The 113,941-nt window shown below is 42.4% G+C and overlaps 2 protein-coding genes across 4 annotated transcripts; both read right to left on the bottom strand.

Moving 5' to 3' along the window:
* Window positions 1–10,169: 10,169 nt before the first annotated feature.
* On the bottom strand, window positions 10,170–38,369 carry SEC61A2 (SEC61 translocon subunit alpha 2). 3 transcript variants are annotated; one of them, XM_007524621.3, is made up of 12 exons: window positions 38,250–38,369; window positions 34,068–34,135; window positions 32,477–32,542; window positions 30,517–30,595; window positions 24,719–24,850; window positions 24,488–24,597; window positions 21,630–21,783; window positions 20,521–20,681; window positions 19,684–19,881; window positions 15,105–15,296; window positions 14,457–14,533; window positions 10,170–11,320 (listed from the first exon to the last, which is right to left on the bottom strand). In XM_007524621.3, exons 1-12 carry the CDS (start codon window positions 38,254–38,256, stop codon window positions 11,134–11,136), a joined length of 1,431 nt encoding a protein of 476 aa, XP_007524683.2. In that variant the 5' UTR covers window positions 38,257–38,369; the 3' UTR covers window positions 10,170–11,133. The 3 variants fall into 3 exon arrangements, with proteins under 3 accessions (XP_007524683.2, XP_060048144.1, XP_060048145.1); XM_060192161.1 differs by lacking the exon at window positions 38,250–38,369 and adding an exon at window positions 37,639–37,657; XM_060192162.1 differs by lacking the exon at window positions 34,068–34,135 and having other exon boundaries at window positions 38,250–38,353.
* Window positions 38,370–42,003: 3,634 nt separating this feature from the next.
* Window positions 42,004–113,591, bottom strand: DHTKD1 (dehydrogenase E1 and transketolase domain containing 1). The gene is made up of 17 exons (XM_007524620.3): window positions 113,316–113,591; window positions 97,759–97,914; window positions 96,140–96,351; window positions 94,958–95,152; window positions 89,334–89,603; window positions 85,026–85,197; window positions 80,310–80,508; window positions 77,137–77,449; window positions 75,406–75,490; window positions 70,981–71,120; window positions 64,981–65,131; window positions 60,991–61,097; window positions 59,017–59,181; window positions 48,533–48,615; window positions 47,087–47,256; window positions 43,859–43,944; window positions 42,004–42,730 (listed from the first exon to the last, which is right to left on the bottom strand). The coding sequence occupies exons 1-17, from the start codon at window positions 113,470–113,472 to the stop codon at window positions 42,629–42,631; spliced, it is 2,763 nt and encodes a 920-aa protein (XP_007524682.1). The 5' UTR covers window positions 113,473–113,591; the 3' UTR covers window positions 42,004–42,628.
* Window positions 113,592–113,941: the final 350 nt, after the last annotated feature.

The raw sequence follows: 113,941 nt of genomic DNA, 5'->3' as shown, positions 1-113,941 counted from the left end.
CAACCACCTAATTACTGAAGCTGGATCAACTATTAATGTAATAAAAATAACACTGGTTCCACTCATTATAGCCAGGGTTGAGAGGTTAATGGAAATACAGAGCTCTTCCCTTACATTTTGTGTGTATACTCAAGGATCTGATCTCCTATTCATACCTCAAAAAGTACTTGAACGTTGTAAAAACCAAAAGATATCAAGATCATGGTTTGGGGTTTATTGTGCTGGTGGTAAATTATGAGCACAGCAAGGACAGTCATTGCCAGGAACCCACACCAGGGTTAAAAGCCCAGCATCCAAAAGGTCCACCACTGTCAAAGGGTCTCTTACCTCCTGAGCTGGGCTTCTGTCACCAGGTGACAGAAGGGCATCCAGCATCTGCAGCTTTGTGCCTTTTCAGTTCAGCCCCCAGCAGTCTTGGGATGATCTCACTAAGTCATGTTACCAGCCTAGGATCCAAGATTACCAGGTTGCTAAAGCCAAAAATGCTACAATATAGTTCACTCATCTAGAGGTTTGTGGCCTTTGTCATATATATAATTGTCATCAGGTTTATTGCTGGCACTATAAAGCCACAGCTCTCAGCATCCATTTTTTCCATATGTATTTTTTTTTCTTTCTGTTTTCTATTTGACAGGACAGAGAGAAACTGGGGGGTGGGGGGAAAAAGAAAGACACCTGCAGATCTGCTTCACTGCTCATGAAGCATTTTCCCTGTAGGTGGAGAACGGGGTTTGAACCCAGGTCCTTGTACATAGTAATATGTGCCCTTAAGCAGGTGCGCCGGAGATCAGGAGGTAGCACAGCAGGTTAAGCGCACATGGCACAAAAGCGCAAGGACCAGAGAAAGGATCCCGGTTCCAGCCTCTGGCTCCCCACCTGCAGAGGAATCGCTTCACAGGCAGTGAAGCAGGTCTGCAGGTGTCTATTTTTCTCTCCCCCCCCCTCTTTCTTCCCCTCTCTCGATTTTTCTCTGTCATATCCAACAACATCAACAAAAACAATTACCACAACAAGGCTACAACAAGGGCAACAAAAGGAGGAAAAATGGCCTCCAGGAGCAGTGGGTTCATGGTGCAGGCACTGAGCCCCAGCAATAACCCTGGAGGCAAAAACAAAACAAAACAAAAAACAGCAGGTGCGCCAACCCCAGCCCTCTCCAGATATATATATTTTTTTCTTTATTGGGAATTGTTTTACATTCGACAGTAAATACAATAGTTTGTACATGCATCACATTTCTCAGTTTTCCATATAACAATACAACCCCCACTAGGTCCACTATCATCCTTTTTGGACATGTATTCTCCCCACCCACCCACCCCAGGGACTTTTACTTTGATACAATATGCCAATTCCAGTTCAGGTTCTACTTGTGTTTCCTCTTCTGATCTTGTTTTTCAACTTCTACCTGAGAGTGAGATCATCCTATATTCAGCCTTCTGTTTCTGACTTACTTCACTTAACATGCATTTTTCAAGGTTCATCCAAGATCATCTGCAAACGGTGAAGTCACCAATTTTTATAGCTGAGTAGTATTCCATTGTGTATATATACCACAACTTGCTCAGCCACTCATCTGTTGTTGGACACCTGGGTTGCTTCCAGGTTTTGGCTATTACAAATTGTGCTACCAAGAACATATGTGTACACAGATCTTTTTGGATGGGTGTGTTGGGTTCTTTAGGATCTGTCCCCAGGAGAGGAATTGCAGGATTATAGGGTAGGTCCATTTAAAGCCTTCTGAGAGTTCTTCAGACTGTTCTCCACAGAGGTTGGACCAATTTACATTCCCACCAACAGTGTAAGGGTTCCTTTGACTCCACACCCTCTCCAGCATTTGCTGCTGTTAATCTTTTCTGATGTATGACACTCACAGGAGTTAAGTAGTATTTCGTTGTATTTATTTGCATTTCTCTGATGATCAGAGACTTGGAGCATTTTTTCATGTGTTTCTCAGCCTTTTAGATCTCTTCTATGGTGAATATTCTGTTCATGTCCTCTCACCATTTTTGGATGGGGTCCTTTGTTTTCTTTTTGAGTTTGACAAGCTCTTTATGTATTTTGGTTATTAAACTCTTGTCCGATGTATGGCATGTGAAGATCTTCTCCCATTCTGTGAGGGGTCTCTTGATTTGTGTCATAGTTTCGGCTGTGCAGAAGCTTTTTAATTTGATGTAGTCCCATAGGTTTATGCTTGCCTTAGTCTTCTTTGTAATTGGATTCGTTTCACTGAAGATGTCTTTAAAATTTATGCGGAAAAGAGTTCTGCCAGTATTTTCCTCTAAGTATCTGATAGTTTCTGGTCTAACATCCAAGTCCTTGATCCACTTGGAATTTACTTTTGTATTTGGTGAAATATAGGGGTTCAGTTTCATTCTGCATGTTTCAACCCATTTTTTCCACTACCATTTGTTGAAGAGACTCTGCTTTCCCTATTTAATAGTCTGGGCACTTTGTCAAAACATTAGATGTCCATAGGTGTGGGGGCTTACTTCTGGGCTCTCGATTCTATTCCACTGGTCAGATATATTTTTGTAAGCAAAACCCAAGGCCTTTTTATTAGATTTCATAAACACAGATGGGATGGATGGATCTAGAGGACCTATGGATAAGGTACGCTCTCACTGTTATAAGAATTAAGCCCCAGGAGTCGGGCTGTAGCGCAGCGGGTTAAGCGCAGGTGGCGCAAAGCACAAGGACCAGCATAAGGATCCCAGTTTGAACCCCGGCTCCCCACCTGCAGGGGAGTCGCTTCACAGGCGGTGAAGCAGGTCTGCAGGTGTCTATCTTTCTCTCCTCCTCTCTGTCTTCCCCTCCTCTCTCCATTTCTCTGTCCTATCCAACAACGACAACAACAATAATAACTACAACAATAAAACAACAAGGGCAACAAAAGGGAATAAATAAAATATTTAAAAAATTTAAAAAAAAAATTAAGCCCCAACTCTTTGCTATACTGTTGTCTTCCCTATTTTAACCCTTCTGAAAATCCCCTATAAAAAAGGGGTGGTGGTGGCGCACCTGGTTGAGCACACATATTACAGTGAACAAGGATCAGGGTCCAAGTCCCCAGTCCCCACCTGCAGGGGGAAAGTTTTGCAAGTGGTGAAGCAGTGCTGCAGATGTCTCTGTCTCTCTCCCTATCATCCCCTTCTTGATTTCTAGCTGTCTCTCCAATAAATAAAGATAATTTTTAAAAAATTTAAAAGAACATGAAGATAAACTTCTTCAGGAATCTTAATCCTTTTCCTTGAGCTTGCAAAGACTATATCCTACAATTGCCCTTTACTACCCCTTTAAGTCAAAAAGAGATAGGTATGTATAATGGGCAGATCTGGGCATCTCTCCATGGGGACTGAGAAAGCCTTGTTGGAGAGATTTATAACCTCTTATTGTTCCTTCTGCTTTTTTATCTTCCTAAAAGTGTGATTTAGAAGTGACATTGAATCCTAGAATATATCCCTAATGCCATTTATGTTAACAATACACATCAAGGAGGCGGAGCTACGAGCAGCAGATCGCTTTCTCTCCTCTCCTCTCCTCTCCTGGATCAACTAGGAATACCAAAGGAGACCACCCGGACCGAAACAAGACAGGACTAGAATGACCACAGAAACCCAGTAAATCACCCGTGAGTACAAACACGCGTGGCTGGTGACAGAGAGGAGAGAGGGGCCTAAGGAGAGATTAAGTGACTGCTAACAGTTCGACAGTTTGTCAGTGGAGACACCACCTCCAGTCTGCTCCACCAACAAGGGGACAGCTGAAGGGAGGAAAGGACTCCCCAGAGACTCACCAAGTACAACTCTGAGTCTCCATTGCTACTACCCTCAGAATCTGGAGCAGCAACAGGGAGGGACACCAGGGCACAGAGATCTAACCGGGAAACTCAGGAGAAGACCTATACCTCGGTGGCATAGCTGAGGGGCTGTGAAAGTCTCTTTGCATAACCACTGGATTATCTCTGCCACACCCTGCTTTATCTCTTGGTCAGGAGTCATTGATTAAGCCAAGAAGCCTATTGATAGTTTAAAAGCCCTCAGGCTACCATAGCCTACAGGGGAAAAAAAAAAAAGGCTTTTACACCACTGAACTCCAACTCAGGGATTGAAAAAACTGTTAACTTATATAAAATGGTTAAAACAACAAGAAAAAATAATGGAGACTCGAACCAGGACAAGAGTCCAGCTAAAAGTCCTCCAGAGGGCGAAGCACAAAACAACGAGTTCAACATCCAAACATTAGCTAAGGAAATAATAACAGGAGTGAGTAAAGAATTTGAAAAAATTGTAATCAGAACTGCAGGAACAACAAATGAGAATATGGAAGAAAATTCTAATAATCTCATGGTTATTAGAGAGCTGAAAGCTGAAATTGCTGAGCTAAGAAGGCAACTAGCTGAACAAGCAAAAACAGTATCAGAGCAGGGCAACAAAATAGATGAACTCCAGAAAGCAGTAGAGGGCAGAGAGAATAGAATCAATGAGGCTGAAGACAGAATTAGCAAGACTGAGGATGAATTAGAGACAACTCAAAAAGAAGTAAGAGAACTCAAAAAGAGATTAAGAGATGCTGAAAACAACAACAGAGTCCTATGGGATGACTTCAAAAGAAACAATATACGCATTATTGGCTTACCAGAGGAAGAAAGAGAAGGGGAGGAAGAAAGCATTCTCCAGGCCATAATACCTGAAAATTTCTCTAGTCTAGACAACACCAAAGACATAAAGATTCAAGAAGCCCAGAGGGTCCCAAACAGAATTAACCCAGACCTAAAGACACCAAGACATGTCATACTTAGATTGGAAAGGAATAAGGATAAAGAAAGGATCCTCAAGGCTGCAAGAGAAAAACAAAGAGTCACCTACAAAGGAAAACCCATAAGATTAGCAGCAGACTTCTCCATACAAACACTACAGGCCAGAAGAGAATGGCAAGATATCTATCGAGTGCGCAATGAGAAAGGCTTTCAGCCAAGAATACTATATCCTGCTAGATTGTCATTCAGACTAGATGGAAGCATCAAAACCTTCTCAGACAAGCAACAGTTGAAGGAAGCAACCATCACCAAGCCTGCCTTGAAAGAAGTTCTGAAAGGTTTCCTATAAACAACCAGACCACCACAAATAGAACATATATCAAAACACTCTAAAACTCTACGAATGGCGTTAAAATATCTTCAATCTTTGATATCAATAAATGTGAATGGCCTGAATTCACCTATTAAAAGACACAGAGTAGGAAGATGGATCAGAAAACACAACCCAACAATATGTTGTCTACAGGAAACTCACCTAACGCAACAAGACAAACACAGACTTAAAGTGAAAGGATGGAAAACTATCATTCAAGCCAATGGCCCACAAAAAAGGGCAGGAACAGCTATTCTCATATCTGACATGATAGACTTTAAAATACATAAGATTAAAAAAGATAGGAATGGACACTACATAATGCTCAGAGGATCAGTCAATCAAGAGGACTTAACAATTATTAATATCTATGCACCCAATGAGAAGCCATCTAAATACATCAAACTTCTACTGAAAGAGCTACAGCAATATATTAACAGTAACACAATCATAGTAGGGGACTTCAACACCCCACTCTCTCAACTTGACAGATCATCCAGGAAGAAAATCAGTAAAGACATAAGGGAGCTAAATGAAGAGATAGATAAACTAGAACTATTGGACATTTTCAGAGTCATTCATCCCAAGAAACTGGAATACACATTTTACTCAAATCCACATGGATCATTCTCAAGGATAGACCATATGTTAGGCCACAAAGACAGCATCAGCCTATTCAAGAGCACTGAAATCATCCCAAGCATCTTCTCAGACCACAGTGGAATTAAACTAACACTTAACAATCAACAAAAGATTAGTAACAGTGCCAAAATGTGGAAGCTCAACAGTACACTTCTTAACAACTTCTGGGTCAAAGAGGAAATCAATGAAGAAATCAAAATGTTTCGAGAGTTCAATGAAAATGAAGACACAAGCTATCAAACTATTTGGGACACAGCTAAAGCAGTCCTAAGAGGGAAGTTCATAGCTATACACGCACACATTAGGAAACAAGAAAAGGCACAAATAAACAGCCTGATTGCACATCTTAAAGACCTAGAAGAAGAACAACAAAGGAACCCTAAAGCAACCAGAAGGACAGAAATTACTAAAGTTAGGGCAGAAATAAATAACATTGAGAATAGGAAAACCATACAAAAGATCAATGAAAGTAAATGTTGGTTCTTCGAAAGAGTAAACAAGATCGACAAACCTTTAGCCAGACTCACAAAACAAAAAAGGGAGAAGACCCAAATAAATCGGATAGTAAATGAAAGAGGAGATATCACAACAGACACTGCAGAAATTCAACATATCATGCGAGGCTTCTATGAACAACTATATGCCACCAAGTTAGAGAACCTGGAAGAAATGAATGATTTCCTAGATACCTACCAACTTCCAAAACTAAGTAAAGAGGAAGTGGATAATATGAACAGGCCTATCACAGCTAATGAAATTGAAACAGTTATCAAAAATCTCCCCAAAAATAAAAGTCCTGGACCAGATGGTTTTACAAATGAATTCTACAAAACTTTCAAAGAAGAACTAATACCTCTACTTTTAAAAGTCTTCCAGAAGATTGAAGACACTGGAATACTCCCTGCCAGCTTCTATGAAGCCAACATCACCCTGATACCAAAAGCAGACAGGGACACAACCAAAAAAGAAAACTACAGACCAATATCTCTGATGAACATAGATGCGAAAATATTGAACAAAATTCTAGCCAACCGGATACAGCAGTATATCAAAAAGATTGTTCATCATGACCAAGTGGGGTTTATCCCAGGCATGCAAGGTTGGTTTAATATACGTAAATCAATCAGTGTGATCCACCACATCAACAAAAGCAAGACCAAAAACCACATGGTCATATCAATAGATGCAGAGAAAGCCTTTGACAAAATACAACATCCCTTTATGATCAAAACACTACAAAAAATAGGAATAGATGGAAAATTCCTGAAGATAGTGGAGTCTATATATAGCGAACCTACAGCCAACATCATACTCAATGGTGAAAAACTGGAAGCATTTCCCCTCAGATCAGGTACTAGACAGGGCTGCCCACTATCACCATTACTATTCAACATAGTGTTGGAAGTTCTTGCCATAGCAATCAGGCAGGAGCAAGGAATTAAAGGCATACAGATCGGAAGAGAAGAAGTCAAACTCTCCTTATTTGCAGATGACATGATAGTATACATGGAAAAACCTAAGGAATCTAGCAAGAAGCTTTTGGAAATCATCAGGCAATACAGTAATGTGTCAGGCTATAAAATTAACATTCAAAAATCAGTGGCATTCCTCTATGCAAACACTAAGTTAGAAGAAATTGAAATCCAGAAATCAGTTCCTTTTTCTATAGCAACAAAAACAATAAAATATCTAGGAATAAACCTAACCAAAGAAGTGAAAGACTTGTATACTGAAAATTATGAGTCACTACTCAAAGAAATTGAAAAAGACACAAAGAAGTGGAAAGATATTCCATGCTCATGGGTTGGAAGAATTAACATCATCAAAATGAATATATTACCCAGAGCCATCTACAAATTTAATGCTATCCCCATCAAGATCCCAAGCACATTTTTTAGGAGAATAGAACAAATGCTACAAATGTTTATCTGGAACCAGAAAAGACCTAGAATTGCCAAAACAATCTTGAGAAAAAAGAACAGAACTGGAGGCATCACACTGCCAGATCTCAAACTATATTATAGGGCCATTGTCATCAAAACTGCTTGGTACTGGAACATGAACAGACACACTGACCAGTGGAATAGAATTGAGAGCCCAGAAATGAGGCCCCATACCTATGGACATCTAATCTTTGACAAAGGGGCCCAGACTATTACATGGGGAAAGCAGAGTCTCTTCAACAAATGGTGTTGGAAACAATGGGTTGAAACATGCAGAAGAATGAAGCTGAATCACTGTATTTCACCAAATACAAAAGTAAATTCCAAGTGGATCAAGGACTTGGATGTTAGACCAGAAACTATCAGATACTTAGAGGAAAATATTGGCAGAACTCTTTTCCGCATAAATTTTAAAGACATTTTCAATGAAACGAATCCAATTACAAGGAAAACCAAGGCAAGTATAAACCTATGGGACTACATCAAATTAAAAAGCTTCTTCACAGCAAAAGAAACCACTACCCAAACCGAGAGACCCCTCACAGAATGGGAGAAAATCTTTACATGCCATACATCAGATAAGAGTTTAATAACCAACATATATAAAGAGCTTGCCAGACTCAACAACAAGACAACAAATAACCCCATCCAAAAATGGGGGGAGGACTTGGACAGAATATTCACCACAGAAGAGATCCAAAAGGCCGAGAAACACATGAAAAAATGCTCCAAGTCTCTGATTGTCAGAGAAATGCAAATCAAGACAACAATGAGATATCACTTCACTCCTGTGAGAATGTCACACATCAGAAAAGGTAACAGCAGCAAATGCTGGAGAGGATGTGGGGTCAAAGGAACCCTCCTGCACTGCTGGTGGAAATGTAAATTGGTCCAACCTCTGTGGAAAACAGTCTGGAGAACTCTCAGAAGGCTAGAAATGGACCTACCCTATGACCCTGCAATTCCCCTCCTGGGGATATATCCTAAGGAACCCAACACATCCATCCAAAAAGATCTGTGTACACATATGTTCTTGGCAGCACAATTTGTAATAGCCAAAACCTGGAAACAACCTAGGTGTCCAACAACAGATGAGTGGCTGAGCAAGTTGTGGTATATATACACAATGGAATACTACTCAGCTGTAAAAAATGGTGACTTCACCGTTTTCAGCCGATCTTGGATGGACCTTGAAAAAATCATGTTGAGTGAAATAAGTCAGAAACAGAAGGATGAATATGGGATGATCTCACTCTCAGGCCGAAGTTGAAAAACAAGATTAGAAAAGAAAACACAAGTCGAACCTGAAATGGAATTGGAGTATTACACCAAAGTAAAAGACTCTGGGGTGGGTGGGTGGGTGGGGAGAATACAGGTCCATGAAAAATGATGAATGAAATAGTGGGGGTTGTATTGCTAAATGGGAATCTGGGGAACGTTATGCATGTAAAAAAAAAAAAAAAGAAGAAGAAGTAGAAACGCAAAGCAGAAAATGACTGAGTTTGGAGTATGGCACCAAAGTAAGAAAGCAGAAGTATACTAGAGTTTGCAGTGAGTATCTCCCTAATACTTCCTCTCCACTTTTCCAAGCTTTGGGTCCATGATTGCTCAACAATTTGTTTGGCTTTGTATGTTAACTCTCTTTTCAGTCACCAGGTTCCAGGTGTCATCAGGATGCCGGCCAGACTTCCCTGGATTGAAGACACCACCAATGTGTCCTGGAGCTCAGCTTCCCCAGAGACCCATCCTACTAGGGAAAGAGAGAGGCAGACTGGGAGTATGGACCGACCAGTCAACGCCCATGTTCAGCGAGGAAGCAATTACAGAAGCCAGACCTTCTACCTTCTGCAACCCTCAATGACCCTGGGTCCATGCTCCCAGAGGGATAGAGAATGGGAAAGCTATCGGGGGAGGGGGTGGGATATGGAGATTGGGCGGTGGGAATTGTGTGGAGTTGTACCCCTCCTACCCTATGGTTTTGTTAATTAATCCTTTCTTAAATAAAATAAAATAAAAAATAAAAATAAAAAAAAAACAATACACATCAATACCAATAGACTGTGCTTTGAAAATAAGTCAGTTGGTAACTGGCATTCTTTGTTTTCAAAGGTGGGCACTACTGTCAGCATTTAAAAGATTTCCCATAAAAATCCTTATTTCTACTTTTTCTAAGAAAAAAAATTATTAAACACTGGGTCCATATCTTCACTTACTAAGTAGACAATGATAGCAACCATACCTCTGAAAAGGAGAATGGCAAAGCTTGGTTTCTTTTGGGGCAATAAAGTACAGACTTTTAGAAATGAGTTACTATGAATAACTGCTATGTCAAAAGGATATTGTTTTGTTTGAGATCTGTTTTCCTGTTCTTTTTCAAATACTACATTACTGGTACCCTTAGGTTGGTCAACTGTCCCTCAATATTTTAAAATTAAACTGTAATTACCTTGACTTCTTGCAGTCAGCATCTCAAGATGGAATTTTATTAGTACAACGAAGCCTATACAAATAAGTCTTAGAAATCATTTGCTGTCAAATTTTTTTATTTTTCCAACACAACTGAGTTTATTAAATAAATGTGTATTGTCTACTGTTTACACTCATGTTGCTGCTATAAAGTACAACAACATACACAAATTCCTAGAATGAATTACTTGTTCACCCCCACTGAAATACTGACGTTACTTTAGGATTAGATCTTTGCTGCAGGGATTTCAAAAACCAAAGAACTGGGACATCATATCTTGAAAGAATATTCTCAAGTGATTTGTTGGAACATGAAGGCATAGCCAATACAGTCATACAGCACCAGCAGGGCTGTCAGTGGGAAGAAAAAGGAATGAGGAAAAGGAATACTTAGTTCTCAGCCAGTGTTTCTGGTGACAGTTGAAACTTTGAAGCTTGATTTTTGCCCACTTGGGCCAAGAGGCTGCTCTGAGAAAAGTCAAATAAAGGGTAGAACATGGATACTATGAGTTAAAAAAGTATAAAAATTATATCTAAAATATAGATTAGATATAAATGTTCCAGAACTCAATAAGCTCAAAAATACTGGAAAGTGGCAATTTGAACTGTTTGTTTTTCAACAAGTGGGGGGGAATACTGAGTTTTGAATGTTGTGTGCAAAACTGACCCATGTCACCATCTCACCAGCGTGACTGAACATGGCAAGGCGTGTGCAATGGTTTCCAGCATCACAAGCAACACTACAGGTACATTTTTAAATGAAGAATGTAAACTTGAGTTTTAAGGCAGCTGGTACTACTGCTGCACACAGGCTGAGTTTGGTGCCCACTTCAGAAATGGGATAGGTAGCACTTCAAAACAAACTGTAAGGGGAGGAAAGGGAACCAGCATTACTAGACAAAAACGATGCGTCAAAACCTTTTACCTTTCACACACAAATACTGGAACATTTAGAAAAACAAAGCACCCATCCCTCCAACTTCCGCCTGCTCCTTAACAAATATTTCAAAATATTGGTAAATAATGGTGACTGCAAGCAGGATGCCTGTGCCAGAACCGATGGCCCCCAGGAAGTCAGCCAACACCGACAGGGCCCCAATGCACAGCCCACCAAAGGCAGCAGCTGTAGGAATATACCTGGAAGACAAGGCCCAGAGTCACACATCAGGAAAAGTGAGGGTACAAACAACAATATGAGGAAGTACATGTCCAACAGGTGCTGGCCACAATGCTGATGAAAATATGAAGACAGCAGACTAACACTATGACTTTTACAGAAGATTAAAAATTGTCACTGGGATCTAAGAAATGTTGAATTAGCTCCATCTCCATTGATGAAGTATACACCTCCAAATGTTAGTAACAAACTGATGTGACATGGGTTTGGTGATTCTCCTCTTCTAACAGTAATGTCATCCATCTGCACATTACAATCACCTGAACTCAAAAATAATAGGATGTAATTTAAAATAGTCCAGAAAACGGGTATAGGAAGTGGGGAAGATGGTAGCTGACACAATGGCTGAGAAAGTTCTAACTGAAGCAGGGGTCTAGTTGGCTATGTGGAAGTCAATTACCCTACTCGGTTCTAAATAAAATATTTAAATGAAAACATGAATGCCTTTTCAACAAATGGTTCTGGAACAGCTGAGTATCCACATGCAAAAAAAAAAAAAATGTTAACCTTGTGTCACATCATACACAAAAATTCACAGTGGGCCAAAGACCTAAATGCAAGAGATGCACCAAAAGCAGCCAAAGGGAAAAAAAAAAATAAGTAAATAAAATTCCATCAAATTTAAAACTTAGGCAAAGGATCTCTTCAGAAAAATGAAAAGGTAACACAGAATAGGATGAACTATGTGCAAATATAGCTGACAAGAGAAATATTCAAACTACATGTTCTTTAAGTTGTACAACTTGATAACAAAATAATCTAAGTGTAAATGAACAAAATATTTGAATAGACATTTCTCTAAAATTAAATACATGGCTAGTAAACGTGAAATGATGCTCCCCATCAAAACCACAGTGAGCTACCACTTCATCCTCCCCACCCCCAGATGGATATAGTCAGAAACAAGAACCAGTAAGGATGGACAGCAACTTGGACACTCATCTGTGTCATTAGGACTGTAGAATCTGGCAGTGCCTCAACAGAGTAACTATGTGACCCAACAACTGCACACTTAGAAAAAGTACAAATATACTTACACAGCACAATAGCATTATTCATGATAGAGAAAATGCATTTCTACCAGCTGGTGAATGGATAAATAATGTGGTATAGCCATACATGGGGAAATTATCCACAAATAACAGCTATGCGTTGAAAGCATTAGGCTAAGTGAAAGGAGTGATGCGAAAAAGATGACACATACAAGCCTGTGTATGAGAAAGGTCCAAAATATGCAGATTTATAAAGTAAAATTATAGGTTGCTTGAAGAAAGTGAGGAAATAATGGAAAATAATGTGTACAAGATTTTTTCTGGGGAGTGAGGCGGTAGCATAGCAGGTTAAGTGCATGTGGCGCAAAGCGCAAGGACAGGTCTAAGGATCCATGTTCGAGCCCCCAGCTCCCCACCTGTTGGGGAGTCGCTTCACACAAGGTGATGCAGGTCTGCAGGAATTGATCTTTCTCTCCTCTCTGCCTTCCCCTCCTCTCCATTTCTCTCTGTCTTGTCTAACAATGACGACATCAATAACAACAACAACAGCAACAAAAAACCAGGGCAATAAAAGGGACAATAAATACAAAAAATTAAAGATTTCTTCTGGGTGAGGAAAACATCTATAAATTAGATTGTAATTACTACATACTCTTAATGCACAAAATCCTAAGTTATGTACTTCATGAATATATGTCTGATGGTCTACCAGCTGTGCCTTTTCCCAGGCTGACACTCCAAATGATTATGTGAATAATATTTCAATAAAGTGATCAAAAAATAAAAACTGATGTCTAGGACTCACCCCCCCACACACACACTGATTAAATCACAATTCCTTAAAGTAGGATATCAATTTTTAAAAAACTCCCAGGGGAGTCAGGCGGTAGTGCAGCGGGTTAAGCGTAGGTGGTGCAAAGCACAAGGACCGGCCTAAGGATCTTGGTTCAAGCCCCTAGCTCCCCACCTGCAGGGGAGTCACTTCACAAGCGGTGAAGCAGGTTTGCAGGTGTCTATCTTTCTCTCCCCTTCTCTGTCTTCCCTTCCTCTCTCATTTCTCTCTGTCCTATCCAACAAGGATGACATCAATAACTACAACAAGGGCAACAAAAGGGAATAAATAACTCCCAGATGATTTTATGTACAGCCAACACTGAGAACCTCTAGAATGAACAGGGTAGGGACAATAGTTTCAATAAATAATGTAAAAAAATAAACTTTGATGTGGAGAAAAACTAAGTTTTGTGTTACAATGTTGTGCTTCTATGTAAAGTAGAATATGTTTCAAGTCTAGAAGTGGACCTACTTATGAGCTGACAATTTCTCTCCTGGGAATATGTCCTAAAGAAACTTCCAAGGAGATCTGTGTATACCTATGTTCATAGCAGCACCATTTGTAATAGCTCAAACTTGGAAGCAACCTAGGTATCCAACAACAGATGAGTGGCTAAGAAAGTTGTGGTATATATACTGAGCTATTAGGAACGATGAAGTCACACTCTTCACCTCATCTTCGATGGAGTTGAAGGAATCATGCTAAATGGGATAAACCAGAAAGAAGGGATGATCTCACTCATAGAAGGAACTTAAGAAACAAGAAAAGAAAGGGAAAACACAAAGTAAAACTTGGAGTAGTAGGGAAGGAGGACATAGAGGACTGGTGGGGGGTGGGGAGCTTTCAGGTGCTGGTACACGATAATGGACCTAATTTGGAGGTGAGAGTGTTTGCAGACACCTATCTTAGTAAAATGAGAAATTGTACCAATGTGCCCAAAACTATTCTGTAAACCACTAAGCGCTACTTATTTATTTAAACATTTTATTTATTTATTAATGAGAAAGATAGGAGAGAGAAAGAACCAGACATCACTCTGGTACATGTGCTGCCAGGGATTGAGCTCAAGACCTCATGCTTGAGAATCTAATGTTTTATCCACTGCGCCACCTCCTGAACCACTAAACCATTAACCTTATTAAAAAAAAAAAAAAAAAGCTTCAAACCTGAATTTGAACAAAAAATGACATCTGACAAAATAAGTGACAATGAAAAATAAAGTGCATGTACAGTTACACTCATTTAAAGGATTAAATCAAAAGCCCTTACCTATTAAGCTCATGAACCATAGAGGTGTCTCTGTGGCCCCTCATTACCATTTGCTGTTCTTTAAGTTGCTTAGCTACCTGCCAAGAGAAAGCAACTTTTAATATTGACAACTAACATTTCATAATTTCCTCTCCTGGGTTCGCATTAAAGGCTTCACACACTAACAAGTCAATATGGGCATTGTTCTATCATTCCCTTCATCTTTATGGAAACTGAGGCTGCAGTGCTACAGCATCACATGTTAACCAGTTTTTCAGTCACCTTTTCATTACCACCTCCCTAATGTAGAAGAAAATGCTAAGAAGTAAGATACTGTTGGGCAGGGTGAAGCTTTTAACAGTCACAAGCCACTATGAAGTCAACATTTTTTAGGAACCTTTTTTTAACCAGAGAGCCGCTCAGCTCTGGCTTATGGTGGTGCAGGGATTTGAACCTGGGATCTTGGAGCCTTAGGTTTTGAGAGTCTCATTGCATAACCATTATGCTATCTCCCACCCCAGGAACAAATTTGTAAGCCCAGTAGGGTTGCCATTTCCTTCAGAAGTTATAACTGAAAATCTAAATTGCAAATTAAAGAATATACCAATTACTATTTTGACAACTACACATTATAATGTTTTCTAATTTTTAAATAAACCAAACCCTTACATCTTTGGCTGAGGACCCAGACACTTCTATCCACGTTTTAGAAAAGAATGCACAGGACCCCAACATGAAGATGATATAGACCACAACATGGACTGGATCCTCAAAGATGGCGCCCATGGACTCTGGGGGAGAAAGGTAGTAGCAGAGGCCTCCCACTGGATATGACCGTGCTGGTCCTCCTCCACTGACATCCTACATCAAAAAAAAAAAAAAAAATATATATATATATATATATATATATATATATATATATGGTCAACCTAATTGTTAGTATACATTTTGATGAATTTTCAGAATTTCAATGTACCTAGAGCTAGTGATTTTATGTCACATAAAAATATACTTTCATGTCTAATACTACTTTTTCCAAATTGTATGAGTACTAGTAAAAGATGTGAATGTACAAATGGAAGAGCAATTAAAAAACACATTGTAGGGAATCAGGTGGGAGCATAGCAGGTTAAGCGCACGTGGCACGAAACGCAAGGAATGGTGCAAGGATCCTGGTTGGAGCCCTCAGCTCCCCACTTGCAGGGAAGTCACTTCACAGGCAGTGAAGCAGGTGTGCAGGTGTCTATTTTTCTCTCCCCCTCTGTCTTCCCCTCCTCTCTCCATTTCTCTCTGTCCTATATAACAACGACATCATCAATAACAGTGATAACTACAACAATAAAGAAGGGCAACAAAAGGGAAAATAAATAAATAACATTGTAATACAAAAATCTCTTTCTGAACCAATTGAAATGATTGTATTTATAAGCTCTGGTTACATTAAGAGTCTAAAACTTTCTGAACTCTGTGAGTTTACTAAAACCTTTATATAGAATTCTTCCATTTGAAAGTATTCCATTAATTTGATCAATTGAAATATTGACAGAAAATGAATAACACTGTCTAGACTATATAGCTTATATAAGGAGTAGAGTTAATGAATATTTATAATGGGATTTTTATCTACAATCTTTTAGTAAAAGAAATATGAACAGCATGTATTTACTCATATAAAATAAAAGTATAGAGGCACAAGGAGTAGGAAAGCAATTTTTGGTTGTAGTGATAAAAATGCTGTTTGAATTGACAATTTCCAAATTATTCCTTTACTAAATTCAATCACTGCAAATCAAAGGCGATTTACAGACAAATACAATTTCCTGGTAATTCTCTTTTTTTAATATTTTATTTATTTATTAGAGAGAGACAGAGAGAAATTTAGAGGAGGGAAGATAGAAAGGGAAAGAGACAGAGAGACATCTGCAGCCCTGCTTCACAAAGCTTTCCCCCTGCAGGTGGGGATCAGCAGCTTGAACCTGGATTCTTGGTGCAGCTTATCTTGAGCACTTAACCAGGTATGCCATCGCCTGGTAACCCCTCCCAGTAATTCTCTAAGTCAAGAACACAAATCCCTGGGATCAAGCAGTGGTGTACCCAGTTGAGTGCACAATTTACTATACATGAAAGCCTGGGTTTGAAAAACCCTGCACTGCCCCCTACCTGCAATGAAAGCAGTGAAGCAGGTCTGCCAAGTCTTTCTTTCTCCCTCCTTTTCTATCTCATCCCCACTCAATTTATCTCTGTCCTATATAATTTTAAATGGGGGGGCTGTTAGGGAATAGCCATCGGGAACAGTGGATTTGTCATACAGGCTCCAAGCCCCAGCAATAACCCTGGTGGTGATAATAAGTAAAAAAAAATTTATAACACAATTCTTAAAATCACTAGATTATTTCATCACTATAAAATTTATCATCTGGCACCAGGTAGTGGCACACCTGGTTGAGTGCACAGGTTACAGTGCACAACAACCCAGGTTCGAGACCCCAGTCCCCACCTACAGCAGGAAAGCTTTGCTAGTAGTGAAGCAGTGTTGCAGATGTCTCTGTCTCTCTCCCTATCACCCCCTTCTCTCTAGATTTCTGGCTGTCTCTATCCGATAAGTAAATAAAGACAATAAAACATATTTTGGGGGGTCGGGCGGTGGCGCAGTGGGTTAAGCGCATGTGGCGCAAAGCGCAGGAACCGGCGTAAGGATCCCGGTTCGAGCCCCCGGCTCCCCACCTGCAGGGGAGTTGCTTCACAGGCGGTGAAGCAGGTCTGCAGGTGTCTATCTTTCTCTCCCCTTCTCTATCTTCCCCTCCTCTCTCCATTTCTCTCTGTCCTATCCAACGACGAATTGCGTCAACAAGGGCAATAATAATAACCACAACGAAGCTACAACAAGGGCAACAAAAGGGGGGAAAAAAAAAATGGCCTCCAGGAGCGGTGGATTCATGGTGCAGGCAACGAGCCCAGCAATAACCCTGGAGGAGGAAAAATATATATATATTTTTAAAAATTTATCATCATAATAATTATTATTCATGAATTATTAACTTATATGGCCAGGATAACATTTTCATACATGTAATCAAAATCAGGTTAAATAAGTTTTGTGGATAAAAGGAATCCTATTTCCCAGCACCGAGAAGTTAGTCTTATTCTGTTACACTTTAAAAGAAAAAAAAAAAGCTAAATTAGACATGAGTCACTATAATTTATAATGCAAACGATAGCATATTAGTTAACACATAGAATAAATGCCTTGCATCACAACTAATGGTATTTTTATAGTTTTTTTATTATTCACTTATTTGCTTATGAGAGTCTGTTTGTATAAACATTATGCTACCTCCCCTGCCCACTAGGACTAATGGTATTTTAAAAGTACTATTCTGGGCCAGGTGGTGGCACACCTGGTTGAGAGCATATGTTTCAGTGCATAAGGACCCAGATTAGAGTCGACTGGGTTTTCACCTGTAATGGGAAGAAAGCTTTGCAAGTGGTGAAGCAGTGTTGCAGATGTCTCTCTGTCTCTTTTCCCCTCTATCTCCACCTTCTAACTATCTCTATCCAATAAATAAAGATAATAAATAAAAAAAACTCCTTTGTTAAAACACAAATACTAAGAATTACATATTCTCCAAAAATTAGGTAGCTTAGCCTTTTTCCATTCTCCACTTTTAAAGAACAAAATACTCCTTGAACAGGTGATAGAATTTGAACTAACCAAAATTCAACACTACCATAATTCAAAACTTCAAAAATGTATGGCTAAATCCTTGAAAAGAAACTGACAGGGGAAGATAGCATAATGATTATGCAAAGAGACTCTCATAAAGTTTTCATTTTCAAAGTCCCAGGTTCAATTCCCTATACCACTAATAGCCAGAGCTAATAGTAAAAAAAAAAAAAGAAGTAGAACTACTAAGAAACTATGACTAAGAAGTCAGCACTTACTGAATCCTATTTTTTTAAAATATTTATTTAATTTATTTATTCCTTTTTGTTGCCCTTGTTGTTTTATTGTTGTAGTTATTATTGTTATTGTCATTGTTGGATAGGACAGAGAGAAATGGAGAGAGGAGGGGAAGACAGAGAGGAGGAGAGAAAGATAGACATCTGCAGACCTGCTTCACCGCCTGTGAAGCGACTCCCCTGCAGGTGGGGAGCCGGGGTTCGAACCGGGATCCTTATGCCGGTCCTTGTGCTTTGCGCCACCTGCGCTTAACCCGCTGCGCTACAGCCCGACTCCCCTGAATCCTATTTCTAACAACTCCGTTCTCTCTCCAGACTAGTAATTACATGCCTATGCCTACAATAATTAATCACAAGCTAGTTTATTATTATTATTCAGGACATAAAAAAAAGTGGGAGGACAAAGCAGGGACAGGAAAAAATGATTTCAGTATCCCATATATTACTAGCAAATAGCAATTACTCTAGCTAGTAATGTAGTAAGGTTACAAATTAAGAATCCATTTTCATGAGAGAAATTGATTTTTATCTAAAATATTATTTAAATGAAATGTTTCCTAAACAGTAAATAATAAAAAGTTCTTGGTCGATCTTAGTTTTAAAATATCATTTCTTCCAGATAAATTATAAACTCTGCTATAAGTAAGTCTAACAACATCATAATAACTGTCTGAATTATGTCTCACATATTTTCAATTAAAAACTAAACAAAATGGTGTATTGCACCAAAGTAAAGGACTCTGGGGTAGGGGTGAGGAGGAGGGTTACGGTCCTGCAACATGATGGCAGAGAAGGACCTAGTGGGGGTTGTATTGTTATGTGGAAAACTGGGAAATGTTGCACATATAAAAACTACTGTATTGGGAGCTGGGTAGTAGAGCAGCGGGTTAAGCGCACATGACACAAAATGCAAGGACCGGCATAAGGATCCTGGTTTGAGCCCCCAGCTCCTTACCTGCAGAGGAGTCGCTTCACAAGAAACAGGTCTGAAGAAACAGGTGAAACAGGTCTGCAAGTGTCTATCTTTCCCTCCCCCTCTGTCTTCCCCTCCTATCTCCATTTCTCTCTATCCTATCTAGCAACGATGACATCAATAACAATAATAACTACAAGAACAATGAAAAACAACAAGGGCAACAAAAGGGAAAATAAATAAATAAGTAAAAATCTATTGTATTTTACTGTCGACTATAAACCATTAATCCCCTAATAAAGAAATTTGAAAAAAATCCAACTATAAGATACAAAATAAACAATTTTAACTACCTTGAATGAACAAAATACTCACAGCCCACTGTCCTAGTAAGTTTACTAAAAAGTTGCCACTGAATCGGACAGACAGCATCTGGGAAATGACGTAGAGGTTTGACACTAAAGCAGACTGGAGAATAATGGGAATGTTGGAGGTGTAGAAGAGCTTGATGGGGTAGCTACTGTACTGTCCTCGGTAGCGGGCTGACTTAATGGGCAAATCAACACGAAATCCCTAAAAAATGAAAAGTAACAGTAAATTATAGGAGCCAGACATTTCAAGTAAATTTAACAGACCAAAAGGCAAAGTGGGAACAGCAAGAAGTTAGGAAACAATGCCAGAACAATTTTCCTCTCCATATAGACTTTAAAAGCTTTTTCTGTTTCATAATCATTAATATCTTAGAGCCTAAAGAATGGAATGACTTCCTTAACTAGATACTGACACACTGACTTATTAGCCACTAACATTTCAATTGACAGGGGTCTTATAGCTGCATACCCAGTAGAGTACATATATTACCATGTTTGAAGACCAAGGTTCAAGTCCCTGATTCCCACATGCTTGAAATCAGCTTCACACATGATGGAGTGGTAGTGCTGCAGGTGTCTCTGCTTTCTCTCTTCCTCTCTCTCCCCCCATTCCCTCTCTATTTCTCATGTCAAAATAAAGAAAAAAGAAAAGAAATAGCTACCAGGAGCTGAGTAGTCTTTATGTAGTCACCAAGCCCAAGACAACAATGGTAGCAAAATAAAATGTTATAAAATTTCAAAAGTTTCAAAACACACATTTCAAACAGCATTCTCCTCTTCATTCAAGAGCAAACTAAAAAAATCTACATCCCACTTACTTTAGTGAAGAAAATGCACTTACCTGAAAATATATAACAACAGCAAACACAAAAACTGTAGCAATGAGGTTCATGAGATTGGGTAAATTCTGACGGTAGAATGCCTCCCGTAAAGCTCGAACTTTGTCTGTCCTGGTGGCCAGCAGGTGGAATAGAGCTATCACAGCACCCTCAAACTCAGTACCTAGGAAATCAAGAGAGAGAACTGCTGGAGAGTCCCTTTTCCCAAGATCTCCTGAAGGTCAAACAAATAACCTTGGAACTCCAGTACACAGCAGAAAATGAGTCAAAATTATCAATATTTATCAATGTTCATAATACAGCCATATACAAGTGGAGCTTCTTAAATATTTAGATTGCTGAGGCAAAATGTATCATTTTTAGCATGAATTACAAGTTTTCTCAAGAGATTATTTTGAATAAAGAGAGCCAAAGTAGACTAAGCAAAAGCAAATATTTAGTTCATAATGCTTTGCCTCTCCTTTACTCTAGGGGAGGGAAATCTAGAGTATTTTAGGGGGAGGGAAGAGAAACAGCAAAGCAAATAAAGATGCCAGAATAAAAAACTACAGATTATTCTACCAAGCATGCTTTTATATTTGTTTTACCAAGAATATAAACATGCCATCATTACTGTTTTCTTAGGGCTGTAATGAGTTTAGGTGTTAAGCATTAAGAATGTCAGCATTTCAGAAAAGCAAAGGGGGCAAAGGGAAATGGCAGAATAAAATATTTCAAAATTTAAGTGCTAATATAGAGGCAAGTGGAATAGCAACAAAAAAAAAAAATGTGTGTTCCCTGATGATATAATAAATCAAAGACTTTTCATTTGAAAAAGCTTAATCCCTACCTTTCTGTTCCCTTAGGAATGCTGCAATTGGTCAAATCAATGGTTTCTACAGCAATGGCTTAAGCAAACAGATTTTTTAAAAATCGGCTGAGCAGAGGCTGAATGTTAAATATTGTTCTGTCTGAAACAAAGATATTTCAGACTCCATAAATCTCTGCTTGTTGGCATCAGCGGCCCTTGGGAAAGCAAAGGGGTTGTCTACGGCTCACACAGCTCACTATGGATTACTTCCCAGCACACATCCAGCAAAACTCGTGCAGTTGCAGTCATTGTGCAATGTACCTCTGCCAGTGTTAATGGTAGTGGGACTAAAGGCCTTCCAGACAATGGTCTCACAGATGTTGGTGGCAATAAAGAGGGAAATACCAGACCCCAAGCCGTAACCCTTCTGTAGCAGCTCATCTAACAGCAGCACAATCAAACCAGCAACAAACAACTGTGGGGAAAGAAATGCAAGTGAGCTGAAGCAAGAATAAACGGGAAGAAAAGAGAGGGTGAACACCACTGACTACTTTCAAAGTATGGGCATGAAGATTCACACAGAACTGTTGAACAGCACTGGCAGGAGTCTGTATCTTTTTAACTGCTCCCGTTTAATAACAAGTCAGTTCTGAAAAATCAGAGGACTGGAAGCATAGCCACTTTGGAAAGCAGACACTTCAGCCTTTAGAGTGCATGTATACACCATGTGAACCAGTTACCTTAACAATGTTAAAATATGACCTGCTGAAAAGCATACCCAAACCATAATTTTCATAGCTGTACAATTATGACAGTGAGAAACTGAATACATTCCAAATATCTCCAAATAAGTGACAGATGGAATGATAAGACTCAACTGTACATGTTGATATATTTTAAAGACATTAAAAAAAGAGAGAAAGAGATCACTGCTCAGCTCTGGCTTGTGCTGGTTTATGGTATTGAACCAGGACCTTAGAGCCTCAGGCATGAAAGTCTTCTTGCATAACCATTTTGCTATCTTCCCAAATCACTAATTATATTTTAAAGTATTCCATATGAGCATTAACCTTTAAAATGTGGCAAAAAGTAGAGCATGGATTCACAAAGATTTTTTTAAGAGTGTAAAAATGCATTCTACAAATATAGTAGCAAAGACCACAAGTAAGTTTGCAAACAGAAAGTTCGCCATTTTCTAATTGAAAGGATGTTAACTTTAAGTTAGATGCAAATGGAAATCCTTAAGATATTTCTGGGAAACATTGCATCAATAAAAATAACCAACAGCTTTGCAAGTGACCTCCTCAGTTACATGATTCCTTCCCATCCATTCTGTTACCTAATCACAACAGGAAGAAAACAAGTTACTATGACTTCAGGCTGGCCCCTACGACTGGCACACCCTCTTCCAAAGAAGGAAAGACCCACTGAATTACTCCTAACGTGAAGGCACCTCATTATTTTCTTAGTTTATCCTTGATCCTTCCCTTGGTCCAGAATGAAATCTGTTCATCTCATTAGAAAGGTCCTCCCTGGTGGGAGGGTAGAGAAGCAGAACCTTGGTGGTGGGTGCAGCACGGAACTAACTCAGCAATTTTACAACCTTGTAACTCATTGTTAATCATAAAAGAAAAAAAGTTCTCTCTAATATTGATAGTGGTAAAAAATACTAGGAAAATACAACTTCCCTTGCCCTGAATAGCTCTAAGTAATCTTCTTATAATGTGATTACTATGCAAAGTTTATTAAAAAAAAAAAAAAAGTCAGGGGTCAGGCGGTAGTGCAGCGGGTTGAGTGCACATGGCAGGGAGCGCAAGGACAAGCATAAGGATCCCAGATGGAGCCCTAGGCTCCCAACCTGCAGGGGAGTCGCTTCACAAGCAGTGAAGCAGATCTGCAGGTGTCTTTCTCTTCCCCTCCTCTTGGTTTCTCTCTGTCCTATCCAACAACAATGACAGCAGTAACAACAACAATAATAACAACAATAACGATAAACAAGGGCAACAAAAGGGGGAAAAAAAAAAGTCTCCAGGAGCAGTGGATTCGTGGTGCAGGCACCGAGCCCCATCGATAATCCTGGAGGCAAAAAAAAAAAAAAAAAAATTCAGCCACATCAATCTGAAAGATGTACATGCTTCTCAGTGTGTGTTCTCACAAACAGGTCTTTTATTTCTATTTAAAATCATATTTCTGTCAGAGAGACAGTTCACCAGGTAGGGTGCCTGCCTTGCCATATGTGTAACCCAGATTTGAGCCATGGTGTCAACAGAATAGTGCTTTGGCAGGGAAGGAAACTTTCGTGCTGTAATTTCTCTCCCTACCTCTGATTCTCTATCTTAATACCAAGTGGCCCAGGGCCATGCAAAAGATCCAGGTTTTACCAAAAAATAAAACTAAGTAAAAACATGTTTCTGACTTTTATTTTTATTTATTTTTTGCCTCCAGGGTTATTATTGCTGGGGCTTGGTGCCTGCACTGCGAATCTTAGAAGTGGCCATCTTTTTTTCTATTGTTGTTGCTGCTGACAGGAAGGGAAGACGGGGGGGTGGGGGGGTCACATGTAGACACATGTAGACCTGCTTCACCACTTGCAAAGCAACCTCCCTGCAGGGGGGGGGGGGGGACAGAGACACCTGTAGCTCTACTTCACGACTCATGAAGCTTTCCCCTTGCAGGTGGGGACCAGGGGCTAGAACCTGGGTCCTTGTGCACTGCAGTGTACATGCTTAACCGCCTGGCCCCTGTAAGCACAACTTTTCAATTCAGTAACAACTCATACTAGGGAAGACATTTTTAGCATCAATTAAGCTCAAGCATGTTATATCAGCAATGACAAAACCAACTGCTACTATGACATGAATACCTACATCTAGTTCTCTCTCTCACTCTCTTTCATACACACACACTCACACACACGACCATGGCTGCCATCTAGCTGACAATTTTAAGAACACATCTAAAGACAATTGCATATATCATTCTTAACTCTTTGCATTACACAGCTAAGAATCCACTATAAGAAATGCTAAATGTTCACATCAATGTAATTTATACATGTTACTTCAATAATCAAAATACTAAAACTACTAGCTGAAAGATTAAAAAAATCATCTTTAAAAAAGTCAGAAAAAATGATCAACTGCTTTGTTATTTGCATATGAAAAGGAAGGTTTTCTTACCTGGATGATGATAAGGAGACAGATGCCTGCACCCATTTCAGCAGGGTCCCCGTACATGCCCGTCATGACATACACAATGGCTTGCCCAATGGTGATGATCATACCAAACACTGACAGAAATGGGGGAAGGAACATAAGCTTGTAACCAAAGGTCAAAAAAAAAAATTAGAAAGACATCTTCACTACAGAATCCCCATGTGTAAAAAAGACTCTAATTATATTACTGCTCACGTTTCTGGGCTCCATTGAAGAGAGCTCTATCTTTGGGTGTATCTCCAACTTCAATGATTTTGGCTCCAGCTAACAATTGCATAATCAAACCAGATGTTACAATTGGGGAGATGCCCAATTCCATTAAAGTCCCTGAGAAAGAAAAGGAAAAATAATACTTATTATACTTAATGCATAGTAACCTACAAACATTCCAGCTACTAGCCACTTTTACTGAAATACATGCCTAAATGTTAATAAGCAAAGTTTGATTCCTAAAACATTATTGCTTTAAAAACAAAAAACTCTTATTATTACCTTAAGGTCCAGCAATACCACTCTTGGGCATTTATCCAAAGGACATGGGAACACTAATTCAAAGGGACATATGCACCATGTTCATAGCTGCATTATTTAAAATAGCCAAAAAGTAGAAGCAGCCTAAATGCCCACTGACAGATAATTGCCTAAAGATGTTATAGGTTATATATTTCATGGATACTGCTCTACAATCAAAAAAGACAATATTGTATCATTTGGGACAAACTGAATGGAATTGGAAGTGATAAAGGTTAAAGAAATAAGAGGTTAGGGGGTCAGGCACAGCGGGTTAAGCACACATGGTGTGAAGCGTAAGGCCCGGGTAAGGATCCAGGTTCAATCCCCTGGCTCTCAACCTGTAGGGGAGTCGCTTCACAAGCAGTGAAGCAGGTCTGCAGGTGTCTATCTTTCTCTCCCCCCTCTGTCTCCCATCCTCTCTCCATTTCTCTCTGTCCTATCCAACAACAACATCAATGGCAATAATAACAATAATAATGATGAAAACAATGGCGACAAAAACGGGAAAAAATGACCTCCAGGAACGGTGGATTAGTGCAGGCACCAAGTCCCAGCAAAATAACCCTGGAGGCAAGAAAGAAAGAGAGAGAAAGAAAGAAAGAAAGAAAGAAAGAAGGAAGGAAGGAAGGAAGGAAGGAAAGAAAGGAAAGCTGAAAGAAAACTGGATGGTTTCACTCATGTGGAAGCTAGAGAACTGACACACATAAATTTGCAAAAAGAAAAAAACAACAAGCAAACTGCTTAGAAACAAACTATTTCTAAGAATTTCTGAGAACTATGGTGGTTAACTTTGGGAGATGGGAGGATGGGGACACAGAACTTTGGTGGTGGGTATGGGTATGGGTATGGTATGCATTATTATCTTAAATTTTATAACCCTCGATACTACATCTGCTGATCCCAACCTATTCAACGCAACAGTACCATCTCAGCATGCTTTACTTCGGACTGTGTCCAGAGACGTCAGGCGTGGAATGTCAATCCTTCAGCATCATTACTCGGGGGGGGGGGGGGGGAACCTTTCCTTTCTCATAGGACTCCTTAATTCTATTTCGGGTAGTCCACTTCCTAACGAAGCCTCAAAACCTAAATACAGACTAGGTCCCATGATACAATGTACAAATGTATCCATAAATTAAGGCAAAATATATACATTAGAGCAAAAGTGCACAACAGTTTACAGTGAGTCAATAAACAAAACAAGGAAGCAGAAACACCTAAAAGTACCTAATTAAATAGTGTCTACTTAGACCCAGATACCCTCCTTACCTACTTCCTATTACACTTCCCTCAGTCACTCCAAAGCTAACCTTATCAAAGTAAGGACTACAAAAGCTGATTAAGGGCAAGAGACTGGCAAACTTTAATGATGACTCTTTTGTCACTTTCAGGCCACCCCATCAACTGGGGCCCTAGTCGGGGAGTCCCGGCATTCCCACACAAACACGTTAAGTCTAGACCTTGAATAGTTCCCTCTCTCCATTATCCCTGGTCATCTCCAACAGGAACAGCATAATGGACCCCTTTGGGGACCCCCATAGGACCTTGCCCTCAATGTGGATTAACGATGATAGAAAATATTCCAACCTCCGAAGGGGGGGTTGGATAACATTCTCAATCTGCCACCTGAAGAAGATGGGTCCTGAAATTGGTACAACTCAGAATGTTCCTACTCATGACCACAGAATACAAGGTCGGATCTACAGGGAAGCAGAGATTACATAGGCTCCTATGCTGAATGTGGGCCCCAAATCAAATCAATGGGGTTTACAGTCAACAATATTTATATACTTTTCCCATATTTGGGAGCCACTCTCTTCCCTGACCCAGCTTTCTAGTCCTTTATCCAGCCATGACATCATCTCCCCAGACAATACTTGGGTCCACCTGCATATCAAATGTCAGGCTCAGGCAAAAACTAATAAAGTCATGGGCCCTTTGGAATAGACCTAAAATAGACCTACTATCTATTTCCAAAATGGAAACCCCAAATCCTCATCTGCAATATTCCAGCCTTTAGGTTCATGATTAGTCAACAATTTGTATGGCTTTATATGTTAATTCTTTTTCAGCCACCACGTATCAGATGCTACCATGATGCCAACTGGACTTCCCTGGACAGATGACCCCACCAATTTGTCCTGGAGCTCTGCTTCCTCAGAGCCCTGACCCACTAGGGGAGGAGAAAGACAGGCTGGGAGTATGGATCCACCTGTTAATGCCCATGTTCAGCAGGGAAGCAATTGCACAAGCCAGACCTTCCACCTTCTGTACCCCATAATGACCCTGGGTCCACACTCCCAAAGGGACAAAAAATAGGAGGGGATACAGAACTCTGGTGGTGGGACTTGTACCCCTCTTATCCTATGGTCTTGTCAGTGTTTCCATTTTATAAATAAATAAATTTAAAAAAAAAAGATATAAAGCAAAAAAACAACAACCAATTTTGTAACCCACTACTCATCACAAATTAATAAATAGAAAAAGGACAAAAGGGAGTCGGGTGGTAGCGCAGTGAGTTAAGCGCAGGTGGCACAAAGCACAAGGACCGAAGTAAGGATCGCAGTTCGAGCCCCTGGCTCCCCACTTGTAGGGGAATCGCTTCATAAGCGGTCTGCAGGTATCTATCTTTCTTGTAGGGGAGTCGCTTCATAAGCAGGTCGCTTCATAAGCAGTTGCTTCATAAGCAGGATCCCAGTTTGAGCCCCTGGCTCCCTACTTGTAGGGGAGTTGCTTCATAAGCAGGTCTGCAGGTGTCTTTCTCTCCCCTCTCTGTCTTCCCCTCCTCTCTCCATTTCTCTCTGTCCTATGCAACACTGATGACATCAATAACAACAATAATAATTAACTACAACAAGGGCAACAAAACGGAATGAATAAATAAAATATTTTTAAAAAGGAAAAATATTGGGGGGGGGGCAGACTGTGGCACACTTAGTCAAGTGTACAAATTACCAAGCATAAGGACACAGGTTCGAGCCCCTGCTCTCCACCTGTAGGGGGTCTGCTTCACCAGCAGTGAAGCAGATCTGCAAGTGTCTATCTTTCTCTACCTTTATGCCCGTTCTCCCTCAATTTATCTCTGTCCTATCTAGTAAAAATTAGAAAAAAGAAAAATGGTCACTAGAAGCAGTGGATTCATACTGCTACCACCAAACCCCAGAGATAATCCTGGGGGCAATAAAAATAGATTTTTCTAAAAAAGGAAGTCTTAAAAAAGTGTTTTTGTATATTTATTTTTAATGAAAGAGAGATACAATGGGAAAGAAACAGATAGAGAAAGACCAGAGGGGGCCAGGTGGTGGAACACCTGGTTCAAAGCACATGTTACAGTGTGCAAGGGCCCAGGTTCTAGCTCCTGGTCTCTACCTGCAGGGGGAAAGCTTTGCAAGTGGCAGTATTGCAGGTGTCTCTTTGTCTCTCTCCTTCTCTATGTATCACCCCCTTCCCCTTGATTTCTGGCTGTCTCTATACAATAAATCAATGAAGATATTCAAAAAGAGAGAGAAAGACCAGAACACTGCTCAGTCCCAGTAGTGCTGGGGATTGAACCTGGGAGCTCAGAGCCTCAGACACAAAAGTCTTTTGCATAATCATTATGTTGTCTCCTCAGCCCGGGGGAAAAAAAAAGTTTAAAATTAAAAAAAATTGAATAAATAAATATATGCATTTATATATTTATATATTTATTTATTTATATATATATTACCATAAGTATTATAAACATCAAATTCTATAAATACTTAACTTAAAAGGTCAAAGGTGCTTCTACAGCTAGCAATGATGAATAATCTTTGGCCTCACTGTTTTCTAAGTTTTCCTTTACAGAAATTATGTATGGAAAAAAAAAAAAAGACAGAAACTATGTATGGCATTCATAGTGAGTAATAAGAATGCCAAGTACAAAACTGTGTAAGGAGATATGTGTAGGACCAAGTAATCTTCACAGACTAGACTATTGATCATTCTACCACATTATACCCTTAAATCTTAGTTTTTATAAATTTCAAAAGGCTGCCTTACTGGTGAGAAAAGATTCCATCTTAGTTGGATTCTTGATGTTTTCCCAGATAGTTTTAATAGTAAAAGATATAAACATAGGAGTTGGGCGGTAGCACAGTGGGTTAAGAGCAGGTGGCGCAAAGCGCAAGGACTGGCTTAAGGATCTCAGTTCAAGCCCCCAATTCCCCACCTGCAGGGAGTCGCTTCACAGGTGGTGAAGCAGGTCTATAGGTGTCTATCTTTCTCTCTCTCCCCTCTGTCTTCCCCTCCTCTCTCCACTTCTCTCTGTCCTATCCAACAACGATGACATCAATAATAACAATAACTACAACAATAAAACAACAAGGGCAACATGTTAAAGGGAATAAATAAATTTTTTTAATTAAAAAAAAAGATATAAACATGTCTTACTATTAGTGCCAATAGGTTAGTAGGAAAAGCTTTTTTGTTTTGTTGTCTGTTTTTACATGAAATCACCAAAGTTTACAACAATCAATGGATCTAATCTAAAAATAAATCCGTGGCTGGGCAGGTGAATTAGGGAAGTGAGTACATCTTATCCATATACATGGATCCCTGGCACTGGCACTACATAGAACAGAGTGGTGCTCCAGTGGTCTCTCTTCCTCCCTCTCCCCCCCTTCTTAAAATGAGTATATGGAGTGTTTTTGAAAAGTTTACGCCATTTCTTCTACTTCTCTAACCAACACCCTTCCACATAGCTCCCAGTCTGCCTCATGCTGCCTTAACTGTGTGTGCTTCGGTTCAAGCCCCCCCCCCCCCCCCCCCCCCGTCCATGGCCACATAATGAACTCCTCTTCAAATGCTCTTTCAGAATCATTTCTAACACTGTAGATCAGTCTTTGTAGTCCCATAAAAACAAATTAAAAATTAAAAAAAATAAATAAATACAAGAATGGGCTTCAGAAAAAATCCCTGAATCTCCTGAGATTGCATGGAAAAAATCTGTGTAAATCCACATGCATTTTCTTGGGAAAATAATATTTACTTACATTCTCAAAGGAAACCTGGCCCATGAAAGAAAAGAGAACCTGAGATCTAGATAGCAGTGATGACTACATTCCACGTTGCCTTAAAGCTCTATATATTCTCTTATTTGTACAATAAACACACATTTTTCTGGATCTGGGCAGTGGCATACCCAATTGAGTATACATGTTACCATGCACAAGGACCCAGGTTTAAGCTCTCAGGCCCCACCTGCAGGGGGGAAGGTTCACAAGCAGCAAAGCACTCCTGCAGGTGTCCTTCCCTCTCTCCATATCCCCTCCTCTCTCAGTTTCATTCTATCTCTACTAAAACAACGAAATACACAGTTTTCCAATTTTACATTTTTACAAACTGGTCTCTTCTGCTAGTCAATGAGTTTCTTTAATCACATCCCTATCTCACCCGCCCACCCCGTTGATCTATTTGATGTTAGTACTATTATGGAGAGGAGGGAAGACAACACATACCTCTGTTGGATGCAAGAATAACTCTCATCCAGTAAAATGGGTCTGCAGAATCTGATGACATGATTCCAAATAGTGGTATCTATAATATCACACAAAACCTATTATCAAAGTATATCATATGTGCTAGGTTTGCACTTAATTTATTATGCATTTACTTAAACTTTAAAAAGAAAAAAAAATCAGTATTTCTCATGTTCTATCACGAATATAACTTAAGAGTAAAGTTCTTTAAAGAAAATAACAACAGAAAGCATTACTTTCCTTATTTCACTTGTATTTTCAAGAAATTTACTTATTTACTTTAATGAGCAAGACAAAGACAGAGAACACTGCTCAGCTCCAGTATAAAGTGGTGTCCAGAACTGAGCCTCTGGGTTTTAGAACTGGGCCTCTGGGTTTTAGGCAGGCAAGTCTGCTGCACTACTGCTGTACTCTCCCTGGGCTGCATTTCACTAGTAAATCCCCTTACCAGTAAGAAGAGATGTCATGGGGCCAGGTGGTAGTAGTGCACCTGGTTGACCATACACATTACAATGTGCAAGGACCCAGGTTTACGTCCCCACATGCAAGAGGAAAGCTTCACAAGCAGTGAAGTGGTGCTACAGGAGTGTCTCTCTTTCTCTTTCTTTCTCACTCTCAATCTTTACCCCTTCCCACTCAATTTCTGTCTCAGCCCAAAATAAATAAAAGCTGTCACACAACAGTGGTGATGAAATTAAACTATATGCTTCAACATGGTTAAGATGGCAATTTTTACCATGCACAAGGACCCATGTTCAAAACCCTGGTCTTTACCTGCAGAGGAATGTTTCACAAATGGTAAATGAGGGCTGCAGGTATCTCTCTCTCTCTCTCTCTCTCTCTCTCTCTCTCCCTTTCTCTCTCCCCCTTCCCTCTCAATTTCTCTTGGTCTATATCAAGTAAATAAAATATTAAGATTTTTTTAAGTGTTTTAAAAAGATGACAAATGTTATGTACTTTTAAACCATGATTTTAAAATATGTTTCTATCAGTAATTATAGGCTATCCCTGCCTAGTCATAGAATAATTTTGCAAAGCTATGAGTACTAAGAACAGTCAAGGTCACAGTTATACACCAAATGACCAAATGTAAGATAGAAAATGGTATATATGGAGCTCTGCGGTGGCACACCAGGTTAACCAAACATAGTATGAAGTGTAAGGATCCCAGTTCAAGCCCCCAGTCCCCCACCTGCAAGGAGGTCGCTTCACAAGCAGTGAAGCAGGTCTGCAGGTGTCTATCTTCCTCTCCCCTCTCAATTTCTCTCTGTCTTATCCAATAAAATGGAAAAGAAATGGACTCTAGGAACAGTGGATTTGTAGTGCCAGCAATGAGCCCCAACATAACCCTGGAGGTAAAAAAAAAAAAAAAGTAGATTTGTCTGCAGAGCAATGCTCTGCCCTTTTACTTTCTCTCTCATGAAGTAAATCAGTATTTTTTAAAAGTTCCAACAACTAAAAGTAATGCATAATAGAAAAATGAAAGCATTTTCACTAGCAACTCAGATTAAAAGAATGACACTTGGGAGTCGGGCAGTAGCACAGTGGGTTAAGTGCACGCAGCACAAAGGTCAAGGACTGGCAGAAGGATCCTGGTTTGAGCCCCTGGCTCCCCAACTGCAGGGGAGTGGCTTCACAGGCGGTGAAGTAGGTCTGCAGGTGTCTATCTTTCTCTCCCCCTTCTGTCTTCTCCTCCTCTCTCCATTTCTCTGTCCTATCCAACAACAATGACAGTAATAACAATAACTACAACAATAAAACAAGGGCAACAAAAGGGAATAAACAAATATTAAAAAATATATTTTTAAAAAAAAGAATGACACTCAGAGTAAGTCAGCATATTTACTAGTCAAACTAAAACTAAGTATCTTAAATTCTAACCAGACATATTACCTTACAATAATAGTACAGACATTTATGTGATATTTTGGTTACATACCTGACAACATACTAAAAAAATGAAGAGAGTTATAGCAGTCCATAATACCTTCTCTCTAAATTGTATCTGTACAACAAATAAAAAAGAATGATCAGTCAAAACCAAGAAATGGTAAATACCAAGCTAATAATGATATTAAGCATAGCAGCACTAGCCTTCACAAGCTCTCATTACTGGTACCACCTCCTGGCCCATTTATCTATGTATTTTTAACACCTGGACCATTTATTTATGTATTTAACTATGAAAGAGAGAATCAGAAAGATACAGAGAAAGAACAGAGCACTGCTCACTACTGGCTTATGGTGGTGCTAAGAACTGAACCTGGGATTCAGAGTTTCAGGTTATTGTTTTTTGCTTGCCTGTTTGTTTGTTTGCATAGCCATATGCTGTCTCCCCAGATATAACTTTCTTTACTTAACAGAAATTAAATAATGTAAACACAAGTAGGCCTCATGATACTGTACCAAGTTAACCAAAATTGACAAGGATGCAAAGCAAGACACAGGTCTAATTAGCCTGCCTTTCAACTAACACTGTATTGTGCAAAGCCAGGAAATGCCTGTGGTACTATTATATGGATATGATTATGGATATGGAAAGTACGGTTTCTTCCCATACCTTACATGTAGCTGGAATGATTATTTTTATAAATTTAGAGAACATAAAAGAAAACAATAAATTTAATAAAAATTTTACCTGTGTCCCTAATTCAGTTACTTTTCAAAAAAAAAAATCTCAAGTACACTTAGAGAGCATTGTCTAGAAACTTGTCAGTTTTCAATCAACAATATTTCTTTTCTTTTCCTTTCTTTTCTTCCCTTTTTCTTTTTTTCTTTCTTTTTTTTTTTTTTGCATCCAGGGTTATTGCTGGGGCTCGGTGCCTGCACTACTATTCCACTGCTCCTGGAAGCCATTTTTCAGATAGGACAGAAAGAAATTGAGAGAGGGGAGGGGATGATAGATGATAGAGAGGGAAAGAGAAAGATAGACACCTACAGACCTGCTTCACTGCTTGTGAAGCGACCCCTCTACAAGTAAGGAGCTGGGGGCTCAAACCAGGATCCTTGCACTTAGTACTATGTGCACTTAACCGGGTGTGCCACTGCCCAGCACCTCAATCAACAATATTTCTAGGATTTATTTATTAGCTCCAAAAGTGTACAGAGTTGAGAACAATTTGATGTAACCATGGTTCTTGTCAATATATTTCTGTGATTTTTTTTTCTTTGTAGTAAATAAATCAAGAAATGGGAGGTACATACTTACACAACTGTGATTCAATCATAAAAAAGAGATGAACTCACCAAAAGTGACCCAACAGAGTAATTCACTCCTACTGTATTCAGGAGAATATCTTATCTATTGATAAGAAACGGGTCACAGAAATTGGTTTGGAAATACTATGACTTCAAGAGAAAGAACCTAGGAGAACTTAAAACAAGTCTTGGTTTAGATACCTCTTGCAAGGGACAAGAAACATTTTCTCCCATTAAAATCAGAAAAAGGTTGGGAAAAGTTAATTAAATGTGCTAGTTCAATAGGGTAAGTCATTTAGATACTGGCTATATTACTAAAATATTATACTTACTTTTCTTTCAGGTTTCTGAATTTCTGGTAGAACTGCACAGAAAGGTTTGATAACTTCTAAAAATTTGACTGTTAAAAAAAAAAAGAATAAATTCACTATTACAAAAAAAAGTTTAAAGATGTACTTCCCCCCTTCCCTCCACATAGTGGAGCTGCTTCAGCACTCAAGACAGACTTTTTCAGATCAAAGGAGACAAGAGACAGAGATAGAGATGGTGGGGGAGAGCCACCACAGCAGCAAGCTTCCTCCAGTGCTGTGAGGGTCAGACTTAAATCTGGACCATGTATAAGACAAAGTAGGTACCCTCCCAGGTGAGCTATCTTGCTAGCCTTGGATATATATATTTTTATAGAATCAAATACAATCTTTTTTTAAAGGCAACCTATTCCACCTCTACCCCCAAAGTTCATTAATAATTCTCTCCACTTCAAATATATAAATGATTCAAGAAACAAAAAATCCAAAAGGTTTAAAGAACTAGTCAGTAGGAGTAAGATAATTCAAGTACCTTTTTACCATGATTATATTTTCTCATGCATGTATCCAGCCCTTTTACATATACAGAAAAGGAATAATTCAAAGAGCATCACTACATCAAAAAAGAGCAAGTGGTGAGTCGGGCTGTAGCGCAGCGGGTTAAGCGCAGGTGGCGCAAAGCACAAGGACCGGCATAAGGATCCCGGTTCGAACCCCGGCTCCCCACCTGCAGGGGAGTCGCTTCACAGGCGGTGAAGCAGGTCTGCAGGTGTCTATCTTTCTCTCCCCCTCTCTGTCTTCCCCTCCTCTCTCCATTTCTCTCTGTCCTATCCAACAACGACAACAACAATAATAACTACAACAATAAAACAAGGGCAACAAAAGGGAATAAATAAAATAAATATTAAAAAAAAAAAAAGAGCAAGTGGCCCCCACAAAACAATGCTTTAGAGATAAAAACAAGAACTAGCACAGCAAGAACAGAGGAGGAAAGTACAGAGAAAATGTAATGGACCTCCAAAACTGATTTAGTTTCAAGTGAAAAAGGCTGGAATGTATGAGAAAGACATGAAATCACCCTCTGTTGATAACTTTAAAAAGACTTTACTTCTTATATGTGATAGAGTTGCTCCTGAGACAGGGAAAGTAAAAAAAAAAAATTAAAAAAAAACTCATACACCACCCCAGTACTTGCAGGGGTTGAACCAGGAATCTCAAGCATGCAAGGCTGAAGTTCTACTTGATCTATGACCCCAACTACCCAACTATAATAATTTTTCCCTTTCTTTCTTTCTTCCTTTCTTTCTCTCTTCATTTTTTGTTTGTTTTTGTTGCCTCCAGGGTTATCACTGGGGTTCAGTGCCTGCACTTCGAATCCATTGCTCCTGGAGGCCATTTTTTCTCTTTTGTTGCCCTTGTGTATCGTTGTTGTTATTATTATTGTTGTTATTGCTGTCATTGTTGTTGGATAGGACAGAGAAAAATGGAGAGAGGAGGGGAAGACAGAGAGGAGGAGAGAAAGACACCTGCAGACCTGCTTCACTGCTTGTGAGGCAACTCCCCTGCAGGTAGGGAACTGGGGGCTTGAACGGAGATCCTTATGCCGGTCCTTGCACTTTGCTGCCATGTGCGCTTAACCCGATGCCCTACTGTCCGGCCCCCAATTATTTTTCCTAATGTATATTTGCTACTTCATTTCATTAAGCTACTATATACTGCTTGGTTGCCCTCACTTAATGTTTTCAAGTACTAGCTGTATTGAAAAAAAAAAAAGTCAGGGAGTCGAGCAGTGGCACAGCGGGTTAAGTGCACATGGCGCAAAGCGCAAGGACCTGAATAAGGATCCCGGTTCGAGCCCCCCCGGCTCCCCACCTGCAGGGGAGTCGCTTCACAGGTGGTGAAGCAGGTCTGCAGGTGTCTATCTTTCTCTCCCCCTCTTCCCCTCCTCTCTCCGTTTCTCTCTGTCCTATCCAACAAAGATGACATCTATAACAACAATAATAATAACTACAACAACAACAAAAAGACAAGGGCAACAAAAAGGAAAATAAATTAAAAAAAAAATTTTTTTTTAAAGTCAGTCCAGAGAATTAATAACTATACTTCATTAGAAATCACTGTTTTCCCAGACTGCCCTGATAATGTATGAAAGATAAGCCAAGGTTCTTTAAGTCGTGTTGTCTGGCACGACTTAAATCCAGTCAAAGAACTGGAAGGTAAAGATGATAACCTATTAGACTTGAGTCTTTGCAAGCCTCTGTAATATGTAGGAACACAGATGCCACAACTAGCTATCAATTCAGATCACCTTCTCCCACTGACACAGAATTCTACATACTAATAGCATGAAACTGTTTTCAAACTGACAAGAGTAATTAAATTCCATGGTGAGCAAAAAGTTGGCTGTATTCTCTCTATATATCAATAAAACCTCTAAAACTTATAGCACCCACAGATATATGACAGTAGTTAGCAATTCTCAGGAACATATATTTAATACTCAAGGACCATTTTGGACTCTTATTTGGAAAGCAAGTCTAAGACTTATGAAGGTGTTCATCTCTAATAAAACTACAACCACACTATGAAACTTCCTAGTCCCTTCATCATTTTCCTAATTTCCACCTCACTCCAAGTCAGGTTCTAGTTTTCTTGGCATTGTATAATTACCTGTGCTGGATTATTCATGTTCAATATTTTTTTGTTTTCTGTTCTTTTTTTTTGCCTACAGGGTTATCACTGGGGCTGGGTGCCTGAAACATGAAGCCACTGCTCCTGGAGGCCATTTTTTCCCATTTTGTGCCCTTGTTACCCTTATTGTTGTCGTTTATTGTTATTGTTGCCATTGATGTTGTTGTTGTTGGATAGGACAGAGAGAAATCGAGAGAGGAAGGGAAGACAGAGAGGGGGTGAGAAAGACAGACACCTGCAGACCTGCTTCACCGACTCCCCTGCAGGTGGGAGCCAGAGGCTCGAACCAGGATCCTTAAGCCGGTCCTTGTGCTTCGTGCCATGTGCGCTTAACCCGCCGCGCAACCACCAAACCTCCCAAACAATGTTTTAATGCTTGTCTGCCACCTGTCTAACCTTGTGCGACATAATATTACCTATCATACTTTTGCAGTTATTTTTTTAATATACAAAGAGTGGCAGAGAGGCAGTGAGAATGAAAAAGAACACAGCACTGACGCTTCCTTCAATGCAGTAGGGACCAGTTTCGAATCTAAGTTGTATGCATGGCAAAGCAGCATATTTTTTAAATTTTTTTTAATATTTATTTTCCCTTTTGTTGCCCTTGTTTTATTGTTGTTACTGATGTTGTTGTTGGATAGGACAGAGAGAAATGGAGAGGGGAGGGGGAGATAACGACAGACACTGCAGACCTGCTTCACCACCTGTGAAGCGACTCCCCTGCAGGTGGGAAGCCGAAGCTGGAACAGGGATCCTTATGCCGGTCCTTGTGCTTTGCACCACATACACTTAACCCGCTGCGCTACCACCCGACCCCGGCAAAGCAGCATATTATCCAAGTGAGCTATTTTACAGTTCCACCCATTAGGCTGTAAATTCAAGGCCAAGGGTCTCATCTACTTACTTCCTGGCTCCCCACCCCCAATATCCACTAGCTGGCAGATGGGTGTCTGGCTAGGCAATTAGCCATTCGCCCAACACAGTTGAGCGAGTCCTTGTGGTGATATACATGGTAGAATGTTTCGGGAAGGTTCCTTCCGGAAGATGCCCATCCACAGCTCAAGGCCTTGGCTCTGGGTCTCAGCCCAGACTCTTGCATCTGACTCTCAGAAGATGCTAAAGAGCGAAATGAAGAGATGACAAGAGAGGGCCCAGCTATTCATCGCACTCTCGCCCTCCCCTGATCCATCACCACAAAATCACGCTAAGGAAAGATGACGGCTGGGTTCTAAAACAAGCTTCCTAATTTCGAAGCTCCTAAAATATCACTGGGTCCAGGTCCGCGGAGCACCTGACTCCCACCCCCGCCTCCGGTTAAGGCCTCGCCGGGCAGAGAGCAGCCCCAGAGGGACCCCGGCCTGCGCCATCCGCAGTGACCCGATGCGGCCCGAGCCTCCCCAGCCCCACGAGCCTGGAGACCCCAGCAGCCGCCTGCCCGCAGTCCTCTGGGGGTTGCCTAGCCAGAACCCCATCTCCGCCACCACCTTGCAGACCCGGCCGCACTGCCCTACTCACTGCCCATGGCGGCGGCTTCGCTGCCTGGCTGGGCTCGGCAGCCTCAGCTTGGCCTTCGCTTGACTCCCGCGTCCCGGGCCTCTGCGCCCGCTCCAGACCAGCCCGCGCAGGCTCCACCCCCTATGCGTCACTGGAGCGCCCGCCTGCATAGCCCCGCCCCTGTTAGCTTTGCAGTCACTGGCAGTCGCCGCTATGGACGTCAGCGCGTTGCCATAGCCACGGCCCGCTCTACCAGCGGTCTTGCTGCGGCCAACCCAGGAGTGTGGGTACAACCACAAGGTGGTGGCTTTGATTGCCTGCTTACTCAGATCTCCATCACAGTGTCATGCTCAGACCTCAGGGCGCAATGGACGAAAGCCTCAGGCCCAGTGCAGCGCGGCTGTCTGCCTCAATCCCCTTCCTCCAGTACTCCCGTGTGGTGTACCGGGTTCCTAGGCTCACGGAGGATATATGGGTTTTGAATTGGAATTTCTGGCATGCAAGGCCTGAGCTCTACTAGGTTAGCAATTTCTCTGGCCGCTTCATTTTTCTTTTAACCTTACGATTATCTCTGTACAAAGTTGAGTTTAGCTTGTGCTGCACTCCCCACCCCCCCCACTACAATAATACATTACTGATTAAAATCTGTCCTGACTTTATTTTGAACACACACACATTTTGACCCTTGACAGATATACATGCATAAATGCACACGTGGATGTGGCAACTTTGGCTGAGTTATCATGGGTTTCTCTGCTTTAATTGGGCTCCGCAGTTGCTAGGAGCATAAATTATTAGAAGGCTCTATCACTAACCTGGAATTTGTTCCTAACTGTAAGCAACAATTCCTTCACTTCTGTAATGACAATGGGTTCCTTACAACATAACAGGGAGCACCGAGACGTGTCCACGGAAGTGACCCAGCTTCCTTTGAAGTGCATTGCATTTATGAGACAGACACCAGGGGCTGCCCAGTTTCAAGAGGGAGGGGACAGACTCCACCACTTGCAGGGGGTGTGACACAGTTTTGAAGGAACAAGTGGGACACAGAGTACTGCTCTGGTCATATTTGGAAAATACAATCTGACAAAGTGGGAATCTCACACCTTATCACTTCATTCTTAGTTCTCTCTACTTAATATTAGTCATCTTCACAGTTGTCTAATTACCCCTTCTACACCACAAACTATTTGATGACCAGGAAGGTCTTAATTTTTGTGTCATCTACAGTACCCTGAAAATTGCTGATCCTAATATGTCATTTTGACATTACATTTCTTCTTTCTCTCTCTCTCTTTTTTTAACCAGAGCACTGCTCAGCTCTGGCTTATGGTGGTGTGGGGGATTGAATTTGAGACTTTGGAGCCTCATTAATGAGAGTCTCTTTGCACAGCCATGTTATCTATCCCAACTACCCTTTCACCTTTAATGCCTATAATTTTTTCAAGCCATTTTTTGTGACTAATAGTGGTTTATAAGATTACCAGGTATAGTTCGAGAGTACCAACCACCAAACTTCTTTGCCCTCACTTTTTTTTTGTTTGTTTTGTTTTGTTTTCTGTAAACCTAAGAGGTCACACATGCAAAGTTTGCAGTTCACCAATCGGCCATAACTATTAGCTTTTTGTTTGTTTTTTATCTTTTTTCTTCCTCCAGGATTATCGCTGGGGCTCAGTGCCTGCACTATGAATCCACTGCTCCTGGAGGCCATTTTCTCTATTTTGTTGCCCTTGTTGTTGTTATTGCCATAACTGTTGTTTTTGGATAGGAAAGAGAGAAATTAAGAGAGGACAGGAAGGCAGAGAGGAGGAGAGAAAGAAAGACATCTGCAGACTTAACTTCACTGCTTGTGAAGCCACCCACGCATAAGAGCGGAGCCGGCGGCTAGAACCCTGAAGTGCCATGTGCAGTTAACCCACCTCGCTACCGCCAAGGAACCACTATATTTTTATTCCATACTCTATTATGGGAATACTTGCTTTGGAATTTTCATAATGACCTCTTCTTCAAGGTAATTCAAATACTGATACCTGTTACAATAATCTGAAGTGGTAAGCTTAACAAGGTGGTTAAGCTACTGTAGCTATATCTCATGGCTCAAGTTGGGTAAAATAAATAAGAAACCACAAACAGGAGACTAAGTGGTGGTGTACCTGGTTGAGCGCAGAGGTTACAGTGAGAAAATGACCAGGTTCAAGCCCCTGATCCCCACCTGCAGTATTGTGAGTGGTAAGGCAATGCTGCAGGTTTCTCTGTCTCTCGTCCTCTCTAGTTCTCTTTTCCCTCTAGATTTCTGACTTCTCTACCCAATAAATAAAGATAATAAAAAAATTTTTAAAGAGTGTTAAAAAAAGAAGAAACTATAAACAAGACTAAAATTAAAGATCTGGGGGGCAGGCAGTGCGCATTTGGTTAAGCACACACATTACATCATACAAGGACCTGAGTTCCCAACCTGCAGGAGGGAAAGCTTCACAAAGTGGTGAAGCAGTGCTGTAGGTGTCTCTCTGTCTCTCTCCCTCTCCTCTCAACTTCTCTCTGTCTCTTATAATAAATAAATAATATATTTTTAAAATAACATTAAGATCTGGAGCAATCTAAATTACAAAAAGAAATCTAGATTTCCATCAAATTTTATACTTGAGTTTTCCAAGTTTTAATTCAAGATACCAAAAGCTCTGAAAAATACTAACAAAGCTTTGTTTTTTTCTATCAATAATTCAATATACAATGTTGATAATTAGTTGCATTAAATAGGCTTTCATAATACTACTGATTTACAGAAGTGGCACTTGAGTGACATGATTTATAAAGCTTGACAATGGGAGGAAATGTTAAGGTATAAAAGGAAAGACAGAGAAATGAAGATTCCAGAAATGTTAAATCAATACACTAATGCATGCATTTGAGATTGTGAATCATGAATCTGCTGTCATGGCCAAAATAACCTGAATACTGACTCAGAAAAGAATCACCAGTTGCCAATGCAAGTGAAGAGGGTGTCTCCCTGAACCACCACCACCCCCACTCCCCCATCATTTCTGAGAATGTCAGCCTTGCAGCTGAAGAATGTGTTAGAGTCTCTGTAGCACCAAGCTAGATTTACAGTGAAGCTGCACTGCTAGTTGATTATAACTCTAGCACCAAGCTTAGTTTTAGACTAGAAGGTAGATAGATCAGGGAGCTCTAGAAATTCCCAGCACCTGGTATTGGGAAATTTCCTGTCAAAGTTATAGCACTCCTTACCAAATAATATCTTGCCATGGCAGAACATTTTAGAGGCAAGAATGATTAGCCAGGGGCTAAGATACCCAGATCTGATGCCCAAAGTCAATTAAAAATACAAAGATATTAGGGCTGGGTGGCACCTGGTTGAGTACACATGTTACAGTGCACAAGGACCTGAGTTCGAGCCCCTGGCCCCACCTGCATGGGGAAAGCTTCACGAGTGGTAAAGCAGCGCTGTAGGTGTCTCTCTGTCTCTCTCCCTCTCTATTTTCCCTGTCCTCTCAATTTCTGGCTGTCTCTATCCAATAAGCAAGTAAATTAAAAAAAATACAAAGATATCTCTGCAAGAGCAGGTTGAAAAAAAAAAAGATACTACAAGATAACCCATCAATCAATTTCATTGTAAAAACTCATTAATTCAACAATATGGTGATACAAGATTAATTTAGAATTATCCTAATATTTAATAGGACTTATATTTAGAGATCAATATTTAATAAGACCTATATTAAAGGGTAATGGGTAAAAAAGCTTACTTGAAAGAACGTAAGTCAAGAATAATGTATTTTTGATATAGTGTTTGGTGTAACATTTCTCACAGTGGCAGGAAAGCAGCACCAAATATTATATCAAAAGAAAATATTAGTAGTCCCAGGACTTGGAATAATGAAGTGAAAAATTAACAAAAGTGATGAACATCAAACAAATTGAGAGGTAGCATTGGATTAATCTTTATATAGCCAAAAATCAAGTGGAAATTCTGAATAATGACCTCACTCTATAACTCACTCAGACCTAACTCAATTTTGTAACACCTTGCATTTATCCTCTTCCTCCTCCTCCCTCCTCCTGTTTTTTTTTTTCTCCTAGACCTCAGGCATGTGTGATTTCACCATTCTGAGGTCTACCTTATTATTCTATTTATTTCAGATAGAGAGAGGGGGAGAGGAAGTGACACCATAACACTGGAGTGCCCCACCCCCAGTCTGATGACTCCCCCATGTAGTGTTAGGGCTTGAACCTGGGTACCCTCTGGGGTGTGAAATCTCTCAGCTTCTGGCATCCAGTCTTTTCATGTTACTGAAGGGAAAGCAGAAAAAAATATAGGAAGCAGTCTTTGCTTTTGATGGCAGTTGGTTTAAAAGGAAGTAGCAATGCTTCTGAGGATGTCATCAGGCAAAGGTCTTCGTGAGGACTTCTTCATGCTGCTGCAGGTGAACCTTGCCAATGCCCACAGCAGGTGTTGGTAGAGGGGGCCGGCTCACAAGACGGAGCTATCATTGGAACAGAAAAAGGCATGAAATGACATTTGACCCGGTCAGAGTTCTGCTTGCTTCTCCCCAGAAGGTGCACATACTCCTAGCTTGTTTAAATATAACTCACCATTCTGGAAAAAAAAATGAGTTGTGCAGGATGCATTGGAGGGAGAACTGTAGCGCCCAATTAATAAACTAACTAAACCCCAGGCCCGATAATTTAGGTAAGTTCTTGTCCTAGTTTTCATCAATTATCACTTGGGTTTAGCTGTATCATTCTCTAACTTGGGGCTATTTAAATGTGAAAGGGAATGGAGATGGAACCCAGATCAAATGAACACTGAGATCTAACTGATATCATTCCCATTGAAAGATAAGCTTAGCAAGAGAAATAGGAGCAGCATTGCTCTCTTCATTACTTTTTCCTGCCTACAACAAACTGAAGATGAAGTTGGTCTATGTATATAATAGCTTTGTGAATGGACCTGCAACAAGGGTCAGCAGGTATCTCTGCTCCATACTGTGGCCTTTTTTTTTTTTTTTTTTTGTCTCCAGGGTTATTGCTGGGCCTTGGTTCCTGCACTACAAATCCACTGTTCCTGGAGGCTAACTTTTCCCTTTTGTTGCCCTTGTTTATCATTGTTGTTATATTGCTGTTGTTATTGCTGTCGTTGTTGGGTAAGAAAAATAGAAATTGAGAGAGGATGGAAAGACAGAGAAGGGGAGAGAAAGATAGACACCTGCAGACCTGCTTCACCACTTGTGAAGTGATCCCCCTGCAGGTGGGGAGTCAGGGGCTTGAACCGGGATCTTTATGCCAGTCTTTGTGCTTTGTGCCATCTGTGTTTAACCCAAAACACTACCACCCGGCCCCCCAAACTGTGACCATTAGGAAGAAGACAGCAAGAAGGTTAGTGGGAAAGTAGCTGACAAGTGGGAACTTTAATTTTTTCAGTATAGTCACTTCTTACTAATATAACATTAGTATGTACACTAAACATTTTACTCTGAAAGAAGAGCGTAACACTTGATGCTGCTTCCTCGTGTGTCTTTAAAGGAATTGAGCTGATAGTAGGGGCCAGACCCATTTGTTAGCACTTAAAGAGAAACAAAAGACACACATACACACCCCACAAGAGCTAGTACCTTGCAGGCCAGCTGCTTTTCAAATCTTGGAGAAACAAAAAACCATGGACCCATGTTCTGAGGTTCTTCTTGACTCCAAATGAAATCTATTAAAAAAGAAATCTCATTTCAGTGCCTCAAGAAAAAATACACAGCATGTCTTATGTACACATACATAATATAAGCAAGTGTGCATATATACACAGCACACACTTAGGTATGCATCTATGTGCATAAGCCTTCTTCCCTGATACATGCTTTTCCAATAGGATATAGTGTTGTTTCTTTCTTTCTCTCTCTCTCTCTCTCTTTGATAGAGCACTTATAATACAATTCTTTCAGCCCCTAATTTCCTTCCTCCTGTTAATTGGAAGTGAGCTTCTGGTCCTACCCCTTACCCCAACCTCTGATCTTTTCTCCTTTGCTTGTTTTAGAATCCTGACACACACTACATAGCCTTTTACATCTGCCTTCCCCAATTATTAAAACACCTTTGTGAGTCTAACTAAAGCAGTAGTCGAAGTTCTTTTGCTATTATTTGGGGTGACTGTATAGCATATACCAGAGACTGTTCAGCACTCACATTGAATCATGTTTTGGCTGTTTGCAGTCTGGGGTGATTGTGGATAAAAGTGCTACAAACATTCATAGAGGGGCCAGGCAGTAGTGCACCTGGTTAAGCACACACATTACAGTGTGCAAGGACCCAGGTTCAAGCCCCTGGTCCCAGCTGCAAGGGGAAAGCTTTACGTGGTTAAACAGGTTGCAGATGTCTCTGTCTGTCTCCCTCTCTACCTCCCTCTCCCCTCTCAATTTCTGTCTCTATCCAATACAAAAATAAAATTCACAACGACATTTCTGTGAACATGCTTTCATTTCTCAGGGTGGGGAGAAGCTGGCAGACTTCCCAATGCAGATCTACACCAGCATGCATGCCCAACAGCAGGTGAAGCATCCTGAATATGGACCTCAGATCATATCAAATAAATGAGGTTTACAGTCAACAATATTTATACACCTTTCCCATATTTGGGAGCTACTCTCTTCCCTAATCTAGCTTTCTGGTCCTTTTTCCAGCCATGATATCTTCTCCCCAGACAATAACTTGGAACCACCTGCATATCAGATGTCAGGCTCAGGAAAAAAAATAATAAAGAGGAAAAGAAAGAAAGAAAGAAAAAAGAAAAAAACAACAACTAGTATAGTCGTGGGCTCTCTGGAATATAACTAAAATAGGCCTACTAACTATCTACAAAATGGAGACCTCCCCCAACTCTTAATATGAACTATTCCAGCCTTTAGGTTCACGATTAGTCAACAATTGTTTGTTTGGCTTTATTATGTTAACTCTCTTTTCAGCCACCAGGTTCGAGATGCTATCATGATGCCAACCAAAGGAAACACTGACAAAATCCATAGAATAAGATGGGTACAACTCTACACAATTCCCACCACCAGAACTCCATATCCCATCCCATCCCCAGATAGCTTTCCTATTCTTTATCCCTCTGGGAGTATGGACCCAGGGTCACTAAGGAGTGCAGAAGATGGAAGGTCTGGCTTCTGTAATTGCTTCCCCACCGAACATGGGTGTTGACAGGCCAATCCATACTCTTGTCTCTCTCTTTCTCTAGTGGGGTGGGGCTCTGGGGAAGTGGGGCTCCAGGACACATTGGTGGGGTCATCTGTCCAGGGAAGTCTGGTTGGCATCATGTTAGCATCTGGAACCTGGTAACTGAAAAAAGAGTTTACATATTGAGCCAAACAAATTGTTGTTGTACCCCTCTTATCCTATGGATTTGGTCAGTGTTTCCTTTTTATAAATAAAAAATTTTTTTAAAAAACTAGATTATTTGATGATTGCACTGCTGACTTTTTTTTTTTATTGCCACCAGGGTTATTGCTAGGGCTCAGTGCTGGTGCCACAAATCCACTGCACCCAGTGACTTGTGTGTGTGTGTGTGTGTGTGTGTGTGTGTGTGTGTGTGTCTATTATATCAGATAAGACAGAGAGAAACTGAGAGGGAAGAGGAGGTAGACAGTGAGACAGATAGACACCTGAAGATCTGCTTCATTGCTCATGAAGCTTTCCCCCCAGCAGATGGGGAGTGGGGTTTCAAACTTTGATCCTTGAGCATGGTAATTGCTGATTTTGAAGCACTCTTTTGACATTCTGGGTAGTTTTCTCAGTGTCTGGCCTGCCATTCCCAGTTTCTTTCCAAAGACTTTCCAGATATAAAAGTTTTTCGTGTTAATCAAGTCAGATGTGGGGTTGAAGAGATGGTTCACCAAGTAGGCCACATGCCTTGTAATATGCATAGTCCAGGTTCAAGCCCCAGCAGCAACACACAGGAGAGCTGTGGGACTAGGGGGAGTTCTGGTGCTGTAGTATCTCTCTTTCTCTGCTTCTCTCTCTGAATGAAAAATCCAGCCTAGGGGTGGAGAACCTGCATATGCTCAAACTCCTGACTTCATACAAAGAAAACCTGGAAAGTCTAATTTTTCTATTAGGAAATATGTATTGATAGTATATCTAAGGTTTTTTTGTCCGACCCAAGGTCACAAAGATGTTCTCCTAGAAACTGGACATAGAGGGGGTCGGGCAGCAGTACAATGGGTTAAGTGCACATGCCACGAAGCGCAAGGACCGTGTAAGGATCCCAGTTCGAGCCCCTAGTGCCCCATCTGCAGGGAGTCGCTTCACAAGTGGTGAAGCGGGTCTGCAGATGTCTGTCTTTCTCTCCCCCCTCTGTCTTTCCCTCCTCTCAGCATTTCTCTCTATCTTATCCAATAACAGTGACATCAATAACAACAACAATAATAATAACCACAACAGTGATGAAACAACAAGGGCAACAAAAGGGGAAAAAATAGCCTCCAGGAACAGTGGATTTGTGGTATAGGCACTGAGCCCCAGCAATAATCCTGGAGGCAAAAAAAAAAAAAAAAAGAGAGAGAGAGAGAAAGAAAGAAAGGAAGGAAGGAAGGAAGGAAGGAAGGAAGGAAGGAAGAAATTGGATATAGTTTCCCATTTTTCATTCAGGTCAGTGATCAACTTTGAGTTGGTTTCTGTCTAAGGTGCAGACAGCTGCCCCGTTGGCCCAGCCCCAGCTATCAAAAAAGCTAGATTTTGAAAGCTGCCCTGAGTTTCTCAGAAATGCTAGCACAGCATTGATTGCTACCAACTCCTGAAAAAGCAGATGTTTTCGATGAGAGACCACCAAAATATTATGAGAATAAAAACTGTACCTTTCACATGCGTGTACTTGCTCATCTCTTGCTGCAGCGAGTCCAAGGGGAATGGGCACAGCTCCTCTATACGTACGATTGCGAAGTTCTGACGTCGGGCCTCCAGGGTCTCTCTGTGCTTCAGCAGAGCATAGTAATGTTTGCCACAGCAGAACACCAGGCTCTTTACTCTGGTGGGCAGAAAAGGTATGGCAGGGTAGGGTGGGGTACATCTTAAAGTTAGAGATGGGGCCGGGCCGTGGCACACCTGGTTGCCACATGTTACAGTGTGTAAGGAAGGATTCAGGTCAAAACCGCCAGACCCCACTTGTGGGGGAGAAGCTTCGTGAGTGGTGAAGCAGTACTGCAAGTGTCTCTCTGTCTCCTTTTCCACTCTTGATTTCTCTCTGTCTCAAATAAATAAATATTAAAAATAACTAAAGTTAGGGAGTCGGGTGGTAGATGAGCGGGTTAAACGCAGGTGGTGCAAAGCACAAGGACCTGAGTAAGGATCCCGGTCCGAGCCCCCAGCTCCCCACTTGCAGGGGAGTCACTTCTCAGGCGGTGAAGCAGGTCTGCAGGTGTCTGTCGTTCTCTCCCCCTCTCTGTCTTCCCCTCCTCTCTCCATTTCGTTCTGTCCTATCTAACAATGACATAAATAACAACAACATAATAACTACAACAACAATAAAAAACAAGGGCAAAAAAAGGGAAAATAAATCAACATAAAAGGGCGGCAGCGCAGCAGGTTAAGCGCAGGTGGCGCAAAGCGCAAGGACCGGCTTAAGGATCCCAGTTCAAGCCCCCGGCTCCCCACCTGCAGGGGAGACACTTCACAGGTGGTGAAACAAATCTGCAGGTGTCTGTCTTTCTCTCCCCCTCTCTGTCTTCCCCTCCTCTCTCCATTTCTCTGTGTCCTATCCAACAACAATGACATCAATAATAACTACAACAATAAAACAACAAGGGCAACAAAAAAAGAGAATAAATAAATAAACATAAAAATTAAAAAAAAAGAAGAAGAAGAGGGAGGTCGGGTAGGTTTCACTCTGTACTCATAAGTGGGGGGCTCTGTAGCTGGGTTCCAATCATCAGAAACCCGTGGGCTCAATGGAACACAGCTATATATGCCTCAGTGTTCACTCTGCCATGCACACTACAGCTCCTACCCCACTGGTATAAGGGACTCTCATGCCGGGATAGAGAAGATTATATGAGGACACAGAATGCCTTCACTGTGGGTTCCTGAACACAAAATACTTGACAGACTTAATTAAAATCCCAGTAAAGCATTCAGGGAGATGATTCAGCAGGCAGAGCATGTTCCTTGCAGGGGTGAGGTGCCAGGTTTGATCTCTGGCACTGCACATGTCAGAGAAGTGCTCTGCTCTCTCAGTCATACTGCTTTATTAAGTTTTAAATAAAATCCTACCACAGAGTAAGAAAACAGCTACACATCAAATTTACTTATTTGGATCCACAGATGAATCACCAATCACGGGCTTGAACGTTGTTCCTGGTCCCATTTCTTGAAGAGAGGATACAGCTGCCTACAGGACAGGGAGACACAAATCTGCTAGTCAGTGGACAGGAACTAGAGGGATATTTACTAGAAAATCCTATCACAATTCTGATCTAGGAGTAATATATATGAATAAGCACAGCATTCCCCAAACTCATCAGATCTTTATACTCAGAATAAAACTTTTCTGAGGCTACAGAAGTGTTTTTTTAGGTTATTTATTCTTTCTATTGTTGTTCCAACTCCAATATCAGTTTCTTGAGGAAGTATTAATTTAAAGGACTTCTGTTGTCACAGGGGTACATTTCCACATGTCCCCCAAAGACAGGTAGCTATCAGTACAGAAATTTGTTTTTTATCTAATTTTTTATTTTAATTTTCTGTTATACTTTATTTATTTATTTATTGGATAAAGACAGAAAGAAATTGAGAGGGGAGGGTAGATAGACAGGGAGACAAAGACAGCATCAACACTCCATTTCAACTCATGAAGCGTCACCCTGCAGGTGGGGACTGGGTGCTTGAACCCTGGTCTTTGTGCATGGTGCTCAAGCAGGTACAGCACCAACCAGTCACTTTTTTTTTTTTGTCTAATTCTAAAAACCAAAATTCTGCTTTGATCACACAATGTTATGATCAATAAAAATATGTGAAATGCTCTAGATGTCTAGAAGAGGGCACAGTGAAAGAGGGCAAGACTTGTAAGGTTCTGTGTTCAGTCCCCAACACAACATGCACCCAAGTGATTTTCTGGATCTCCTACTCTTTTGTGTTAATAAATAAACAAATAGGGACCAGATGGTGGCACACATGTTAGCATGTACAAGGACTTAGGTTCAAGTCCCCAGTCCCCACCTACAGGGAAGGAAGCTTTATAAGTAGTGAAACGGTGCTGCAGGTGTCTCTTTTACTCACTCCTTCCCCATTTTCCCCCTACCTTCTCAACTTTTCTGTTTCTATCTAAAAAGAAAAAAAAAAAACAGAGGGGGAGGTGGGCAGTAGTGCAGCGGTTAAGCGCAGGTGGTGCAAAGCACAAGGACCAGTATAAAGATCCCGGTTCAAGTCCCCCGCTCCCCACCTGCAGGGGAGTCACTTCACAAGCAGTGAAGCAGGTCTGCAGGTATCTATCTTTCTCTCTCCCTCCTCTCTTCATTTTTCTCTGTCCTATCCAACAATGAAGAAATCAATAACAATAATAATAACTACAACAATAAAACAACAAGGGCAACAAAAAGGGAAAATGAATAAATAAATATTTTGACGAGATCGGGCGTGTTCAGGGTGGTATGGCCGTAGACGAAATATTTTTTTTAAAAAACTGGAGTAGGGCACCAAAGTAAAAAACCTGGGGTGAGGGTGAGGGTGGATATTCTGCTTCCCAGGGTGGCAGGGGGGCTGGAGGTGGGTGGGATGGGACACAGCCTTTTGGTGGTGAGAATGGTGTTTATGTAGACTCCTATTAATTTGTAGTCATATAAATCACACTTTAATTAATATGAGAGGGGAAAAATTGATTATATATCTCAAACTTTTTAAAACACAGACTAAGTCTCTTTAATACATAGGCTGAGTCTTTGATATGTTTACTCTCTCAAAAGCCTAGAACAGGGAGAACAGAAGCAACTGGTGGCACAGCTATAAACAAATAATGTCAAAGGATATAAATTATGGTGATGTTGGGTGTGATACAGCAAATCCTAACAAAGGGATTTTTCAAAGTTAACCTAATTACCAAATAATGTGATTATAACAATAACTATATATTGTCTTCTTGAACCCTAAGACAACAGGAACCTCACATTTCCTCTAGAAAGCCTATATTTCCCACAGTCCTGGGACCTCTAGGGTGGGGCGCACCTTCCTACACGTTTCTCTCAATTCATACCAAATAATATTGCATCTGCCAGCCGATCCTAACCTAATCAACACAAAGAGTACCACCTCAGCATGCTTCACTTCAGACTGTGTCCAGACACTTCAGGCATGGAATGTCAACCCTTGAGCCTCATTACTCAGGTGAGGCCTTTCCTTTAATAGTATTCTCTAATTCTATTCTAGGAGGTTCACTTCATAACAAATTCCCAAAACCTAGATATAGGCCAGGTCCTGTGAGATAGAGCATATGTTCATATGTATCCATAAACTCGGGCAAAATATATACCTGAAAGCAAAAGTACAAAATAGTCTTCAGTGAGTCAGTATAAATTTCCTAATGAAATAGTGTCTACTTAGACTTAGATACCCTTCTCGCCTACTATTACACTCTCCTATTACAGTTCTCTCACTCACTCCAAAGCTAACCTCATCAAAGCAAGGACTGCAAAAGCTGAATAAGGGCAAGAGACTGGCATACTTTAATGATGACTCTTTAGTCACTATCAGGCCACCCCATCAGCTGGGGCCCCATTCGGGGAGTCCTGAGATTCCCAAAAAGATATGATGGGTCTAGACCTCAAATAAATCCCTCTCTCCATTGCTACTGGTCATCTCTATCAGGAACAACAAAATAGACCCCTTTGTGGGCCCCCAAAGGACCTTACCATCAACTTGGATCAACAACGGTAGAGAATGTTCCATCCTCTGAAGGGAAGATGGACAACATACTCTATGCTGTACCTGAGGAAGATGGGTCGATATTGGGGCAGCCTGGAACGTTCTTACTTATGATCACAGAATGTGAGCTCAGATCTACAGGGATGCAGAGGTCACATAGGTTCCTAAGCTGAATATGGGCCCCAGACCAAATAAAACCGATGGAGTTTACATTCAACAATATTTTTTTATTATGTTTACTTATTTTCCCTTTTGTTTCCCTTGTTGTTGTTGTTGTTTATTGTTGTTGATGTCCTCATTGTTGGATAGGACAGAGAGAAATGGAGAAAGGAGGGGAAGACAGAGAGGGGGAGAGAAAGATAGACACCTGCAGACTTGCTTCACCGCCTGTGAAGAGATTCCCCTGCAGGTGGGGAGCCGGGGCCTCAAACTGGGATCCTTACCCCTGTCCTTGCACTTTGCGCCACGTGGGCTTAACCGCTGCACTACGGCCCGACTCCCATCAACAATATTTATACACCTTTCCCATATTAGGGAGCTACTCTCTTCCCTGATCCAGCTTTCTGTCCCTTTTCCAGCTATGACATCATCTCCCCAGACAATAACTTGGACCAAACCTGGGCAAGTCTGAGACATGAGAATCTCTTTGCATAAATGATATATTTTTAATTAATTAATTAATGTGTTTATTTATTCACTTTTGTAGCCCTTGTTTTATTGTTGTAGTTATTAATGTCATCATTGTTGGATATAAACAATATTTTCTAAAAGAATTTTTGGGTCAGGGCAATAGAATAGCAGACTCTCATCTCTGAGGTTCAGAGGTCACAGATTCAATCCCTAACACCACCATGAGCCAGAGCTGATCAAAAGAATGAAGTTACAATAAAAATATAAATGAACACATAGACAAACAAAAATGTTTTGCACCCATGTCCAACAACTTAGCTGAGTGCCTAAAAAAGTTATGGTCTAGGGGTCCGGTGGTGGTGCACCTGGTTAAGCAAACCCATTACAGTGCGCAAGGACCCAAGTTCAAGCCCATGGTCCCCACCTGCGAGGGGAAATATTCACAAGTGGTAAAGCAGGGCTACTGATGTCTCTCTGTATCTCTTCCTTTCTATCTCCCTAGTCTCTCTCAATTTCTCTGTCTCTATCCAATAATAAATAAATAAATAAAATTTTTTTTAAGTTGTGGTCTATTATACCTAATAGAATACTAGTCAGCTGAGAGTCAGGTGGTAGCGCAGTGGGTTAAGCGCACATGGCACAAAGCGCAAGGGCCTTAAGGATCCTGGTTCCTGCCCCTGGCTCCCCACCTGCAGGGGAGTTGCTTCACAGGCAGTGAAGCAGGTCTGCAGGTGTCTATCTTTCTCTCCCCCTCTCTGTCCATTTCTCTGTCTTATCCAACAACGATGACATCAATAATAATAATAATAACTATCTTCAGGAGGCGGAGCTACGAGCAGCAGATCGCTTTCTCTCCTCTCCTCTCCTCTCCCGGATCAACTAGGAATACCAAAGGAGACCACCCGGACCGAAAACAAGACAGGACTATAATGACCACAGGAACCCAGTAAATCACCCGTGAGTACAAACACGCGTGGCTGGTGATAGAGAGGAGAGAGGGGCCTAAGGAGAGATTAAGAGACTGCTAACAGTTTAACAGTTTGTCAGTGGAGACACCACCTCCAGTCTGCTCCACCAACAAGGGGACAGCTGAAGGGAGGAAAGGACTCCCCAGAGACTCACCAAGTACAACTCTGAGTCTCCATTGCTACTACCCTCAGAATCTGGAGCAGCAACAGGGAGGGACACCAGGGCACAGAGATCTAACCGGGAAACTCAGGAGAAGACCTATACCTCGGTGGCATAGCTGAAGGGCTGTGAAAGTCTCTTTGCATAACCACTGGATTATCTCTGCCACACCCTGCTTTATCTCTTGGTCAGGAGTCATTGATTAAGCCAAGAAGCCTATTGATAGTTTAAAAGCCCTCAGGCTACCATAGCCTACAGGGGGAAAAAAAAAAGGCTTTTACACCACTGAACTCCAACTCAGGGATTGAAAAAACTGTTAACTTATATAAAATGGTTAAAACAACAAGAAAAAATAATGGAGACTCGAACCAGGACAAGAGTCCAGCTAAAAGTCCTCCAGAGGGCGAAGCACAAAACAACGAGTTCAACATCCAAATATTAGCTAAGGAAATAATAACAGGAGTGAGTAAAGAATTTGAAAAAATTGTAATCAGAACTGCAGGAACAACAAATGAGAATGTGGAAGAAAATTCTAATTATCTCATGGTTATTAGAGAGCTGAAAGCTGAAATTGCTGAGCTAAGAAGGCAACTAGCTGAACAAGCTAAAACAGTATCAGAGCAGGGCAACAAAATAGATGAACTCCAGAAAGCAGTAGAGGGCAGAGAGAATAGAATCAATGAGGCTGAAGACAGAATTAGCAAGATTGAGGATGAATTAGAGACAACTAAAGAAGAAGTAAGAGATCTCAAAAAGAGATTAAGAGATGCTGAAAACAACAACAGAGTCCTATGGGATGACTTCAAAAGAAACAATATACGCATTATTGGCTTACCAGAGGAAGAAAGAGAAGGGGAGGAAGAAAGCGTTCTCCAGGCCATAATAGCTGAAAATTTCTCTAGTCTAGACAACACCAAAGACATAAAGATTCAAGAAGCCCAGAGGGTCCCAAACAGAATTAACCCAGACCTAAAGACACCAAGACATGTCATACTTAGATTGGAAAGGAATAAGGATAAAGAAAGGATCCTCAAGGCTGCAAGAGAAAAACAAAGAGTCACCTACAAAGGAAAACCCATAAGATTAGCAGCAGACTTCTCCATACAAACACTACAGGCCAGAAGAGAATGGCAAGATATCTATCGAGTGCTCAATGAGAAAGGCTTTCAGCCAAGAATACTATATCCTGCTAGATTGTCATTCAGACTAGATGGAAGCATCAAAACCTTCTCAGACAAGCAACAGTTGAAGGAAGCAACCATCACCAAGCCTGCCTTGAAAGAAGTTCTGAAAGGTTTCCTATAAACAACCAGACCACCACAAATAGAACATATATCAAAACACTCTAAAACTCTACAAGAATGGCGTTAAAATATCTTCAATCTTTGATATCAATAAATGTGAATGGCCTGAATTCACCTATTAAAAGACACAGAGTAGGAAGATGGATCAGAAAACACAACCCAACAATATGTTGTCTACAGGAAACTCACCTAACGCAACAAGACAAACACAGACTTAAAGTGAAAGGATGGAAAACTATCATTCAAGCCAATGGCCCACAAAAAAGGGCAGGAACAGCTATTCTCATATCTGACATGATAGACTTTAAAATACATAAGATTAAAAAAGATAGGAATGGACACTACTTAATGCTCAGAGGATCAGTCAATCAAGAGGACTTAACAATTATTAATATCTATGCACCCAATGAGAAGCCATCTAAATACATCAAACTTCTACTGAAAGAGCTACAGCAATATATTAACAGGAACACAATCATAGTAGGGGACTTCAACACCCCACTCTCTCAACTTGACAGATCATCCAGGAAGAAAATCAGTAAAGACATAAGGGAGCTAAATGAAGAGGTAGATAAACTAGAACTATTGGACATTTTCAGAGTCATTCATCCCAAGAAACTGGAATACACATTTTACTCAAATCCACATGGATCATTCTCAAGGATAGACCATATGTTAGGCCACAAAGACAGCATCAGCCTATTCAAGAGCACTGAAATCATCCCAAGCATCTTCTCAGACCACAGTGGAATTAAACTAACACTTAACAATCAGCAAAAGATTAGTAACAGTCCCAAAATGTGGAAGCTCAACAGTACACTTCTTAACAACTTCTGGGTCAAAGAGGAAATCAAGGAAGAAATCAAAATGTTTCGAGAGTTCAATGAAAATGAAGACACAAGCTATCAAAATATTTGGGACACAGCTAAAGCAGTCCTAAGAGGGAAGTTCATAGCTATACAAGCACACATTAGGAAACAAGAAAAGGCACAAATAAACAGCCTGATTGCACATCTTAAAGACCTAGAAGAAGAACAACAAAGGAACCCTAAAGCAACCAGAAGGACAGAAATCACTAAAGTTAGGGCAGAAATAAATAACATTGAGAACAGGAAAACCATACAAAAGATCAATGAAAGTAAATGTTGGTTCTTCGAAAGAGTAAACAAAATCAACAAACCTTTAGCCAGACTCACAAAACAAAAAAAGGAGAAGACCCAAATAAATCGGATAGTAAATGAAAGAGGAGAAATCACAACAGACACTGCAGAAATTCAACATATCATGCGAGGCTTCTATGAACAACTATATGCCACCAAGCTAGAGAACCTGGAAGAAATGAATGATTTCCTGGATACCTACCAACTTCCAAAACTAAGTCAAGAGGACATGGATAACATGAACAGGCCCATCACAGCTAATGAAATTGAAACAGTTATCAAAAATCTCCCCAAAAATAAAAGTCCTGGACCAGATGGTTTTACAAATGAATTCTACAAAACTTTCAAAGAAGAACTAATACCTCTACTTTTAAAAGTCTTCCAGAAGATTGAAGACACTGGAATACTCCCTGCCAGCTTCTATGAAGCCAACATCACCCTGATACCAAAAGCAGACAGGGACACAACCAAAAAAGAAAACTACAGACCAATATCTCTGATGAACATAGATGCGAAAATATTGAACAAAATTCTAGCCAACCGGATACAGCAGTATATCAAAAAGATTGTTCATCATGACCAAGTGGGGTTTATCCCAGGCATGCAAGGTTGGTTTAATATACGTAAATCGATCAATGTGATCCACCACATCAACAAAAGCAAGACCAAAAACCACATGGTCATATCAATAGATGCAGAGAAAGCCTTTGACAAAATACAACATCCCTTTATGATCAAAACACTACAAAAAATAGGAATAGATGGAAAATTCCTGAAGATAGTGGAGTCTATATATAGCAAACCTACAGCCAACATCATACTCAATGGTGAAAAACTGGAAGCATTTCCCCTCAGATCAGGTACTAGACAGGGCTGCCCACTATCACCATTACTATTCAACATAGTGTTGGAAGTTCTTGCCATAGCAATCAGGCAGGAGCAAGGAATTAAAGGCATACAGATTGGAAGAGAAGAAGTCAAACTCTCCTTATTTGCAGATGACATGATAGTATACATGGAAAAACCTAAGGAATCTAGCAAGAAGCTTTTGGAAATCATCAGGCAATACAGTAATGTGTCAGGCTATAAAATTAACATTCAAAAGTCAGTCGCATTCCTCTATGCAAACACTAAGTTAGAAGAAATTGAAATCCAGAAATCAGTTCCTTTTTCTATAGCAACAAAAACAATAAAATATCTAGGAATAAACCTAACCAAAGAAGTGAAAGACTTGTATACTGAAAATTATGAGTCACTACTCAAAGAAACTGAAAAAGACACAAAGAAGTGGAAAGATATTCCATGCTCATGGGTTGGAAGAATTAACATCATCAAAATGAATATATTACCCAGAGCCATCTACAAATTTAATGCTATCCCCATCAAGATCCCAAGCACATTTTTTAGGAGAATAGAAAAATGCTACAAATGTTTATCTGGAACCAGAAAAGACCTAGAATTGCCAAAACAATCTTGAGAAAAAAGAACAGAACTGGAGGCATCACACTGCCAGATCTCAAACTATATTATAGGGCCATTGTCATCAAAACTGCTTGGTACTGGAACATGAACAGACACACTGACCAGTGGAATAGAATTGAGAGCCCAGAAATGAGGCCCCATACCTATGGACATCTAATCTTTGACAAAGGGGCCCAGACTATTACATGGGGAAAGCAGAGTCTCTTCAACAAATGGTGTTGGAAACAATGGGTTGAAACATGCAGAAGAATGAAGCTGAATCACTGTATTTCACCAAATACAAAAGTAAATTCCAAGTGGATCAAGGACTTGGATGTTAGACCAGAAACTATCAGATACTTAGAGGAAAATATTGGAAGAACTTTTTTCCGCATAAATTTTAAAGACATTTTCGATGAAACGAATCCAATTACAAGGAAGACTAAGGCAAGTATAAACCTATGGGACTACATCAAATTAAAAAGCTTCTTCACAGCAAAAGAAACCACTACCCAAATCAAGAGACCCCTCACAGAATGGGAGAAGATCTTTACATGCCATACATCAGATAAGAGTTTAATAACCAACATATATAAAGAGCTTACCAGACTCAACAACAAGACAACAAATAACCCCATCCAAAAATGGGGGGAGGAATTGGACAGAATATTCACCACAGAAGAGATCCAAAAGGCCGAGAAACACATGAAAAAATGCTCCAAGTCTCTGATTGTCAGAGAAATGCAAATCAAGACAACAATGAGATATCACTTCACTCCTGTGAGAATGTCACACATCAGAAAAGGTAACAGCAGCAAATGCTGGAGAGGATGTGGGGTCAAAGGAACCCTCCTGCACTGCTGGTGGGAATGTCAATTGGTCCAACCTCTGTGGAGAACAGTCTGGAGAACTCTCAGAAGGCTAGAAATGGACCTACCCTATGACCCTGCAATTCCCCTCCTGGGGATATATCCTAAGGAACCCAACACATCCATCCAAAAAGATCTGTGTACACATATGTTCTTGGCAGCACAATTTGTAATAGCCAAAACCTGGAAGCAACCCAGGTGTCCAACAACAGATGAGTGGCTGAGCAAGTTGTGGTCTATATACACAATGGAATACTTCTCAGCTGTAAAAAATGGTGACTTCACCGTTTTCAGCCGATCTTGGATGGACCTTGAAAAAATAATGTTGAGTGAAATAAGTCAGAAACAGAAGGATGAATATGGGATGATCTCACTCTCAGGCCGAAGTTGAAAAACAAGATTAGAAAAGAAAACACAAGTCGAACCTGAAATGGAATTGGAGTATTACACCAAAGTAAAAGACTCTGGGGTGGGTGGGTGGGTGGGGAGAATACAGGTCCATGAAAAACGATGAATGAAATAGTGGGGGTTGTATTGCTAAATGGGAATCTGGGGAATGTTATGCATGTAAAAAAAAAAAAAGAAGTAGAAACGCAAAGCAGAAATTGACTGAGTTTGGAGTATGGCACCAAAGTAAGAAAGCAGAAGTATACTAGAGTTTGCAGTGAGTACCTCCCTAATACTTCCTCTCCACTTTTCCAAGCTTTGGGTCCATGATTGCTCAACAATTTGTTTGGCTTTGTATGTTAACTCTCTTTTCAGTCACCAGGTTCCAGGTGTCATCAGGATGCCGGCCAGACTTCCATGGATTGAAGACCCCACCAATGTGTCCTGGAGCTCAGCTTCCCCAGAGACCCATCCTACTAGGGAAAGAGAGAGGCAGACTGGGAGTATGGACCGACCAGTCAACGCCCATGTTCAGCGAGGAAGCAATTACAGAAGCCAGACCTTCTACCTTCTGCAACCCTCAATGACCCTGGGTCCATGCTCCCAGAGGGATAGAGAATGGGAAAGCTATCGGGGGAGGGGGTGGGATATGGAGATTGGGCGGTGGGAATTGTGTGGAGTTGTACCCCTCCTACCCTATGGTTTTGTTAATTAATCCTTTCTTAAATTAAAAAAAAAAAAGATTAAAAAAAAAATAATAATAATAATAACTATAACAATAAAACAAAAAGGGAATAAATAAATATTTTTTTAAATCTTTAAAAAAAAAAAGATGTTGGTGTAATTTAATGCTATAATTAGATACAAAGAAAAGCCCAGGAGACTCTGCAGCATAGGCATGAGGAGAAAGGCTGACTCACCATCGTTCCCTACTTACCGGGAACCTGAGCAACATCTTTGGGGAAGCAACAATCAGGGGTTTCCTGAAGTTCCGAACCATCTGTCTCCTCAGCAGGTGGAAATACTGGGCAGGAGTCGTGGGGTTTGCCACAAACATGTTCACTGTGTCTCCATCCACTCCCTCCTCGGTGCTGTCACACATCTGGGGGAGAACCAGGTAGGCAGAAGTGAGACTTTAGATCATCTCATTCCATTGTTTTAGACGAAAGGAGGGGAATCTCCCTGCATTACAGAAAACACCCCAGAATGTATGGCCTGGGAGGGGTTCTCCAGAGCAGAATCGTGTCCTCCCCCTCTGCCCAAGTCTGTATTTAAACACAGTTGTTCCTAACTATAGCTGACCGCAAGTAGCATCTGGAGGGGAGTTGATAGAAATGCAGGCTCTGTGGCCACCTGGCAGAGCATATATGATGCTGTGCAACAAGGGTCCAGGTCTGAGCCTTGGGTCCACACTGCAGCGGCATGGACCACAACTGGGGAGCTCCATGAATAATAGAGCAGTGCTGTGCTGTTTCTCCAGTCTCTGCCTCTCTGTCTCTTCCTCTCACCTCTCTCTCTCTCTCTCTTCCTCTCTGTCTCTCTTTACTTTGAACTGCTTCAAATAAAGACTATATGGGCTTATGGACAGAAGTATAGATATATGATAAAACAAGAATAATAAAATCTTAATGGTAGGGGCCAGGTGGTGAACATATGTGTTACAATGCTCAAGGAACTGGGTTCTATCCCCCAGTCCCCACCTACAGGGGAAAGCTTCATGAGTGGCAGAGCAGTACTGCAGGTGTCTCTTCCTCTTTTCCTCTCTATCTCCCCTTTCCCCTTGACTTATCTCTGTACTAAATAAATAAGTAAGTATAAAATATTTTCAAAACCTTAATGATGGAATCTAGAGGCTCACTATGATATTTGTTCAACATGCTTAAAAATCTTCATAATAAATTATCAGGAAGTCAAATACCTGAAGCAACACTATGTACAAATAAAATATATACTATAAAAAAATATTTATTTGGTAGTCGGGCGGTAGCACAGCAGGTTAAGCACACGTGGCACAAAGCACAAGGACTGGCCTAAGAATCCCGGTTCGAGCCCCTGGCTCCCCACCTGCAAGGGAGTCGCTTCACAGATGGTGAAGCAGGTCTGCAGGTGTCTGTCTTTCTCTCTCCCTCTCTGTCTTCCCCTCCTCTGTCTGTCCTATCCAACAATGACAACATCAATAACAGTAATAACTACAACAATAAAAAAACAAGGGCAACAAAAGGGAATAAATAAATAATATGTATTTATTTATAGATATCTCTATATATCACTATATTTAAATATATACACATATATATTTGGGAGGGTGCCAGTGAGAGAACCTGGGGCCTCATATAAAGCAGAAAAATGAAAAAACAAAAAAATAATATTAAAGTACAGGGGCTGGGTGGTGGCATACTTGGTAGATCACATGTGTTATAATCCCAGGGACACAAGTTCAAGCCCCCAGCTCCTACCTGCAGAGGGGAAGCTTCAGGAATAGTGAAGTAGTCCTGCAGGTCTTGGTCTCTCTCTCTCTCTCTCTCTCTCTCTGTCTCCCCACTCAGTTTCTTTGTTTCTCTTACAAAAAAAAGTAAAAGTACAGATTCCCAGGTGCCACTCCTAAGACTCTGAGGAGCTCGGGCTGATATCTATCTCCACTCACCAAAAGCTCCCTCAGTGATTCTGATGAGCCAGGCTTAGGAAATGCTATTTGCTGCACAAGCACCCTTTCATTGCCATGAAGCCATGATCCTAACATGCTGGCAACGCCATGTCTCAAAGAATGCTGACAGAGCAATGGCATTGTCTCATCCCAGTATTGCCTCTTAAACTTGCGGGTGCATGTTCAGTGACTCAAAGAGCTAGCCCTGTATCATAGCCCTGGGGTACAGGGAAATACACCTTTGGCTCCAGGAGCCACTGGTCATACCTGCAGGAAGCGTTCCAAGCGGCAGGATGAGTGGTCAGGGCCGGCACCATCATAGCCGTGTGGAAGTAGGACAACAATGCCACTCTGCAGGAGCCACTTGGCCTCACCTGGAATAGCACAACAGACAAGAAAAAAATCCATTAAAAAAAATTGATACAGGGAGTCGGGCTGTAGCTCAGCGGGTTAAGCGCAGGTGGCGCAAAGCACAAGGACCGGCATAAGGATCCCGGTTCGAACCCCAGCTCCCCACCCGCAGGGGAGTCGCTTCACAGGCGGTGAAGCAGGTCTGCAGGTGTCTGTCTTTCTCTCCTCCTCTCTGTCTTCCCCTCCTCTCTCCATTTCTCTCTATCCTATCCAACAACGACAACAACAATAATAACTACAACAATAAAAAAAACAACAACAAGGGCAACAAAAGGGAATAAATAAAATAAATATTTTAAAAAATTGATACAAAGTAAAGGGCTTGGGAGTTTGGGGGGAAGTCTAGGGGGTACAGAAGGAGGAGGGGGATTAGAGTGTTATGCAGAAAACTGATAAATGTTACACATGAGGGTCAGGTGGGAGCACACATATTACAATGTATGAGGACCCAGGTTCAAGCCCCCCAGTCCCCACCTACAGGAGGAAAGCTTTCACTAATGGTGAAGCAGTGCAGCAGGTGTCTCTCAGTCTCTCTCCCTATCACCCCCTTCCTCTCAATTTCTGGCTGTCTCTATCCAATAAATAAATAAAGATAATTTTAAAAATTGCTTTAGAAAAAAAGAAATGGTACACATGTACCAACTACTATATTTACTGTCAACTATAAACTGTTAATCCCCCCAATAAAATAAATAAATAAGGGGACCAGGCGGTGGCGAACCTGGTTAAGCACATATATTACAGTGTGCAAGGACACAGGTTCAGGGCCCCAGTCCCCACCTGCAGGGGGAAAGCTTCACAAGTGGTGAAATAGGGCTCTCTGTCTCTACCTCCCCCTCTCTAAATTTCTCTCTGTCTCTACCCAACAATAAATAAATGAAATATTTAAAAAATAAATGTTTTTTAAAAATAACTAAATAAAGAGATTGGCAGCAGCACAGTGGTGGAGCAGATTACTTGTATACATGAGGCTCTGAGCTCAGCCCCCAGCACCACATGTGCAGAGTAATGCTCTAGCTTGTCCATAACTAAATAAATAACTAAATAGGCAGGCCTGGGTGGTAGGACAGTAGATAAGTCATTGGACTTTGAAGCAGAGGTCCTAAGTTCAAGCCCTAGCACCACATGTGCCAGAGTGGCTCTCTAGTTTGTCCTCTCTCTCTCTCTCTCTCTCTCTCATATATCAATAAATACATAAACAAATAGGCACTGGGTTCTGTATGCAGAATTAATTGAAACTGCCCTTCAAAACAAGTTTCTTGTCTCATATACATCTCTTTTGCTTTTTGTTGATTCATAAAAATTAACAAGAGGGTGGCTGGGCGGTAGTGCAGCGGGTTAAGCACACATGTCACAAAGTGCAAGGACCGGCGTAAGGCTTCTGGTTCGAGCCCCCAGCTCCCCACCTGCAGAGGGGTCACTTCACAGGCAGTGAAGCAGGTCTGCAGGTGTCTGTCTTTTTCTCCCCCTCTGTTTTTCTCTCCTCTCTCCATTTCTCTCTGTCCTATCCAAAAATAATGATATTAGTGACAAAAATGACAATAACCACAACAATAAAACAGAGGCAACAAAAGCGGGAGGGAGAGTGACCTCCAGGAGCAGTGGATTTGTGGTGCAGGAACCAGGCCCCAGCAATAACCTGGAAGCAAAAAAAAAAATTTGATAAGATACACCGGGTTAAGCACACATAGTACAAAGTGTAGGGACAGGCATAAGCATCCTGGTTCAAGCCCCTGGCTCCCCACCTGAAGGAGGTTGCTTCACAAGTAATGATGCAGATCTGCAGGTATCTATCTTTCTATCACCCTCTCTATAAAAGGCCACCAGGAGCAGAGAATTTGTAGTGCAGGCACTAAGCCCCAGCAATAACCCTGGAGGGAAAAAAATAATAAGATAAATCTTAACACAAATAAAGAAATGTGAGCCTGCTGCCTGGACCTCAGAAACAGTTTTCAATACTTGTACTTTCTAATACTGTCACATGTGTTTAAAAGTCACATGGTGCAGTGGGTTAAGTGTACGTGGCACAAAGCACAAGGACCGGTGTAAGGATCCCGGTTCAAGCACCCGGCTCCCCACCTGCAGGGCAGTCGCTTCACAGGTGGTGAAGCAGGTCTGCAGGTGTCTATCTTTCTCTCCCCTTCTCTGTCTTCCCCTCCTCTCTCCATTTCTCTCTGTCCTATCCAACAACAATGACATCAATAACCACAACAAGGGCAGCAAAAGGGGAAAAAAAAAAAGTCACCCATTGCTGTCTGGAACCCTCTTGGGACAGTGCACTGGGCTTTGGCAGGTGGGACACAAGCTCCAAGGTAAACATGGCTTCTAGAACAGCTTGTACCTCTGTGATTTCACCTCTGGCCTTACTCCTGAAGGTGGGTCTGACCTTTCCTCACAGGCTACTGTCCCCAACCAGGCCACAGACATGAGAACAAGGACTGGACATGTCAACATCCAGTCCTCTTCAGAGGAAAGGGAGGAAAGGCATCTTCAAAATCCATGAGGGATTACCCCCACACACACCACAATGGGGTCAAGGGCCTGGGGGAGCCTAAGCTTGTACTTTACAGGCTTTGAATAGTGACAGCAAGCAGGTCTTGTGTTTGCAACTGTTGATTTTGAATGACAAAGCCTGGAGTGGTGGCTCTGCAGTACAACCCAGGCCTGATATGCACGAGGCCCTGAGTTATACCTTTGGCACCATATAAGAACAAGAAAGACAAAAACAGAGGGGCCAGAAGACAGCTCACTCAATATACTACACACTCTGTTACATGTGAGGCCCTGGGTTTGAGCCTGAGTACCATATCAGAGCCCCACAAACAGGACTGGGAAAGCTCCATGGATGGTGGAACAGTGTCATGATATCTCTCCTCTGTTTCTCTCTTGCTTGCTCTTTTCCTCCATCTAAAGTAAAGAGTAAAGAAAGTGATTACTTAGAGATACTGCACAAGCTTGAGGACCTGGCTTCATTCCCTAGTGCCTCATAAAAAAGAAAAAACAGAAGAGCTTAAGTGACAGAGGTAGGTGCTCTGGTGTCTCACACAGACAAGAAAAGGGATAAAAGCATGCAACTTTCAGTATTCACATAGATGAGTGAATTTTCATCAAAAGAAGTGAATTTTCATAGCTGTGTTGCTATATTTATGGAGAGAGCAGAACATTGCTTAGCTCTGGCATGTGTGTTAGGTTTGAGCCGGAGGCATCAGGCATGCAGGTCTTGTACTTTACCCACTGAACCAGGCAAGCGAAGCGGATTGTCTAGGCTGCTAGTTCCCAGATCCCCACTGTGTCACCAGTGTCTAATGTGACTCATATTAAGGTATGGGACAGATCCCAAGAGCAGACCTAGATGTCAAAGCACTGGTGAGCCAGTCAGTACTTGAAACCCTCCTAAAATGACCCCTGCAACACTTCCTGCTGGCAGAGTCCCTGAACACTCTTAAAAAGCTACACTGTGGGGCCAGGTGGTGGCGCATCTGGTTAAGCACACACAGCACAGTGCACAAGGACACAGGTTCAAGCCCCTGGTCCCCACCTGCAGGAGGGAAGCTTCACAAGTGGTGAAGCAGGGCTACGGGTGTCTCTCTGTCTCTCTCCCTCATTATCTCCCCCTCCTCTCTCAATTTCTCTCTGCCCCTATCCAATAAATAAAAGATAAATAAATAAAAGTTAAAAAAAAAAAAGCTACACTGTTCCATTGGTGGCAGAGCAACCCCTCAACTCTCTGGAGGGGCTGTCCTCCAAGGAGACTCAGGAGCAGCGCAGGTTCCCTGTGAGACACCTGAACTTGTGAGACTGGTTTCATCTCTCCACGCCACAGCATAGCTGTGAGCAGACACCAACCTCCAGAGATGAACGTGTCAAAGATGATCTGAGCACCATTGAAGAAGTCGCCAAACTGAGCCTCCCAGAGCGGCAGGAGCAGAGGGCTTTCAATGCTCATCCCATACTCGAAGCCTAGGACAGCCTCCTCCGACAGTGGGCTGTTGCTAACCTGGATCCATGGAAGGAGAGAGGGAATGTCAGGCAAGGGGGTGACCTGAGGCTGATAAGCGAAGCATCACTTTGGTGGTGTTTTGTTTTGTTTTGTTTTGTTTTGCAGCACCAGGGAATGAACTCAGGGCTTTGTATAAACATGACCCTGCTGGGCAGCCTCCCCATCCAATTTTCTAGTCTTGATTTTTGAGTGAGAGAGAGGAGAGAGAGATAGGGGGAGAGAAATGAAGAAGAGGAACAGAGAGAAACAAGGAACTAGGTGAGAATGAGAGAGGAAAGACACCACAGTACCACTCTACCACCCATGAGGCTCCCCTAATGCCACCCATGGTGCCCCCATGTGGTGCTGGGGGTTGAACCCAGGACTTCATGCTTGCTAAGGCATGCACTCTATCAGGCACATTCTGTTCTAGCCCCAGAGCATCACATTGATACAAACCTCTCACAGGGGAGGAAGGGCAGAGAGGGAAGCTCTGGTTTCATTCTGCTCCACATGCCTTTGAGAAAGAAGCTCTACTGCTCTCTACAAGTGAGGCAGGTAGAAAAGTTGGGGCAAAGAGAGGAAGACAGAGAAGTTGGAAAACAGACATAGAAGATTCTCTTTGAGAAATGGCAAATTAACTTTACCAGAGGACCCCTCCAAACTGGAGCTGAGTATAAAACACAAAGGCCAGGTATTATGTCTCACAGGTGGAAGATAAATAAATAAAATGACCTGGAAGATAAATAAATAAAATGACCTGTAAGATGGCTTATCTAGTAGAAACACACTGCACTATGCATGAGGAACCAGGTTCAAGTCTCTGGCCAGTACGTGGGAGCACAATGCACTGGCGCTGTGGTGTCTCTTCTCTGTTTCACCTTATATCTTTTTTCCTTTCTATATATTCCCAACATTAAAAGAGAGGACGGAGTAATTCCTTGGTGACTCTTCACTAGATCTAATGAATTACTGGAGTGAAGTCATTTTCAAATACACTGCAGTGTATATTTTAGTGTATAAAACTGCTCTAGGTCACTGATTGTCAGAGAAATGCAAATTAAGACAACACTAAGATACCACCTCACTCCTGTAAGAATAGCATACATCAAAAAGGACAGCAGCAACAAATGCTGGAGAGGTTGTGGGGACAGAGAAACCCTTTTACATTGCTGGTGGGAATGTAAATTGGTACAGCCTCTGTGGAGAGCAGTCTGGAAAACTCTCAGAAGGCTAGACAAGGACCTTCCATATGATCCAGTAATTCCTCTCCTGGGGTTATACCCCAAGGACTCCATAACAACCAACCAAAAAGAGGTGTGTACTCCTATGTTCATAGCAGCACAATTCATAATAGCTAAAACCTGGAAGCAACCCAGGTGCCCAACAACAGATGAATGACTGAGAAAGCTGTGGTATATATACACAATGGAATACTACGCAGCTATCAAAAACAATGAACCCACCTTCTCTGACCCATCTTGGACAGAGCTAGAAGGAATTATGTTAAGTGGACTAAGTCAGAAAGATAAAGATGAGTATGGGATGATCCCACTCATCAACAGAAGTTGATTAAGAAGATCTGAAAGGGAAACTAAAAGCAGGACCTGATCAAATTACAGCAGGAACCTCACATCTCCACTATAGAGCCCCTACTTCCCCCAGTCCTGGAACCCTTGGATAGGGCCCACTTTCCCGTATGCATCTCCCAATCCAAACCAAATAATATTACATTCGCCGATCACAACCTAACCAACGCAACGATTGCCACCTCAACATGCTTCACCTCAGACTGTGTCCAGAGACTTCACGAGTGGAATGACAACCCTTCAGCTTCATTACTCAGGTGAGACCTTTCCTTTTATAGTACACTCTAATTTCATCTCAGGTAGTTCACTTTCTAACAAAGTCCCATAACCTAGATATACACCAGTTTCTGTGAGAGAAAGCTTATGTGCACACGTATCCATAAACTACTGCAAAATATATACCTGAAAGCAGAAGTACACTAGAGTTTGCAGTGAGTACCTCCCTAACACTTCCTCTCCACTATTTCAAGCTTGGGATCCATGATTGCTCAACAAATTGTTTGGCTTCGTATGTTAACTCTCTTTTCAATCACCAGGTTCCAGAAGCCACCAGGATGCTGGCCAGGCTTCCCTGGATTGAAGACCCCACCAATGTGTCCTGGAGCTCAGCTTCCCAGAGACACACCTTACTAGGGAAAGAGAGAGGCAGACTGGGAGTATGGACCGACCAGTCAACGCCCATGTTCAGTGGGGAAGCAATTACAGAAGCCAGACCTTCTACCTCCTGTAACCCTCAACGACCCTGGGTCCATGCTCCCAGAGGGATAGAGAATGGGAAAGCTATCATGGGAGGGGGTGGGTTATGGAGATTGGGTGGTGGGAATTGTGTGGAGTTGTACCCCTCCTACCTTATGTTTTTGTTCATTAATCCTTTCTTAAATAAAAAATTAAAAAAAAAAAAGAGGGGAGGGAGTGTGTAGAGAAGAGTGAAATTGCACAGATACAAAGTTTCAGTGGGGGAAAAAAAAACCCAATCAGATGTGTTGGTATGCTTCTAAAAACCCCTTCTGTTTCATTAGTTTAATCCCCCCTGCTTAACACTATTCTATTTACATAACCACTGTATTCTATTTACATAACTACTATATTCTATTTACATAACTACTGTATTCTACTTACATAACCACTGCAGGGCATTGGTTCAATCCCCACTGGTTTATGATATGTTTTTGCTCCGCCCCCTCTCCTTGTCACACTCTGATTTTCACCAGTCACTTTTCTCTCCATCCTCTCTATGTCACATCCTGTTTCCACCCTACTTGGCAAGTATATAAAGACAGCATTGTGAGTTTTAGGGTACTCTAGTTGAGTTCAGCTTAGCTTGGTATAGATTGCGCTGCGTCCTGCATGAATAAAGAGATACTGCGTACAGCTCAACCATGAATCCCTGGTCGTCTGTTACCCGCCCGTGAAGCCAGCCCGGCGAAAACAACACAGATGGGCAAGGAAAAGAAAAAGAAAAACTCTGAGATTGTAAGGACCGGGGTGCACTCTACCAGGTGCCACAACCCCCAACCCTCTATTTTATTTTATCTTATTTTGTTTTATTTTATTTTTACTGGAGCACTGCTCAGTCCTGCCTTATGGTGGTGCTATGGATTAAACCAGGGAACTCTAGTGCCTCAGACATCAAAGTCTGCTGCACTAACACTGGTGCTATTGCCTAAGTCTTCTAGACAAAACAAGACAAAACAAACAAAAAAGCAACCTTATTTACTCACTAGTGAGAGAAAAAAAAAAAAAAAAGGTAGGGGGAGAACTAGAGCATCACACTGGAATATGTTGTGCTGGGAATCAAATAATGGACCTTCACTCAGGCAAGCCTCCTGAGCCACCTCCCTGGTTGTTATTTGCAGCCTTTAAATGTGCTGCTGCATCTGCCTAGAATGTTCTCCCTACTTTGACTAGACAAGACAACTTCTAATGTCTTCAAGTCCCGGCTCAAATCTTCTTCTTTGATGCCTTTCCTGACTTCCCGGGGGGGGGGGGGGGGGGAGGGCAGTTGCTCCTTGTCCTGTGTAGTGTATTTATCCCCAAAAAAGGATTTAAGAGAGCCTGTAGTAGCCCAGAAGGGAGCCCAGTGGAGAGAACTTTGGACTTTCAAGCACGAGGTCTTGAGTTCAATCTCCATCATAGCAATCACAAGAGTGATACTGTGTTTCTCTTTTTCTCCTTCTCCCTCTGGTGAAAAATAAATAAATCTCTAAAAAAAAAAAAAGATGGTTCATGGGGGTTAGGCAGTGGAACACATAGTTAAGTGCATACATTATCATTTGCAAGGACCCAAGTTTGAGCCATTCTCTGCTCCCCTCCTGCAGGGTGGAAGCTTCATGAGTGATAAAGCAAGTACTGGGTTGTTGTTAAAATTCGGAGGCTCCAGCTGGCCGGGCTAGCTTCACGGGCGGGTAACAGAGACGACCAGAGACATACGGCTGGGCAGGGAAGCTGTATTTCTTTATTCAGGAACAACGATTCATAAACTAACCCAAACTAATCACCAAACAGAACTCTGTTGCCTCTTTCCCCCTCTGTTGCCTCTTTCCCCTGCGGCGGCGCCAAACACTCTCTAACTCTGGAACCCTGTCCGGGTTCCTTGGGGCGGGGACAAGCAGGCCCGCAAAATTAGCAGGACTGAACCAATTTTCTTGGCAGGGGGAGAGCTAGAACAACCCAATGTAAAGCATACAACACTGGGTGGGGGTTGGGGGTTGGTGGTGGCACACCTGAGCACACATGTTATAATGTGCAAGGACCCAGATTAGAGACCCTGGTCCCCACCTGCAGGGGGAAAGCTTTTCAAGTAGTGAAGCAGTGTTGTAGGTGTTTCTCTGTCTCTTCCCCTCTGTATCACATCCCCTCTTGATTTCTGACTGCCTCTATCCAATAAACAAACAAACAAACAAAATAGAAAAAAAGAAAGAAAGAAAATGTCAAAATAAATAAAACAACACAAGCACTTCAGGTGTCTCTCCCTTTCGATCTCAATTTTGTATCAAATAATATAGAAAGAAAAAAAAAAGGAGAAATGGGTCACTGGAAATTGGTCATTGGTTTGTGGTGTAGGCAATAAGCCTCAATAATAACTCTGCTGGCAAATAAATAAATGAATATATAAATATATATGTAAAGATGGCTAATAATTATGTACAGTGTATAACCTGATAATGTAAAGGGAAAGAGGACAGAGACTGAGAGAAAGAATGGAATCAAAGAAAAACATGACCTGTTACCTGCTCATTTATTACCAAGGTAAATAGAAAAGAATAAAATAAATAGGGGACTGGGCAGTGGCACACTTGGTTAAGTGCACATTATCACCATGCATAAGGATCTGAATTCAAGCCCCCACTCCCCACCTGCAGGGAGGACACTTCACAAGTGGTAAAGCAGGCTGCAGGTGTCTTATCTTTCTCTATTCTTCTCTATCTACCCTTTCCCTTCAATTCTCTCTGTCCTGTCAAAAAATAAATAAGTATAAATATTACATATGAGTGGAGTCACAGTGACAGTTGTAAAAATGGCTAGAGTAGAGGAAAAGACGATATGCCCCTCATTGGACCTGAAGGACAATTTTCATGCAGGTTCTTAGATACAAAAATGAAAAAAGGCAGGAGCTGCCCTTGACTCTAAAGAGTTCAGCATGGAAAACAGCGTGATAACAGACAAATATGTTAGTCCCACTGAACCTCGAGAAATAAGGCCATATGGTTTACTTACTTTTTAAAATAATGATTTTTTATTTTATTATTTATTGGATAGAGACAGAGCTATGGAGAAGGAGGTGGGAGAGAAGGAGAGAAAGAGACACCTGCAGTACTGTTTCACCACTTTAAAGCCCCCCAAACCTGTAGGCAAAGGACTTGAACTTGAACACCTCATGCCAGGTGACAGATGTGCTTAACCAAATGTGCCACCACCCAGTCCCTGGATTATTTGCTTTTATAAGTCAGGAAGAAATGTTGACTTATGATTCCAAGTCTTTACATTACCTTAATGAATTAAACAATATGCAAGCTACAACATCAAATTTGGATTTGTGAAATGAGCGTGCCTCTGATATTGACATGATTCAGACTGTCAGACTGAAAGAGCACTAGTCCACTTGCTGGTATGCTTCTTTTAATTCCAAGTACATAGATCTATATTCTCTACTCACACATCACCTCTCTGTTTCCAAAAGCACCAAAAGCTGCCAGCAGCAGTTTCTAGCTGTTTAAGGGATCCTGCAGCTATCATGATCAGAACCTGGGTTTTCCAAACAACACAGAGACATCTTACCTCCAGAAAGCCCTTCTGCTCGGGGTCCATGTGGTTCAGAGGGATGTAGGTGTGGTCAGTCTCCTGGCAGACAACCATGGCATGTCTCTGGCTGAAAGTGCCCCGGCCGACATCCTGGCCACTCAGACGAACATTAAAACCTGGGCAAAAGCAAGAAAGGGACAAAGTCCAGATTCCCATGAATAACCAAATGATAATAATAAGACCTGCTGACCCTGAATCCTTATACATCAGTTCATCTTGTGAGTTTCCTTAGGATAATAAATATTCTTATTAAATATACCTATCTGTATTCAGGACAGTAGTCAGGGTGAGATGGAGAGTGAGGGGCCAGGTGACAGTGCACACAGTTAAGTGCACATACCACCATGGGCAAGGACCAGGGTTCAAGTCCCCGGTTCCCACCTGCAGGAGAGAAGCTTCACAAGCAGTAAAGCAGTTTGGCAGGTGTTCCTTTCTTCTCGATCTTTATCACCCTTCTCAATTTATCTCTGTCCTACCAAAATAAATAAATAGAATAGAATTAAAATAAAATAAAATAAAATAACCTTAAGGGGCCAGGTGGTGGCACACCTGGTTGAGCACACACATTACAGTGCGTAAGGATGCAGGTTCAACGCCCTGGTCCCCACCTGCAGGAGGAAAGCTTCACAAGTGTTGGAGCAGGGCTGCAGGTGTCCCTCTGTCTCCCTCACTATCTCCCCCTCCTCTCTCAATTTCTCTCTATCCCTATCCAATAAATAAATTTAAACAAACAAACAAAATAAATTAATTTTAAAAAGAAAGCATAGAGAATGAGCATTGCGGTCCAGGAGATGGCACAGAAGAAAAAGCCTTAGACTCTCAAGCATAAGGTCTAGAGCTTAATCCCTAGCAGTACATGTACCAGAGTGATGTCTGCTTCTTTCTCTCTATCTCTCTCTTCCTATTTTCTTTATGAGTAAATAAATAAAACATTTTTTAAAAAGAAAGAGAGGGAGCATCTGCCATATTTTCATTTTTTGCCACCAGGGTTGTATCTGTGGCTCTGTGCCTGCACCATTCATTCCACCATTCCTGGTGAACTTGCTTTTCTCTTTTTCTAGACAGAGAGGGAGAGAAGGGATACCACAGGAGGCTGGGTGTGGGAAGACCTGAGCACACATATTACAACGTGTAAGGACCCGGGTTCAAGCCCCCGGGTCCTAACCTACAGAAGGAAAGCGTTGCGAGTGGTGAAGCAGGGTGGCAGGTGTCTCTTCTTCTCTATTTCCCCCTTCCCTCTTGATTTCTGGATGATTTCTATACAATAACTAAATATTAGAAAGAGAGAGATACCACTTTGCTACTTGTGAACTTTCACCTGTGAAAAGAACTCCCAAAGTGGTAGCCTAGGGCTTGAACCCAGGACCTTGAGCCTGGGAAAGTGTGTGCTGTATAAGGTGAGCTATCTCTTAGCCCCAGTCACAAAATTTTTAAAGGAAAACTTCTTTTCAAAGCAGGCCCACTGAGTCTCTCATTTCCCAGTCTCTCATTTTCCCAGGTTCTATGGCCTATCCTCTGATGAAATTTGTTAATATGACTCAAACACAGATTCAATAATATCATTTATGTGTAAGGCCCTGGAATCCATCCCTGGCATAAAAAATAATGATGATGTTGGATAAGAAAAGTTAACATGGTAGTCGGGCGGCAGCAAAGCGGGTTAAGCACAAGTGGTGCAAAGCACAAGGACTGGCGTAAGGATGCTGGTTCAAGCCCCCGGCTCCCCACCTGCAGGGGAGTCGCTTCACAGGCAGTGAAGCAGGTCTGCAAGTGTCTCTCTTTCTCTCCCTACTCTGTCTTCCCCTCCCCTCTCCATTTTTTTCTATCCTATCCAACAACGACAACAACAATAATAACTACAACAATAAAACAACAAGGGCAACAAAAAAAGAGAGAATAAATAAAAAAATATTTTAAAAAATGAAAAAAAAAAAAGGAAAGTTAACACAGCAGCAGCACAGCAGTGGATAAAGAAGCTGAACTCTCAAACATGAGCCTAGGCTGGATCTCTGACATACATGTGCCAGAGGGAAGTTCTGGCTCTCACTCCCTATCACTCTTCTCTCATAGAAATAAGTCTGTTGGGGAGTCGGGCGGTAGCGCAGCTGGTTAAGCACAAGTGGCGCAAAGCACAAGGACCAGCATAAGGATCCCGGTTTGAGCCTCTGGCTCCCCACCTGAGGGGAGTTGTTTCACAGGCAGTGAAGCAGGTCTGCAGGTGTCTATCTTTCTCTCCCCTTATCTCTCCATTTCCTTCTGTGTTGTTAAAATTCGTAGGGCTCTTGCTGGCCGGGTAACAGAGACGCGGAGACAACGGCTGGGCAGGGAAGCTGTATTTCTTTATTCAGGAGCAACGATTCATAAACTAAGGCAAACTAATCACCAAACAGAACTCTGCTGTCTCTTTGCGGCGGCACAAGCACTCTCTTTCACTCTCTAACTCTGGAACCCCTGGCGGGGTTCCTTCGGGGCGGGGCCAAGCAGGCCCGTGAAACTAACTGGACTGATCCAATTCTTTTGGTGGGGAAGAACTACCCAATGTAAAGCATACAACACTTCTGTACTATCCAACAACAATGACATCAATAACAACAACAATAATAACTATGATAATAAAACAACAAGAGAAACAAAAAGGAATACATAAATATTAAAAATAAATAAGTTTGTTTTGTTACTAAAGAAAAGTTAATACTAGTCAAAAGAAAAAATGAGGGGGCAGGGGGAAAATCAATTGTATGTCTCAAAGTTTTTCAAAACACAAACTGAATCTTTTTAATATATAGGCTGTGTATTTGATATGCGGACTCTCTCAAAAGCCTAGACCAAGTAGATTAGAAGCATCCAATAGCACAGCTATATACAAGATACTGGATACTGTACAGCAAACCCTAATAAAAGGACTTTCCAAAGTTAACCCAATTACCAAATAATGTGATGATAACATTAACTATTTATTGTCTTTTTGAACCCTAAGACAGCAGGAACCTCACATCTCCACTATAGAGCCCCTACTTCCCCCAGTTCTGGAACCCTTGGATAGGGCCCACTTTCCCGTATGCGTCTCCCAATTCATACCAAATAATATTGCATCCGCTGATCACAACCTAACCAACGCAACGATTGCCACCTCAACATGCTTCACCTCAGACTGTATCCAGAGACTTCACGAGTGGAATGACAACCCTTCAGCTTCATTACTCGGGTGAGACCTTTCCTTTCATAGTATACTCTAATTTCATCTCAGATGGTTCACTTTCTAACAAAGTCCCATAACCTAGATATACACCAGTTTCTGTGAGAGAAAGCTTATGTGCACACGTATCCATAAACTACTGCAAAATATATACCTGAAAGCAGAAGTACACTAGAGTTTGCAGTGAGTACCTCCCTAACACTTCCTCTCCACTATTCCAAGCTTTGGGTCCATGCTTGCTCAACAATTTGTTTGGCTTCGTATGTTAACTCTCTTTTCAATCACCAGGTTCCAGATGCCACCAGGATGCTGGCCAGGCTTCCCTGGATTGAAGACCCCACCAATGTGTCCTGGAGCTCAGCTTCCCCAGAGACCCATCCTACTAGGGAAAGAGACAAGCAGACTGGGAGTATGGACCGACCAGTCAATGCCCATGTTCAGCGGGGAAGCAATTACAGAAGCCAGACCTTCTACCTTCTGCAACCCTCAATGACCCTGGGTCCATGCTCCCAGAGGGATAGAGAATGGGAAAGCTACCATGGGAGGGGGTGGGTTATGGGGATTGGGTGGTGGGAATTGTGTGGAGTTGTACCCCTCCTACCTTATGGTTTTGTTAATTAATCTTTCTTAAAATAAGAAAGAAAGAAAGAAAGAAAGAAAGAAAGAAAGAAAGAAAGAAAGAAAGAAAAAATGAGGGGGCAAGGTGGTAGCGCAGCAGATTAAGCTAGCACATGGTACAAAGTGCAAGGACCAGTGTAAGGATCCCAGTTTGAGCCCCTGGCTCCCCACCTGCAGGGGGGTCACTTCACAAGCAGTGAAGCAGGTCTGCAGGTGTCTATCTTTCTCTCCCCCTCTCTGTCTTCCCCTCCTCTCTCCATTTCTCTCTGTCCTATCCAACAACGACAGCAATAACAACAACAACAATAAACAGCAAGGGCAACAAAAAGAAAAAAAAAACAGCCTCTAGGAGCAGTGGATTTGTAGTGCAGGCAAAAACCCTGGAGACAAAAAGAAAGAAAGAAAGAGAGAGAGAGAGAGAGGAAGGAAGGAAGGAAGGAAGGAAGGAAGGAAGGAAGGAAGGAAGGAAGAAACACAACAAAATGAAGCAGTTATATTAACAGTTTGAGAGCCTGGGAGTGACATACAACAGGCAAGTCATGTAAAGTGTCCACTACCAGCTGTGCAGCAGCAGGGACACTGCTTACCTTGAGCGAGTAATGAGCCCAAGGCAAGAGCTTCTGCCGTGGCCCAGTCTAGCTTGGTTCCATCCAGTACTTTTTCCTTTCTGGACTATGAAATGGAAGGGGGGGGAGAAAAGAAACTTTAGAGGGGTTGGGTGGTGGTGGCCCTGGTTAAGTGCATGTGTTATCATGCACAAGGACCAGGGTTCAAGCCCCTAGTCCCCACCTGCAGAGGGAAAGCTTCATAAGAGGTGAAACAAGGGAGTTGGGTGGTAGCTCAGTGGGTAAGCGCACGTGGCACAAAGCACAAGGACTGGCGAAAGGATCCCGGTTCAAGCCCCCGGCTCCCCACCTGCAGGGTGGGTCACTTCACAGATGGTGAAGCAGGTCTGCAGGTGTCTGTCTTTCTCTCCCCCTCTCTGTCTTCCCCCCCCTCTCCATTTCTCTCTGTCCTACCCAACAATGACGACATCAATAACAGCGATAATAATAACCACAACAATGATAAAACAACAGGGTAACAAAAGGGAAAAAATGGCCTCTAGGAGCAATGGATTCGTGGTGCAGGCACCAAGCCCCAGCAATAGTCCTGGAGGCAAAAACAAAAACAAAACAAAACAAAAAAGAGGTGAAACAATGCTGCAGGTGTCTCTCTCCCTCTCACTCTCTCTCCTTCTCTATATACCCCTTCCCTTCCAATTTCTCTTTGTCCTATCAAATAAAATAAAGTTTAAATTATTTTTAAAAAAAAACTTGACAGAGTTCATGTACTTTCTCACACTGATTTCAAATAATGAAATCTCGTAAGGCATCAAAACTTTAAGCATGGGGGTGCACCCAGTTGAGTACATACATTACCATGCACAAGGACCTGAGTTCAAGCTCCTAGTCCCCGTGTATGTGGGGGGGGGGAGTGGGGTGCTTCATGAACAGTGAAGCAGTACTGCAAGTATCTGACCTTCTCCTCTTTCTCTATCTCTTTCTGTCTCTCAGTCTCTAGTTAAAAAAAAAAAAAAGGCCACTCTGAGAATGGAATCATACAGGCACTGAACCTCAGCGATAACCCTGGTGACAAAAATATATATGAAAAAACTATAGTGGAATAGAACCAAATCTGAAGGTTCAGGAAGCAATACCAGCACCTGAGAGTAATTACATGACATTTTAAGACAGTTAGTGCACTTATGCATTCAGGTTGGTGCTTTCCCTGGGCGGGTCTAAGCGAGGGGAGATGGTGTTAGGGAGGACACAAGGACTGGATGAGGAATAATCAACTATCCAGCTGGATGGAAGGTAAATAGACATCTTCAACAATCTCTAAACCCATCTGTAATAACAACTCAAATGAAGCTAGCAGCCAGGGAGATGGTGCAGTGAGTAGGGCAGAGGACTTATCAGCACGAGGTCCTGAGTTTGATCCCTGGCAGTGTATAGCACCTCCTCCTTTCACAATTCAGCTCAAGGGCCTGGAAAAAACCCACCTGGTACAGGGCACACCTTACCACCCATACAATACCAGGTTTGAGCCCTGGCATCACATGGAAGCACTAAGCACAGTATCAGGAGAGCTCTGTAGCTGGTGGAACAACGCTGTGTTGTCTCTCCTCCAGCCCCTTTCTCATTCTCTCTGTCTCTCTCTCAGGAATAAAGACTAAAGCCCTGGACCAGAAAGGTGTTGTGCATACTGGAGGTGCTGAGCAGAGCCACATTAAAGTGAGAAGGGCACAGAGGAAGCAGAGCAGGCAACACCCTCACCTGGGCGTGCATCTTCAGAAGGTGGCTGTGCATCTGGACCTCCTCAGGCACTTCCACAGACTTGACACCCACGAAGCGCAGCAGGTCCAGGGGCACACCTGTCTGCCAGGTGGTGATACATGCGGCCGGCTGTACCAAGCCCTGCCAGTGGGCTTGCAGGTGGGTAGCAGGGGGGCTATACTGGTCCATGTTCACCAGGTGGCCATTCAGCTTGGCACAGTAGGAGGCTTTGATTTCTGACACCTCCTCCTGGGTCGTAAGGCCTTTGGCCATGAGGTGCTCGGCATAAGTGTCTGGGATACTCTTTCTGGCTCTGTTCCAGAAAGGGGAGAAGGTCAGCCTAAGAGAGGCAGAGTCATTGTTGCATGCAAGGGGGGGGGGAGGGTCTCGGTTTTAAACAGGGGTAGTGGCACAGCACTATGAATGCACTGAATGCCACCCAGTTGCTCACCTGAACAGAGCCCAGGGACTGAGAAGATGGTTTAGCAGGTGGGGTATGTGCTCTGCTGTGCACATGGCCCAGGTGTGAGCCCTGGCACCAAATGAGAGGTGGATGTTTTGGTGAAAGGCTACCTCTGTTTCTCTCTGTCTCTCTCACTCTGTAAAAGTTAGCCCAGGAGTGGGAAAATCATGCATGGGTAAAGCTTTGGCTTGGAAAAATAAAAAAGAAAGAGAAAGAAGGGAAGAAAGGAAAGAAAATGATCCATACTGAGACTTAGGAGGTGGCTCAGTGGGTAAAACACAAGCCTCCTCCTCATGATGTCCCTGACTCAACCCCTGGCGCTTGATGAGAGCATAATGGACAACATCAGTGGAGCTCTATGAATGGTGGAGCAGTGCTTTGATGTGTCTCCCTTTCTGTCTCTACTCTTTTTTCCTCTCTCCTTTTTTTTTTTTTTGTTGTCTATTTTTGCTACTTTTTTATGTCAAGAGGGTTATTACTGGGGCTCAGTATCTGTACAAAAAATTCATCACTCTTGGCAGCCACTTTTTTTTCCTTTCTTTTAAGGGGACGATAGAGAGGATAAGAGAAAGAGGTATGTCAGGGGCAAGGTGGTCACAAACCAGTTGAGCATTCATATTACGATGCAAAAGGATCTGGGTCCAAGCACACATAATCCCTACCTGAGTGGAGGGGGGGGGTTAAAGTTTTGTGAGTGTTGAAACAGTGATACAGTTCTCTCTCTCTTTCTCTCTTGCTCTCTTTCTCTCTCCCTCTTCTTTTCTCTTTCTCCTTTCTCCCCTGTCTCTCTTGATTTTCTGTCTCACTCAAATAAAATAAATATTAAAAGGAGAGACATCTGCAGCATTGCTTCACTACTTATGAAGTTTCCCTACTGCAGGTGGGGAGCAGAGACTGGAACTTCAGCCCTTGCACATGTTACTATGCTCACTCTACCAGGCATGGACCCGTGGAGAGCTTGAGAAGTGAAGTCGGGGCCTCCCATTTCTGAGTCATCGATATCCTACTCAGAAACTTCAGGCAAGGCTCTGCCTATCTCCTCCTCAGTCTACCACCAGCTAAGCTAAGCAGGGCATTTAGTCACCCTTTTCTCTATCCACTCACTGAGGAGACATGGAGAGACTGAGATGTAAGGGGAGACTGTTCCAAGAGTCACAGGTGGCCATCCACCCATGCCAAGGACTGTCTCAACTTTATTTATTTATTTATTGATAGAGACAGCCAGAAATCAAGAGGGAACTCAAACCCAGGTCCTTGTGCATTGTAACATGTGCACTCAACCAAGTGTGTGACCACCTGGCCCTGTCTCAACTTTAGCATCAAAAGGATCCCATCCCAGGTGTATTGGGAAAGTTGGTCACATTATCTGATTCTATCTTTTATCTTTTATATATTTTTATTTATTTATTTTCCCTTTAGTTGCCCTTGTTTTTTCATTGTTGTTGTAGTTATTATTGTTGTTGCTTTTGATGTCATCGTTGTTGAATAGGACAGAGAAAAATGGAAAGAGGAGGGGAAGACAGAGAGGGGGAGAGAAAGACACCTGCAGACCTGTTTCACCGCCTGTGAAGCAACTCCACTGCAGGTGGGGAGCCAGGGGCTTGAAACGGGATCCTTATACCAGTCCTTGTGCTTTGTGCCATGTGCGCTTAACCCACTGCGCTACCGCCTGACTTCCTATCTTTTAGCTTTTTTTTTATTCCCTTTTTGTTGCCCTTGTTGTTTTATTGTTGTAGTTATTATTGTTGTCTGTCTTTGTTGTTGGATAGAACAGAGAGAAATGGAGAGAGGAGGGGAAGATAGAGAGGGGGAGAGAAAGATAGACACCTGCAGACCTGCTTCACCGCCTGTGAAGAGACTCCCCTGCAGGTGGGGAGCCAAGGGCCTGAACCAGGATCCTTCTGCCGGTCCTTGGGTTTTGTGCCACATGCACTTAACTTGCTGTGCTACCGCCCGACTCCCTCTTTTATCTTTTTTTTTTTTTTTTAAATATTTATTTTATTTATTTATTCCCTTTTGTTGCCCTTGTTGTTTTATTGTTGTAGTTATTATTGTTGTTGTCATTGTTGGATAGGACAGAGAGAAATGGAGAGAGGGAGGGGAAGACAGAGAGGAGGAGAGAAAGATAGACACCTGCAGACCTGCTTCACCACCTGTGAAGCGACTCCCCTGCAGGTGGGGAGCCGGGGTTCGAACCGGGATCCTTATGCCGGTCCTTGTGCTTTGCGCCACCTGCGCTTAGCCCGCTGCACTACAGCCCGACTCCCTCTTTTATCTTTTTTATAAGCAGTTTTTAATTTTTTTCTTCATTTATTTCATAAGAGAGAAAGAAACAGAGAGGGGAAGGAAGATAAACAGACACTTACAGCCCTGCTACACCACTGGTGAAGTTTACCCCTGCAGATGGGAGGACTAGGGGATTGATTTCATTATTTATTGTGTTTGTATGTATGTACGTATGTATGTATGCATGTTATATATGTATGTATGCATGTTACCAGAGCACTGCTCTGCTCTGGCTTAACAGTTATGCTGGGTACTGAACCTGGGACTTTGGAGCCTCAGGCATGAAAGTCTTTTGCAGAACCACTGTGCTATCTTCCCCTAGCTGGCTGTGCTATTTGAGAGGTTCTAATAAGAAAAAGAAAGTGAGGGCCAAACTAGAAGCGGTCTCAGACTGATGTTCTCTCAGACTGATGTTCGGGTGTACCTGATGATTTTGTACATGGCAGGGTTAGTGAAGAAGGGCTCGTCCAGTTCATTGTGGCCCCACTGCCTGTAGCACAACAAGTCCACGATCACATCCTTTCGGAACTGGCGTTGGTATTCAAAAGCCAAGCGGGTGGCACGGAGCACCTCCTCTGGGCTGTCCCCATTGACGTGGATGACGGCGCAGCCCACCAACTTCCCTGGAGTGCAGAAGACCAGGAGGGACTGTTAACCACAGAAGATGGAGCTCACCTCCAAGTCCAGTCTCTGGCTGGGGAGACAGCCCACATCCTGGAAAGTAGTTTGCCTTAATGATTAAAAACCTACATTTGGACTACTGGGGAAACAACATAATCTGTTATACAGAAGACTTTCATGCCTGAGGCTCTGAGGTCCCAGGTTCAATCCCCAGTACTAGATTGAGTGGAATAGTGCTCTGTCCTCTCTCTCTCTGTATTTTTCATTCTGTTTCTATCTTTCATTAATAAATAAATAAAACCTATGCTTGGGAAGCTGGGGCAATTGTTCAACTGGTAAAGCACTTTCATGCCTGAGGTTCCCAGTTGAGTTTCTGGCATCTCACATGCTAGAGCGGTTCTCTGGCTTCTCTCTTCCTTCTTTCTCTCTTTCTTTCTCTCCCTCTCTCTCTCTCTCTCTCTCCTTTTGCTTGATGTCCTTCTCTCTGCCTCAGGTGGCATTCTCTCTCTGTTATGTAATAAAATAAAAACATAAATCTTAAAAAGCTTTTTTTTTGTTGTTGTCTCCAGGGTTATTGCTGGGACTCGGTGCCTACACTACAAATCCACTGCTCCTGGAGGCCATTTTACCCATTTTTGTTGCCCTTGTTGTTATTTTTATTGTTGCCACTACTGTTGTTGCTGCTGGATAAGACAGAGAGAAACTGAGAGAGAGGGGAAGACAGAGAGGGGGAAAGTAATATAGACACCTGCAGACCTGCTTCACTGCCCATGAAATGACTCGCCTGCAAAAAAACTTTTAAGGGAGTTGGGTAGTAGCGCAGTGGGTTAAGCGCACATGTCACAAAGTGCAAGGACCGGTGTAAGGATCCCGGTTACAACCCCTGGCTCCACACCTGCAGGAAAGTTGTTTCACAGGCGGTGAAGCAGGTCTGCAGTGTCTATCTTTCTCTCCCCCTCTCTGTCTTCCCCTCCTCTCTCCGTTTCTCTCTGTCCTATCCAACAACAACGACATCAATAACAACAACAACTACAGCAACAATAAAAAAAGACAAGGGCAACAAAAGGGAAAATAAATAAATAAAATTTTTAAAAAAGCTTTTAAAAAGAACCTACACTTGGGGGACTGTGAGAAGCTCAGTGTTAGAGCACAGAACATGCATGCTTGAGGGCCTAGGGTAATAGAAAAGGAGATAGAGAGACACCTGCATCCCTGCTTCACCACTTGCAAAGCTTTCCTCCTGCAGGTGGGTGCAGGTTCAATCTCTGGCACCACCTTTTTTAAGCCAGAGCTGAGCAGCGTCCTGGTCTCTCTCATAATAATAATGTAAATTAATCTTAAGAAAAAATGGTTTGAGGGGCCAGGTGTGGCGCACCTGGTTGAGAGCACATGTCTCAGTGCACAAGGACCCAGGTTTCAGCCCCCGGTCCTCTTTTGCAGGTAGAAAGCTTCATGAGTGGTGAAGCAGAGCTGCAGGTGTCTCTCTCTTTTTTTAAAAAAATCTTTTTTCTTTTTGGATAAGATAGAAAGAAATTGAGAGAGGAGGGAGACAGAGAAGGAGAGAAAAAGACAGACACCTGCAGATCTGCTTCACCACTTGTGAAGCAACCCCCCTGAAGGTAGGGAGCCGGGGGGGTTGCACCAAGATCCTTGAACGAGTACTTGCGCTTTGTACTATGTGAGCTTAACCCGTTGTGTCACCACCAAATGCCCATAGCTGTCTCTCTCTATTTCTCCCTACTCTCTCAATTTTTGGCTCTCCAATAAATAAAGATAATTTTAAAAATCCTTTCAAAACATAATAAATAAATAAAAAGAAAAATATGTGGGGAGGTAGCGCAGCAGTAGAGTTAAAGATTGCAAGCACAAGGTCTTGATTTTTTCTTTTCTTTTGCTTTATTTATTTATTGCCACTGGGGCTTTGAGCCTGTACAACTACTAGGAGCCTTTCTTTCTCCATATAGAGGATGAGAGGGAAAGAGATCGAAACAGCAAAAAAGGAGGGAAATCACAGCACTGCTCAACTGCTTGTGAAGTTTTTTCTTTGCTTGCTGCTTACACATGGTGGACAGGAGCTCAGAACCCAGGCCCTTAAGCATAGCAAAGTGTATGTTCTACCAGATGAACTGTCTCCCAGGTCATAAGTTTAACCCCCTCTATGCTCTACTTCTTTCTCACTCTCCCACTCAATCTCTTATTTTTTATGATATATATATATATATATATATATATATATATATATATAGTTTTCTTATTGGACAGTCAGAAATTGAGAGGGAAGGTGATGATAGAGAGGGAGAGAGACACCTATAGCCTTACTTCACCACTTGCAAAGCTTTCCCCCTACAGGTAGGGACCAGGGGCTCGAACCCAGGTCCTTGAGCATTGTTAACATGTGTGCTCAACCAGGTGTGCCACCACCTGGCCCTTCAATCTCTTATTAGTAAATAAATCCGATTTGTGTCATTTTGATTGGGTGCTGAATGGCTCACAGTACTGTTGTTGACACATGGGTACTGTTTCTTGTCTCCTCAGGAAAGGGCTCTACAGAACACTGTCCCCTACACCCCAGCTTAGTTCCTTTTCCATCATCATGCACCAGGACCCCAAGGTTCTCTCCACTCCTTACTTCTCCCTCCTTCCCAAGAGTCTTTTGCTTTGCTGCAATAATAAATAAATCCTTAAAAAGGGCCTGCAGTGGCACACTGGGTTAAGTGCAAGGACCGCCGTAAGGATCCCAGTTTGAGCCCCTGCTCCTCACCTGCACGGAGGGGAGGGGTCACTTCATAGGCAGTGAAACAGGCCTGCAGGTGTCTATCTTTCTCTCTCCCTCTCTGTCTTCCCTTCCTCTCTCAATTTCTCTGTCCTATCCAACAACAAGTACAAAAGCAATGGTAACAACAACAAGGGCAACAAAATGGGAAAAATGGCCTCCAAGAGCAGTGAATTCGTAGTGCAGGCACTGAGCCCCAGGAGGAAAAAAAAAAAAAAAGGAAAAAAATGGCCACCAAGAGCAGTGGATTCATAATGCAAGCACTGAGCCCCAGTGATAATCCTGGAAGCAATATATATATATATATGAATCCCTAGTCTAATTGAGTTCAAACTTCCAATTTCTCATCTGACCTGAGTAAGGTTCTGCATCTTTGTCTCCTAGTCTATAACACTGGGGTATAGTTCCCACTTCTTCGTGAATCTAATTGAGTTAATGCACATTAAGTGAGAAACACTGCATGGTAGAGTGATCAGTGCCTATTCATTATTGTTTCTGTTTCATTATTGTTGTGGTTTGCCCTCCCGTGTGCATTATTCTTTTTTTTTTTTTTTTTGCCTCCAGGGTTATTGCTGGGGGCGAATCCACTGCTCCTGGAGGCTATTTTTGTCCTTTTGTTGCCCTCGCTGTTTTAGCATTGTTGTGGTTATAATTGTTGTTATTGATGTCACCCTAACAAGAGGAGGAGAGAGAGAGAGAGAGAGAGAGAGAGATCCTAGAATGTACTTGTAGTAGTTGTATCAAACCAACCAGGAAAGTTCACTGAGCCCCTAACGGTAGCCAGGCCAAGCTCAGTGTGTAAAGACCAGTTGAATCATTCCTGCTCTCTGCAATTATTCTAATCCTGTAAAATGAGGAATGGGCAAGAAAAACCTGCCTATCTGAATGCTATCAATTCCCATAGGTTAAAACAGGCTGACCATGCCTCGTTACATCTGCTCTATCACCATGCCCCCTAGCCAAAGGTGGAACATCTTTTTGATAAAGATCTCAGGTATTCCAAGTCTAACAACTCTAAACACAATTACTCGATTAATACATTACCTGATTAATTACTGTATTAGCTACTTGACTAATGCATTAACTGCACTGGTCTCTGGTTCCCACCAGATTGTCCATCTTAATACCTGGAATAACTGATATTATACTTCTAAATGCTGCTCTTATTTCTGGGATTTAAAGATCATGCTCAGACTTTTAGAGGAATGTCAACTCGACAGCGCTCTTGGTGCTGACTGGTCATATCTGAACCAAAATTAAAATGGGTAGTGCCCAGTGGAGCACACGCCTCACCACCTGTGAGGTCCTGGGTCCACATTCCAGAACCACAGTGAGTACTGTGGACAGCAGGTGGGGAGCTTCTTGGAGGGTGGAGTGTTGCTGTGCTTCTCTTCCCTTGCCCTCCCCCTTCCCTCCCCTCCCCTCCCTTTCCCTTCCCTTCCCTTCCCCTCCCCTTCTCTTCCCCTCCTCTCTTCTCTTCTCCCCTCCCCTCCTCTTCTCTTCAGTATCACTCCCTCCTCCTCTTCTCTTTCAAATAAAAGATTAAATATATTGGCCCCAGAAGGCTGCTCAGGGGTGGTATCAATAATGCATGAGGTCCTGAGCTCATTCCCTTGCATAACATATATATAAAATATATATATTACAAAGAGGTAAGTAGTGAGGCTCACTATTCTGAGCAAACTAGAACTTTCTCTAGGATCCTCTGTCTGGTCCAGGGAACAGAGTGCCCCCTGTGTCACCTACCGATGTCACTGCTGTATAAAGAAGACCTTCCCCTTTCTGCTGGGGTGGTGTAGCCCAGCTGGTTATTGACAATCAGATGGATGCTCCCCCCAATTCTGAAATGTGGGAGATTAGAGAGAGTGAAGGTCTCTGGAACAATCCCTTGACCACAGAAAGAAGCGTCACCATGAACCTAAACCGGAGGTGAGAGGGAGAAAATTGAAAAAGTTACATTTTGGTCTTAGAACACATGGTTTTCAAATGATAATAGAAAGGAAAGCATAGTGGGGGTTGTATTGTTAAATGGGAAACTGGGGAATGTTATGCATGAACAAACTATTGTATTTACTGTTGAATGTAAAACATTAATTCCCCAATAAAGAAATAAATTAAAAAGAAAGAAAGAAAAGCAACCACTCCTGCATCAACTCCCTCCTAAAATTTTCTGGCTTCAGAGTATTCTGGAACAGTTTAATAGATCTCAAGAAGCTTTATCCTTTTAATACAGGATCAGGGTATGAACTAAGAAAGAGTCTTACACAGGTATAATGCCACTGAGCAGTCTTCTTGGTCCAATTTTTACATTTTAAGTACTTCAGAGAGCTGGGGATAGACACCACAGCACCGCTCCACCATCCATGGAGTTCCCTTTGGTGCTATCTATGGTGTTCCCATGTGGTGCTGGGGTCTAAACCCTACAAGGCATATACTCTACTGGCTGATCTATCTCCTGAGTCCCTCAAGCAGCCTCCAAAGAGACTAGATCAGTTGTTTTCCTGTTGTAGCCACCACCATATGACCAGCTTCACCCCTAATCCATGCAATCACCTAAACCCAAGCAAAGACTCTACAGTTAGTACACAGAGCAGCACAGAAGGAAGGTCTAACAGTTCTAATAAAGGGCTAACCAGCTCTGACAAAGCTTCCATGAAAGCAGCCTGCAAGACACAAGAAGTGTACAGTTTGTAAATCTTCTTTCTCAGTCATCTTACTCCCTCTAAAAGAAACTACATGTAGGGCCTAGGGAGAGAGAGAGTATAATGGTTATGCAAATAACTTTGTCTGAGACTCAGAGGTCCCAGGTTCAGTCCTTGGCACCAACATGAGTCATAATTGAGCAGTGCTCTGGTAAAGAATTGCATATAGTTTACATCACCTAACCCTACTCGGTGTGCTATGGATCAAATAGAGGGGGTGAGGGGCCAGGTGGTGGCACATACGTTGTCATACATGTTACCATGTACAAATTACCAGACTTAAGCCCCCAGTCTCCACCTGTAGTAGGGACTTCATAAGCAAGGTGATAGAACATTGCTGTGTTTATCCATCTCTCCCTCTCTCTCTCTCTCTTCCACCCTCCCTCTCCCTCTTTATGTCTTTTCTGTCTCTCACCTCTATCAATAAAAAAATAATAATAAAAGTGGAGTCGGGCGGTAGCGCAGTGGGTTAAACGCCAAGCCCACATGGCGCGAAGCACAAGGACCTGTGTAAGGATCCCTGTTTGAGTACCCGGCTCCCCATCCACAGGGGCGTCCCTTCACAGGTAGTGAAGCAGGTCCGCAGGTGTCTGTCCTTCTCTCGCCCTCTCTGTCTTCCCCTCCTCTCTCCATTTCTCTCTGTCCTATCCAACAACGACGACATCAGTGATAACAACAATAACTACAACAACAATAAAAAAACAAGGGCAACAAAAGGGAAAATAAATAAATAAAAAATTTTTTAAAAGGCAGTTGGGGTGTAGCACAGCAGGTTAAGTGCAGGTGGTACAAAGCTCAAGGACCGGTGTAAGGATCCCGGTTCGAGCCCCTGGCTCCCCACCTGCAGGGGAGTCAATTCACAAGCGATGAAGCAGGTCTGCAGGTGTCTGTTTTTCTCTTCCCCCTCTCTGTCTTCCTCTCCCATTTCTCTCTGTCCTATCCAACAATGACAACAATAATAATAACTATAAAAATAAAACAACAAGGGCAACAAAAGGGAAGAAATAAATGTAATAAATAAATAAATAAGTAAATGGAAGAGAAAGGGAAAAAAATGTCTTCCAGGAACAGTGGAGACATGCAGGCACCAAGCCCCAGCAATAAACCTGGTGGAAATACATAAATAAATAAATTTTAGAGGGGTTTTGGCAACAGGACAGAGGAAAAAAGTTTAGCATAAAAAAAAAAAAGTTTAGCATACATTAAGCTTTAAAAGGGGACTTTGGGGGGTCAGCCAGTAGCAGAGCGGGTTAGATGCATGTGGCACGAAGTGCAAGGACTGGCGTAAGGATCTTGATTCAAGCTCCTGGCTCCCCACCTGTGGGGGGGGGGTCACTTCACAAGTGGTAAAGCAGGTCTGCAGGTGTCTATCTTTGTCTTCCCCTCTGTCTACATTTCTCTCTATCCTGTCCAACAACAACATCATCAGTGACAACAACAATAATAACTACAACAATGATAAAAACAACAAGGGCAAAGAAAGGGAAAAATGGCCTCCAGGAGCAATAGATTTGTGGTGCAGGCACCGAGCTCCAGCGATAACCCTGGAGGCAAAAGAGGGGGCGGTAGTGCAGCAGGTTAAGCACACATGGCGCAAAGTACAAGGACCAGCACAGGTACCCTGGTTTGGCCCCCGGCTCGCCACCTGCAGGGGGGTCGCTTCACAAGTGGTGAAGCAGGTCTGCAGGTGTCTATTTTCTCTCTCCCTCTCTGCCTTCCACTCCTCTCTCTATTTCTCTCTGTCCTATCCAACAACGACAATAGCAATGGCAACAATAACAAAAGTGGCAAGGGCAACAACGAGGGCAACAAAAAGGGAAAAAATGGCCTCCAGGCGCAGTGAATTCGTAGTGCAGGTACTGAGCCCCAGTGATAACCCTGGAGGCAAATAAAAAAGGGGTGGGGGATTTTGAGGAGCCACCAGCATTTTATTATGGAGCCTGTCTAAAATGTGCTCTTCTCAGAAGAAAGAAATGGCATCATTCTGACCAAGGCATTGGGGGAAGGTGATTTACAAGGCAGATCTAAGTCCTTTGCAAAAGTAGGATAGGAGCTTGATGGTACCATATGTGTACTAGCTCTTCACTTTATAAAGCCAGTGGAAATTATATTATATTATATTATATTATATTATATTATATTATATTATATTACATTACATTACATTATATTACATTACATTATATTCTAATATAATGCTCTCATCCCAAAAGTGCTCCTTTTCCCAAGAAATCTGAAGCCATCGTCATCATCCAAACTCAGTAGTGAGGTCTGAGAGGTAGCACGGTGTTAGAGCTTTGGACTTGTAAGCATAAGGTTCCAAGTTCAACTCCTGGCACCCCCAACACAGCATATGCCAGACTACTACTCTGGTCTCTCTCTAGCCACCCTTTTATCTATCATGAGATAAGTAAAAATTAATTCTTGCTTTGTCATCATCAGAGCTTTAACCCTCTGGGCTACTAAAATATTTTTATTTTAATGGGGGGATCAGAACACTGCTAAGCTTTGGCTTATTGGTATGCTAGGGACTGAACCTGGCAAAGCCTCAGATATGAATTCTTTTGTATAACCATGTTGTCTCCTCTGCCCTGGGCTGACTTTTTCATATAGAAAAAGGATCAGAGGGGGCCAGGCAGTGGCACACCTAGTTAAGCACACATATCAAGCCCCACTCCCCACCTGCAGGGGGGACATTTCACAGGGGGCAAAGCAGTTCTGCACATATCTAGCTTTCTCTCTCCCTCTCTGTCTCCCTTCCCTCCTCAATTTATTTCTGTCCTGTCAAATAGAAATAGAGAGAGAGAAAAAAAAGAAAGAAAGAGAGAGAGAGAGAGAGAAAAAAAGAAAGAAAAAAAGAAAGAAAGAAAGAAAGAAAGAAAGAAAGAAAGAAAGAAAGATGGCTGCCAGGAGCAGTAGATTTGTGGTGCTGGCATCAAGCCCCAGAGACAGCCCTGGTGGTTAAAAAAAAAAAAAAAAAGGGTCTAAAAAGCCCTAACTTAAAAAATGGAACTTTCTGGGCCTGGCAGTGGTGCACCTGGCTGGGTGTACATATTAACATGTGCAAGGACTTGAGTTCAAGTTCCCACTCCCCATCTGCAGAAGGGAAGCTTCACAAGCAGTGAAGCAGGTCTGCAGATGTCTCTGTCCCTTCCCCCACCCCACACAATTTTTTTCTGCCTTATCAAATAAAAAAAATAAAAAATAAAACTGGACCTCCTCTCTGGCATTTTTGTAGCCACCTGAAATCTTCTTTCCCAGTGTCATCAGTGTCTGCAAAGTACCCCATGTGGGCAGCCCTGCCAACCTCTCCCCTCCCCCCTCCCCCCTCTCTTCGTGCAGCTCCAGGCACCTGTAAGCAGATGACTCTGTCCCCAGGCCGCGCAGAGCTTTCCGCTGAATAGTCCCCCTCCTGACGGGACTGCTGCCTCCCTCGAGTCTTCCCCACAGCCACAGGGTTCACGGCCTCCAGGTGCGAGGGGTTAGGCAGCATTGTCACATGGAGCGGCTGGTGTGCCCCGAAGTCCAGGTCCACTGAGGAGGTCAGGTGAGACAGGACATCGCCCGTGGCCAAGACGTTTTCTGGAAATTCACTTAAGCCTCGCATTTTTCGGAACATCAGCTATGGTGAAAAGATAAATCATTCAAACTTCTTCCAACAAGAAGGAGGCTGGGGGAGAGGTGGTGAGTTTTTAAATCACACACACACACACACACACACACACACACACACAATGGGTACTGTGTATTTCTCACTAACACAAATAATACAGTCATTTTTGCACCGTTGAGTAATACTTTGGGATATTTTAGCAATGCTGCTCTTGGTTTAGGAATTTCTGCATGCATTGAAGTGTGCACTTTTGGTCTATGTATTTCTTTTTTTTATTATTGTTGTAGTTAGTTATTATTGTTGTTATTATTGATGTGTCATTGTTAGGACAGAGAGAAATCAAGAGAGGAGAAAACAGAGGGGGAGAGAAAGACACCTGAAGACTTGCTTCACTGCCTGTGAAGTGAGACTCCCCTGCAGGTCGGAAGCCAGGGGGTCTATCTAGTTTTTTTTTTTTTAATTAATTAATTAATTTTTTTTGTCTATTTAGTTCTTAAGAAAACCAGAAGTAGGAGATTGGGTGGTAGTGCGGTAGTGCAGCAGATTAAGCACACATTGCAAGAAGCACAAGAACAGGCATGAGGATCCCAGTTCGAGCCCCCGGCTCCTCACCTGCAGGGGTTCGCTTTACAAGCAGTGAAGCAGGTCTGCAGGTGTCTATCTTCCTCTCCCCCTTTCTTTTTTTAAATTTTTTAATTTTTTTTCCTCTCCCCCTTTCTGTCTTCCCCTCCTCTCTCCATTTCTCTCTGTCCTATCCAACAACAACAACATCAATAACAACAACAATAAATAACAAGGGCAACAAGAGGAAAAAAATAGTCTCCAGGAGCAGTGGATTCTTAGTGCAGGCACCGAGCCCCAGCAATAACCCTGGAGGCAAAAAGAAAGAAAGAAAGAAAGAAAGAAAGAAAGAAAGAAAGAAAGAAAGAAAGAAAGAAAGAAGGAAGGAAGGAAGGAAGGAAGGAAGGAAGGAAGGAAGAAAGAAGAAAGAAAGAAAGAAAGAAAGAAAGAAAGAAAGAAAGAAAGAAAGAAAGAAAAGAAAACCAGAAGTAACACAATGGATAAAGCACTGGACTTTCGAATGTGAGGTTCTTAGTTGGATATCTGGTATCATATTGCCAGAGTGATGCTCTGGTTCTTTCTCTTATTCTCTCTCCATCTTTCTCTCATTAAATAACAAATAAATAAATCTTTTAAAATAAATGCTGAAGTTTTTTAACCTGAGACCTCGGGCATGCATAGCCACTTTTAGCTCCTGTGTCCTAAAATAATTTTTTTAAATATTTATTTATTCATTTCCCTTTTGTTGCCCTTGTTGTTGTAGTTATTATTGTTGTTGTTATTGATGTCATCGTTGTTAGATAGGACAGAGAGAAATGGAGAGAGGAAGAGAAGACAGAGAGGGGGAGAGAAAGATAGATACCTGCAAACCTGCTTCACCGCCTGTGAAGCGACTCCCCTGCAGGTGGGGAGCCAGGGGCTTGAACTGGGATCCTTTTGCCAGTTCTTGAGTTTTGTGCCACCTGCGCTTAACCCTCTGAGCTACTGCCCACTCCCAAAGTAAATCTTTTTTAAGAAGCTGATTATCAGTGTCTGCAGCAGAAAGAATGAGGGGATGAGTAACAGTGTCAAAGCCTGGTGCCAGATATAACACCGCATTCATGTTCAAACAGTTTTACAGCTAAGACATGCTGCCACATGGTCTGTCCATTCTGCCTGACTCTAAAAGGCTCTGTAACACTTGTAATTATGTCTTATTGCCTGGCTTGAAATAACAGTGAAACACAATCTTAGTAAGTAGTAAGTCTCAGCCAGTCAGAGGTGCAGCAGTAGTGTACAGGATTTGTACTCTAGAGATCCAAGCTTTGCTCCCCAGCACCATCACATGCCAGAGCTAAGCAGTTAAACAATAACAATAATATTAAGTTTCTGATGTTCCTGACATGAAATCTTCACTCCTGACTTTCAAGTCTTTTGAGAAACAGAGCAGCTGAGCTGAACCAAAAGTAAGGCAAAGACCCAATTACCTATTAAACCACTCACTTTAGATCTCTCTCAAGATAACTATGTATTATTACTTCAGCTACAAAAATATACTAAAATCACTATTATGTAGTATAAGTTCTACAACTCTGGAGAAGGGCAAAATAACTCCTTGGAAAGTCACATTACATAAAATTGCACAGACTTCTGTGCTCCTTTGTATTAAATAAGAAAAATGGAGGAAAGGCTGGCAGGCAGTGCATCCAGGAAAGTGTGCACCTCTCCAGGGTTTTGCCCTAGCACACCATGACAACACCATGGCTTTGGGGAGCTCTATGAGTGGTAGAATGGTGCTAGTGTTGTCTTATCCTCTCTCCTTCTTTCTTAAATAAAAAAAAGAAAAAGAAAGTCACCCAGGTACAGTGGAATCACATATGTTAATGGCACCACAAAAGAAATACAAAAAGGGGATTCAGGTGGTAGTGCAGCGGGTTAAGTGCAGGCAGTACAGAGCGCAAGGACTGGAGTGAGGATCCCAGTTCAAGCCCCCAGCTCCCCACCTGCAGGGGAGTCACTTCACAGGCAATGATGCAGGTCTGCAGGTGTCTATCTTTCTCTCCCCCCTCTGTCTTTCCCTCCTCTCTCTATTTCTCTCTGTCCTATCCAACAACATCAATAATAACTACAACAATAAAACAACAATGGCAACAAAAGGGAATAAATAAATAAATAAATATTTTTTAAAGTACTACAAAAAGAAAAATGGGGGTTAAAAGATAGCTTGCTCATTGGGCAGTGGAGATGACATATGGTTATGCAAACAGACTCCCATACCTGAGGTTCGAAGGTCCCAGGTTCAATCCCTTGCATCACCATAAGCCAGAGCTGTGCTCTGGTTAAAAAAAAAAAAAAAAAAAAAGAGGTGCCAGGTTGGGCACACATGTTACAGTGCACAAGGACCCAGGTTCAAGCCTCTGGTCCCCACCTGCAGGGAGAAAGCTTCACAAGTGGTGAAGCAGGGCTGCAGGTGTCTCTCTCCTCTATCTCCCCCTTCCCTTTCAATTTCTGGCTGCCTCTATCCAATAAATAAACACAATTTTTTTTTCCTCCAGGGTTATTGCTGGGCTCGGTGCCTGCACCATGGATCCACCGCTCCTGGAGGCCATTTTTTTTTCCCCCTTTTGTTGCCCTTGTTGTAGCTTCGTTGTAGTTATTATTATTGCCCTTGTTGACGCAATTCGTTGTTAGATAGGACAGAGAGAAATGGAGAGAGGAGGGGAAGACAAAGAAGGGGAGAGAAAGATAGACACCTGCAGACCTGCTTCACCGCCTGTGAAGCAACTCCCCTGCAGGTGGGGAGCCGGGGGCTCGAACCGGGATCCTTACACCGGTCCCTGCGCTTTGCGCCACATGCGCTTAACCCACTGCGCCACAGCCCGACCCCCAATAAACACAATTTTTTAAAAAAAATTTTAAAAGAGAGATAGCTTGCTCAGTAAAGGACATACTGGGCATGAGTCTACGGGTTTGAACCCTGACACCACATGGAAGCAAAGGACATCAAGAGAGTTCCATGAATGGTAAAGCAGTGCAGGCGTCTCTCCTTTGTTTCTGTCTCTCCCTCTCAATCTCTCTAAAATAAAGAATAAAAAGTATGGCCTGGGGAGACTTTTCTGTGGTGGTACGAATCATACACAAGGCTCTGTGTTCATTCCCCAGCACCATATAAAAATAATCTAAGAGCAAATAAATAGTTCACCTACATAGCGTGTTGTATTACTGTGTGCATGACCCAGGTTCAAGTCTGGCCCCCACTGCATTGAAGAAAGGAAAGTTTGTGCTATGGTCCCTTTTCCTTTTTTATTTTTATTTGTGATTAATAGTGGGTTACAGAATTGTAAGATTACAAGGTATAGTTTGTGGTTTCTTTCATTCTTTCTTTGTCTCTTTGCCTTCTCTATTTCTATCTTAAAAAGATAAAGTACGGGGTTGATGATAGTTCAGCGGGTTAAGTGCATATGGCGCAAAGCACAAAGACCAGCGTAAGGACCCCAGTTCAAGGCCCCAGCTCCCCTCCTGCAGGGGGATAGCTTCACAAGCACTGAAGCCAGTCTGCAGGCGTCTTTCTCTCCCCATCTTTGTCTTCCCTTCCTCTCTCTCCATTTCTCTCTGTCCAATCCAACAACAATGGCATCAACAATAGCAATAACAATAATAACAACAATGAGAGCAACAAGGGCAACAAAAAATGGGAAAAAAATGGCCTCCAGAAGCAGTGGATTTGCAGTGCAGGCACTGAGTCCCAGTAATAGCCCTGGAGACAAAAATTTTAAAAAGCAATAAAATAAATAAAGTAAAAAAAGATAAAGTGAAATAAAATTGCTGTTAACTAATAGAAATGGTAAAAGGGAAGTGAACTTATAAAAAACAAAATTCATCTATTTACATCATCCTAAAGAAAGCAAAGCAACTTCTAACTTCTCAAGAAGAGAAAGAATCCAGATAAAAATATCTAGACAATCATCCCAGATACCAGCACTACCCAATTGCATTAGGTTCCTTTAATCAACTAAGATAGCTTCTGGCTGGTTCTGTAAAAAGAATTCTTTAGCTTTACTATGTAATGGTCCATTATACATTGCTCATGAGAAACATTCTTTAGAAAAGAATGTTTAAGAAAGGTTCTTTAAAAAATCTTATTTATTGGGGGCTGGGCTATGGCACATTCAGTTGAGCCCACATGTTACAATGCACAAGGACCCTGATTCAAGTCCCCCGGCCCCCACCTACAAGAGGGAGGCTTCACGAGTAGTGAAGCAGGGCTGCAGGACTCCCTCTTCCTTTTCTTTTTTTTTCCTCCCCTCCAGAGTTACTGCTGGGGCAATACGAATCCACTGCTCCTGGAGGTTATTTTTTTCCCCTTTGTTGTTTATTGTCATTGTTATCATTGTTGTTGCTGTTGCTGTTGTTGGATAAGCCAGAGAGAAATCGAGAGAGGAGGGGAAGACAGAGAAGGAGAGAGGAAGATAGAGAGACACCTGCAGACCTGCTTCACTGCTTGTGAAGCGACCCCCGCAGGTGAGGAGCCATCCCTGAGCAGGTCCTTGAGCTTTGCACCATGTGCCCTTAACCCGCTGAGCTCCTGCTCAATCCCCCCTCTCCTACCTTTCTATCTCCCCCTCCCTTCTCAATTTCTCCATCTAATAAATAATAACCAATAAAATATTTTTTAAATCTATTTATTTATTTATTTAAAGGGTGAGTACTAGAGCATCACTCTGGCATGTGCAGTGTTAGGGATAAGACTGAGGACTGCATGAGTTCCAGTCATGGGCTGTACCCTGGGCCACTTCCCCATGGGGGTACAGACCAGCACTCACCTCTGGTGGGAACTGCAGAAGACCAGTCAACAAGTTGAGCCTGCCCCGGTGGGGCATCCCTATAATCACATCAGTGATGCCACTGTAGGCTGACAGCTTCAGCAGCTCATGGAAGAAACCCATCATGCTCTCTGCGCCCTCACCTCCGTACCGTTTCACAGTAGCAAACTTGGTGGCCAGAAAGTGGTCAAACGCCTATGGAAAAGCAAGGCAGACACATGAGGAGCAGGAAGAGAGCTGGCTTCCCAGGTGAAAGTCAGACAGACCTTTGGGTGTTGCAAAGAGATCCCTCTCTCCATGTCAGGACAAAGATATGATGCCAAAGTCTGGCTGGAGGATGTAGGTGCAGAGGAAATATCCAGAATGGTAGAAGGACTCACCCAGAGGAATCCCAAGAACGTATTCTAGAGGGGGGCCAGGTCAAGAATGTATTCTAGAGGGGGGTCGGGTCTTAGATTTCTCCTGTCTCTCATACAAGAGTCTTATTCTATTTGCCACCAGGACTTCATGTCTGTGAGAGTCCATTCCTCCCAGTGACTCTTTTTATCTCAGATCAGAAAGAGAGAGAAAAGGAGAGATACCACAGCACAGCTCCACTGCTGGTGAAGCATCACCTTTGACTGGTGCTTCCATTTGGTGGCCAGGGGCTGAACCCCAGTCCTTGTGTATTGTAAACTATGTACTCTATTAGATGAGCCGTCTTCCAATCCCCAGGAAGAAGAGAGCAGGAAAGACAGAAAGAAGAAAGAGAAGAGACACCACAGCACTGCTCCACCATCTTTGGAGTTTCCCCAGTGTTGTCTATGATGCTCCCATGTGGTATTGGGGCTCAACACCAGGGCCTCAGACACAGGAGTGTGTATACTCTACTCCCAGCCCTAGAGTTCTTTTGTGATGATATAATAAGAGAAGTAAGGATCTTAAGGATTTTGCCATTTTTTTATAGAGTGAATAAAAACACATAAAATGTATCTGGACTCACAGGAGCCCTAATAGCTCTATAGTTTGCAATGTTTTTGTTCTTATTTTCATTTTGGAATACAGCAATGTATGTGATATTGTTTGTTTTGCTGTGGCAATGGGGACTGTCAAAGAGGAACACTCAGAGAGTGTCATCATTGCCTCTTTCTGATATATATACACCTTATATCCCACTGACCTGAGCAGCCTGTTCCTCTATACCTGAGACTCTAGCATGAGTCTTGACAGATGTTTCCGCTCCTCTGTGGTAAATGTCTCCTTTGTCAGGTCCTCAAACCTCCTGGAAAACCAGTCTTTCTCCTCCTGACTCTGGAGTTGGGAGGTCTCAATAGAAATCTGCCCACAATAGATTTGGTTGAGATAGGCTAAAATTTCTTCCAGAGAGGCCTCATCCTTCCCCATATTCAATAATCCTGTGATGTAGGGACAAAGGAACTGAATCAAAGAATAATCAGCCATGTGTTGAGTTAGAGAGCATACAGAAATAGTTATTTCAATTCAGAGTATACTTTGTTATTTTTATTTTTATTTTACCAGAACACGGCTCAGCTTCTGCTTATGGCTTATAGTAGTGCCAGGAATTGAACTTGAGCCCTCAGAGCCTCAGGCATGAGAGTGTTTTATATAACCACTATGGTATCTCTTCAGCCCCTCAGATCATTTTGTTCTGTATAGTGTAGGTCATTCTCAGTGGTTATCTACATTTTTCTAGAACAGAAGCTAAAAATATAATAATAAAGTCCATGAGACAGTAAAATAAAGATAGGAAAGGAAATTTTTCTTCATAGAGCAGAGCATGCTGCTTTATGCCTTTTCTTTTTATTTCTTTTTATTATTTTATTTTATTTTTGTATATTTACTTATTTATTTTCCCTTTCTTTGTCCTTGTTGTTTTTCATTGTTGTTGTAGTTGTTGTTATTATTGATGTCGTCATTGTTAGATAGGACAGAGAGAAATGGAGAGAGGAGGGGAAGACAGAGAGGGGCAGAGAAAGACACCTGCAGACCTGCTTCACCACCTGTGAAGTGACTTCCCTACAGGTGGAGAGCTGGGGGCTTGAACCGGGATCCTTACGCTGGTCCTTGCACATTGCGCCACGTGCGCTTAACCCACCACACTACCGCCCGACTCCCTTTTATTTATTTTAATTATTATTATTATTACTACTTTTGTCATTTCTGGGACTCCACTGCTGCAGACAGTGAGACAAAGCTAGAGAAAGACAGACAGCACAGCAGCAAAGTTTCCCCTAGTGCTGGTATGGCTGGAGCTTGAATCTAAGTCACCTTTATTATAAATCATTATTTATTTTTAAAGATTTTATTTATTTATTAGTGATAAACATAGGAGGAGAGAGAAAGAACCAGGCATCACCCTGGTACATGTGCTGCCAGGGACTGAACTTAGGACTTCATGCTTGAGAGTCCAATGCTTTATCCACTGTGCCACCTCCCGGACCACTTTATTTATTTTTACCAGAGCACTGCTCAGCTCTGATTTACTGTAGTGTCAGGAATTAAACCCGGAATCTTGGAGACACAGGCATGAAAGTCCTTCTACATAACCATTATGCTCTCTCCTTGGTCCAGTGACAATTTTTCAAATTTTTGTCTACATAGAAAGGGAGGGTTATCAAAGTACCACTCCACCATCCATGGAGCTTCCTCAGTGTTGTCCTTGGTGCTCCCCTATGGATCCAAGCCAGGTCATCACCACCCACTATAAGGAGCACACTGGACCTGCTAAGCCACCACTCCCCAGGCCCCAGGAACTGCATATCTTGCTGGCAGTCATATGGTTCATTGAGAACAGATTTTACCTGTGGTGTGAAAGGGGCCTTTGAGGGTCTGCACAAGGGCCTGGATCTCAGGCACGTTCTCCTGCAGGGCTGGTCCAGGGAAGAGGGGGTTGATTCGGGCAGCTTTATGCCCATGCTCACAATACACTGTCAGCAACCTGGCGAGGCCATGGTCCACTGGTTCAGGGGGAAAGGAAAAAAAGAATATGGTTTAGAAAGTACACATAAAACACACACTCGGAGTTTCAGATCCTCAGTGAACTTACTCATTTTAAACACCTGTCCCTACCTACCACACAGCCAGTGTTTTTGTTTTGTTTTGTTTTTTAGACAGACACATAGGGGCAGGGGTAGATAGCATAATGGCTATGCAAAGAGACTTTCATGCCTGAGGCTTCAAAGTCTTGGGTTCAATCCCCTGCACCACCATAAGCCAGAGCTGAGTAGTGCTCTGATAAAAAACTGACACATACAAGGAAAGAGAACAAAGTATTGAGGCTTCCTTCAATGCACAAGAGATCAGGCTTGAACCTGAGTCATGCACATGGCAAACCGGAGCACTATTCAAGTGAGCTATTTCACTGGTCTGTCAGTTGTTTTCAGCCGGGTGGTGATGTACCTGGTTAAGTGCACACACTACAGTGTGAAAGGTCCTGGGTTCAAGTCCCAATCCCCACCTCCAGAGGCAAGGTTTCATGAGTGGTGAAATGGGACTGCAGGTGTCTCTGTTTCTGTCTCTTTCTATCTCCCCCTTTCCTCTTGATTTCTTTGTCTCTATCCAATAAATAAATTATTTTATTTATTTTTTTAAATATTTACTTATTTCCTTTTGTTGCCCTTGTTGTTTTATTGTTGCAGTTATTATTGTTGTTGTTACTGATGTCGTCGTTGTTGGATAGGACAGAGAGAAATGGAGAGAGGAGGGGAAGACAGAGAGGCAGAGAGAAAGATAGGCACCTGCAGACCTGCTTCACCACCTGTGAAGCGACTTTCCTGCAGGTGGGGAGCCAGGAGTTTGAACCGCGATCCTTATGCCCGTCCTTGTGCTTTGCTCCACATGTGCCTAACCTCTGCGCTACCACCCGACTCCCAATAATTTTATTTTAAAATGGGTGGGTGTAGATAGCATAATTTTTATGCAAAAATATTCTCCTGCCCGAAACTCCAAAATCCCAGGTTCAATCCCCACATCACCATGAACCAGAGATGAATAGTGCTCTGCTTAAAAAAAAAAAAAGTGGTCGGGAGGTGGCACAGTGATAAAGCTTTGATCTCTCAAGCATGAGGTCCTGAATTCAATCCCCAGCAGCACATGTGCCAGAGTGATGTCTGGTTCTTTCTCTCTCCTCCTATCTTCCTCATTAATAAATAAATAAAATCTTTTTAGGAAAAAAAAAAGCAGGGGTATGGGGTAGATAACATAATGTTTATGCAAAGAGGCTCTCATGCCTGAGGCTCACAAGTTCTAGGTTCAATCCCCAACACCACCATTAGCCAGAGCTAAGCAGTGCTCTGGTAAAAAACAAAAACAAACTATCAGAATCCAGGGAAATTCATCTGTTTCCTTAAATATATCTCATGAATCACTGGGGGGGAAAAAAAAAAAAACTAGTAAAACTCAAAGGAAACAGAAGTGTGAGTGTATGGTTTATACAGCTAGAGCAATAGCTCAGCTGAAGATTACTGGGTTTGCATGGCTGGAGTTCCTGGCTCAATCCCTCCCTTGTATTGTGTATATAACGTGAGGCTCTGGCATCTCTGTGTGTTTCATGTGAAATTCTCCCTCTCACATATAATAAGTAAAATAAGTATTTAAAAAACAATAAAAAGAGAGGATATGTAAGATTATCTCTACATGTGGAGAGATATTAAAAGAATTTCCAAAGTGAGCCACAATGGGTGTATGCAGCAGGTCTCTCAGTCTCTCGGTCTCTCTCACTCCCCCCAACTTTCTTTGCCAAGCCTTCGCTAGGGCTTTGCAACAACATGTTTTCCTTTTCTTTTTTTTCCAAATAAAAGGTGAAAGACAGGGGTCGGCTGGTAGCACAGTGGGTTAAGCCCACATGGCCTAAAGCAAATACCAGTTCGAGCCCCCGGCTCCCCACCTGCAGGGGGGTCGCTTCACAAGCGGTGAAGTAGGTCTGTAGGTGTCTATCTTTCTCTCCCCTTCTCTGTATTCCTCTCCTCTCCCAATTTCTTTCTGTCCTAACCAATAACATCAATAACTACAATAATAACCACAACAACGATTAAAAAACAATAAGGGCGGGAGTCGGCGGTAGTGCAGTGGGTTAAGTGCACGTAACATGAAGCACAAGGACCAAAGTAAGGATCCCTGTTCAAGCCCCGGGCTCCCTACCTGCAGGGGAGTAACTTTACAGAAGGTGAAGGTGAAGCAGGTCTCCAGGTATCTCTCTTTCTTTCCCCCTCCTCTCTCCATTTCTCTCTGTCCTATCTAACAATAATGACATCAATAACAACAATAACTACAACAATAAAAAAACAAGGGCAACAAAAGGGAAAATAAATAAATAAATATAAAAAACAATAAGGGCAACAAAAGGGAAAAAATAGCCTCCAGGAGCAGTGGGTTCGTGGTGTAGGCACCAAGCTCCAGCAATAACCTTGGAGGCAAATAAATAAATAAATAGGTGAAAAACACACAGAGAAGGATATACCACATCACCGTTTCACCACTTGTGAAATTTCCCTTTTGCATGGTGCTTTTACATGGTAGCCAGGGGCTTGAACCCAGGTCCTTATGCTGATAAAGTGTGTGCTTTACAGGGAAGGCTATGTCCCACAACAGAGCTCTTTAAATATATAATTTCTTAAACTTTCTGCCCCTGCACTGGGGCAAATTTTGATCCCTGGCTCCTCTCCAGAATGCAGCCCATCTATCTCACTACATGCTCAGAGGAATCACATTTTGGTTCCCCAAACCAAGGATGTGGGGAAAACTATTAAAGATAAATCATAAAAAAAAGTTTTTAAGAATCCAGAGTTTTTTTGTATATAATATAATGTTACTCTCCTCATATCTCCACTCCATTAGCATCTATGGGCTCTTTGAAAAATTGCACTCATGCATGACAACAAATATATATAACTTAAAGCATATCTAGTGTCTTTATGAAGAATCTATGCTTGAGTGACTTTAAAAAAATTATCTGGAATGGAGGCAGGTAGTAGCGCAGCAGGTTAAACATACATGCAGCGAAGCACAAGGACCAGCTTATGGATCCTGGTTCAAGCCCTTGGCTCCCTACCTACAGGAGGGTTGCTTCACAAGCAGTGAAGCAGTCTGCAGGTACTTACTTATCTTTCTTACCCTCCTCTCTCAATTTCTCTCTGTCCTGTCAAACAACAACAGCAGTAACAGCAATAACAACAAGGACAACAAAATGGGGAAAATGGCCTCCAGGAGCAGAGAGTTCATATGGCAGGCACTGAGCCCCAGTGATAATTCTCAAGGCAAAAAAAAAAAAAAGCCTTTTTTTGTAGTACTTTCATGTCAAACAATGACATGAATTGTGATAAAACATTTACATAGATATTTTTAAATTATTTTTTATATTACCAAAGCACTGCTCAGCTCTGGCTAATGGTGGTGTGGGAGAATGAACCTGGGATTTGAGCCTCAGGCATGAGAGCTTCTTTCTATATCCATTATGCTATCTACCCCCACCCAAACATTTACATATATTTAAAATAATGAGGGGGCTGGGTGGTGGCACACCTGGTTGAGCCGCACATGTTACAATGTACAAGGACCCTATTCAAGCCTCTGGTCCCCACCTGCAGGAGGAAATCTTCACCTGTGGTGAAGCAGTGCTGCAGGTGTCTGTCTCTCTTCCTCTCTATTTTCCCTTCCCTCTCAATTTCTGGCTATCTCTATTCAAGAAAGAAATAAAAATAATAAAAAATTAAATAATTAAGTAATGCAATACTTTAAGATAGATAATTAAAATACTTAATGGATGAAGAATAAGAAATGGGGGCCAGCTGGTAGCGCACCTGGTTGAGTGCACATGTTACAATGTGCAAGGAGGGTTCGAGCCCCTGGTCCCCACCTGCAAGGGGAAAGCTTCACAAGTGGTGAAGCAGGGCTGCAGATGTCTTTCTGACTCTCTCCCTCTCTATCTCCCCCTCCCCTATCAATTTCTGGCTATCTCTACTATCCAATAAGCAAATAAAGATAATAAAATTTTTTTAAAGAAAAACAAGAAATGAAAGCATAAAGAAATAATCTTTTTATTTATATTTATTGAATTTGTTGCTTCCAGGGTTATCGCTGGGGCTCAGTGCCTGCACTACAAATCTACTGCTCCCGTGGACATTTTTTTGATTTTTTTTTTGGATAGGACAGAGAGAAATTGAGAGGGGAGGGGAAGATAGAGAGGAAGTTAAATAGACACCTGCATACCCGCTTCACTTGTGAAGTGACCTTCCTGCAGGTGGGGAGCCGGGCTCCAACCAGGATCCTTGCGTTTCGCATTATGTGCGCTTAACCTGGTGCACTACCACCCAGTCCCCTCAATTTATTTATTTATTTATTTATTGTATTTGTTACGACAGAGTGAAATTGTGAGGGAAGGGGGAGATTGAGAGGGAGAGAGACACTTGCAGACCTGCTCCACCACTAGTGAAACTTTCCTCCTGCAGGTGGGGGCCAGGGGCTCAAACCTGGGTCCTTATGCAAAATGTAACATGTGCTCAACCAGGTGCACCACCACCCAGCCCCCAATTGTTTTGTATAACCATTATACTGTCTCCTTGGCTCACAGTTTTTTATTTTTCTATGTGCTGCTGGGGAACTTATCCAGAACCTGTTACATGATACCAATGAGGGACCTTCAGGCCCCATTTCTTTCTCCCTTTCCTTCCTTCCTTCCTTCCTTCCTTCCTTCCTTCCTTCCTTCCTTCCTTCCTTCCTTTCTCCTTTTTCTTTCTTTCTTTTCTTTCTTTCTTTCTTCCTTCCTTCCTTCCTTCCTTCCTCCTTCCTTCCTTCCTTTCTCCTTTTTCTTTCTTTTTCTTTCTTTCTTTCTTTCTTTCTTTCTTCCTTCCTTCCTCTCTCCTTTCTTTCTTTCTTTCTTTCTTTCTTTCTTTCTTTCTTTCTTTCTTTCCTTCTTTCCTTTTGTCTCCAGGGTTATCACTGGGGCTGAGTGCCTGCATTACAAATCCACTGCTCCTGGTGGCCATATTCTCCACTTTATTGGATATGACAGAGAGAAATTGAGAGAGGAGGTAGAGAGAGAAAGAGGGAGAGAGAAAGACACCTGCAGACCTGCTTCACCGCTTGTGAAGTGAAGCAATCCCCCTGCAAGTGGGGAGCCAGATGCTCAAACCAGGATCCTTGCACAGGTTCTTGTACTCTGTACTATGTGCACTTAACCCAGTGCGCCACTATCTGGCCCCCTCATGCCCAATTTCCTAATCCTATTTTTTAGAGAGAAAAAGAGAGGAGAGATACCACAGCACTGCTCTATTACCCATGGAGCTCCCTCTGTGTTATTCATGGGATGCTGTACTCAAACTCAGGACCTCCCAGATGGTAAGAAAATGCTCTATGAGCTGAGCTATTTTCCAGTCCCTATTATGTTTAAATGTGAGCATACCCTATGACATCAACTATTTGAGGTGAGTGTCAAGGTCAAGGTCAGTAAATTTTGTTTGTTTTTTTTGCCTCCCGGGTTATCGCTGGGGCTCAGTGCCAGCACTGAGAATCCACTACTCCTGGTGAAGTGACCCCCCACACACACTGCAAGTAGGGAGCTGGAGACTCCAACCTAGATCCTTGCTTGGGTCCTTGCACTTTGTACTATGTGCACTTAACCTGGTGTGCTACCACCCAACCCCCAGGTCCATAATTTCTAATAGCTGTTTGAACCTTAGAAGTCCCATTTCCTTTTGGTCTCCAAACTCCCTTTTCATAACCCAAATCTCCACAGTGAAAAAGCAGACTCATGAAATAGCACACCTAAGCCCACCACTATTTAAAATTGAGTTTGGTGGCTTATGAGGTTGTACAGCAGATAAGACAATCACACTCTCAAGGTCCCAATCACACTCTCAAGGTCCCAATCACACTCTCAAGGTCCCAAGTTCAATCCTCAGTACTCCATGTTTCAGAGTGATGATCTGGTTCTTTCTCTCTCTCTCCCTCATTAATAAAGAAATTTATGGGATAGGACAGTGGCACACCTGAATGAGCACACACATTACCGTGCACTAGGACCCAGTTTCAAGGCCCCACTCCCCACCTGCAAGGGGACACTTCACAAGTAGTGAAGTAATTCTGCAAGTGTCTCTCCCTCCCTCCCTCCCTCTCAATTTCTATATATCTTATCTAATAAAAAGAAAAGAGAGAGAAAGAAAGGAAGAAATAGAGAAAGGAAAGAAGGAAAGAAGGAAGGGAAAATGAAAGCTAGGAACAGTGGATTCCTAGTGCTGACACCAAGCCCTGTAATAACCCTGGTGGCAACAAAAATAAACAAACAAATAAATCTGTAAAAAATAATAAAATTGGGATTGTTCATAAGCAGATTCAAGATTATTTTGAAATTGAACTATGCTGAGGTTAAGGTACAAGCTGTTAACTATCAACTGGCCACAGAGAACACTCAGCCCAGGTCAAAGTTTAACCAGCAACCACTGTCATCCAGAAGGTCACTAAAAACAAAGCCATTCACTTTTGAAAGTGTGCTAATACAGGAGCCTCAGAAAACACTGCAGTGACCCTATATAGGTGCTGACTGTTAGCCAAGCCAAACAGATGAGGAAAGAAGGCAGATGAAGGGCAGAGAAGGGAAGGACCCCAACTGGAATCAGCTGACCTTATACTTCCCTCTATCACCTGTGACATGGGACAATGCTAGGTACTCATTAGCAGTGGGGCTTACTCTTTGGTTTACTTTGAGACTTTTGCATGTGATCCATCACACTCAGTCATTCCTCTTCACCAAGAGGGCACTTGTCAGAAAAACCAGCAGATATCATGAAAAAAGACAATCACAAGGGTTTGGGTGGTGGTGTACTCAGTAGAGCATAGAAGTTAGCATGCGCAAGCACCTGGGTTCAAATCCTTCATGAGCACTGGGGCAGTGTTACAGGAGTTTCTCTTTCACTCCCCACCCCTAATTCTGTTTCTCTTAGAATATAGGAAAGAAAAAGGGAAAAATGAAAAAGACAGGCACGGGAGTTGAGCTGTAGCGCAGCGGATTAAGCGCACGTGGCGGGAAGTGCAAGGACTGGCACAAGCATTCTGGTTTGAGCCCCCAGCTCCTCACTTGCAGGGGAGTCACTTCACAGGCAGTGAAGCAGGTCTGCAGGAGTCTGTCTTTCTCTCCCCCCTCTGTCTTCCCCATCTCTCTCCATTTCTCTCTGTCCTATCTAACAACAATGACATCGATAACAGCAACAATAATAACTACAACAACAATAAAAAAAGAACAAGGGGGAAAATAAATAAATATAAAAAAGAAAGAAAAAAGACAAGCACCAATCAGACCAAGTCCCAGGTTCACCAGTTCTAATTAATGCAGCTAGTCACACCCACCTATGAAAAATTTAAGTAAAACTCCAGCAAGTCTTAACTGTCCTCATCAGCAAAAATAAAAGCTATTACTTTTTCTAAAGCAAAGCAATCATAAGTCTGGGAAATGATTCAGCAAGTAGAGCATATGCCTTGTTGTAAGAGAAACTTTGGGATGGGGAGGGGGAAAAAAAAGAGAGAGACTTTGGATTTAATCCCCTGGACCACATAGGAGTATTAACAGATATAGAAGGAACATCATGGGTGGTGGAGTGGTGCATACTCAGTGGTAGTGTATGCATGTGTGAAGTATGTGTGAGGCACCCAGAGTCATGTGAAAAAAGTAAATAGGAACTGAGAGGTAGAGAGCAAGACTTGCAAACATGAGTCCTGAGTTTGATTCTAGTACTGCACATGTCAGAGTGATATTCCCCCCATCTCTCTCTCTCTCTCTCTCTCTCTCTCACACACACACACACACACACACACACACACACACACACTTGTTAATAAACAGTCTTTTTTATAAATTTTTTGAATATTTATTTATTCCCTTTTGTTGCCCTTGTTGTTTTGTTGTAGTTATTATTGTTATTAATGTTGTCGTTGTTGGATAGGACAGAGAGAACTGGAGAGGGGAGGAAGAGACAGAGAGGGGGAGAGAAGAGACAACTACAGACCTGCTTCACTGCCTGTGAAGCGACTTCCCTGCAGGTGGGGAGCTGGGGGCTCGAACCAAATAAACAAATATTCTTATAAATGCCCAGGAGGTGGTGTAGTGGCTAGTGTTGGACTTAAAAGCATGCAGTCTCGAGTTGGATTCCCTGAATTGCATATGCTGGAGTGATGCTCTGGTTTACTCTTTTTTTCTCATGTTAATAAATAAATAAATATATATATGGGGAGTCGGGCAGTAGCAGAAAGGGTTAAGTGCAGTTGGCACAAAGCGCAAGGACTGGTGTAAGGATTCCCTTTCAAGCCCCCAAGCCCCGGCTCTCCACCTGCAGGGGAGTCACTTCACAGGAGGTGAAGCAGGTCTGTAGGCATCTGTCTTTCTCTCCTCCTCTCTGTCTTCCCCTCCTCTCTCCATTTCTCTGACCTATCCAACAACAACGACATCAATAATAACTACAACAATAAAACAAGGGCAACAAAAGGGAATAAATAAATAAATATTTAGAAATAAATAAATAAGTAAATATATGGGCTAGAAGGTGGAGCACCTGGTTGAGCACACATGTTACAATGTGCAAGGACCCAGGTTCAAGCCCCTGGTTCCCACCTGCAGGAGGAAAGCTTTGCAAGTGGTGAAGCAGTGATGCAGGTGTCTGTCTCTTTCCCTATCATCTCCTTTTACCTCAATTTCTGGCTGTCTCTATCCAATAAATAAATAAAGATAATACAAAAAAACGTTTTTTAAATAAATAGGTACATAATGTTGTTGTTGTTCCTTGGGCTTCACCTCTTCAGACTGACTTTCTCAGATAGAAAGACATAAAAACAGAAAGAGGAAGAGACACCACAGCAAGGCAGTTTCCTTCAGTGTGGTGGGGACTAGGCTTGAACCTGGGTCATGCACATGGCAAAGCTGTGCACTATCTACGTGAGTTATTTTGCCAGCCCTAAATAATATATCCTTTTAAAAAAGTGCATCTACAGCAACTTATCCCGCTTTTTAGTAGGAATACATCATTAAGTAAATATCCTGTTAGGGCTGAGAGATAGCTCATCTGGTAGAGAGCATGCCTTGCCATGCACAGGACCCAGGTTCAAGTCCCAGCACCATGTGTGGTGCTAGGGTTTGGACTCAGGGCCTCACACATGCAGGTCCTACACTTTACAGCTGAACCACTTTCCCCAGCAGTGAGGTGAGAGTGACTGACAATGGGTAGCTTGCTTCTGGAATCAGCAGAGCAGGGCTGCAAACCTGTGAATTCAAAAACAAAAAACAGAGGACAGCAGTGGTGCACTCAATTAAACACACATACTATCATGCACAAGGACCCAGCTTCAGCCCCTACAGGGAGGACACTTCATGAGGGGTAAAGCAGGTCTGCAGGTGTCTTATCTTTCTTTCTCCCTACCTCCCTCCCCTTCTCAGTGTCTCTCTGTCCATCAAATAAAAACAAGGAAGGAAAAAACAACAACAAACTAACAAAAATGAGAAAAATGGCTGCTGGGAGCAGTGAATTCATAGTGCCCTTACTGAGTCCCAATGATAACCGTGGTGGCAATAAAATAATAATAATAATGATAATAACTTTAAAAGCCAGAGAAATCTGAGATCCAGCAAGTAACGCCCTACTGTAATCAGTGAACCCCTCAAGTAATTCTCTGTTTAGTTCTCAACCTTGTAAAAAGGAAGCAGGCAGTGATTGGTGTATAGCTCCCAAAGACTCTCCAGTGCCCAGCCCCCCATCGTGCCAGGCTGGGGGGCTGGGCAATGAATTGAGTATATGGGCCAAATAAGACACTAAACTCAAGTTCTCTCTGTTTCTATCCAAATATATATATAGAGAGAGTTTATGTATAATAACCTGGGTTTGAGCCCTGTCACTACACAGAAGCACTACAGCACCAAGGGAACCTCCACTAATGGTGGAGCTGTGTTGTGGCTCTCTTGTTTCTCCCTTTTTCTCTATCTGAACTGGAAAAAAATTAGAAGAAAATTTTGGCAGCAGTGCAAATTATGAACAAAATACTAGCATTTGAGGCGCCTACAGAATGGAGTATGACAACTACTAGTTATTTTAACAGGTACAAGGCCACCCTGGGGTTTCCCAATCTCCTTTGCTGGTGTATCTAGACATGTGACCAAGTTCTAGCCAATGAGAAGTGACTGGAAGTGATATATGCAAGTCTCCTCCCCCATCCTCCCACACAGACTAACTGGCCTGAATATCCACCAAGTGATTACAAAAGAATGTGCTGCCTTCTGAAGCACAAGAAAGAAAAAATGTCACACATCCACAGCCATTGGTAACTTTGGAAACATTTACACAATAGTACCCTTGCGTTTAAGTTTTGTTTAGTGTTGAAGCTATAAAGAGAATGAAAATACAATAATTCCTCTTAGCAACAAAATTTTGTAAGCTGGGGGAACTCCGTGGCAGAGCACAGATGAGGTCCTGGGTTTGATCCGCAAAACCCAAACCAAGAGCACAAGAATCCCTTAAAGCAGATCCTGTAACTTAGTAACAAAGGGCTCATTTATTGTTTGTTTAACTCATCTAAGTACCACATAATATCCATATCCTTAACATGCAGGTCTAACTCAATACTGGATTTCCCAATGTCACCAAGCACCTTTAAACAGAGCAAGTTCATTTGAGAAAGAGAAGAAGTAAAAGTTCTATATAAAATCAATCCCAGGGGCATTTTTTAAAACCTCACCAGCCCAAACTCTCAAGATTATTCAGATACAGTCTTCCAGTTAAGACCCACCCGCCTGGGGAGTGGGGCGGCAGCGGGTTAAGCGCACCGACCCGCATAAGGTTCACAGTTCGATCCTCCAGCTCCCCACCTACAGGGGGGTTGCTTCACAAGCGATGAAGCAAGCGGGTCTGCAGGTGTCTATCTTTCTCTCCCCCTTTCTGTCTTTCCCTCATCTCTCCATTTCTCTCTGTCCTATCTAACAACGACGACATCAATAACAACTACAACAACAATGAAAAACAGGAGCAACAAAAGGGAAGATAAATACACATTAAAAAAAAAAAAATCCACCGGCACAGGGGTGGGGCAATAGGGCAGTGGGTTAAGCGCAAGTGGCGCAAAACGCAAGGACCCACTTAAGGATTCCAGCTCGAGTCCCCGACTGCCCACCTGGAAGGCAGGCAGTGAAGCAGGTCTGTAGGTGTATTTCTCTCCCCCTCTCTGTCTTCCTCACTTGTCTCCATTTCTTTTTTTATATATATTTTAATATTTATTTATTCCTTTTTGTTGCCTTTGTTGTTTTATTGCTGTAGTTATTGATGTCGTCCTTGTTGGATAGGACAGAGAGAAATGGAGAGAGGAGGGGAAGACAGAGAAGGGGAGAAAGACACAGACACCTACAGACTTGCTTCACCGCCTGTGAAGCGACGCCCCTCCAGGTGGGGGGTTCGAACACGGATCCTTAGGCTGGTCCTTGAGCTTTGTACTACCACCTGACTTCCTCCTCCCCACCCGCCCTTTTTCTCCTGGCCTATCCAATAACGATGACGTCAGTAACAACAACAATAATAACTACAACAATAAAACAACAAGGGCAACAAAAGGGAAAATAAATATATTTTTAAAATCCACCGGCCCAGGTTTTTCAAAGGGAAGGCTCAATTCTCAACTGTTATCTTATTGATAAGCATCAAAATAAAGAGGCCAAGGAAGTGTTGCAGTGGATAAAGCATTAGACTCTGAAGCATGAGGTCCCAAGTTCAATCACAGAATAATGCTCTGCTTCCATCTCTCTCTCTCTCTCTCTCTCTCTCTCCTTTATTTATTGGATAGAGACAGCCAGAAATCGAGAGAGAGACAGAGGAGACAGACACCTGCATCACTGCTTCACCAATTGCAAAGCTTCCCCCCTGCAGGTGAGGACTGGGGGCTCAATCTCTTTCTCATAAATAAGTAAATCTTGGGGCTGGGTGGTAGCACAGTGGGTTAACACACTTGGCAAGAAGCACAAGGACCACAAAGGGATCCCAGTTGGAAGCCTGACTCCCAACCTGCAGCGGGGTCACTTCACAGGCAGTGAAGCAGATCAGCAGGTGTCTTTCTCTCCCCCCCTGTCTTCTCCTCTTTTGGTTTCTCTCTATCCTATCCAACAACAACAGCAATGGCAACAATAACAACAACAACAACGGCAACAAAATGGGGAAAATGGCCTCTAGGAGCAGTGGATTTGTAGTGCAGGCACTGAGCCCCATCGATAACCCTGGAGGCAAAAAAAAAAAAAAAAGTAAATCTTAAAAAAAGTAATGATAATTAAAACAGAAACCCAATTCTGGTCACTTTGAGCACATAGTAATATGATCTTTGATGAAGAAGAGTTTGGGAAACAAACCTTCATATACCTCTCATGACCCCCATGGGGGCCAGAGACTTAGTGCTATAGAATCACTTGTCTTATAAAAAAAAAAAAAAAAAGAAAGAAAGAAAGAAAAGAAAAGAAACACTTGTGGTGCTGATAAAAAGAGACATTCCTAAGGGGCAGGGGATGGAGCCAGGGTAGAGCCCATGTGTCACATCTGTGAGGTTTAATCTCCTCTGAGGAAAAAAAAAAACATATTCCTGAGCCTCACCTCAGACCTAGGGGTTGGAAGTCTGGGAACTTAAAGTGATTTCAGAGGCTGGAAGATGGCATAATGGTTTTGCAAAAGCCTTTCATGGCTGAAGTATAGACACCCCAAATTCATTCCCCAGCACTACCATCAGCCTGAGCTGAGCTGAGCTAAACAGAGGTCTAGTTAATATATATATATATATATATATATATATATATATATATATATACATACATATATATATTTGAAAGCACACTTAAGTTTGAGAACAACTAATCTGTAAAGTTCAAGATAGCTGATTTGAAAAGTGAAATACTTAAATTCTTATCCTCAAGGGATTAACAATTTAATTGACCAAAATGCTTTCACTGAGGGCCGGGTGGTAGCGCACAAGGACAGGGGTAAGAATCCCAGTTTGAGCCCTGGGCTCCCCACCTGCAGGGGTGTTGCTTCACAAGTGGTGAAGCAGATCTGCAGGTGTCTATCTTTCTCTCCCCCACTCTGTCTTCCCTCCTTTCTCTATTTCTCTCTGTCCTATCCAGCAACAGCTACAACAATGATAAACAACACAGGTAAAAAAAAAAAAAAAAAAAAAGGGAAAAAATAGCCTCCAGGAGCAGTGTAATCTTAGTGCAGGAACTGAGCTCCAGCGATAACCCTGGAGGCAAAAAAAAAAAAAAGCTTTCCCTAAGGAAATACCCCAGTAAGGGCTGGAGATGGGTAGAATTGAGTTTGTTCTAAATGCCCCCTGAATGGCCAACAGAAAAATATTGAGGTTCCCCTATGTGGTGTAAGATTCAAAGACCAGGTGTTTCAATGATGAAAAGAATTGTCATTGTTAATCTAATAACTAGACCCATGATGCTAAATGATTTTCTTCTAAGAATTCATCTGTATTTATGTCCTACTCTATGAAAGCTGTTAAAGATACATTAATTTTGGAATATAAACCAGAGACTCTAAGTCTCTGCCTATGAGCACGTGACACAGCTTCCAGATACTGAAATTCATGTCGTGGTCCACCAGGAGCAGAGTTCTAATTCCAACAAAGAAATTTAAACTCTGAAATAAAAGTAAGAGTCTACATAGGTTAAGGAGACAGACAGATAGGTAATACCATGCTGGGGACAAAGATCTTCAGTGAACTGCCTCTTTACCCCAGCAGTGTAGTCTCAGTCCCACACATCAGAGCTCCCATAAAGTCAGGGACTCACATTCTTGAATAAACTCCAGAAGCTGGAAGACCATAAACTATTTCTTTTCAAGGCCCAGCCAGCACAGAGTGCTGAGTGCCTGAACAATTACAATCAAGGAACAGACAAGACCTGACAAGACCTCACATACCCACTGGTGGCAGAACATCAGGTAGATAGCTCAGCATTAGATTTATATGCCTGAGGCCAAGAGACCCCAAGTTCAATTCCCAGCACCACCATATGGCCAGGCAGTGCTCTAGTCTCTCACTCCCCTCCCCCCTCTGAGCTATCTCACTATATATATATATATATATAGAGAGAGAGAGAGAGAGAGAGAGAGAGAGGGACAGTTCAGCCTGTTAGAGCACAGAGTTTGTAAGCCTAAGGCCCCAGAAGTTAAAGGTTCAGTCCCAGCCACAACCATATGCTAGAACTGAGCAGTGCTCTGATATCTCTTCTATTATATCTTTTATAATAAATAAATCTTTAAAACTGAGTGTTTCTTTTTTATAAGTAAAAATTAAAAAAATAAATTAAATTAAACTGGGCCAGAGAGATAGATGGGTGTCATACAAAAAGCTTTCATGCTGGGAGTTGGGCAGTAGCGCAGCGGGTTAAGTGCACGTGGCGCAAAGCACAAGGACTGGCGTAAGGACCCCGGTTCCAGCCCCTGGCTCTCCACCTGTAGAGATGTCCCTTCACAGGTGATGAAGCAGGTCTGTAGGTGTCTATGTTTCTCTCCCTCTCTGTCTTCCCCTCCTTTCTCCCATTTCTCTCTGTCTTATCCAACGATGATGGCATCAACAACAATAATAACTACAACAATAAAACAAGGGCAACAATAAGGGAATAAATAAATAAATTTTTTTAAAAAACTTTCATGCTGAGGCTCTGAGGCTCTGAGACTCCGAGGCTCCAAGGCACCAGGTTCAATCCCCAGCACCACCATAAGTCAGAGCTGAGCAGTGCTTGGTTAAAAACAAGCCAACTCGTACCAAATTTTCAACTAGGAAGTCAAAAGGAGACCCTAGCCTCAAGGACTCCAGACTACTTACTGAGGCTGAGCTGCCACATAACAACACCTCTCCCACCCCCTCCTCTCATCAGCCGCCCCCTGCCCCACACTCCAAACACAGCCCCCCTCTCTCTGCATAGGGCCTTCCCTAGAGCTCAAAGCCAGCAGACTCCTCAAAGCACTGCACCTAAGCCCGGACACTGCAAGCTCAGCAATCGACCCCTGCCTTGTCCACCCACACCGCCTAGTCTTTGAGTAGGGCAGCGACACCCTTCCACTCACACACCCTCTAAGTACAGCCACCCCAGCCAGTCCCAGATCTAGGGGCGCCCCTACTTCGCCCCCACACCCCGCCTCCACAAGCACAGGCTCGCGCTCGCAGGCGCACACACAACCCTGGACACACACACAGCCCCCCACACACACCACACACACAGCCCTGCACACACACACACAGACCTGTGAGCACACACACACAACCTAGTACACACACACACACACACACACACACACACACAGCCCCGTACAAACACCACACACACACCCTTCCCAGCCCCGGCGCTTCCCACCTGGGGCTCGCGCCAGTCCACCCCGGGGCCCCTGGCTCTCAGGCTTCCTTGGCGGGTAGCCATAGACGCCACGCTCTGTCTGGTAACCGCGCCGGAGAAGCAGCGGAGGGGCTCGGCAGAGGCCTCGTCTAGCGGCGGTCACAGAGGCCGAAGCCATGTCCAGCAGGTCCCTGAGAACGCGGAGCAACTTGTGAGAAGCCGAGAGTCGCAGCCACCTGGAGCCCTGCCGCGGGTGGGAGGTGCAGTACCCCAAGGCTCCACCCACCCACCGCCAGACGACGCCCCAACCCCGGATTGGCTGAGGGGCCTGGCCCGCGGAGCCAATCGGAGGCTGCAACCTGGAGGCGAGGCCACACCCCGGAATCAGAGGGACCACGTGGTCTGGAAGCTGGAGGACTTAGGGGGGGACTCAGAGCTGAGTGGAATGCAGGGTACTTGCTCACTGTGCAACGCTTCATATACACATCAATCCCTGGCATCACCATAAGCCCAGTAGTGCTTCAGTGTCTGTCTCTTTGTGTCCCTCTTAGGCCCAGAAAGTAGATCACCAAAGTTGCAAGTATGAAATCTCACGTTTGATCATCAGCATCTCTGGTGCTAGAGTAATGCTCTTCTTTTTTTAAAAT

This window comes from Erinaceus europaeus, chromosome 6 (assembly GCF_950295315.1).
Source record: "Erinaceus europaeus chromosome 6, mEriEur2.1, whole genome shotgun sequence".
Lineage (NCBI taxonomy): Eukaryota > Metazoa > Chordata > Mammalia > Eulipotyphla > Erinaceidae > Erinaceus > Erinaceus europaeus.
Note: the sequence above shows the minus strand (reverse complement) of the source record. Positions and strands in the feature narration are given on the sequence as shown.

Coding starts and splice junctions, on each gene's coding strand:
- DHTKD1 (XM_007524620.3), bottom strand. CDS start 113,472: ATGGCTTCGGCCTCTGTGACCGCCGCTAGACGAGGCCTCTGCCGAGCC. Junction 85,198..89,333: donor ACAGAGTCATCTGCTTACAG/GTGCCTGGAGCT, acceptor CCTCCGGTTTAG/GTTCATGGTGACGCTTCTTT. Junction 75,491..77,136: donor TTCTGAAGATGCACGCCCAG/GTGAGGGTGTTG, acceptor TCCATTTCATAG/TCCAGAAAGGAAAAAGTACT.
- SEC61A2 (XM_007524621.3), bottom strand. Junction 24,851..30,516: donor TATTCTTGCATCCAACAGAG/GTATGTGTTGTC, acceptor TTTCTTTCTCAG/GGACTTTAATGGAATTGGGC. Junction 20,682..21,629: donor TACCATTAACACTGGCAGAG/GTACATTGCACA, acceptor TTGATTTCCTAG/GTACTGAGTTTGAGGGTGCT.